Source organism: Panthera leo, chromosome C2 (genome assembly GCF_018350215.1).
Source record: "Panthera leo isolate Ple1 chromosome C2, P.leo_Ple1_pat1.1, whole genome shotgun sequence".
NCBI lineage: Eukaryota > Metazoa > Chordata > Mammalia > Carnivora > Felidae > Panthera > Panthera leo.
Genome location: NC_056687.1, coordinates 16,500,465 through 16,644,643, shown reverse-complemented (window position 1 = coordinate 16,644,643; position 144,179 = coordinate 16,500,465). Strand labels below are relative to the sequence as shown.

At 36.8% G+C, this 144,179-nt stretch overlaps 1 non-coding gene across 1 annotated transcript; it reads left to right on the top strand.

Moving 5' to 3' along the window:
* The first annotated feature begins 63,349 nt into the window (after positions 1–63,349).
* LOC122198948 lies at positions 63,350–63,456 on the top strand. The gene has a single exon (XR_006193236.1). It is a non-coding gene; the product is annotated as a U6 spliceosomal RNA (small nuclear RNA).
* The last annotated feature ends 80,723 nt before the right edge of the window (positions 63,457–144,179 follow it).

Sequence of the window (144,179 nt, the reverse complement as noted above, 5' to 3'; positions counted from 1 at the left end):
TGTGCTGAAACTCTGTTTATACTCCCAAATGTAGCACATCCAGTGACAGAAAAATGTTGCTCACTAATTGAACTACCCAAACCTTATGCAGATTTTTGCCAAAGTAGCACTTTTAAAAGTAATTGATCCACCCCTACTGAATGTTTTTTCAAAAAGTCACTTCCCTTGGATTACAAGCAACAACCAACCAGTGGAAATTTTTACAAAACTCTTGGCTTTCTGTATTAACCTAAGAGCAGATGGATGTTTCCCCACTACACATGAAACAAATTGTTTCTCTTTGGATAGGTTTTCCCACTAAACAAACTTTTGTCATTGAAATCTATGTTTAGATTTGGGATGTTGGGACATCACGAAGTTAAATAGATGTTTGCTTAAATGTCTGTTTTATTTTGCTGATTCAGAAACATGTTAATTGTTCTGTGAATTCAGTTATTATATCAATTATTAACTAAATAATTACTTTGTCAAAAGGTGGTACTTCTAACGTTTGATTTCTTTGGCTCTTTATATAAGACTTCAATCTTATATAAATTACTTAAACTATAATACATTTATTTTCCCTGAATACAAATGAAGCGTTTTCAATTTGTGTGTGTGTGTGTGTGTGTGTGTGTGTGTGACAATCACATTTTGCTCAAATTTGTCCACAGAGAAGCTCAAGACCAGCAAAACCCATAGCTGTTGCTTAATGGAAAATTTAAAAAAGAAAGGATTTTTCAAAAGTTCATACCTATATTTATTTTGGGCAACTTGCCCCTTCTCAATCTCAGTTCCCTGTGTGTAAAATGATGAGTTTGCATTAAATGATTTCCAAAGTCTTTCCAACCCTGAATTACTAGGACTCTATGACCCCATTTACAAGCCTTCCTCAGCTAATTTACCACAGATGTACTCTTGTCCAATATCAATGCCAGTAAACATTGAGAAACAGCTAATAAGAAGCTAAATGTTTTTGATGGTGCAAACAGATATTGATATAAATGAAAGCACAGCCTAGTTCTCATTAGATAGAACTGGATTTCTTCAGTCATTCTTTGTGGTACTTACTACATATAAGGTTGATTTTCCCCCTAACTTCAGTGTATTATCCCGGGATCTTTTCCATCCTCCCTTTTTCTTCATCTTCTTTATACTCTATAGATCCCAAGGGATTGAGCTGAGCAAAGCATTAGTTGTTTTCCAAGCCTCATCTTATCCTTCTCCTCACCCAATTGTTCACATGCCCCATGTATGGCCGTAAAGTGTACGTTTCTGAAGGATCAATATGGTTACAGATTAAGAATAAAAGGACCTGTGGAAAATACTGGTTTTTGTTTACAGCACACTAATCCCATCCTCTCTCTTATTAATAGACCTCATCAGACAACAATATTCCCAGCTTCAGAAAATGAATCTAAGTCAATCAAGATAATTCTGTTTTTCAAAGAACTATTAAGTTTGCCAATTTTCTTTGCTCTCTGACTAATTCTGGACTCTAAGAATTAAAGGAAGTCAGCTGGAGGACTTTAAGTTTTCTGATCAAGGAGACCATGACCATTGGTACCATCCACTTCTCCCTTTTCCTTATTTTGAAGGCTAGGGTTGGAGTTGCCATCGTGCCATCATGAAGAAAGACCAAGAGGAACAGATCGAGAAAAGGACCAAGAAAAGACTATGAGAAGCATACTGAAGTCCTAACATTATTAAATGGCTGAACCAAAACCACAACAACCATAGATGCCTAGTCTTCTCATATGAGAGAAAAATCAAAATGTTCATTTGTGGCAAATATGCTGATGGGCTGCCTAGATTACCGCTCCCGCCGCTCCCACACACACATACACCGCTCCTTCAGGATTAAAGGATTTAATCTCCCAGCCACTAGGAAAGTTATGGATTGTCATCTCTCTGCTGTCAATCCCTTTTCCAGAATTGTTTCAGCTAAAGAATGCCTCCTGACCTGATGATATGTCCTCTTCTGGGGGGACTCATATTCAATGACTGGTTGATGTGCAGTGCAAACACCTCAACACAAGATAACCATCTCTAAGAGCCATCTTATCTTTGGCACTCACCTTAGCATGGCTGGGGTCTTGTTATAAAGAAACCTTAGCCCAACTATCCTTCCAGAGTCTTGCTTCCTTCACATCCCCTAGGATGATATTTCTGAAAATATTTCCTCTAAAAAGTTCTGACGCTAACCTCTTTCCCCAGTTTGCTTCTGACAAAACCAAATTACAATATATGCTTAATCCACTGTTAGACTGTATGTTTTTTGTGGCCAAAATTGTTCCTAATTTATACGTAAGGCATGAGACAATTGGGAGACTAGTAAAGTCTAGTAAAGAAGAGACTAGTAAAGAAACCATGGGGTAAAACTGTTTTAGACCCCAATAAAAGAGACTTTGTAAGTGTAATAGAAAACTTGTGACATTTCATGGGTTAGGGTTCAAATCCAAGCTTGGTTACTTAACCAACAATATAAATTTAAGCAAAACATTTAAGCCTCTTTAAAGTTCATTTTCCTCTAATGTTAAGCATAATAATAATGTATTTCTTCTTAATTTTTTTAGTGAATAATAAAAAGGTAACAGATGTAAAGCATACAGCATGTATAATCATCCCTTGACCATCTTTGGTGAGGCTTTAACAAAGTAGCACATGAATAATAGCTAACACATAAAGTCTCCACTCTATAAACATAGTTATTATTATTACATTAACTTAAGAATTGAGTTCGTGAAAGGAAACTGGTCTAAAATTATAATTCCAGATGTGAGCACCCAAACACCTATCTTGCACAACTAACTTTTGGCATTTATTAATTTCTTCTTTCAATTTTATTTTAAAATATGTGTGTGGTCCAAGGTCCACATTGGGATTTACAGAAGTGGCAGGAGTGGGGAGATCTGGGGAATGGGAATTATGGGTGCACATTGAGTCCTGTCTCTGAGAACCCTCAGAGGGGACCCAGTGGAGCACAGCTTAGCCTTGGACCCAAAACACAAAAATCCTTTAGATGGGGTGCCCATGCCACTCTTACCCAAGATCTGGACCTAAGACCTTTATGTGGACACTTCTGTGACAATTTTGACAGGCACTTTTTCCTTTATGCATGGGGGTTTGGGGGCAGGCATTTGTTCCTCACAGTGGGCATGCTACTTCTGCATCTGAAACTTTGGGGCATATAGTATATACTCAGTAACTATTAACTGATCCTGAAACATCATATCAACTCTATGCCTTTAACAGTAAAGAATTAATTCTTCCTCTGAGTTAGTGAGAAAGACTGCTTAGCCAAAAGATCAATAATTATCTTTCATTCTTTACATTAAAAAAAAAAAGTAAGTCAGTGTTTCAGGAAGGTCGTCTCTTAGAACAAAGGGAAAGAAATGTTGGAAATGTTACTATAGAAGAACCATTGATAATGTGAGGCTTGTTCATGGTAATTAACATACCTCAGCCACTATACAATTTGCTCATGAACAAAGACTTTCTTCTCTTAAGAAATTCATGGTCTGGTAGGAAAGTTAATGGTTAAAGTCAATGTGGTGAGAGCCCCTGAGGAAGTACATTGGCTTGCCACCATCGGAATTTGGATAGAAGTGGGCAGACTGCCAAGATAGGTATATCAAGGTTCAGTTTCTATTAAGAGCCACAAGTCCCCAGGGAACAACAATTACTGGGCAGATCGCTATTGTAGTTAGGCTCCAGCTCTACATTTCTAGAAGAGGTTGCAAACTGGCAACTTGCAAGCTGAACCTGGCTCACAGATATGTTTTATTTGGCTCCTAAACTGTTTCTTTCTTTTTTAAAAAAAATGTTACCAACATTTAAAACTGGGAAATTTCACATAAAAATCCAGATTTCTGGCTTCTGTTGAAAAGAATTGAAAATACCTGGCAACACTGGGCTTACGTGCCTGCGTGATAATTGGCTAGATATCTATGATGGCTTTCCAACAAGAAAGGAATGCGGCCTTCTGTTTAACACAGTCCCTACCACTAATATTCTCCACTTCTGAACATGAGTGTCACTGGATGTTTATCACTATACCTGTAGTTTTAAAGAATAAAGAAATATTTCTTTGTAGACATCTACATCTTTATCAAAAACAAGATAAAACAGATTTTAAAAATGAGACCATTTCTTGGGACACCTGGGTGACTCAGTTGGTTGAGTGTCCAACTCTTGATTTTTGCTTGGTCATGATCTCACAGTCGAGGGGTTGAGTCTGAGTTGGGCTCCATGCTCATAGCATGGAAACTACTTTGGATTCTCTTTGTCCTCTCTCTGCCCCTCCCTCTGCTTGTGTGCGTGCACTCCCTCTCTCTCTCAAAATAAATAAACATTTTAAAGTAAATAAATAGAAATAAAATAAAACAGAATGAAAATGAAAGTATTTCTTTTTAGAGGTGAAGAATAATCATATGTATTTAATTCTGTTTAATTTACAGTATCTGCCTGGCCCTAAATTGAGGGAAAAATCCTCAGTACTCTGGGGGTTTCATAAAATGTTAGAAGAAGTCATTGAGAGGATGCGACCTCCAGTTGACCCATGAGCTGAACCCCTTCCCCTGTCCTTGGAATGTGCATTCCACTTGCCTTCCCCACCCTTCAGAGGCTGCCCCAAGGACACAGGACGTAGCGACAAGAAGTCCTAGACGGAATATGTGACTGAACCCAGTTAAGGCCTCTATAAAAATATTTAAGATTCTCACAGGCAGGTGTGGAAATGTACTTGTCTTACAGCCCCCCAAGATAAGTCTCAAGTGTAAGTTGTATTGCTTATTAAACCTGACACCTAGTGATCTGGGTTGGCCTTGCCTCTTTCTTTGGTCTCTTTCTGCCTTCTGGGTACAGGAGCCAGTTTCGGATTTCACCCAAGAAGCTCTCAAGGAGGTTGAGGACCAAAGAAATATTAATTTGATGAAAAGACAGCCCTTCCCCTAACCACATAATACAGGTACAGTATTGCATGCCATAATGTATATAATATGTACTATTATAAATTATACACTGCATAACTTGGGATGGTATGTGGCAATATCCTAAGACCTCAACCACTCAGATAAATGGATACATTTGAAGAGTAAAAGACCTAAAACCAAACCATTTCTCTCACCACATAAATCATGCAGATACTGAGGGAGGTTTTCTGTTCTCTATAGAAAGAAATGAATGTCTATATTTTAAAGCCCTGTAAGAATATTGACACCTTTCCAACAGCTTAGAACACCTACACAAAATATTACAGATCTGTATTTCCAAAACGCATCCATCAGAGTCTTTCATGATATCATCTGATAGTGACTTTAAAGGACAAGTCCCAGGACTTTATACTTGACCTTGTTCTGCTCAGTTGTTGCTGTTGTGGTTTTAAATCAATAGTTAATGAAGACAGTGATAAACTGCTTAACATGTTTACATATAGCAGCATTTGGAGGAAAGAATGTCTTCAAGCTAGCCTTCAGGTTCAATATCCAGATCTAGAGTGTTACCCACACTGGAAATCTATTTACTTTCCTCACCTCCTGATAGGCTTGGCCAATTCGATGTTCCTACCTAGAATTTTGACTCTGAAACAGGGAACAAGACACTATGAGCAAGAACTTATTCATAATGCCAGTGCTGCCAGCATTGAAAATCTTGTGGAAAAGGTCCTTGTACAACAATATAAAAGAAGGGTCTGACCTAGATTCTTTTGATTCCTGACCATTTTATGAATCTGGTTCCCCACCCTCATACCAATTCTGTGCACTTCTTCATGTGATTCTAAGAAAGAACTTTGCTGCAGAAGTTAACCAGAGACAATTTCTGTTGCTTGTAGGCAGTAAGTTGATTCAGAAAAAAGAAAAATTAATGAGAGATGATTTTATGGAAGTCAATGCAAATGTATTTATTTAGAAGAAGTAAAATTGCAAGGGGTTGGCTTTGCGTCCATGAGTTTAATAACTCACATGATTACAATCAGTCACAGGATCAAATAATGGGGCCCTAATATATATTTATCCTCATTAGCTGGACTCTTCTGCTAAAAGAAAAAGAAAGCAGAAATTTGGAGTTTCTCTAAACCTCTGTTAAGTATTTGAATGAGCATTATCAATTATTTCTCCTCTGATTTCTAGTTTTCAATGTTTCATGATATGTATTCTAATTGGTATGTTGGAATGGCAAACTTTTTCCTTTGCTATTTCTCAAATAGTAATGAGCCCCTGAACCAAGATTGCTCATTCACCCATTTAATTACCTATTTTCCATAATTTACCTTTCAATACTATGACTTCTTTCTAACTTTTGGGACTACCTTTACTATACATTAGGCACAGCCTACAATTAATAATGTGCTTTGATAACAACTTCAAAAAACACTCAATCTAAGGCATTATAGTAATAATCAAAGTGTATTGAACGTTTAGAAAAATGAAATTAGTCAATGCTCTTTTGCTACAGTGAGTTAACTCAACTGTTCATGATGTGACCTCCTTTCTCATGAAAATAATTGCTTTCTCCAACAAATACAACATTGCCATATTTTCACTGATTAAACCAAAAGTGAAGTCCCTAAAATTAATTATTCCTTCCTGTACCGTCCCCATTTCTCAAGAGCTCAATGTAATGGCACAAATGGTACCAATTTATTCTAAAATCTACATGAAAGGAGTACATACAGAAGAGTGGGAAAAACACAGGTCTTTAGAATCCTTTGTCTTGGATTTATGTTTTTGTTTTCCTCCTAACATCTTTCTTGACAGTGTACATGTCAACAAATACAACTGAAATCTACATGTGACTCCATTTTCCTCTTCTGTGTAAGAGTATTTGTGTGAATGTATAAAGATCAAATGAGATGATATGTTTTAAAAGGATTTATAAGCTAAAATATTTTATGTATACTTTATATTTTACTTACAGCCACACTTATAAATTTGAAAGTAATGACAAGTTATTATTTAAAACATGCATAGCATCTTGATGTTAGTAAAGTATTCTGACTTTCTAAAAATTTTACTTCATAAAGAAAACTTCCCTCCTTAAACCATTCTTCTGTCATGTTTTGCAATATCATTCACAAATGGAATTGAGTGGCTACCATAAGAAAACACCGTAAGAAATGTTAGGTATGCCTAAAATTCCTATATTTGGATATCTAATTGTATTAAGATAACTTGAGGGGTGCCTGCTCAGTCTGTTAAAAATCCAATCTTGATTTTGACCCAGGTCATGATCTCATGGTTTGTGAGATCAAGCCCTGTGTCAGGCTCTGCACTGATTGCCCAGAGCCTGCTTGGGATTCTCTCTCTCCCTCTATCTCTGTCCCTCCCCTGCTTGCATACATGTATGGTCTCTCTCAGAAGTAAATACATAAACTTTAAAAAAAAATTATATTTTTATTTTTTAATATATTTTATTGTCAAATTGGCTTACATACAACACCCAGTGCTCATCCCAACAATGCGCTCCTCAATGCCCATTGTCCACTTTCCCCTCTCACCCACCTCCCATCAACCCTCAGTTTGTTCTCTGTATTTAAGAGTCTCTTATGGTTTGCCTCCCTCCCTCTCTGTTTGTAACTACTTTTTAAAAAATTTTTTAATGTTATTTATTTTCGAGAGAGAAACAGAGCCTGAGCAGGAGAAGAGCAGAGAGAGAGGGAGAAAGAGAGAATCCCAAGCAGACTTTGCACTGTCAGCACAGAGCTCCACATGGGATTCAATCTCATGAACCCTGAGATCATGACCTGAGCTGAGATCAAGAGTCAGATGCTTAACTGACTGAGCCACTCAGCACCCCAATTTTCTCCTTATTTTAAATTTCTCCTGTCTTCAACTATTATCCTATGCCTGTCCTACCATTGTATTTCAGGAGCAGATAATGTGTTTCTTTACTTTCACAGATCCACAGATGCAAAGGAATTGTACTCCAGGATAGATTAAACCCAGAACCCCACCCATTCCTTATTTACATCATTCAGATGATGACATTTGGAACTTTTGAACTGATGAGACTTAAATAAAATTTGGGACATTTAGTTGGTAGTCTAATGAGTTAGACTGTTGAGGACGTTGGGTCCTCTGAGTGAAATTTATGTGGGGGACAGATGTAAATTTTAGGGGACTAAAAAGTGGACCGTACTAGAAAGAATAATGGGTCACCAGAGATGTCCATATTCTAGTTCCAGGAATTGATAAGTAGGTTACCTTCCATGACAAAAGGGATTTTTTTAAATGTGATTAAGTTTTTAAAAACTTGAGACAAACAGATTATCCAGGTAGACCCAATGTAATCATGAGTTTTTATAAGCACCAAAGCTCTCCAAGTCTTCCTGTTGTTGCAGATCCAGAGAGATGGTAGTATGAGAACAACTTGATCCCCTGATGGCTTCAAAGATGGAAGCAGGTGCCATAAGCCAAGGAATGTGAGTGGTCTCTAGAAACTGGAAAAGGCCAGGAAAGATATTCTCCTCCTAGAGCTTCCAGAAGGAAATGCAGTCCTGTCAACACCTAGTAACTAGGTTGGATATTAGCCCAGTGAGCCATGTCTGTATTGGATTTCTGACCTATAGAACCATAAGGATCATGCAGAGCAAGAACTGTCTTGTCCGTCTCTGAAGACTTAACTATATATAGAGAAGTCCTGAATCACAAAGAAAAATGCAATCCTCAATTTTAAAAGTTTGAAAAATGCTTGTAAAGATGGCATTTTAAATAAACAAATAACTTTGTTAGCTAGCCTATATTTCCAGCTACTCATCCCAAATAGACCTTAGATCCTAATCGCTAAAAAAACAAAAAAAAAAATGCACTTTTCTCGGCATGCCTTGGGTTCCATAATGTTGCTCAAGTTGCTGTTTATCTGGTGAGCCTCTCTACATCCTTCAACATGTCTTTCAAGAGTCAGTTCCCATAGACAGCCTTCCTGGGATGCCTCTTCCCACCCTTATTATCTATCTAAAAACCTATCAGTCTTCCTCTATCTATATATCTTCTCTGGTCTGAACACTTGTGTCCCCCAAGAATTCACATGCTGGAATCCTAATGCCCATGACTATGCCGTTAGGAGCTGGTGACTTAGGGAGACGAGGTCATGAGGATGGAATCTTCGTGAATGGGATTAGCACTTTTGCAAAGCGTTCCCACAGAGTTCCCTAACCCTCATCTGACCATGCTGGTATCCTGTTCTCAGACTTCCAGCCTCCAGGACTCAATTTCTATTGTTTATAAGCTCCCCCCACCCCCAGTCTGTGGTATTTTGTTATAGTAGATTGAAGGGACTAAAACAGAACCTTATCCTTCTTTTCTTTTTTTTTTTTTTAATTAGTAGAAACTGCTGTGTGATAGCTCTGAGGTCCTACCAAGAAACCCCTTGAAACGTTACTAAAAAAACTGAAAAAAGATCTTAAGTAAATATAAATCACTGCCAGGTAGTCATGGAAAACTTATGGTAGTTTGTCTGTATATTTTTTAAGACAGCAAAAAAGTGTGAACAAAGGAGTATCTGTGTGTGTGTGTGTGTGTGTGTGTGTGTGTGTGTGTGTGTGTGTGAGGTGTGCATACACAAGTGATTTTACAGAAAAATCACAAGATCATGAAAAATATTTTGACGTGATTAGAGAACTGGCTTAAGAAATAGTAAACCAAAGAGAGAATTCATCTTTGGATGAAAAAAATATAAACAAGATTCTCCAGGGATGGGTGCTATGGCCAATTTTGTGTCCCATTTTAATTACATGTCTTTTGGTGTCATTCAAAAATAAAATACTTGGTTATATAATATATAATTTGGCCCAGTCTGGTCATTTATCATGAAATCTTTCTTCATAGGGGTTGAACTGAAAAAAGCAACTCATACAAATTACTAACCATTTTTTGAACTAAACCAGAAAGTGTAAGATATTAAAGATATATTTATGTGTAGAAATGGATTTTTAATAATTCAATCATACTGATTTTCTACTTCATAAAGTTAATATAGTAAATTATAGTAGTTGATATAAACTCAGCCATCTAATTGATTCTTTTTTTAATCATTCATTATGTATTTCCAATTCATTTCACATGTATTTCCAATTACAGCATTTGTGTTTCACAGATATTACTTATAGCTGAAAGAGTAATATCACATTTTTTAGTAATCTTGAATACCTCCATCTTTGCAAGCACAGGAACTAAATTGATTTTTATTCTTTAAAGGTTCTTATTAGCTTTCAGGATCTCTCTCACTTTTACAATGAGAGATGAATAGAATCTCAATTATGTTAAGTAGGGAAAGTTATTTGCCTGTAAATTTCAGTTATCAGATAGACTTATTATTAGGGAGAAGAAGATGATTTTTATTCTGGTTATCCTTTTCTGTACTAACTACCAAAATCAGTGTCTGAAGTCAATTTCTGCCTCGACTATTGTAATGGCCAAGATGTCCCTGCACATTTTAATTCTCACTGTGAAGTACTTTTTGCATAGACATTTCTTAATAATGTATGTTTCAAGAATTTACCACAAAATCAGTAAGATAGGGGAAAAATATTTCAAAATAACTATTCATTCTTATACACAAGTTCAGATTGTTAAGCAGCTAAGAACTATTTATTTGTATAAAAGCAGTGTATGTAATGTAATTATATACTTAGTAATGTAGCCTCATAGATATTAAATATAGTAATAATATGAACTATGTCATTCAGTACTCCATGTTTTAGAAAATATTAAAACATTTCTTACATATGTTTTTCTTGAAATTTTCCACAATTCAAGTTTGGGCAAATGTATAGACATATTTCATATGTTTTCCACAAACATTTTCAAATGCTAAATGGTAAATCCAAAGACAAAGAACATATACAGGAAATGTATCAAATTATTTGTCAATGATCTATGTCAGTTCTTCTGTGATAAATTGAGAATGTCAGTAACCCTTAGATCAAGGCCATATATTTCTTTAGTAGTTAATTCAAATAGAACCATAGTGGGGTGCCTGGGTGGCTCAGTTGGTTGGGCGACCAACTGTGGCTCAGGTCATGATCTCACAGTTTGTGAGTTCCAGCCCTGCATCGGGTTTTGTGCTGACAGCTCAGAGCCTGGAGCCTGCTTCTGGTTCTGTGTCTCCCCCTCTCTCTACCCCTCCCCTCCTCATGCTCTGTCTCTCCATCTCTCAATAATAAATAAACGTTAAAAAAAATAGAACCATAGCAACACTAAATTTTGTGTTGTAGTAAATATATTTCTTTTAAATTTAATTTTTGTCAGCATGCAGTGCAATTGATTATTAATTAATTATTAATTAATTGGTTCTTAATTATTAATTATTTTTATACATCTTATCCTTTTCCCATTCTTCCATTGTATCTATGAGTTCTACAAGCTTTTATGTTTGTGATTAAAAATCAAAACATCATTTTTTTAAAGTTTTTATTTCTTTATTTTGAAAGAGAGCATGAAAATATGCAGGAAGGGCAGAGAAAGAAGGGGAGACAATCCCAAGCAGGCACACTGTCAGCACAGAGCTGGATGCGGGGCTCAAACTCATGAACTGTGAGCCAAAACCAAGAGTCGAACGCTTAGCCAACTAGGCCATCCAGGCACCCCAAAACATCATTTAAAGAGTGGCATAGTAAATAGAAGTGTATACAAGCACTTCTAATAAGTTTTTTTTTAATTATTAGATAATTTTTCTTTTAAGTTTTTTTTCTATTAATGCAAATGTAAAGGAAAAATAATCATTTAGGAAACTGTCATAAGCCAGGTATCTTTCTCCCATTGCATTCAATTTTTTTTTTTGCGTCACAATGTGAGTAGTTATTATAATTCCTATTGCATAGAAGGGAGCTCTAGCCTGTAAAATGTCAGTTGTCTTGCCCCAAAATGAGAGAGTCCAGAAGATAATGTGGCTGGAAACTGGGGCTCAGTCAGATCTCTGCGAAATCTAGGTTCATAGGTTTTTAATATGTTACGTTTAGTGAACTGATGGAGTGTTTCAGAAGCAGACTTAATCTCCTATCTTTGTGTCTTCCCCAAAGAGGTGGGTTATGCTTTTTTCTATATTTCATACAACATAGTATGCTTCCATATTAAAATGATAAAACTGACTCCAGAAAATGAAGTCTGGCTACATTTAAATTGCTATATCATAACATCAGACATCTTGAAGCTAACAATGACTGATGCCAGATATGACAATGATGCTAATTGCGGGATCACAACACTGTTGCCTTCGTGTAGTCTTTAACCATATAGTTCAAACAAGGAGGATTCTAGGGGCACCCGGGTGGCTCAGTTGGTTACACATCAGACTTCGGCTCAGGTCATGATCTCAGTTTGTGGGTTCGAGACCCGCGTTGGACTCTGTGTTGACAGCTCAGAGCTTGGAGCCTTCTTCGTATACTGTGTCTCCCTCTCTCACTGCCTCTCCCCTTCTCATGCTCTGTCTCTCTGTCTCTCAAAAATTAATAAACCAAGGGGGATTCTAGAATCTTGGGAGTAGGAAGGGAGTTTGGAGGCATCCATTTCAATCTGTATAAATCTACTGATAGAAAGTACCAAAATCTGGATATTTGCTTTTCAAATCTCTGACATAGTTATTCATTAGGGGCTGTTTTATGATGTGGGGGCATATCTTTTGGCATTAAAAATTTATATCAGCTCCAGAAGGAACTTTGTTCCAAAGTGTATTATTTGGGAAGAAAGTTTCCAATAACAAAAAAAAAATTATGGACATACAACTATTAAATTTAAAAACAAACCACTCCATATTATATTTAAATTACATCATGTATTTATTCTAAAGTGGTTGAATATCAAGCCAACCCATATTGTTTGTTAGATTTCCTTGCTCATAGAAACGCAGAAAAGCGAACAAATAAAAATATGTATTAATTAACTTGATAGTGGAATCCTTTCACAATGTATTTGTATATAAAACTATCATGATGTATACTTCAAATATTTTGCAACTTTGTCAATCATGCTTCAAAAATGCTACAAAAACATATCAGAACATCAGAATAAACAATGATTTGCTTTAATGGAAAATAGATTCTAAACATGTGTTTGTATGTGTGTGTGTGTTTCTGTATTATCTCTTAATTGCCTTCTGTCTTTTTCTTTTAGGGAAAATAAAGATAAGGATACTATTTTCTTTTATTTGATGGATGACTTGGCTTTTCTTTCATTCATTCTATTAATAGTAAAGCAAAACTCAACTTTTGTGATTGACAAAGATCTGGACTTTACAGTTAATGAAGTAGTAAGAAGTAATGACACATACTAGCTTATGCAATAGACTATTCAATATGTGTGGTAAGATTTTTGTGAAACAAATCTCATTGATTTTATTGAAGTAATTGTATATTTCAACTGAGATGTTAAATCCTGTCTAAGTTAGAAACTCTGGAGTAATGTTTAGATGGATATAGGGAAGAAATGCATATTGCTATTTTATTTATACATGTTTTGATTTAAATGGATTTTGTAACATTATTTTCACATACAAATAATTATAATGAACAATTACTTTTAGTTATAGTTTTTCTTCTAAAAGACTGAAAGAAGGCATTTAAAGTAAAATGAAACAAAATTATCAGGTCTTACATACAAAAAAATCACCAAACAGCAGGATTTCTTGGGACTAGAAGCAATAAAAATATACACAAATATAAGAAGACTAGATATATATTTTACAAGTACAAATATAAGGAAAACCTAAGTTTGTCTACACATTTGAAGAGACAAAAAGAGAAAGAAGAATGATAGCAATCTCCTTAAATGTTTTGATTGATATAGTTGCCATAGAGCATATGTGTGTATAGTATGGTAGTTGAAATTTGTCTCCTCAAGGTTAATTCTGACCCTTCCCCGGTTTAAGGAACAGTGTGTTACAGGTTGAATTGTGATCCTCCTCAAAAAAAAAAAAATATATATGTTGGAGCCCTAACCCCTGGTACCATGGAATGTGACCTTATTTGGAGAAAGGGTCTTTACAGAAATAAAAGTTAAAATGAGTTTATTAGGGTAGACCCTAATCCGATATGATCAGTGTCCTTAGGGAAAATTTGACCACAACGAGAGGCAAACATAGAAGACAGACAGTGCGAAGAGATACAGGGAGAAACTGGCCATCCCATAAGCCAAGGAAAGAAGCCTGGAACAGACCTTTTTATCAGAACCTCAGAAGGAAGCAACCCTGTTGACATCTCGATTTCAGACTTCTGGACATCAGAATCATAAGGCAATACATTTCTGGTTTTTAAGCTACTCGGTTGGTAGCATGCCATCATGGAAGCCCTTGCAAATCCATTCTTGGTGCCTCCACTTTCCTCAACAAACTCCTCTCCTGGTCTCCACTGCTTGGAGTTTCTCCAGCATTCATAGGTGCATGCCGGTGCCCAGTCGATTAGAGTCCCTACACCCATAGCTTCCTCCTAGGACTTCTTATCAGAGCCACTTCTTGCCTTAGGGTTTTGGTGCTGTGCAGAAGATGCTCTGACGGAGAAGATAAGGAAGTCAACTCATAAGGAGTTGCAGACAAGAAAGGATGAGTGACAGGGAGAACAGAAGGGTCCAAATTACATCAGTTGAGCTGCTGCCACTGGCCCTGTGTGGAGAGCTACACCCGCGCTACTCAGCAATGAATTATTTTTGTTCTATTAGAGTGAGTTGTTTGAGCTGGGATTCGAGTCCTTTAATTGAAAGGGACTTGAAGACTCTGGCTAACGCTGTGTGTGCTTGACAAAGTGTCTTTCAACTCCATATTTTCAGGAATACATGTATATAGATGATAGATAGATGATAGATAGATAGATAGATAGATAAAAATAGATAGATAGATAGATAGATAGATAGATAGATAGATAAGAGATAATAGGTAGATAGATAGATAGATAGATAGACAGATAGATAATAGATAGATAATAGATAATAGATAAACACACACATATATATAAATCAGTAATGCCATTCTAGGAAATGGAACTGAGTTTTGCTTGGTTTGAATTTATGTAGCTAGTCTGTATGGTCACATTTCAGAAGATATTATCAGAGCTAAACGTTGGTGTCATTTTACTGTTGGATTTGTTTCATCCACTCTTTCTCATCTACTTATTGATATACGATGAACTCACTTTAAAGCTAATTAATACTACTGCTATATTTGCTGCACTTCTCAGGGAGGCAGATGTTGATTATGTGAGGTGCTGCTCCCAGCCAAGGTGTGTACCCTGGAAAGGGTATGCTAATGTGATTGACCTAGGGCTCAGACCAAATCCTGACCAGAGCAGGACTTCAGGATATTTGGCCACCAAAATTACACACACACACACACACACACACACAGCATGGTACTAAAACACTTGGCTGAAATACGAAAAAACGGTATCACATTCCAAAGGCCTTCATAGGCTCTCTGCAGAATTTACAAATCTGTTTGCTAAAACCTGGTAACAATTTTCCCCTTCACTTCTACTTGAGAGAGTCTGATTTTGAGAGAAATCCTTAGAAGGTTCTGCCTACAGCAGGAGGGGTGAGGTGACGATTTTTGACCCCTAGACTGGTGGAAAGCAAATGATATATATGTTTAATGTGATTATTGAGAGAGGAAAGGGAAAGGAGTGAGTATACCGTCCCTTACTTCGAACCTAGAAAAAGTATCTCAAAAGGATAACTCCGGGAACTTGAGAAGTGTTTCTTACAACTGGTAGACAAGGTCAACTGATGTTGGGCTCTGCCTAAAAAATTTAAAATGTGAGATGAAGGCAGGATAGCTACTGAAGATGAACCTTTATCAATGCCAAAAAGGTGTGTGTGTGCGTATGTGTGTGTTCAAGAGGTTTGCCCAAAGGGACAAACAGGCTTAGGTAAAGAAAAACTAGAAACGTTGCCAATGCTCAGGGGCTGAAAAAGAAGCAAACAAAGAACAGAGAAGGGAACATTACCCGAGGGTGACGAATAGAAGACAAGAAAGGGTCCACAGAAGAAAAGGCATCAGCCTCAAAATATTTTTAGGCCCAAAGGAGTATAACAGTAGCCCCTCCTGTCCCTCCCTGTCCCTTGATCTTTATGGGGACAGAAACCTGTGTTGCCAAAAAGGGAAACAAGTAAAATTATAAAGCAGAAAAAGAGAAAAAAAAATCAGCCTCTTGACTTTTTACCTGGATTGTTGGCTTCCTCTCTGAAGCAAGTCTGAACAAGGAAGCAGGATAAGCCCTGTCTTTAAAGCAAGTAAATCTTTACTATTACAAAGGAGCTAGGCATTTTAATAACCCACCAGGGAACTTTGTATTACTTGAGTTATATCAGAAAAAATATACTACATAAATATGAAAGGACAGAGGGAGACAAAAAAAGAAAAAAATTGAATGTAACCATTCCAGCTACTTAGAGGGAATTGTCTCTCTGTCTAAAAGGATACACTGTGCCTCCGTATGCAAGTTTTACGCAAAAACAGCAAGAAGGGAGGTGTCTAATAAAGGTCTGTTGAATGATTGAGTTCTCTATCAAATGATGTTATTCCAACGTTAAGCTTGACAAACAATTTATGTATACATTTTGAGAATATTTAGTATTATGTTTTTGTTCCTTGTTTTTCTCAATTTTAGGAAGTTATTGCTCTTAAAGCCATTTTGGTATATTTCGTGTCACATGATTTCTTAACATACATTAATTACAAAGATTGTTGTTAACAATAATTCATTTCATGGACTCAAGCATTTTTTTTTTTAATTTTTTTCATGTTGATGTTTAAGAGAGAGACATAGCATGAGCCGGGGAAGGGCAGAGAGAGAGGGAGACACAGAATCCAAAGCAGGATCCAGGTTCCGCGCTCTCAGCACAGAGCCCAACACAAGGCTCGAACCCCTGAACCGTGAGATCCTGACCAGAGCCAAAGTCGGACGCTTAACCGGTGGAGCCACCTATGCCCCCCTTAGCATCCTTTTAATGCATGTTCAAAACTGCTTTAGAAAATTAAACGTAGGAAAGAAAGTGGTGGGATTTTATTTGGTCGCATGACCTTCAGGCGTTACTTAACCTTTTTGTGCTCAGAGTGTTCATAGTGAAATTTGGATAATAATTCGGTACTCCATTAAGTTGCCTTAAGGATTAAGTGTGTTCACACAGGTAAAACACTTAGAATAATGACTGTTACCTGAAAGAGTGTTGGAGAAATGTTAGCAAGTATTGTTGTCCTTGTTTGCCTCATGATGTGTCTGTGTATTGTACTAGAAAAATAAATGTTACACTAATGAGTAGTTCGTGCTTAAGTGTTGACATATTTCTACACGCAAGACTTCCGTGAAGTGAAGGTGGCTAATAAACATTATCGTACTACACCTATTAGGCAAAGTAAATATTTCCTGAGTTATTTACATCATAAAATAGGAATTACAAAAATACTGCTTCACTCTATGAGTGGTACAAATGAAAGCATAAACATGTGTCGATTAAGGCCCACTAACAACGACATTGTCCACCTGGTTTGTTACAATGGAATGTAACACAAGCACAAGGATTATATTGCTTAACATTATCCAAATATAATTCTTAAAAAATCCGACAAAAAATATCTGAAAACATCCTTGAGACTTTATTTTTTTAATCACACCTAATTTTTTTCTGTCCATGAAAAATATTCCTTTTGAAGGTGTTCAAGAAACCACAAAGCAAATAGCTAATATACGCCCTGATTTTTCTATACTTAAAACAAAACACTCTTTACACTTAAGGGTTTTCTTCTTTTTCTTTCTTTCTTTCTTTCTTTCTCTCTTTCTCCCTTTCCTTTAAAAAATATTGTTTCTTTTTTTTTCCCAAGTACATGATTTAGATCATTAGTTTTCAAATGATACCAAGATAAGCCCTTAACCAGATTATAGTAGCAATGATTTTAATGCTTCTCTGGTTATTAAGGATTTGAATTGTGCTTCAGTTTTTCCTTATCATTTCCCTGTGGCCTAATTTCTGAAGTACATGCAAATACTCAAGACCTAAAAGGCATTAATATTCCAAGATGAGGTAGCTCCTTGCTGCAAGTGAAGAAAGAATTTAGAATATCTGTTTTATTAATAACACTCATAGAACGTAGGGACACAGAAACCCAGCCTCATTCCCTTTCTGGTATAGTCTAGGCCTATTCATGAAGATCTTTCCTTTTTGAAACCACGTAGAGGGTGACCTCTATGACCAGTATTCCTGTCATCAAAGAAGATACAAAAATGACAAGCACAATCTTAGAATCCTCAACCAGCCGTGTTCTGATTCAGAGTGAATAGATTTTACACAAAGGATATATTTTATCACTAGCCAGGGCTGTGTCCAAAACCCTATGCAGTTAGTTTTTTATCTCATTGCACAGCCTGAGATTCTACAACCCACTTCACATATTTTAGAGATTGACCAGATTATTTCCTAGACTCCTTTCCCCTGTGCCTGTCCCCAACCGACTGACCAAGGCTCTTAATTCTTACCACTCTGATGATGAGTATAGTTCAAAAAAGAAAACCAAAGAGAGATATCTCTTCAATTCTAAGCAGAACTGACCTGTCACCATATCCATATCTTCCTTCTTTGAGACCCCTGCCTGTTTGCTTCAGTCCCAGCCTTTCTGAAGTCAAGGTGTCCTAGGAGAGCCACCACTTAGGGTCAGGCTTCCCACCCCAGCCTCATTGAAGATTGATAAGGAAGAGGAAAGAGAATCAGAAAACAATCTGAAAGAAAAACAAAAATAGTCTAAGAAAGTTCCAAGAGGGAAGAGTTCACTTTCCCTAGCCCTGTTCAATTAAAACGCATTAGAGTGTTTTGGAGGAAAATGCAATTAACCAAACAGGGAACGTTAAATTGTTCATTTTGTCATATTTTAGAAAAAACAACTCATCTAGTATATTGTATCAGAATAATGAATAATACCAACAACTTTATAGAAATTGTAGGTAGTATTGGAAGAAAATCAAGTGTTCTTTCCTGTGAATCTCTGAGGTGCCTTATTCAATATTCCTTCTCTTTTGTTTTTGGAACTATCAGCCCTACTTACTAAGAAACCAAGGCCTCTGCCCTCAGTCTATCTGCTTTGGATGACATTGATTCCTAGGCTGCCAGGGTTTCTTCCATGAGTGAGGCATGGGAACAGACGAATACATCACACAGGATCATTGCACTTCCTTAGGTTCTTTGACAAAACTTTTCGAAAAGAGGAGTTTGTTTTCCCCTAATACTATTATGTTAGGGACCCAGGAGCTAGGGGTTTTTCACAGACATTTTGTAAACACTGCCTGAGAAACCAACACGGAGAGGGGAAATAAGAATCAGGAAGTGAGCCCCTGGTCCCTGCTTTAACAAAATTCAGCCCAAGATCTGGACCCCCCAATTGTATGACCCAATGCACTCCTTTTCTGCTAAAAAAAAAATTAAATGTTTTTATCTAAAATAAAGTAGGGTTTCTACTACTAAACCAAAAAAGTCCTGACTAACATGATCACCTTGCATTTTTGCCACTATTTCTAATCAAATTCCAATTGAGTCTTGTTTAATGTTATAAGAGCTAATGTCAAATTGGCTAATTAGTATTTGAAACCAACGATACACAGTACATTTTATCCTCTTATATTAAATTCGATAAATGCTATTAGTAATATGAAATGTATTTTTAAGTTATTTGGAAAGATTCTGCCCTTTTTCTATTTGAGAGTAAGCAGCATAGATTCATGTCTTGGGTTCTTGATATTTCCCTGAGTTTTCCAACACGCTTCTGGTTTGCAGAACATGATGTTCTTTCCCTTCAGGTAATTACATTTGAAATAATCCAAGGGGCTATCAAAATTACAACTGTATAAGCTTATTTTTGTAGAAGTCACTTTATAGTTTTTTCTTCTTTTTGAGTTTGCAATAATGAATATCCTATGACTTTTTATGTTTGAAATAAACATTCAAATTATTTTCAAATATTTTGAAATTGGCAAAATAAAAAAAGCTTCTGCCAAACAAATTTCCCTTGAATTTATAAATGTGTGTGTTTTTGATGGAAACTTAATCCATATGTTTCTCATTCATTTACAATTAGCTGACAAAAATGTTGTTTTGCAAGAGTTTGATATCTATTATTTTCAAACTCATGTTTTAATAATTTCCCCTCTCATCTACAGAATTCTAAAAGGAAATCTGTCTCAATCAGTCTAATTTGATGTCTTGATTTTCAAAATTCTATTTGTGGATCCAGGTGGCATATTGCCAAGAGATTAATCAAAATTTACATTAAGAAACATTTTTTATGATAAACGGTTAAAGTGATAGATATAACGGCAGAAAAGGAGCACAGTGTAAATCAGAGAGGGAAAAATGATGGGAAAAAAGTGGGCAATGAAAAGATAACAGCCCAATGACTCAGCCCCAAGACAATTTCTTAAATAACTACATGTTTTAAAAATTTGGGTATGAATCAGTTTATATTTTAAGATATGGCACATGAAGCTTTCTTAATTATACAACAGAGAGCACATGCTAGAGGTCCAAGTAGATTCTCAGTCAACAGAGCAGGTGCCTAATGTGTGACTTTGCTCCTCTCCTTCCATCCACTCCAGCCTGAAATATACCTGAGCCCTGCAAGTGGACCCGAGGGAGTGGGAGCCCCTAGGGAGTACGAGTGGGAAACAAAATATCACATTGTGTTCAAAACCACTGAACATGTATTTTGTCACTTCCCCTTTATGCTATGGGTTCTTTCTTTTCTATCATTTAAACGCACAAGTTTTGGAAAGAGAATTGTCAAATGACACATTTTGTGAGGGTCAGATGTGAGGAGCAATTGAGCCTCATATCCCTTTCGACGGGATATTTGCACTGTTTGTACAGCATATTCTTCATAATTTCTCTCCATTCTGAAAGTAAAATGGCATTACCACTAACACTTAACAGTTATCAATCATTCCCATATGTCGGGCTTTGTGCTGGGTGTTTTGCACACACCCATGCTAGTCTTCCAAAAGACAGGAAAATTACACCTTGTTATGTGCATTTTACAGAGAAATAACTCAACAGGATCACCTTCCTACAGGTTCCCACTGTTCAGTAGTATTTTAGAAGTATTGTCTACAAGAATATTTTGTATTCTCCCAACTCTCCCAATTCTCCCAATAGAATTACTTGCTATAAGAAATACTTCTTAATACAGAATTAATAGGGATGTCTTTATATTACAAAGTAACATGTATATGTGAATATATATGATATATAATATTTATATTATTTATATAAATTATATATATAGAGAGAGAGAGAGAAAGAGAGAGAGAGACGCGCACACACACATGTATATCTATTTATCTCTGTGTAACAAATACTAAATATGCACAACAGCTACCAATGTTCCAATAATCTTGTAGTTCGGCCATTTGGAACACAAGGCTCCAAACACATTGTAGGACTTCAGGGTCATGTAAAATATTTTTAAGGTCTGGGTACAGAATTGGGCTACAGTTTGGTGACCATACTAATGAATTGTAGGAGAGGCAATGTTAGGATGAGACTGTCTCCATTCCATTGGTCAGAATCAGGTATAGGATGTGGTGAAAACCCAGTATGATCTCTCCAAGAGTTCATTATTATGGTCCCCAACCTCTTCTGTTTTTCCCCATGTACTGGACATACGTGCCACCTCTCAAGGAGTCAGTTCTATTTAGTCCTATTTCGTCAGTGCATGTGTCTAAAGACCAGGACCATCAGTAGTCTTTCACAAGTCTGGCTGTGGTGGACCAATGACCTAGGACCAATGACCTAGAAAATGCAATGACAAGTTGTCTTCTCCTGCAAATCTGATACTAGGAAAGAATGCCTGCAATGAACATGTGCAATCAGACATGCAGCAGTCATGGGCTGATAGAAACACTGAAATCTCACTGGGTAGCTATTGTGAAAGCACTTTACTTAGGGATTGAGGGAGAATCTTCCTTTATTCTAGGGAAACAACTCTCTTATACATGTCTTCCGAGATTCCAGGTTCTAAGAAGTTACTCCCTGCCTATGAGTCTACTTGTCTCCATATGAAATGAGAATTCTTTAGTAGATGCCTGCCTCTTGATAATGGAAACCCACGTCTTATTTTATTTATTTTTTTTATTTTATTATTATTTTTTAATGTTTATGTATTTTTGAGAGAGAGAGACAGAGCCTGAGCGGGGGAGGGGCAGAGAGAGAGGGAGACACAGAATCCAAAGCAGGCTCCAGGCTCCGAGCTGTCAGCACAGAGCCCGACAAGGGGCTCGAACTCACGAACTGTGAGATCATGACTTGAGCCGAAGTCAGAGGCTTAACCCACTGAGCCACCCAGGCGCCCCACCCATGTCTTATTTTAGATGTTAAAGCCAGGTTTCCTTGTTAGTATATTTTTGTCAAATCTTAGAAGGCTTCTGCTCTACTTACTTCCAGTAAGTTCACTGTGCCAGAAACCATACCCACAATTCTTTCCTCAAGTATCAGGAAGAGGGGCACCTGGGTGGCTCATTCGGTTAAGCGTCCAAGTCTTGACTCTTTGACTCAGGTCATGATCTCACAGATTTTGAGTTGGAGCCCTATGTCGTGCTCTGCACTGACAATGCAAGGCCTGTGGGAGTCATTCTCTCTTCCTCTCTCTGTACCTCTCCCCCACTCGTGCATGCTCTATCTCTCTCTTTCTCAAAATAAATGAACTTTAAAAATAAACAAATATCTGGGGCGCCTGGGTGGCTCAGTCGGTTCAGCAACTGTATATCTTAGACTTGCTGAATGTTTTCCCACTCGATAATAGTGATCGCCAGCTTTCTAGCCTCTAACACCTGAGTCCTCACCTCCTGCACTTAGCTCTTCACTATTACCACATATTTTAGGGTGTTTTTTTTTAATTTTTATTTTCTGAATTAGTCAGGACAGGATAAAAAGATACATTTCAACATCTCATCGGCTCACTGTGATAAAAGTGGATTTCTCACTCGTGCCCCAGCCCAGTATGGGCGTGTGCATCTCTGAGCTTTGCTGAGCACCTCTCCTTTTCAAGCAGTGACTCACGAACCAGGCTGCGTCCATGTTTTAGCTATGTCATTTGGTGCAGGTGGCCTCTAAAGTTACTATGTGATAGGAAAAAAAGACTTAGAGCAGGACTTATTTTTTTATAAAAATATGCCATCGACATCATCTACACAACATGGATCAAAAATTAGTCACATGACACCAACATTTACTGCAGCCTGGGGATTGTAGTCTTTCCAGGCCCAAGAAGAGGAAGTAGGACAGTGAGCACATAGTACTCTTTGCCATATAACTGAAAATGTCTGTTTAAACACTCCATTCCTTCACCTATCTTCATTTGACATTTGAAGATTAAACTAAGAACTTCTGTTCCATATAAACTTTCTCTATCCTGTCTACCGGTCTATTAGATTAATTTATTTCCATTTTGAAGGAGCTACCAACAAAACGTTCTAAGAGAAAATGCCTTTTTCCTTGAAAATGTTACAAAAAACTTTCTCCTCGCCCTGGGAAATCCAAAGTTGGAGAAAAATGCATTGGCAAAATTCATGTCACTGCCACCACATACAGTCTCCCAGCTGTGTTCCTTCCCCCTGTCTCACTCCATCTCTTAATAACTAAAATTACAGTGTTTCTGGCTTCAGGAATCACCATATGGAAAACGTCTAGTGCTTTAGAACCCTTTTTCATGCCATGGTGCATAAGAAAACTGTTAATATCTTATGATAGATTTAATCACATTACACTGTGTGCTGTCCATACTAGATTTATTTCTTCAAACATGCTTTAACGTGCATTCTAAAGTGAACAGGACCTATGACCATTCAGACACCAATGCTAAGAAGAGAATAGTAAGGATGAATCCCAGATTTCCACCTAAGACAACTACTTGATTTAAACAAAGACAAAAAGAAACATTATTCATGAAACAACCTCTGAATGTTTATATTTTTAAAAATGAGTGAACTGACCAGGCTAGATAATATAAATAGACATATGGGACAGTATATATCTACCTGGGCATACGCTTTATAAAATGTGGCTATTGATGCTTGGACAACAAACTATCTTTGTTTGATTATTCATCATAACATTATATCCTCTCTTTTGACTGCAACCTTAAAGCTGAAAGGGACATTGATTGCCACTGAACATAAACAAATTTTTTAAATAATTTTTACTAGAAACAGTAATTTCAATCCAATTGCATGCAAAGCAGATTAACAAGAAAGTGTTTATGATACAAATAATTAAATAAAAATAATTATGCAACACACATTGCTTCATTTCAGACATAGGTAGAGTGGGGATTAATTTAGAGGATAAGAATTTATATTAAAATAAAATGATGGGGGGCGCCTGGGTGGCTCAGTGGGTTAAGCGTCCGACTTCGGCTCAGGTCATGATCTCATGGTTCGTGTGTTCAAACCCCACATCGGGTTCTGTGCTGACAGCTCAGAGCCTGGAGCTTGTTTCAGATTCTGTGTCTCCCTCTCTCTCTCTGCCCCTCCCCCAGTTGTGCTCTGTCTCTTTCTGTCTCAAAAATAAACAAACATTAAAAAATGTAAAAAATAATAATAAAATAAAATGATGGTACAGTCAAAAGAATAAAATTGTTGTGTGGAGGATTTCCATTAGATACTATTTTTAATATTATTTTAACTTGATGTTTAAGAAATCAAACACACACACACACACACAAAATTCTTTTGAATTCATTTGTTTTAGCTTTCTTTCTCCATCTTCCATTGTGGACCTCTTAGTAGAGATCTATTTTATGGTTTTAAACACACTTAATAATAGTTCTTTTCTTTATTTTTTTTAATGTCTGTTTATTATTTTTGAAGGCCAGAGCATGAGCAGGGGAGGGACAGAGAGAAAGGGAGACACAGAATCCCAAGCATGCTCCAGGCTCTGACCTGTCAGCACAGAGCCCAATGCGGGGCTCAAACTCACACCCCTCGAGATTAAGACCTGAACAGAAGTCGGACACTTAACCAACTGAACCACCCAGGCACCCCAACAAGAGTTCTTTTCTATGTTACTTGTGTTAAATTCGCCGTATGAATTCAATCCTCTGAAATTGTCTCTCCCATACATTTGCAATTATTCAATAAAAATTAATATTAAAAGCTGGTCATTTAGATTTCCTGAGAGATGTTTGATTGCAGGGCTATTTTAAACATTTATGGAGACTATATATGACACATGAGATATTTTACTTTCCATTTGTGCATGTGTGTAAGTGTGGGTATTTTAGGGGAGAAACTGCATAATAAACATTTTACTCACCCTCCTGAAGCTGCACCCTGACTACCTCTAAGCTACTGAAAGAAGTGCTAACGTGTATATTTAGGCAAAAAAGGGAGCTGAACTAAGAAAGATATCGCAAGTATTAATGGTGAAGAAAGAGATCAATCGAGTCTTTTGGTGAATTGAATTAAGTATTTATAATAAAACAAGATGAATAAGGTAGATCTAAAAAACATAAACATACACTTAATTGTTTGAACTGTCGCGTTATTTGAGAGTAGAACAGAAAATAAAATGCAAACAAAAAAGAGTGGAATACAGATTTTTTATCTATCTTCGAGTTTATTAATAATGCATGTATTTTCTTTAAGTTTATTTATTTTTGACAGAGAGAGAGAGAGAGAGTGTGAGCATCAGCTAGGGAGGGGCAGAGAGAGAGGGAGACACAGAATCTGAGGCAGGCTCCAAGCTCCGAGCTGTCAGCACCTGTCCCGGAGCTCAAACTCATGAACACTGAGATCATGACCTGGGCCAAAGTGAGACGCTTAACCAACTGAGCCACCCAGGTGCCCCGATAATGCATGTATTTTTAAAGTAATCTCTGAAAAGGGCGCCTGGGTGGCTCAGTCGGTTAAGCATCTGCTCAGGTCATGATCTCACAGTTTCGTGGGTTCGAGCTCCACATGGGGCTCTGTGCTGAGTGCTGGGAGTCTGTTCGGTATTCTCTCTCTCCCTCCCTCTCTGCCCCTCTCCCACTCACGTTGTCTCTGTCTCAAAATAAATAAATAAACTTAAAAAAATTAAAAATAAATAAAATAATCTCTGAAAAAATAGATACAGATGATGTGACTTGAAAATCAGTAAAGAATAGATGTAGAAGAGAATAAAAATCGTATCAATAAATCACCAGAAGGGGGTGAGGCAGTATTTGTGAAAAGCACGGGAAATCAAGGGAAGTAAACACACACACACAAAGTGTTAATAAAAGAGATTAAAATACATACATAAGCATAATAGAAGTAAATGAATGAAGCACACTAGTGTGTGAAGAAAAAGAGAGTTGTACAGTCCATTGTATAATATGATATCCTTCATATAAGACTTTTTCGGAATGCAACAAAAATACTATGTTTTTGGTGGATACATATGTTTGTAATACACTTACAAAAACACAAATGGAAAGACACACACCAAATTCAAAACAGCAATTACTTCTAAGAAAGAAAGATAAATTATTTAGTGTTTTCTTTTATTTAATAATAGGTTAAATTTTGGGGCATCTGCATGGCTCAGTCGGTTAAGCGTACGACTTCGGCTCAGGTCATGATCTCACGGTTCCTGAGTTCGAGCCCCCATCGAGCTCTGTGCTGACAGCTCAGAGCCTGGAGCCTGCTTCAGATTCTGTGTCTCCCTCTCGCTGCCCCTCCACTGCTTATGCTCTGTCTCTCTCTCCTCCAAAAATAGATAAACATTAATTTTTTTTTAATAATAGGTTAAATTTTGCTGATTCTGGGTGGTACACAAGTGGATGTCTCTATGCATTCGTTTTTATTTGAATTTTTCACAACTAAAGAGATTGCTTTACATATGTTACAATAGAGGCTAATCTTAGCTAGATCAACAGACACTTCTCTGTCACTACATCATCTAAGGATCATAGTTTCTTCATGTTGGTTGTCATGTCACCCCCCTTAATATACAATATTTGTCTACCTCTTCAAGGATGGCCTCCCACCAGCAGAAAAAAGGAATGAAAAAATAGAGAGTAAGAAGCTATCTTTTACAGATATGACACCCCAATTTCAATATCATATGTTTATTAAGCCATCAGACAGAATTTAGTCATATCATCATACAAATATGCAAAAAAAGTCTGGTAAATACAGTCTTAAGAGGGGTGAACATGTGCCCTGGCTAATACTTTGAGGTTCTATTACTAAGAGGAAAGAGAGAAGCATGAAGATAGTCACACAGTAGTAACACAGCGTGTCTAAAAGTGTGGGCTGTAGATGACTGATTGTTAAGAATCTTTTTGTTGGGACGAGTATAGTTTTATGCTGCGAGTAAACAGCAAAACAGCAGTAATCATTTCTATCAAGATATTTCATGAATTAGCAGCACCTAGGTGGCTCAGTCAGTTAAACATCTGATTTTGGCTCAGGTCATGATCTCATGGTTTGTGGGTTTGAGCCCCATGTCAGTCTCTGTGCTGACAGCTTGGAACCTGGAGCCTGCTTCAGATTCTGTGTCTCTCTCTCTGCCCCTCCCCCACTTGTGCTCTCTCGATCTCAAAAATAAATACACAATTTAACAAGGAAGATATTTGATTAATTAAAACAGAAGGACCATATTTTTCCTGAGCACAAAGCTACATGAGGGAGAATGGGGTTAGGGCAGGTAGTGTAAATTCTCCTCCTAAGAAAATCTCTTTTGTTTAAACAAAAGCAGTGTTCCTTACATAAATGGGCATCTAGAAGGAATTAGAGTAGAAAGAGCAACTAATGTCACTAGAAGAAATGATACTGAAATTGTCAAGATCAGCTTATCTTACATTGTTAAACTGGTAAACCACTCTCCAAAAGTATCTCAGCCAGAGAGGGGGACATAGCCTGTTACATGTTGCCATTACTTCAAAACCTGTCCCTTGATCTTACGTGTGGGCTGGTGATAGCAATTACTCTGATTTCAGGCTTCTAAATGTAGGGGGAAAACCTTATGTTGAGCTCCTCTAGTATCTTTTTTTTTTTTTTTTTTTAAGAAATAAGGCACAATTTTAGATTCCTTTGCAGCCCTTGTATCTGTAACTTGGTGGTAGGATATTCCTACCTTCTGAAATTTATGAGTACTCTACTAAACATTTCTTAATACATTTTTCAAATTTAATTATTTATAGCCATGTTCTGTCTTAAAAAAAAAATGTCCAAAAAAGAACATCCACAAAAGACACCAGAGAGCACTGAGGTCCTTCAAAGCAGCCAAGTTCTGTGATTTCTTGTTAAAATTTTGTGAGGTAAAGTTGGCCTCGCACAGATATTTTCCAGAGATGTGGAGTTGGCAGATAGGGTGCCCATTGGCATCTTACTAATGAAAAAATAAACTAGTTCAAGTGATTGGAAAGCATGCAGTGTGTTTGCATCTTAGGATCTGTTAATGATGCGAGTGGTATAACTGGAAGCTACATATAAGTTTCTTAACTTGGGTAACTGTCTTCAACCGCACGCGTGACATTGTAGTAGCTGCTGAGTTTAGCCAGCCTTTTCCTACTTTAAAATGTGAGCGTTGGGGCGCCTGGGTGGCTCAGTCGGTTGAGCGTCCGACTTCGGCTCAGGTCACAATCTCCCGGTCCGTGAGTTCAAGCCTCGCGTCAGGCTCTGGGCTGACGGCTCAGAGCCTGGAGCCTGCTTCTCTTTCTGTGTCTCCCTCTCTCTCTGCCCCTTCCCCGTTCATGCTCTGTCTCTCTCTGTCTCAAAAATAAATAAAACGTTAAAAAAAAATGTGAGTGTTATAAGAACATGGAATTTGAAGACTAAAGTGGAAATGTCAATGGATGTTAAAGGGTCTAAACATTAAAATTTATAAAATTACGTTTCTGTCCAACAATACTGTGAAAGGAAATGAAAAGAAAAAACTTATTTGTATTTTTCTGATTCTGTGTTATTTTAGGTACAAGTTAAAGCTTCAATGCAGTTAGTAACACTGTAGAACCCTTGATAGTCATGTGAATACAGTTATGCGAAATTGTTATAACAGCTTTGGAAGGTATATCTTGAAAATGTTAAGCCATGTTCTTATTTGCTAATAGCAATAAAACACAAATAACAGATTTTCATTTATTTTAGACAATTTTAATGTCATATATAATATGTTTATATATACGTATATATGTATATGTGCATATTATGTATATACGTGCATGTATCTGTATGTACATATATATGTATATATATTATGTATAGTATATGACATATACAATTTATATATAATTTATTTTAGACAATTTTAATGTCATATATAGTATATATATACACATATATGTGTATATATGCATATTATGTATATACGTACAAATATCTGTATGTACATAATATATATGTGTGTGTATGTTATATATATTATATATTTCATATATATACACATTCCCTGAAAAAGTACAGTTCACATTTTGGTTCCTATTCGTTTTCAGAATTAGTTGTGCCCAAATATATAAACATTATTTTGGTTTTGGAAAGCATCAATAACAAAGTCCTCCCTTTTTTTCCAGTGAATTGATATAGCTCTATGAAGCATGAGAATTATCTTTAAATAACAGTCTTGTGAGTTTAAATAAATTCCAGGACAATGAGGCCTGTTTAACCATGATTTTCCTTTTTAGAAAACACAAATCTTCATGGAAAGTAAATGGCTTAACATTACTCTACAAACATCTCCCAGTTTTAGGGGGAAAAAAGGAAAAGTACACATTTATTACGTATGTTCCAGTCTTTCGGACGAGGGAGAAAACACGATCATGGACTTAACTCGCCAACACTACAAATCCACAGGATTGAAAATGTACTGTAACCAAGAAAGTTACAAAGCCAGAATGCTTAGGAAATCCAGTGGGTTCGATGACTCTGGAAGTATTTTCAGAGACCTTATCGACTAAGCTCATTATACTGATATGTAAACTAGAAGGAAAGCTTGGCTTTTCCTTCTGGAGTCCATTCAAAAGTCTAGAGGACAGAGGTCTAGAATTTACCACAGTCGGAAAGTTTCAAATTTGTCTCAAAGTTAAGCAGAGCTAGGAAAATTAACTAAATTTGTTTCCATTTCAGACCTAATATTCTTAGAAGGCAGGCCTTCTAGATATGTTGATTATTTCTGCTTAGAAGAAATGTAAAGAAAGACAAAATAGACAAAATGCACAGAAGAGTTACAAACTATGACTTTAGGCAAAAAAAAAAAAAAAAAAAAAAGGAGAGGCTCAATTTAGGGAGTAAATTATTGAAAATTAAAGGCATTAAGAAAGCAAAAAGTTTCCTGTTGTGATAAGAATATTCTGATATCGTTTTTATTAATTTACCATGTTACTATCCTTCCCTTCAATTTAGCACTTACTTGGTAAGCCTATCTGAAAAGGAAAACAGAAAAGAACAGGAACATGGACTTGTCACAGATCTGGCAGCTAGTATTTCCATGAGTTTTGATTTCCCAAATATGTAAATTCAAACCTAGTTTTCAAACTAATTTAACAGTGATGGCCCAGTTGTTTCTGTAGCTATTTAGTAAAGATATTGTGTTTCTTCCATTTAAGCCTCATTTAAAATGAAACCCAAACTCTTAAATCTTTGACCTTATTTTTAGTAATATGCACACACAAAAAACCATCGTGAAGCCAAAAATAATTTGGCAGTTTTATTTCAGAGAAGCTATAGAAATATTAGTTTTCTGACAGGATTTAAGCTTTAATTGACCAAGTGGTTCTAATGCCCATACAAGGATAAGTGACTTCCAAAATTTGCATTTAAGATTGTAAGATTAACTTCTTTCCCTTGAAATGAAGGGCTATGACTGCTGCTGGAATATTAATGTCTTAAGAAAGGGGAGTAGGTCAAAGAATACTGCAATGACCAAATCAGCTCTATCGGGTTACAGGGAAAAAAAAAAAAAAAAAAAAAAAAAAAAAAAAAATATATATATATATATATATAAAATATATATATATAATAATATATAAAAATATATATATTATATATAATATGTATATATAAATATATTTATATATATTATATTTATATATAATATATATCTATATATAATATATATAAAAATATATATATAAAATATACATATATATATTTGAACCAAAAAAAAGGAAAATGTTTTGTTGCCCCCCCAAATAACTAATTTTCATTCCTTTAAGGCCAATCTACAACTCATGAAGAATTCATGAGTTAGAAATTAAAATTCAACAGATCATGGTAGTGGTTTGGATATAGGGCAAGAGGAAGAAGGAGATCAAAATTTCTACCTTGCATAATTTGATGGTGTCCTCTCTGAGAGAGGGAACATTAGAAATGGACCAGATATGAGTGAAGTCAGGCAAGATCATAGGTATTCTTTCAGCATATCAAGTCTGACTTATTTTTGAGAAAACCAAATGGAAGTTTTCATCCAAGTGGCCATAGAAGTGAACTTGTCTCTGTAATTCACTGGTTTCCTGAAGGTAACTAACATCTTCTTGCATATCATATTTGGTACCAAAGGCCTGCTGCATCCTGCTGATGCTGTTGGACTTCAGGGGGAGGGGCCTGGGGCAAGAACGAAAGAGAACATCTTGGCTGAAATGGTCGCAGAGTCTGAGACAGAGAGAGAAACCCCACATACATCCAGGGAGACTTGAGGGCAGTGTCACTTTTTTTTTTTAACTCTCTTGACCAAATCCTTCTGCCAAATGGCAAAATGAATGAAGTAAAATCTTTCTAAATGTCTTGTTCTGGGAGTACAGAAGTAAAAACAAACTGTCAAGACTTCATATCAAGGATGTGGGAAGGTAAAATTAACGCATCTTAGGAGGAGCTTTCTTATTTTTATCTAAGGACAGAGGACAAGTTTAATTTGATTTTTAGAAATAGAAAAAGTTGTTACTCAAACATTCAAAAGCATAGTTAATTTACAAAAAGGTAAATTCAAAAAAAAAAAATTTAAAGGTAAATTGAATTAACCAAAATTAATCAATTAAGCAAAGACTATGTGCAAGAAAAAGAGAAATTGACAACATATGTTCCCTATGACCCAGTGTGTACCCATGTTTGATTTCTATACATCAGGCCATTCTAGAATTTTTGTCCCATTTCAATGCAACTAAATATCTTCAAGGGGGGGGGGGGGCATGCAGTTGATGTATAATCGGTAGAAACAATAACCCAAAGGTTGTCTTTGTGATGCTTTCCAGCTGCTAGTTATTACAAATAAAGTCCCAAATATCCTTCTAAAGAAGAAAGAATATAAAACATATATTATGAAATTTTCTGCAATTATTGCTACATGTGACAACAAGGGTGAATCTCACATCTGCTGTAGTAAGTAAAACAGGTCAGAAACAGAAGACTATACACTATAATGAATATATATATATATATATATAGAGAGAGAGAGAGAGAGAGAGAGAGAGAGACAGACAGACCAAAGTAATCTATGGTCATAGAAGCCAAGGAAGTGAATACTTCACACTTTAATGACTGGGTAGGGGGAACACCAGCGAAACTTGAAGATTTCTTTCAAAAAGATCCTCCTCCTACATATACAACAACATATAGAATATTCCCAACTGGTAGGTTATTACAAATAATTCTGCTATGAGCTTCATGCACATACCTTTTGGTGCACACATGTATGCATTTCTGATGATACTGTTAAAACATAATTTTAAAAAGTTGAAAACATTATTGTCATGCAAGTATGAAATCAGCTCATATCAATGATTTAATAGCTAATTAATAATAACTAATTCATTAACGAAAGAACCAGTAATATGGTGATGCTGGTTCAAAGAGCATTTGAGGAACAGGAACTTAGACAGTTTATTAGAAAAGGTACACTGAAATAGTTTATTTATTTACTTATTTATTTTTATATGAGATATTTGTTTAATGATCTGTAGGGCAATAAACCGTAGTATTTAGGAATGTGCACACTTCTGTACTCAGGGTATGGAAAATACAGGTAGTTAATATTTCCTGTATACATCATTTACTGTATCAGAATTTTAAATAAACAAAGATTAATTTTGTAATTGAATTATTTTATAGCAATGGTAAATATTCCAAATACTTTGCAAAATGGAAAGTGAACTTACTAGATAATTAAGGTAACTGTTTTCTTTATTGTGCCTAGGAAATACCAACATTTAAAAATGAAGGCTAAGAAACCAAAGAACCACCAGGAGAACTAAATGATAGGAATATAGAAGCAAAAATTTGTCTACCATGAGTGAATGAGGGAATTACTAAAAACAAAAAGTTAGGGCAGAATTTTAAAGACTGCTTTTTTCTATAAGCTCTTGGTTCTGCATAGGAAAGGAAAAGCATACTGCATCAGTGTGAATTTTCTAGAATATGATAAGGCTCCACAACTAATATTGCATGTTGATTGCATTTGGCAATAGCAAAATATAAAGGGAAGGGGGGAAGCAATGTAGAGATCAGAATGGATCCATTGCTAATCAATTTTATTATGGGTACCAATTTTGTGTTTCTTAGTGTATGGCCCTGAAATTCATATAGAAAGAATCTTCCAGAAATCTATCCCTCTTTAAATCCAAGTCTGTTGGTGGCCAAGCCAGAATGGTCATTAGATATGTCAGTAAAAACCCCTGTTTCAAAGTCATCCTATAAGAATCCATGGTTGCCCCACCATTTTATAGAAAACTATTTAAAGAAAATAGACAATTTTTTAATGTTTATTTTGAGAGAGAGAGCGCGCGAGAATGAGGGAAAGAGGGGCAGAGAGAAAGGGAGAGAGAGGATTCACTCTGACAGCACAGAGCCCAACGCAGGGCTCAATTCCACAAACCATGAGATCATGACCTGAGCTGAAATCAAGAGTTGGATGCTCAACCAACTGAGCCACCTAGGTGCCCCTAAAACAGACCATTCTTTAACATCAGTTTGATGTGATAATTTATGGTCGCTCTAAATATTCCATTATTATAGAATTCCCATATCCCAACAAATTGCCAGATCGTACCAAATTTCATACTAATCATCCAATATGGGACCATATATAAAATTTCTACCCACTATTGGAAGCAAGAAGGACCTTAATTTTCTATGGATTACTTCTCACATACATGGAAGAGAACAAAACCACTAAAAATAAATTCCCTTAAGAAACTTGTTTCTCTTTTAGGCTATGAAACGGGCTTAACCATTATTTTCAGTTTTGCAAATGTTAGCCGTATTGGATCCATTTGGGGGTCCAACCATACTCTACAGAAACAAATTAACAGAAAACAAACAAACAGACAAACAAAGTGCTATGGGAGAAGCCAGCATACTGAAGAAATGTTATTGTTAATTTATTTTAAAAAGAGCTGTATTCACTGTAATGCTTCTAAACAGGAAGGATTTGGAGTCAGTTTCACTTCAGAAAAACACTCACATATATGAAATGTAGTCAAGTTTCTGGAGATTTGGACAAGATAGATATCATGAGAGCACACTGTTATTGTTGAATGTGGATTGTCTTCATCCCATTCTAATAAGGCATTAAAATCTGGGAGATTCTGTTACCATGTGCCCCACTCAGTAGCCATCACCCCAGCAGTTTGTGTGGGTGCAGTGGTGAAACATATTGCGCTCCTGGCATTTTTCTGACTTGGATGTTGCTCTCTGTTGAGCGTCACATTCCTTAAGAGGGTTAGCTTGCATGTGCAATTTACAGTACAATGCTTGAGTCTGAGCTGATTAAAAAAGCATCAATATGTTTCCACCACTCAAGAAAGCTTCAAGTTCTTCATGACACAAGTGAGAAAAGAGGAAAGTTCACTTTCCTAGAAAAATAAACACTCCCTATATAAATAAACAAAGACCTTCATCGCAGCATAAATTGTTTGTGAAAATGGTTTCACTCAAGAAAGGATTAGCTTATTGCCAGAACAAATAGTTGCTACTGTACATATCTTTTTTCTTTTAATCTATACCAAGAAACCCAGACTCAAATATTTGGCAATTTAAGTATTTATGTAATATTTAGAGGTTTTGCTTTGTGGTCACATCTTCTAACCATTTCAGGGAGGACATAAAAAGCAAAACCATAAAAGAATACAACTTAAAAAAAGATAAATTAGAATTCATCAAAACTGAAGACCTCTGTCCTCTGTAAGATGCTGTTACAAAGTGAAAAAACAAACCATAAACAACGATAAAATATTTTCAATATTTGTGAAATATATTTGACAAAACGCTTATGTCTAAAATATATAAAGAGTCCTTAAAATTCAACAATTCAGTGTGAAGGAAACTCACCCAGTTATTTAAAAGTGTACAAAAGATTTTAAAAGATGGTTCACAAAAGATAATTCACCAGTGGCAAATAAGGATGTGTGAAGGTGCTCAACATCATTATGCATCTGAAAAATGCACATCAAAATTTAAATAAGATAACAATAAAAACCCAATTAAAATGACTAAAATGTAAAACCTTACCAACAGCATGTGTGAGTAAGAATGTGAAACAACTGGATTTCTCATGCATTGCTGTACAAAATGGTACACACACATAGGAAAAAATGATTTGGTAGTTTCTATAATGTGGAATATACAGGCATAAGAAAACGTTTAACTCAATTGGAACTCATTTGAAACTCTTTGGGTCTGACACAAAACTTAGTTGTGAGGAGGGGCACCTGGGTGGCTCAGTCACTTAAGCATCTGACTCTTCATTTCAGCTCAGGTCACAATCTCACGGTTTGTGAGTTTGAGCCCCCGCGAGCTCCCCACTGTTAGTGAAGAGCCTGTTTGGGATTCTCTTGTCTCCCTCACTCTCTGCCCCTCCCTGCCTCCCTTCTCTCTCTCTCTCTCTCTCAAAATAAATAAATAAACATTTAAAAAACTTAGTTGTGAGGAGTTCAGTTGAAAGATGACTTTATCTCATAACGAGACAGTAACAATGAAATCAGAATAACAAGATAAATTGAGAATATTGCTTGACGATAAATATGACAGGACCACCATTCGTTTAGAAAAGGACCTTATGTATCTTTATATAATTCTCTAGGTTTCATTTGCCAAAGACTAATGGGGACTGATTTTATGTATCAGAATTTTAAAAAGTAGTTCTATTCCCAAGTCTATAACTAATTTGTTTATGATCTTTGCCAGGTTGCTTAATTCTTTGGCCATGAGTAAAATAGAAATGTTGGGTAAAATGTAAATGTTACCTCTTTCTCATCTTACTCATAGAGTAGCGGTAAAGATAAAAAGACATAATGGATATGTACGTTTTTGGAAATTGTGAAACATTGATTGAATGTAATCGATCTTACTCAAACCGCTATTCGTTTTATCAATTTATTCATATCATTATTATGTACAATAAAAGGTCTGAAATGATTCAACCTGATTTTCTATCATTAATCATTAGGCAACATACATCATTATGACTAAATAGTTCAATCTGTGGAAATAAAACAGGAATAGATATTACTTACATGATTGCAGAAATGTTTGCTTTGACTTTATTTCAGTCATCCTGTAAAATAATTCTGGGTAAGGTAAAGTTGCAAAGATTATTGAAAATTTGCTTTATTTAAGTGCTTCAGGACGTTTTTCTTTAAAGCCTGCCATTCTTATTGTATAAACACTCTCCTTAGTTGCAAGAGGCAATCGTCATTATAATACAGCTTTCAAGTTCATAATATATACCATATGAAAAAACAGGATGTTTCAAAAACAAAATTCTTCCCAAGAGGTGATTATTAGATGACTCTTTTTGAAACCGCACTTCAATATTTATCCATATGCTCCAGAGAAAAAATTTGGCACATTTATTAAAATCAGTGGGAGAGGGTCACCTAATTTTAGATATGCTGAACTAGACTTTGTAGTTTGCCAATTGTATTAAATCATAATTAGTAAAAATAACAGGATATCTGCTTTAATGTTTTAAGAAATCCAATGACCCACAAATGTTGAAACAACAAAACCGGAGAATGAATGTGAGAATGGTTCTCAAATTATAACAATGAATTATAAGTTAAGTGACCAGTTTTTACTCAAATTGAAACGCTTCAGCTGCTATTAGAGATGAATTTTTGTACAGTTTCCAACTGGAGTTTTGAAAAAACCCAGGACACATTACCATGTGCCTGTAAATTCAGCGCCAACACATGGATTTTTAAGGTTCTGAATATATGCAGCATAAAGATATTCTTTTGTACACCTGAAACTAATGTAACATTGTGCGTCAACGAAAACTCTCCAAGCACATACGATCTCCTTAAAATTGTAACTATCTCTTCAAATGGTCATTTCTGATTATGTAAAGATGCACTCCAAAGACAGGAAGATTGTCTTCCTCATCTTTGAGTCACTATCCCTAGAAAAATTTTCAACAATTGTCATATTCCCAAGTGCAAAATATTTGAGTCAACAGTCATTCTGGGTTTGGAGGTTTACCTCTAAATATCTGACATACAGTTTTATCTAATTTTATCTTCACATAAACACTACAAAATATTTATTGGTTCTGCTTGTTCACTTATGACATCAAGTAAACAGTTACTATGCACTCCAAGCCAAATTTTAGTGGTAAATTTAACATCCATATTTTTAAAATCACTACACTTCACGTTATGGAAAGTATTTTTAAATGATTCTGAGGATAAATTTGAGAAATGATTGCAGGAAGCAGAGAAAAGTCATGGCAAAGGTCAATGATAAAAGATTATACGAAAGTAGGGGAACAAAGTTTGATTTTAAGAAATGTAAGGGATCCTGATTTGGAAACAAACAAACAAAAAAAAACAGGAAAAAGAAGTAATAATCTGAAATAACCAAAGAAAATTTTTTCCACTTTAAAAACTACCAATTGATATAAATATGTATATATCGTATTAGTAGCAATACAACTCAGTTTGAAGGATTTACTGTGTTCTATGCAAATATCTATAAAATATACTCCTTCTAAAATAATTCTTTGATAAAAATGAAATATGAGGAAAATATAAAAAGCATCCTATGAAAATCTAGGGAGGAAATAATAAATTTTGTTCAAAGGAACAATATTCTTATTGGTTTCAACCACCTCCGTGCCGACGGTAAATTTAAGAAGATGTATCACAGTCATTAAAAGGTTTTGAGAAGAAAGGGTTTTATACATGACTGTTAATAAAATTCTATGTATTCGCTAAATAGGCCCTCTTTCTGTGTTTCAGCTAGGTTTCTAGACTCTCCCACAGTTAGATTGGAGCCATATGACTGAATTCTAGTCAGTAGAAGATGGAAGAAATTTATATAAGGTAATTCTGGCCATAAAAACCTCCTAAGGAATTGGTCAGTCATCTCCTGCTTTCTGCAGCAAACTCGGAATCTGTTCATATTACTTAGCTACTAGTTTGAAGAGACTCAGAATCCCGGAATCACCGCTAAGGGAAAAACAGTCAGAACTGCAATTGTATTGTGATGTTGATAAGAATAAACTTGTGGTATCAGTTTCCTATTGCTACTATAACAAATAGCCATAAATTTAATGACTTAGAAAAAATTATCTAATAGCCCCAGAGCTGAGACATCTAAATAGTTCACACAGAGGCACCTAGGTGGCTCAGTCAGTTAAGCATCTGACTCTTGATCTCAGCTCAGGTCATGATCTCACGGTTCATGGGATTGAGCCCCATATCAGGATCTGCACTGACAGCACAGAGCCTGCTTGGGATTCTCTCTCTCCCACTCTCTCTGCCCCTCCTCTGCTTGCACTCTCTTTCTCTCTGAAAATAAATGAATATACTTAAAAACATATATATTAAATGGTCCTCACAGAACTAAAATCAAGATATTGGCCCATCTCCATTCTTTCTGAAGCCTTTGGGGACAATCCATTCCTTGCTTTTTCCAACTTCTAGAGGCTTCCCATATTTCTTAGCTCATGGTCACATCACCACAGCATCTGATTCTATCATCGCATCTTTTTCTTGACTCTGGCCCTCCTGCTTCTCTCTTATAAGGACGTGATTATATTGGACCTGCTCAGATAGTCCTGGATAATCTTTCCATATCAAGAGTCTTAACTTAATCATATTTGCAAATTCCCCTTTGCCATGGTAACATACTCAACAGGTTTTAAGGATTAGGGTATGGACATCTTGGTAGACCACTACTCTGCATACCAAACTTGGATTTGTGCAACCACTAAGATCTGAGACTGTAGTTGCTGCTATAGATTTGGGGGCACATTTGCATAGCCTCGCCTGTTAGGAGTGATGAACAAAATAAGCTTTTCTCTAGCAAGCTGTTAACATGGAAACAGATAAGTAATGGCTCTAATATGTCATGCATATTCTCTCTCTTTCAAACAAACTATTGAAAATATACTCTTTTATTTGGGAAATAAAGGAAACTTTCCAATTCAAGACTGTGGCCATGATTTAAATTGACTTTCTTTATTGGCCAAGACCTCAGATTTAACAATTTGTGTGCTGTGTTTCAGCTAATTGTTACTCTTCCACTTTTGTTTCATTCCCCAAACCAGAAATGTGTTTGTTAGGGATATATCCTTCTGTTCAGAGTTTATTCTTAATTTCTTATTTTGACATCTATTAAAAAAATAAAAAACAAAAAACAAGCTGGTACTTTGCTATACCCATAATTGCTAAATCTGATTCAGGCTTTCATATGATTAGGACATTCTGATGAAGAATTTATTAAAAAGGAAGACGGGAAGAAAGAAAGAAAGAAAGAAAGAAAGAAAGAAAGAAAGAAAAAGAAAGCAAGCAACAAAGCAACAAAGAAAGAGAAAGAAAGGAAGGAAGGGAGGGAGAATGAAAGAAAGAAAGAAAGAAAGAAAGAAAGAAAGAAAGAAAGAAAGAAAAAGAAAGAAAGAAAGAAAGAAAAAGAAAGAAAGAAAGAAAGAAAGAAAAAGTCTCACAGAGCTCAAGGAAGTAACATAATTACTATCTTCTTTGTCAGACACTGAGTGATAATATTCTGCATGTTTAAATCCTATGCTAAATATCTTGCCTCATACAGTAAATAATTGTTTTATTCTAGCTTCCTGGAAGCTACTATGTGTCTTTTTATTATTATCTTTCCACATATTTTCTTCTGTTACCATATTAGTCAGAGCAGTTTGACTGCTTCAGCAAACAATTCCAATTTTTACTAGCTTAAAACAATGTAATTTTTCTCCTGTTTGTGTCATGTTCCAAAACAGGTTGGCACCATGGGGAGGTTGTATTAGCTCAGTTTGCTATAACAAGTACCTTAGATCGGGTGGCTTAAACAACAGAAATTTATGTTGTCAAAGTTCTGGAGCTTGGAAGTCTGAGATCATTGTTCTGGCTGATTCAAAGTCTGATAGGAGCTCTCTTCCTGACTTGCAGAGGGCTGCCTTCTCACAGTGTCCTCTCAAGGCAGAAAAAGAGATCTCTGTCTCTTCCTCTTCTCGTAAACCAACAATCATTTTGGATTAGGGCTCCACCTTTATGTCCAAGTTTATCCTTAATTACCTTTTGAAAGCCCAATCTCCCAATATAGTCCCACTGGAAATTGAGGCTTCAACATATGAATTTGGGGACTATGGCATAGCATTTTATCCCTGTCCCCCAAAATTCATGTCTTTCTCACATGGAAAATATGTTCATTCCACCCTAACAGCTCCCAACAACTTGACTGATTCCAGTATTAATTCTGAAGTCTAAAGTCCAAATTGTTTTCTAAATATCACTTAAATCAAGTATGAGTGAGACTCAGCATAGGATTCATCGTAAGGCAAAATTTTCTTCCAGCTGAGAACCTGTAAAACCAGATGAGCTATGTGTCTCCAAAATACGCTGGTGGGGCAGGCAAAGGATAGGCATTTCCCATTTCAAAAGGGAAAAATTGGAAAGAAGAAAGAGGTGATAGGTCCCAAGTAAGTACAAAACCTTGAAAGGTAAATTCTACAAGATCCTAAGGCTTAAGAACAACCCTCTTTGGCTCAATGCTTTGCTCTCTCAAACCATTGAGACAGTGGCCCCATCTTCAGAAACCCCAGAGAACAGTGGTTCTGTACTGAGTCTCTAGGGGGCCAGGCCCTCAAAGCTCTGTGGGAAGCCCCACTTCTAAGGATTTGCAGGATGCTCCCACCCCCAAGGCTGCAATTAAAGGCCATAGGGCATGTTGATACTGAGGTGATGATCCAACCCTCTGAAATCTAGAGAGCAGTATTGACAATCTCCAGATTTCCTGTGGGGCCATTCTTCCCTTTTTTGAAGAATAGTGCACGTTCACAATCAACTAACTCTTTGCTCCAATCCTGTAGGATTTACAAAGTCTAACAGCTTTCCTTCACTTTGTCTCTTATTTTCTGTCCACTTCAACCCCAACTGGCAGTTACTATACTGGTATAATCCCATCTCTAGTTCTGGCTTCTGCAGAGATGGCTGATTAAGTCCATGAGTCACACACATAATCTCTTTATCAAATGTTTCTTCCGCCACACCCTTAGTGTTCCCCTCAGAACAAGCCTTCTCATTTTTTGGAATATTTATAGGTTGAGAATTTTCCAAATCTCCAAGTTCTGGCTCCTTTTTGCCTCACAATTTTTTTTCTTCCACAAGTCATGTGTCTTCTCTTACATTTTACTATAAATGATCAGGAAGACCAAAGCTGCACCTTCAATATTTTGCTTAAAAATCTCCTCTGCTAAACATCGAATTTCATGACTTGCAAGTTCTACTGTCCACAAAGCACTTGATCACAAATCAGCCAAGCTTCTTGCCAATTTAGAACAAGGATCACCTTTCCTGAGATTTCTAATAACCTGTTCTTCACTTTTTCCAAGACTTCCCAAGAATGGCGTTTAAGATCCGTATTTCTACAAACATTCTGTTCACAATCATCCAGGCCTTTTCTAGAATGCACTTCAAAACTCCTCCAGCATCTACTCATTACCCAGTTCCAAAAACACTTTCATATTTTTGGACATTTGTTAGAGCAACATCCACTTCTCGGTACTAAAATCAGTATTAGTCACCTCTAGCTGGTTAACAAGTACGACAGCTGCGTCATTGACTGGATGTGTGTCGTCTCAAAATGCATGTGTTGAAATCTTACGATATGTTGGTATAGAAGATGGGGCTTTTGGGAGGTGATTAGTCCGTGAGTGTGGAGCCCTAGTGAATGAGATTAGTGCCCTTATAAAAAGGACCCCAGAGAGCTCTCTCATACTCCTTCCACCATGTGAGGATTCAAGAGGTCTATAACCCAAGGAGGGCTTGCATCAGAACCTACCCAGACTAGCACCTTGATCTCAGATTCCGAGTCTCCAGAACTATCAGAAATAAATTACTCTGATACCATAGTATTCTTGAATTTGTATTTTCTTTTTACTTGGTTGTTGTGGTTGTTGCTGCTGTTGTTGTTTTTGTTGTTTGCTTACCTGGCTTGCCCATCTCTGGGATTCTCTCCCCAGGCACACTCTTCTGGCCAGGACAATTCTGGTGAAAAAGTATCACTTTAGCTTCTACTGGAGTAAGCTGCAAAACTGACATTTTGGCTCTTTGGTAAGAGTCAGGGTTTGGTGTTCGGTCAGGCATTACAAGGGCACTGTGAGCCGTTTCTTTACTTTAAAAGTGTTGTGTAGTTTAAATATATTTGACTATGTTTGAAAGAGAAAAGTTACTTTATGACATTTGATTTTAACTCAAGTACAACCGGTATTTATAATTCATTGTGGATAAAATTTGCTATTACTAGAAGGTCTTGCGATTCTATGTAAAAAAGACTTTCAAATTCTCATTAAATACTAAAATTGACATTATCAGCTTAAGGAACACAACTTTTTATGCATTTTTGAGTATTGCCTGCATAGTGCCAGTACAAATTATCCAAAAAGTGTTTCTACAGTATTAATATGTTATCAAAGATGGTTTGACTTAATCAAGTTCGGGTATCAAAATTTACATGTCATTAAAAAAATTCTCCCCGTAGGGCGCCTGGGTGGCTCAGTCGGTTAAGTGTCTGACTTCAGCTCAGTTCATGGTCTCACAGTTCATGAGTTTGAGCTCTCTGTCAGGTTCTGTGCTGACAACTCAGAGCCTGGAGCCTGCTTCGGATTCTATGTCTCTGCTCTCTCTGCCCTGCCCCTGCTCACGCTCTCTCTCTCTCTCTCAAAAAATAAATAAACATTAAATTTTTTTTTTAATTTTCTCCCTAAATATTAATATTAAATTAGTATATTATATCAAATAGAACCCTCATATCATGTTAGGTCTCAAAGTAAAATATGCATATATGTATAGTTATATATATAGTTATATATATAGTTATATATATATTTTTTATGGTAAAAGAGAAAGTGAGGCACATTTAAATTTTTGAGAGTTTATTTCAGCATACATTGATTCGAATACAGCAGCACAAACCAAAGGTAGTTAGGAACATTCTGCTGATAGGAGACAAAGACAAGTTTTTTTTAATATAGAAGCTGAAGCAAAGCAAGGAAACAATTTGATTGGCTAAAGCTTAAGCATTCGTCCTGTTTAGGAAAACCTATTTCACTGATTGTAATTGCCCTTTGTAAGTTTCACGGTCTCTGGACTCAAGTGCATTGACGCTGGCTTAGGTTTTGGTTTGTTTATATAGGCTGCTAAGGCATGAGAACCACCTCAGTCTAATTGCTTCCATGTTCAATTACTTTCTTGTTTAATTAAAAACTTAATGTATACAAAACCTTAAATTCCAGGATTAATCAGAGATAATTATATCTTTATACAATTGCTATAAAATCAATAAAAGTTTTCCCAAACACATGGATTGGAAAGGCACCTCAGGTACGTGTGTGTGTGTGTGTGTGTGTGTGTGTGTGTGCATGCGTGTATAATTGCATTGGAAATGGTTGCTACAGCTAATTTATCAATAGAGCAAGAATTTTTATGTTTTTTGCATACAAACGTAGTAAAATTTGCATTTATTTGGGGCCTCATATAGGTGAAGAATTCAAACTCACCATCTCATTTACTTCTCTCAAATCATCCTGTGAGGCAGAAATAAGGAGTAATGTGTTGGGTTTTTTTTCTACATAAGGAAACAGTTTTGTAATAGTTCAATTTACCCAAAACCATCCCGTTAGAGGGTGGTGGGCTGAGAAGGAGGGAGGATAGTTGAACTGTCTTCTCTAATATCCATATTCTCCCTTCTGTTTTGCTGCATTTTACAGGAAACTCCATTTTAGGGGGCAGCCCTTGCACTCTTACTTCCAGTGGGGTCTGCAATGGGAAGCTGGAACCAATGATGGGAATGGCAGATGAAGGAGAAACCGGGATATTCCCCTTCTCTCTGCTCTTGTGGTGTCTCTGGCTGTCATTGGTTCCTCTGAGGCTCCAGCTCCTGACCACAGCCCATCCATCATGACTGCAGCAGCCGTGAAGCAGCCATGATTTCTGGAAGCTGGTAAGGCCACCTGTTCTTAGTGCCCTTCCAGAACAAGGGTGACAACAGCTTCCTGCTGTTGTTAATTTCTGGGCGGCCTCATTTGCAGCTTGTTGACTATTTTTCCTGTATCAATTAACCTAACGTGGTTTCATTTTTCCACCTAGATCCTAATGGCCTCTGAGAAATACCAACAGTGATTCCATTTGTAGAAGTATTAATCCCAATCCGATATTTCTGTTTCATGAAATAATATCTTTGCTTAAAATGAGGAATCGCTATATTTACTGTTCATTATGTACTATTGATATAAACCATATGGGCACATTGCTCCTGTTTTTGAGTTTCTAAAAGTGTTTTCAATTGCTTCCCTTTGATTAAGATAAGACAGTTCATGTAAAAACAAAACAAACAACAACAGTGTCATGATTAAGGTCAAGAGTTAATGTAATCTTTGTTCTGCCTTTCAGAAGCTTTATGACCTTGAATTACTTTGTCCCTGAGCTTGGTTTTAATAAGGATAATTCATAAGACCTTCATAAGGTTTTTATGAAGAATGAATATGTGCGAAGGACACTGTGTATTGCCTGATTCGTAATCATTAACAAAAAGTAACCATTGTTTAAGGTTTAATTTGGGAATTCATAGTAAAGCAAAATTATTCTGATTGACATAAATATAATTTTAAAACCATTTATTTTTAATTGTGAGTATTTCCAAATCATTTATATACCTTTGTGTATGTGTATAGTATGAATATATAGTTGCATATTATATATATAAATATATACATATATATTATATATACACACACACATACACCATTGCATAATACAAATGAAATATACTTTTCTGAGAGTTTTAGATCTTAAACTTCAGGAACTTAAGAAAAAAAATAACATCAGTCTATATTTTTAAAGTTTTAAAAAGATACATTTCTTGATTATAACAAAATTAATTTCAAACTGTTTGCAAAGAAGCATTCTACAAGTGAAAAATGTATTCCTGAAAACAAAGAAATCCAGTAAAAAATCTAATTACCCTGGACCTACATAAAAGAATGCTAAGGTATTCAGATAATGTAGAAAAATATTTGGAAAATGTAAGAAAAATTAGATAATTATTTTTGTGTGTAACTAGTTTTAGTGATGAACTAAATTATCGCATATTGGTCCTGATTTGGTTATCTCTAAGGTCCTAATTTATTTATGTTCCAGTATTGTATCTTTAAGCATCCTTTTACAATCCCCTGCAGAAGTTTCTTTTTAAAAAATGCTGATGATGTACCTGAAGAAGGACAACTTCGGTCTAAGGTTTGAAAGAAAGAAAAGTCCCCAAAAAAAGTAAAAAGCAGAGTAAAACAGAGGCTTAGGGGATGAGCCTACAGATAGAATTGGACAGAAACATATTCCATTCTTCCTATGTCAAACATGAAAGAAAATAAAAATGATGAAGGCAAGGATCTCCAAAACTATGAAAATTCATTGTAATTTCAGGAACTATTACAAAAAGCAAATTTCAAGCTCTGAATGACAAAAAATTAGCTGTCATTTGGGACCCTAAATTAGCGTAAGATCCATTTATCCCAGCTGCAGCTGACTTCCATATTGTAGAAACATACTATTGTGACTCATTCCAAGTATACATTATTCTAAAATCAGATTTCAAAATTTAGCCAAAATGGAACTCGAAAGAACTTTATGTAAATATCACTTCTTGTTTTAATTCCCTCAAAAATCCCTAGGCTCTGTATCAGTAAAGGCTACATATGTGGGATAAGGTTTTGAATGTACATAAAAACACAAACAGTCACTGTAACAATAGTCATCCTTGATTTGCCCTTTTATTATGTACCCACTGCATTTATGAAGATCTATAAACGAGCTCTGTAAATCATCCAACAAACTCCAAGGGAAGGAGTCTTTGTGGAATTCAAGATGTTAATATTTCCTTTCTAACCAAATTAACTCCACATGTTTTCTGCTGCAACTAATCTCTTTCCTGTGGAATTAGGCATGGTCTGACTCATTCTTTATTTTTTGAACATGACAATTTACTCCAGAGTAGCCCTCATTTCACATAGCCTCAGGCTCCCGGCCATTGCTGTGTATCCAGCATCTTTGCTGATCTTTGTAGCAAAGGTGTGCAATTATGGGAAAAATTCTAACACCACTAGTATGCCAGTCATCTCGTAAACGGCACGCTTTAGTCTGCATGTGTCTGGGGGAAATAATTTCTTAAGTGTCTACAGAATTTTCAGACAGATGAAGTACCCTTAAACATATCTGAAAACAATAACGAGAATAAGACTTACATTAATTGATAATGTCTTAAAGGTCAGACCTTTATCTGTACTTACAACATTGCTAACCCTAGGGATGCCTGGGTGGCTCAGTAGGTTAAGCATCTGACTTTGGCTCAGGTCATGGTCTTAGGGTTTGTGAGTTCCAGCCCCACATCAGGCTCTCTGCTGACAGTGTGGAGCCTGCCTGGGATTCTCTCTCTCCTTCTCTCTCTGCCCCTCCCCCACTTGCTCATGCTCTCTCTCTTGCTCTCTCTCTCTCTCTCTCCCTGTCTCAAAATAGGTAAATAAACTTATTTAAAACAGTATTGCTAACCCTAACAAGATAAGGCGGATAATATAACCACATTTTGAACATGAGAAGACACATTCCCACACCTAAGAAGTAATAGAGCAGAGATTCAAACCAACCATCAAGGCTCTAAAGCCAATGGCTTCGAAATACAGCATAGCCATCATTTGCTTCTTAAAATGGCTTATGCAGAGACAGAGTAGAAATCACTGTGACTATTTATATTTATGAACTGATGCTCAGAAAGGTGAAGTCACTACCAGGGCCTCAAAGCTTGGAGGTAGAGTCTAAACTACAATGCCCCATCCCATGTTTTTTTTCCTCCATCTCTTAACTCACTCAGAGGATTTAGTTGAAGCCCCTCTGAGAGAGTCTCCTTAGGTAGAGAGGAAGAGTAAATGGTAAGGGGAGAGAAAGGAGACAGGTAAGAGCTGAAGCATGAATACTTGAAGAGCAGAATCCATGGGCTGTTTTAGTACCCATAACACCTAGTATGATGTCTTGAACATAGTGATGGTAGGTATTTAATAACATATAGTTATTAACATAGTACTATTCATGGATTTGGGGGGTTATTTTGGTTTACTTCTTGGCCTGCTGAAGATCTTCCTATATTATTATAAGGATTATCTGACTGGGTATCTGGATAGTTTGTTTTAGTTCTGTCCCATCATTCATTTTAGCTGTTATTCCAGGAAATTGTCTTTACCTCTCTGGGCTTGATTTCTCTTGGGCATATAATAAAGGAGTTCCTTTAAGTTTTAAAATGTTTTCAAACTAGAGTGAACCATCCACAGATAACCTGGTCTTCAGAGGACTTTCCATTGTGGGACAAGATCTGGTCATAGAATTTCTGGTCATATGAGGAAATCAAGTATATTATGTGTGTGATCTCAAAAGTTTTCAGTAGCCTGCTGGAACACAGCAATAAAACATCCCATGGCCTTGATGTTTATGGAGAAGCTATTTGTCTTATCAACCAGCCCTTTTTTCAGCAGGCAATTATTAAAGGGCCTGTATATGAAAGTGCTGTATTAGCAAGAAGTTCAAAACAGTAATAACTGATGTCTAAAAGGTTTACATATTAGGTGCCAGAGAGAGAAAAGGGAGTGCCTAATGGTATTACTCAGTGAACTGGAAAAGTTAACATTTGAACTTGAAGGGAGAGTAAGCTTTCAGTGAACAGCAAGGATAAAGAGCTGCCCCAGTCAAGGAATCAGCTTGACATGATATGTTTGGAGCAAAGCCAATGTGGAGAGGACCAAGAGAGTGGAGGGAGACGAAGCTGAGCCCTGAAGGGCCCAGCATGCCAATCTCAGTTGTTCTATTATCTTGTAGGTTATAAGCCATCTCTTAAAAACTTTCTCAACAAGAGTGACATAATCATATTTACATTTTGAAAAATCAATATGGCAGCCAGTGGAGGTGGAGGGAGGATGCCTGGATGGAAAAGAGCCCAGTGATTGCAATGAACCAGGCAAGAAAGACTGAAGACCTAAACCGAGATTGTCACTTCAGGGATGAGGTGCTACACGAAACTGTGCTACACTCCATTCAAGTTTTTTGTCATTGCCATCCAAAGAGTAACTTGGTATGTTTTATATTGGAAGACATTTTCTGAAACAAAATCACATGTGAGGAAAAACAAAAATGTGACTAAATGACAACTAATACAATTACACCAAGGCTGGAGACAATATTGCTAGAATGTCTTCTTGATGGCAAGATACAAATTCAGTGGTAATAACCTACTCTAAATACTCTAAATAATCTACTCTAAATAACCTACATCTAAAAATAGACATTCATGTCATTCCTTATTTGGTGGCCCTTTAATGTCCAATTTGATTTACTTGACTTGGAAGAGAACAGATATTCAGCATATCATTACAGATTCTTTAATGCAAATATTTGACTTAAATTTACCAAATTGTTAGATTTTGCTCAAAAATTATATGAATATATTTTTACTTCAAATTTAAATTTTAAATTATATGAATATATTTTACTTCAAATTTAAATTTTAAATTTAAATCTCTAATTGGTGCTTGAACCTTCACCCACTGCGTCTTTCCCTCCCTCTCTCTCTCTCTCTCTTTGTCTCTCTCCATCAAGACCAAGGTTTATATTTCACTGCCCTTTCTTCCCATGGATCAGAATCTCTAAAATACATAAATAAATCATAAATCTAGAGCCTGTCTTAACTTTCTGATTTTTTCCACCTCCACTAATACCCTTAGTGGTTATTCCAGAAGCTCCCATTAGCACCCTTCAAAGTCCATTGTAATTTCTCTTATAGGAGATCATAATGACCATGATCAGAACAAACATGTATGATGAACAATCCAATAATTAAAATTTAATTTCATCAAAAACACAAGAAAAAATAATTCAAAATGAAAGAAAAGGCAGGGAAATAAATACAAGAAGTGATTGCACCTATCATAAAGTAGTGGTTTGTATCAGAAAAAAAAAAAAAATACAACATTCCACAACATTCCACTCCACTTTTTTCCTTATAATGTGATCATTTTCTGTAAATATGTGTTTTGGTATATTTAGTTCAACTACATATAATGGATTAGAAGAAAAAAGAGTAGATTTCTAAGTAGAGAGTGGCAGCCATGGTTTCTAATTAGAGAATATCTCTAATTAGAGAATATCTAATTAGAGAATTCTCTAATCTAATTAGAGAATAGATTGGGAAAAAGAAAGGTTCTAATACTAAAAAGAGTGCTGTGGTCTATAATCAATATTTTATGAAATTTCTCTTATTCTTAGATATTTCCAGTTTTAGGAAGTTTAGACAAAGCGTGATTTAAAATATGTTATCATACCTTTAAGAGGTATTTTATCAATAAATATTTTTTTTACCTAGTTAATTTTTCCCCACTTTGTTCACAACCAAATCTCTTAACTACTCTTATTAATTTCGGTCTTTGGGGTTCACATTTTAGAGGCTTTTGATCAACTATTTCCCTCAAATATTCACAGTTATATATAAGTTCTTCAAACCCTATACCAGCCTTTAAAATCTTCTATAAATGCCCTTCAGGCTACTGTCATCTTAATGAGATTCACAGATTTTGAAACGACAGTACGGTTGGTATTAAAACAAACCTCAATAAAGAGATATCCCTTCCAGTATTTCATCATTTGATGACTCTAAAATTATATATTTCTTTTTTACTAACTCTCATTTTACTTGACAATGCCCAGATGATTTGATTTTTATTTCCTGTCACAGGGAGACCTCTGATGGTATAACCATATTTCAGGTTTGTCTGTCATTTGAAATTGGTTATTTTCATCAGGTAGTATAAATTCAATAGCTCTGAAGTCAAGGTAATGGATGAGTTTACTGAAAACACAACTGTGCCTCTCATTCTGCTAGACAAAATATATTTGATGACCATAAACATGAAACTCCAGACCTCAACCTGCTTCTAGGAAGGCAAGATGAATGTCCCCTTGGGAGTAGGACACTCAGAGATATGGTAAATTACCTTGTCCAAGCACTGGCCAAGGGGTACTGTGGGAAAGCTCCAGGAGCACATGAGGTACATGAGCTAATTTGTTTCCCATTGGTTTGTCTCTCAATGTCTTGGCTGTGGGCCTGCTAAAGGGAAAAAGAAATTGTGTTTCTTAGATTCTCTCAAAATTGCACCCTATTTCCACTTCTAAAATCTTGTTTTATTCACATTCAGTAAAGTTATCAAAATTAACAACAGCCAGACTATTATATTACTTATGGTGGAAAAAAACTGTTTAATTTACATTTATAATTCACACATAAGGTCATAATTTTCAGTCTTACACAGGTAGCCTACGAATGATTATATCTTTGGCTGAAATGGGTGGTGTGTGTGTGTGTGTGTGTGTGTGTGTGAACTGTCATTAATCAGCCATGTTCCATGTGGGATGGATTTTTCATATGACTTAGCTTACCATTAAAGGAGACAGAAAAAAATTATGTAGGCCTACCTCATTTTGAATACATAAAAGAGAATCTACTATGTGTAACTCACTATACTTCTTAGGTATTCCTAACCAGAGAGGTAAAATAAGTCATTTTTAGATCAAATGAAAGTAATGTAACATAACACACTATTTTAAGGTTTTGTTTTTGTTGTAATCTTTAAGAAAAGATGTATATTATATTATATATTATCTGTATTTTTTAAAGTAACTTTTGACTTAAGGTCAACAATATACTTAACTTATATATAACTTAAGGTTATATACTCTATCATTGGTTTCCTTGATTGTCTTCTACCTCTAGTTAAAAATAAAAAATAAATGTTTTCTTATCAAGACCTCTAAAAATGCTTAGGGATGGTCCAAAATTCCCAAACATGTTTATAAGTTAGATCTTACAAGAGATATGAAGTAAACACAGCAATTTTCACCATTCATACATCTGACATTGAATCACATACTAATCAGACCCTTGGCTGAGCTTTCCTATAATTAATGGTTTAACTATTATGCAATAAACTGGATTCTAAATCATTTTCCAATCCTTCCCAACCAAAATATATTTAATATGTCATTAGTCTCTCATTATACCCAAGATATTTTTGAGCAAAGTCTCTGGTTGAACAGAATATTTTCCTACTAAGGCATTAATGCTTTAGACCAATAATATATCAATTAATTGAAAATAATTGAACCCTCAGCTACTGATGAGAGGAAATATTTTAGAATTAAAAGGATTTGGGGGGAGGGGTATGCTTCCTGATGCCCCGGAACTCCTATAATCAAATTGCCCACCTATAAAAAAGAATCTTTCTCTGGTATGTGTCTAGGAAAATAGAGTTTTGCTTTGGGACGTACTTCCCTCTCTTCTTCCTTCTCCCCAGGAAAATGTTGTATATTTTAGGATCAGATTGCTTCTTTTTGCTATGTTTTCTAGCTTTAAAGAGATTTCAATTGTAAAGTGTTCCCTCAAAGGAACAGAAAGAAGTACTCTCAATTCACAAAGTCATACGTTTAAAGATGGAAATTAATAGGCAGGACTTCATCCCTGCAACAGGGTGTGGGCAGACCATAGCTCATAATTATCTACAATCCCAGGAGTAAAGGAACAACATGAAGACACAAGACAACCTTGGTTCTCCTATCGCAGGATAAAAGTTTCTGTCGATATGAACCCAAATGGGACATAATGGCCATGACTCCTTTGTGCTGTGTTCCATGGTACCCAGAAGTGTGAACATTTGGTTTAGGAAAATCTTCATAGAAGAGAGAAAAACCTCTGGGGGGCACATGAACACACTGGCTGCAGACTGTCCATCATAAGCATTCATTGAGAAAACTTCAAGAATGTGCACGAACAACAAGACTCAGATATGGTTGTCATACTAATAACTCCTAAAGAAATGTTTTTCCTGAACAGCATAAAATTCAAAACTAATCTCTTTTCTTTTTTCTTCTTTGGCTTCCAGAAAGCTCAGAAAGCTAAACCTCTAGTCCTAACTTCAGTAACAATCCAGGAAATTCTAGCATGCTTCTCCTTCCACACTTTCCCTGATATGTTCTTTGCATTTTCTAACTTTAGTTTCTATGTCCCTATGTTATTATCTTTTTTTTCCTATTTTATTTTACTATTTTATATCTAACAAAATGCCCCAATCTCTTTGTACCATCAAAACAAGGTATTCAAACATATATAAATCATTAACAACATAAATGCATAATAACAAAATCCTGCTAGTGTCTTGCTCTTCTGCTTCTTTAGAATGACTCAGATTAAACTAGGAAGACTTGGTCAAATTAGCGATATTTTTGAAACAATAAAAACCAATTTTCTATATCCCATTGGTTGATCTTAACAATAGAGAATATCCTAATGTTGCTAAGTCTAGTTGTGATTAAGACCCTATATAATGGAAAGGACATAAATGGCTTTTATTCTCTTCCTTGATTATTTCAATCAGTATTCCAGTATTTATATTCCAGTAACTATTTTTTAATTACTCCTAGAGAGATTCAATCTTTGACCCCTTCTATGCAGAAGTGACCAGACTGAGGATACAGAGATTGTTTTCTCATTATGTATTATAATTCAGTATTTTATTACACATTATTATATTACATTATATGTGTTTACTATATTTAGTATAATGTATTTAGTTTAATATAATTAATATATCATTGTTAATATAATTTACTTAATATATGCAATATAATATATATTTTAAAATACACTAATAGAAAGATGGAATTCAGTTTCTAACAAATGTTTCTACTTTTCATTCTTTAGATTTCTTGATTTCCTGCCTGCCTTCCTCTGTCTCATTTTAACTCCAAATCTTTTGTAAATAAAGCACAATGAGGGAGATACTTCTTATTTGTGAGCATGTTTTTTAGTTGACTATGTCCTCAGGACAGTCACTAGACCAAAATATCTCATCGCCAAGAATGGTCAAGTTGCTGCCTAGACCCAGGAGAACTGATATGGATTCACATGAGGAAATGTTGCCTGGGCAAGGATGAGAGCTAGAAATCCCCCTTTGTACTTGATCTAGCTTAGAGGCAGTGATGCTATGCCAAGAGCTGGCTCTGGAGTTCCATATACTTCCATGTGAACCTCACCTCAGCTACTTCCAAGGCATGCAAACTTGGATAAGCCCCATATGGAGCTTTAATTTCCCCATCTCTAAATGAGTATAATGCCTTTTAGGGCATAGAGCGTATGCTCCATTAAATGCTGCCTTTAAAAATGCTCTAAACATCTGAACAATATGTTTTCAAAATGAAATACTTAGAATTATGAATAAATGGTATCTGTGTATAAGCACTATACCAGCTGCCTGAGATATAGAAATGAAATGCCTGTCCTCAGGTAGCAAAAACTAATATAGACATAGCCTTATAACTAACTGCTTATAGTACTTCTCATTAAATGGTCTAAGGTATTTAAGAGGTCAAGTAGAGATTTTGATGGTATTACAATTATTTTGCAGTCAGGAGGTATTATGACTAATTTTATGTGTCAACTCAACTGGCCACAGGGTGCCCAGATTAAACATTATTTCTGGGTGTGCTTGTGAGAGTGTTTCCAGAAGAGATTAACATTTGATTCAGTGAACTCAGAAGGTAGATTGCCCTCACCGAAATATGGGTGGGTATGATATAATCTATTGGGGGCAGGGGGCCTGAATAGAACAAAAGGCAGAGAAAGGAGGAATTCATCCCTATTTTGTGGTGTGTGTGTGTGTGTGTGTGTGCGCCAGTGATTGAGCTGGCATATTTCATCTCACCCCCTGTATATCAGTCAGCCTCTTTGGTCTCAGATCTTATGCCACAGACTGAATTACACACCAGCTTTCCTGGGTCTCCAATTTGCAGATGGAAAATCATGGGACTTCTCAACTTCCATAACTACATCAGCCAATTCCTCATAACAAATCTTCTATTAGCTCACTTTTTCTGGAGAACCTGACTAATACAGGAGGTCAGGAAAACTTAAATCTGGGAGTAACATAACTCCCGACAATCTCTCCCACATGGTTATTAAGTAGGATACCCAAGGCAAAGCAGGAACAAGAGTATCCTGTCATTGGTTGCTGTATTATTTGACTAATAGCCCTGATTAAAGACAATGGAAGCTCCTGGATTAGGCTTTAAGTCCAAAAGGAACCTCCTAAGTACCACCCTCACCTAAGACCATCCCATTTGTGAATATTGAGATCATCATGCTCTGGGGTACCTGCATGAGAGAGAAGGATACGGCTGGAGTCTATTCACCCATCCATACACAGCATGAGAGTCAAAAAAAGGTTCCCAAATTTTAAGAGGAATCCCTGACTTAGTTTACCAATTCTGCAACATGATGTAAACAGGAAAAGGACAATGAGAAATCTTAGAACCTGGTATCCTAGTCTTGAAGATATACCCAGTGATTGCACACAAACTAATAATTGTATGCAATCAGGGTGTCCAGATTTGAATAATCAGATTAAACTGTTTCTTTGGATGGGAGGTTGGGGACATGGAGAAAAGAATGCTAAGGAACATGCGAGCACACGAGGAAAAGTAGCTAAAAGTCTTTCTTCCAATAAGATACAATGCTGGGATCATTAATTTTCCGCCTGCCTTGTTGCCTTGGAATTTTAAAATTTTACCGTGAAGATATCTCCAGAGCTTGAAACATTTTGAGCCCCATTACATGACAACACTTGATTCTTAAAATCAATAACTACTAAAACCAGACTAAACATATATAGTCCAGTGCACACTTTAATGTAGGCAAAGCCCTCGATGGTATCAGGAGTGGTGGCAGAACTGGTGGACCTAATCTTTGCTATCAGAAAGATTAAAGTCATTCCGTTATAACTGAAAAATACGTCCACAAGGAATTGTAAAACGCACTAAGTTTTAGGTTGGTGACTGTTAGGGAAAATTTATCAGAAGAGATCTCATCAGATGCCTTGCTGAAATAAATCAGATGGCTTGCTGAAATCAGATACTTGCACAAAAGGTCTGTGGCATTACACTACCAAAGCAGGAAACAATATCAGTTGCATAGATTTTGGAGGCCAAGATGGTGAGAAGGGGCAGATTCTAGCTGCAGAAGATCAGCAAGAAACGAGATAACTATAATTTGGGGGTGGGGTGGAGATGGGAGAAGTAAATCAGGAACCTGAAAAGAGATCAGAAAAACATGAATACACTGTGACCAACACACTTATTCCTTCAGTAGGGTGGCCCAACTTTCCCAGCCAGGAGACCCTGAACCTGTTTCAAAGCATCCATGCAAGTTGCCAAAGACCCCGGTGACATGCTTTGCCTCTGCCACTGGATCCTCTTGGCCTCCATTGCTTGTTCTGTTTTCCAGGTGCTGAGAACCCAGAAGTGTCAAGTGCTGGTCATGCTGATGTAAATCCCTCACCTCCACCTTGATCAGTTTATCTACTCACACTACCAGCAGGTCCCTTTCTACCAAGGATGAACGAAGGTGTCTTTATTTTATTTATTTATTTTTAGAAGATTAAAAAAATATTTTTAATGTTTATTTATTTTTGAGAGAAAGGGAGACAGAATGTGAGCAGGTGAGGGGCAGAGAGAGAGGGAGACACAGAATCCAAAGCAGGCTCCAGGTTCTGAGCTGTCAGCACAGAGCCCAATTTGGGCTCTAACTCATGAACCCTGAGACCATGACCTGAACCGAAGTCTAGCGCTTAACTGACTGAGCCACCCAGGCACCCCTATTTTTAGATTTTAGCTAACCGGATAACTGTCTGTAGTCTACCATTAATATTGCTTTAGTTGCTGATTTTTTAAATATCCATGAATATAATGCATCCAATAATTTTGTTGAGTTCCATCCTTCCAATGACCATAGTCTTCATTCCCACCAATGATTCTATACTTTATTATTCCAGAATCTTCAATGAAACTCTTTTAAGAAAAAAAAAAAAAAGGACTATGAATGTGAATAGATGGGGGCCAATCTATTTATTATATATGAAAATTAATATATTTTAATTTTGAGCAGAATCCATTTTCTCCCTGATGAGAGAGGTTAGCAAAGTGTAACTATTAACATCATGTCCACCACCCTTCTTTCTGCTCTCATTTTTGTTGGTTGTGTTAGTACATGCAATATCATATCAACATTTTAGTTGCGCTAAGGGCTAGTCTGTAAGCATAATTAATTTATCTTTCTACTGGCTGCACTTCACCACTTTACAGGTTTCTTAGAAGACGTTGACTTTTTCAGAAGAGATCTTGCGTTCATTATTCTGTTAAGTTATTTCAGATTCTTAGCAGTGTGGCATAGTGGAAAACATGCAGTATCTTTAGCCAAACTACCTGGGTTCAAACCCAAGCTCTATCATTAATGAGATGTGAAATCCTGGACAAATGAAGTAAATAACTTGCCTCCATTTCCTCCACTGTAAAAGAGAGATATTTTGAACCCCATTTCATGAGATAGTTGTGAGAATCTAATGCGGCAACACCTGTAAAGCATGCAGGAAAGGGCTGAGCCCCGAGCAGGGACTCAGGGAATGCTAGCTGCAATTCTTAGCTTGCAGGAATGTCTTCATGCTTCATGCTTGAATGGTAACTTGGCTCATGCGATACTTTTAGTTTATTCTTTCTTTTATTTTCTTCATATCATTTTAGACAATGTCTCAGGGTTTTGTTGTTGTTGTTGTTGCTGTTGTTGTTGTTATTTTTGGTTTTGGTTTTGGGTTTCTTTGGTTCTCAATATAGCTAAACAAATTTTTCTTCCTTGATGGTGTCTTGTGTTTTCCCCTGGGTGTCTGAATTTTTTTTGCCTTCTAAGCCAGGAAGCTTAATAACTAGCCAGGAAGTGTGCTATACCAATCAAATTTTATTCATATTTTCTGGAATATTGTGGTAAATTTGCCTTGAAAAATCAGTTCTCCCTTTATCAGATATGTCATTTGCAAATATCTTCTCCCATTATGTATGCTGTCTTTTAGTTTTGTTTATTGTTTCCTTCCCTGTGCAGAAGTTTTTTATCTTGATGAAGTCCCAATAGTTCATGTTTGCTTTTGTTTCCCTTGCCTTCAGTGATGTGTCTAGTAAGAAGTTGCTATAGCTGAGGTCAAAGAGGTTCTGCCTGTGTTCTCCTCTAGGATTTTGATGGTTTCCTGTCTCATATTTAGGTCTTTCATCCATTGTGAATTTATTTTTGTGTATGGTGTAAGAAAGTGGTCCAGCTTCATTCTTCTGCATGTCACCGTCCAGTTTTTCCAACACTATTTATTAAAGAGACTTTTTTTTCCATTGGATAGTCTTTCCTGCTTTGTCAAAGATTAGTTGACCATATAATTGTGGGCCCATTTCTGGGTTTTCTATTCTGTTCCATCGATCTATGTATCTGTTTTGTACCAGTGCCATATTGTCTTGATGACTACAGCTTTGCCATACAGCTTGAAATCCAGAATCATGATGCCTCCAGTTTAGTTTTTCTTTTTCAGAATTGCTTTGGTTATTTGGGATCTTTTGTGGTTCCATACAAATTATAGGATTGTTTGTTCTACCTCTGTGAAAAATGGTCCTGGTATTCTGATAGGAATTGCATTAAGTGTGTAGATTGCTTTGGGTTGTATAGACATTTTAACAATGTTTGTTCTTCCAACTCATGAGCACGGAATGCTTTTCCTTTTCTTTGTAAGTATAAGTATTTTTTATAAGTATTCTATAATTTTCCTCTTTTACATCTTTAGTTGGGTTTATTCCTAGGTATCTTATTGTTTTTGGTGCAATTGTAAATGGGATTGATTCCTTGATTTATTTTTCTGCTGCTTCATTATTGGTGTATAAAAATGCAACAGATTTCTGCACATTGATTTTATAACCTGTGACTTTGTTGAATTCATGTACTAGTTCTAATAATTTTTTGGTGGAGCTTTCAAGTTTTCTGAAAGACCTGATACATAGAGTATCATGTCTTCTGCAAATAGTGAATGTTTGACTTCTTCCTTGCCAATTTGGATGCGCTTTATTTCTTTTTGCTGTCTGATTGCTGAGGCTAAGACTTCCAGAACTATGTTAAATAGTAGTGGTGAGAATAGACATCCTTGTCTTGTTCCCAACTGTAGAGGAAAGACTTTGTTTTTCCGCATTGAGGATGATATTACCTGTGGGTCTTCCATATTTGGCCTTTATGAAGTTGAGGAATATTCCATCTATCCCTACTTTGTTGAAGGTTTTTATCAAGAATAGATGCTGTATTTTGTAAATGTTTTTTTCTGCATCTATGGAGAGGATTATATGGTTCTTATCCTTTCTTTTATTAATGTGGTGTATTACATTGATTGATTGGCAAATATTGAACCAGTCCTTCAGCCCAGGAATAAATTCCACTTGATCATGCTGAATAATTCTTTTAATTAGCAAAGTGTCATCATCGAGGCAGCTGAGCTCCTGGAGAGAAGTCACTCTGCTGGTTTCAAGGACTTGTCAGTGGGCAGGCAGTAAAGGAATTTAATTTTTCATTTGCCTTAGTTTCCCAAATTACCATGGCAAGCACTTAAACCCTTTTCCTTTGCTCTTGGGTAGCTGGGAGTGTCCAAGGAATAGCACACAGATCCCACCTGGGGTGGGAGGGTGTTAGCTTGTGCTTTGCCTTCAGCCTGCCTTATGCTCTCTCATCATATTCCCCCTGAACAACTTTTGACCCTTAAATCTTTAAGGTTGTTGAAGGTGGAAGGTCTCATCTGCTATAGCTTCTTCCTGCTGAGTAGGGGCACAGAGTTGTCCCTACCTATATGGGTCAATACTGGTCAGTCAGGGAACATATAGGGGAGATACAAAAGGCAGAGGTAGCTGGATCTAATGTGGGTAATGTGTATGAACCTCCTTGAGTAGAAAGGATCATCTATTGGCTTGAGGTTATAGCAGTGATGGAGTCTTGGTACCAGGCAGAGAGACATGGGAGAAAAGAGCAAAACATAATTAGAATAACTAGAAAGATTAGCCCAAATAAAAGTCCTTTGGTAGTTGACAAAAATTCTCCAGTCTAGATGTTTAACCAACCATTACAGGAAAGAGAGGGATTGTTTAAAGCGTCAATTTGAGTGTTCATGTCAGTTAGAAATCCAGAAATCTTTTTGAGGTAATCTGTAAGTTTGTTTGTTTTTATGAGAATGTAAGTTGCACCTTGTGCAGCAGTTAAAACATCTAATGCCATTCTATTTTGTAAAACTGCTTTATGAATTTGATCTGTCCTTTTTCACTCATGATTTTATCTATTTCTTTCCTTTCTCTTTTAGATAAGTCTGGCATGGGATTTATCAATTTTGTTCATCAATTTTGTTAATTCTTTAAATGAACCAGCTGTTACACTTTCATTGATCAGAGACGGTAATTATTCTTAACTAAAATTGTCTTCATCAATAATATACTTACTACTCCTACTTCAAACTCTGTTTTTCTGTATTTTAAAGCAGTGTAATTATTTTATATTTTCCCTGTTTCAATAACTTAATATATACTTTTTTCAAGCTTTCCGGAAGTCTAATCAAGAAATAAAAAGTATACATACTTAAGGTATACAACATCATGGTTTGATATATTTATGCATTGTAAAAACTTTATCACCATCAAGGTAATTAACATATCCATCATCTCATATAATTACCACATTTTTTACCGTAAGAACACTTAAGATTTACACTCTTAGCAAATTTCAAGTATATAATATAGTATTAGGAACTATAGCCAACAAGTTGTACATTAAATCTTTATCTAATAACTGGAAGCTTGTACCCTTTGATCAATATGTCCCCAATCCCACCACCCAATAGCTTCTGGTAGTCACCACTCTACTCTGTGACTTTAAGTTTGACTTTTTTTTTTTTTAACCATCATGTAGTATTTTTCTAGCTTGTTTCACTTAGCATCATGGCCTCCAGTTTCATCCATGTCACAAATGAAACGATTTTCTTCTTTTTTTTAAGGCTGAAAAACATTCCGTTGTACATATATACCACATTTTTTTATCCATGGACACTTACATTGTTTCCAGATGTTGAGTACTGTGAATAATGCTGTAACGAACATGGAAATGCAAGTATCTTTTCAAGTTAGTGAGTTTAGGGGTGCCTGGGTGGCTCAGTCAGTTAAGTATTGGACTCTTGATTTTAGCTCAGGTCATGATCATGCAGTTCACGGTTTGAGCCCCGTATAGGGCTCTGTGCTGAGCATGGAGCCTGCTTGGGATACTCCTCTCTGTCTCTCTGTCTCTGTCTCTGTCACTCTCTCTCTCTCCCATTGTCATTCCCCTAAATAAACATTTTTTAAAGTAGTGATTTTATTTCCCTGACATATATAACTAGAAGTGGGATTGCTAGATCTTACAGTAGTTCTATTTTTGATTTTTTAAAGGGATTTTCCTACCGTTTTCCAAAAAGGCTTTTCTAATTTACATTCTCTTTTCTCACATCACCACCTACACTTGGTATCCCTTGACTTTTTTTTTAATATACTTATTTATTGTGAGGGAGACAGTGTGCATGAGCAGGGGGGAGGGACAGAAACAGGGAGAGAAAGAATCTCAAGCAGAATCTGTGATGTCAGGGCAGAGCCTGATGTGGTGCTTCATCTCATGAACTATGAGATCATGACCTGAGCCAAAATCAAAAGCCAGACGTTTAACAGACTAAGTCACCCAGTGCCCTAGTATCCCTTGACTTTTTTGATAACGGCCATCCTAAAGGTGTGAGGTGCTACATCATTGTAGTTAAATTTGCATTTTCTTGGTAATGTTGAGTACCTTTTCATGTACCTGTTGGCCATCTATATATCTTCTTTTGAAAATGCCTATTCAGAACCTTTGTCCAATATTTAATCAGGTTGTTTGTTGTTTTGCCATTGACTTATATGAGTTCCTTATATATTTTGTAGGTTGCCTCCTTATCAGATATATTATTTGCAAATATTTTCTCCCACTCTATAAGTGTCCTTTTCATTTTCTTTTTTGATAGTTTCCTTTTCTGTGTAAAAACTTTATGGTTTTATGTAGTACCATGTATTTATTTTTGGATCTGTTGCTTTTATTTTGGTGTCAAATCAAAAAAGTCAAAAAGTCATTTCCAGTATCAATTCCAAGAAGTTTTCCCCCTATGTTTTCCTCTAAGAGTTTTATAGTTTCATGTCTTATATTTTAGGTCATTAATTTATTTTCAGTTTATTTTTATGTACAGTTTAAGATAAAGGTCCAATCTTATTCTTTTGCATATGAATATCCAGTTTTCCCAACGCTGTTGAAGAGATTATTCTTTCTCCCTTTTGTATTTTTGGCACCCTTGTCAAAAATTAGTTGACCATTATGTGTCTGTCTGTATGTCAATACCATAGCCTTTAGATTACTATAGTTTTGTAATATAATTTGAAATCGTGAAGTCCATTTCTGGAAAGCTATCTTTTTTTGTGGGTGGATGAAGGCTGGAAAATACTACTCAATCATCTTGCTGGCTCAATATCTTCTCAATATCTTCTTTCCTTGACCTCATGCTTTCCTTCTGTCTTTCTTTTCCCATAAATATATATATATATGCCATTTGTTTTTATTTTGGTCATAGTGAATTTGTGCAATGTCATCCATAGCCTTAAATTATTTTACATGATGCTTTAGGGACTTTTTCAGTAGTTTGAAGGCAGCAAGTCATGATGGAAGGAAAGCTTTATTGGGATCCTATGCAGGTCTGGCTGGACACCATACTTTTCTTTCCTTTCTAAGTTCTCATTATATGCTCCATACCAGGGCCGTCTCCACTTTGTTACTATTTCCATGCACTTCTGTAGCATCCATTATTCTCTGAACAATAGTCTGGAAATGGGAAAACCTTGATAGCACTTCCTTTTTCAACAGATATTCTGGGCTATTTTAAAGAGGCTGATAATCTTTAAGATCCTTTCTTCCCTTTTATCAGACCTCCTAGTTGCCATATTATCTTCCCCCCAAACATGCACACACGCACACACACACACACACACACAGTTACAAACTCTGAAATATAGACTACAAACTACTTATTAGTACTGTTATAATTATTAGCTTAGTGTTTATCAAAATTATTTAAATGAAATGAGATGTATATAAACAATAGAAAACAAAGTTTATTAATTTTATAAATAATTTTAATAGCAAGCTACAGAATTTGATTAATTCAGACATGAATAGCTAACTTTAATTAAGAATTTATTTGGAGTAGCTTTGTTTAAGAGCTCATTTTACCCAAATGTTGTTATTTTGTTTTGTTTATAAATTGGAATAAAAACTTTTGCTGGTAAAGATAATTCATAAAAATATTGATTAATGCAACACTTATGAAGTAAACATCTTACATATTTTCTGATGAATCATATTAGCTTTAAAATGTATTTTACAGTATTTTTAATGTATAATGTTGGTAGAACATAGAACAACAAATAAAATTCAAATTTTATTTTCCTTCTAAATCAGAATAATTGGTTCTGTTTGTAAAATCCAAAGACAATTATTCAACTTACTTTTAACTAATTTTTAATATAAGATTTCGCCTTTAATCCGTTAATTCCAGAAGAAATGAATATATCAATTTTATAAAACGACGAAAGAGGGCTGCCTGCGTAGCTCAGTCGGTTAAGCGTCTGACTTAGGCTCAGGTCATGATGCTGCCAGCTCAGAGCTCAGATCCTGGAGCCTACTCCCTCTCTCTCTCTGCCCCCTCCCCCACTTGTGCTCTGTCTCTGTCTCTCTCTCTCAAAGATAAACACTTTTAAAAAAAGATGATTAAAGATGTATCAGAGATCACTTGAAATGTACTTTGTTTTTCATTTGTCAGAAATTAATAATCCCGAGCATTTTAAACCAACTACTGATATTAGCAAGTAAATGCCATCATGCATTAAGTCACAATATCTCATCTGGAAAATCTTTTACTTTATAAGGAGTAAAAAGGGACTTATAGTGCTCGCTTCGGCAGCACATATACTAAAATTGGAACGATACAGAGAAGATTAGCATGGCCCCTGCGCAAGGATGACACGCAAATTCGTGAAGCGTTCCATATTTAAAAAAAAAAAAAAGGGACTTATATTTTACCAATCAGAATTCAAAAAGAATTCTGGAACCCAACAATTGTTATCTTAATGAGGTTCTAGTTAGTTATTTGGGGCCAACACCTTTAGTGCCCTGCCTAATAGCCATTCTCCATTTCTTTTGTTACTCACAGAATTCCACTTTTGTGTGAGATGGCAACATGTCTAGTTTAAAACAGATTTACAGAAGTCCGTGCCATCAAGCGAGCCACGTGTCATGCTTCTGGCCAATGAGATTTAAGGGGAAGTCATCGCGTGTGATTTCTTGCAAAGGTGGTGAGAAGGGCAGAGTCAGTTGACAGTTCCCCTTTGGCCTTGCCTTTTTGCCCCGTGCTCTTCCTGCAAATCATTGTCACAGTATACTGAGGTGCAGAAACTTGAGGTTACAGGCCACAGGCTAACCCCTGCTGGTCAGCAGAATGGAAGTAGCAGAAGTATCTGCAATGGCAGACGTGCTCGCCCTGGATGCCCACCTTCATGCTTTTGTTATTTGTGCAAAATAAACTGCTCTCTAGTCCAGCCCCTGCTAATCAAGTTTCTATTACCACATGTCAAGCACAGTCTTGACAGAAAATTTTCTATCAGACTATTGATAATTTTCTCATTTATGATGTATCAGTGCCATTTATATAAGCTTTCAAACAAAGTCTTATTACTTGCTCTGTTCCCACCTTTCAACATTTAGTTTTTCAGATATTATAATGGTCCCAGTGGAATTAATTCTAGCTGAAATAAATCTTGTTTTTAAAATAATTTTAAATAATCTTATTTTAGAACTTCAACTTGAAAAATGATTGTGTGTTGTTCAATATGTAATGACAACTATAAATGGTACAAAGAGCTGCTTTTCAAATCAACTGATCACACTTACATTAGTATCTGATGATGCTTCTTTGTGGGGATAGAGGAGATGGGAAGGGATAATGTAAAACTTACTCATTTATCCAGTGATCATTGCCTGATAACTGCAGCATTGTGGAGAGCCTGAGTGATGAGCAAAACATTCAGCGAAACACATTGGAGATTTAAAGAGTGTCATTTCGTAATCTTAACACTCTCTCGTCATAGCGGATGGTTTTTCTGACTCAAACACTTAAAAACATGGTTTGCTCCATGCCAAGAGACAGCTTGAGAAATGTTAGTTTCTCCAACAGTAATAGTGATTTGGACGTTCTCACTGCCTTAAATGTTTTTTGGAGAGAAACACTGCCCTACCCTACTTATCCTTACCCATGAAATTCTCTATAATATTAAAGGCAATTAATAATAAAAATCAATATATATGAAATTGTGCCCTTATAATATGGATTCAAAAAAGAACAGCAGTTAAATTCTGCACTGTGGTAACCTAGTAAATGTCTTCAAGGCATGACAAGAAGCAGTGTGATGGTGGTTGCATGTCTCCACCAAGGTCAAATGTGTTTTTAGCCTGGCCCTTAATGACGACAATATTCTTCCTATGGCCAGATTATAGCCAAGAGCCTGTGCAGAACAGCACAGAGACTTGTGGGATCACAGATCCTGCAGATTCACCAGAAATATAGAGCTGTAGGACAACCCTAGCAAAGAGAGGATCCAATGCTTTCTCGGGCTAACGCTTACTAATCTTGGGCTAGGGGCAGAATGAATCTCCCCTTCACAACATAATTAATACAGATATTGTTGCTTTAAAATTAAGCAGTTGTGGGCAGAGAATGAGAAGTGTTTTTGTAGTTTTTAATTGCTCTGATCAGAGGAAGCAACAGTTCACTGTAAACCGGCATAACCCCTGAGAAATGCAAGGTAGACAGGGAGAAGCAATGGAATGATCTAGGCTGAACCAGAAAAGAGATCATGCATTCTCAGCTATTCCTGAGTTAGTGGTTTCACCCAAGCCAAGAAGTAAGAAATTCAAACCAGCTCAAAATCCCATTGCATTGTGTTTTTCCTTATTCTATACAATTATTCATCTATTATTTTGAATTCAGTAAAATAAATGTGGTTCTCATTCTGTGGAGCAGTCACATCCCCAAAAAACCCCACAAATTCTTCCATTGTTTTCTTCGAGTTTTATAGAAAGATCCCATTCAGATATTGGATACTGACTCTTAAAATCGAGATCCTGATGTCCTCAATGGGAAAAACTAAGTGGAAGTACTTTTAGGCATTTCCATCCACTAATCGTATTTATCTGAGTGAGCCACTTCTTACCAAAGGTTTTTTTCATCCACATACTTTATTCTCATGGTCCACATGAGAATTCTGTGAAGTAAGTTCTCTCAATATATCTCTCATTATACAGCAAAGACCCCGAGGCACAGAAACCAAATAGCCAAAGGCATCTAGAGCTTTCCATTACAGGAAACAAAAGAGGACTTAATGCCTTTATTGCCAAAAGCTTTTAGCAAATTGAGATGGGAGGAAACTTTTGATAAGAAAATCAGACCTTCTGAATCTTTGCAGTGTGGCCAGATTTTTTATTTGCCTCAGCCAATGTCAAGGATGTATCCCTGAAAGCAACTTCAGAAACCATATCTTTCAAAAAAGTCACAGATTTAACTCTATCTGCTCCACCCGGAGTAGCTCCACTGAAAGCTTTTAGTAAGAACATTGACAGATGGCATGCTCTGAGGCAGACAGATCATCAAACACACTTATCACAAGTACATTTAACTTGACTTCCTAAGGCAGTGATGCGTCCTGATTTATTTGGAAATACGCCAAAGAATGAAAGAGGAGGAAATTTCCATTTTGGAGATTACAAGCAGACACTGTTGTAGAATTCCTTTCAATGTGAGTGTATCATGTTGTTTTCCTGTGATTGGATTCAGGTTATGAATTTTTAGCAGGCGTAACAACTAAATGATGGTGTGTTACTTTCATTTTATTCTATAAGATTGTGCGCAATTTTGGTTTGTGCTGTTACTAATGTTCTGTTATTTTTATCACTTGGTTAAGGTGATACCACCAGGCCTCTCCTATATTCTTCTCCCTTCATAATTAGTAAGTATTTTGTAGAAAGTAATGTCATGTTGTTCCTTCAAACATTCAATCTATTTATACCTATAGTAGCTCACGGTTTCTAATTTTTACTCAACGGGCTCTAATTCTTTACTATTATTTTTTTATTTTGATTCTCAAATTGCCCCCTTTGGGGTCATTGGTTTCTTCTGACTGAAGCTTTCAAACTGGTTTTGGGTTTTGTTTTGTTTTGTTTTTCCTTCTTGATGTATTTCCAACATTTCTGGCCCAACAAGTTATTCCAGGATCATCTAGTATTTTCCCAGCTCCATCCTGGAATCAGTCATTTCTCCAAGGATCTCTAGCTCCCATTCATGAGCAGCTAAGATTTGGGTGTAAATTGTGTGCACCTGAAATTTTATGCAAAGTCAAATTTACACAATGTAAAATACAAGCCTTATCTATGTAATTAACACACTGCTTGTAAACCTGAGGATCAAAGATAAGAACACCCAACTCTAGGAGTCATCTAATAGAGGACTATAAAGTAAATATGCTTATATTTCCTATCTCTTTCAAAAGATACAATCATAACTACTATTACGCAAGTATGGGGTGCCTGGGGGGCTCAGTTGGTTAAGTATCCAACTTCGGCATAGGTCATGACCTCATACTTTGTGAGTGCGAGCCCCACATTGGGCTCTCTGCTGTCAGTGTGGAGTCTGCTTCCGAGCTTCCTCTCTTTCTGCCCCTCCCTGCTTGTGCTCTCTCTGTCTCTCAAAAAATAAATAAACTTAAAAAAAAAAAAAAGCAAGTATAAATTCTTTACTGAATCATTGCTAGTGAAAACATACTTTGTCATTAATCCCCAGATTGCCCAATTTAATTTTCCTGCATATCAATCAATGTGTTAACTATTTTATTTGCCCTTTTGGAAATTTTATCATATACTAATTTTAATGCCAATTTTAGTAATTTCATGCTGAACTTTCTTCATCTACAGAACATGAGTCCTCCATGAATGTGTGTCAACATTTCTGAAGTATCATCATTAACAATAAATGTATATGATTATATAAACAGAAGGATGTATTGCAAAGGTAACATGTAAAATACAGTATTCATACAGCCACATAGCATAATAAGAAACTGAAAATATTTACACGTATTTTGTCTCTTTTTAAAATAATACCGTAGCCTACAAGAAAATATGTCATTTGGAAAGGCAATGCTTCCTCTTTGCCAAGAAAATTTATTGTTGTACAGAGATTGGACAAATGATGTTCTGCTGAACCAAGAACCTTGAGTTGGTTTTGTTTGTAATGTTTCTATTTAGAGGAAATATAGTATTTCATTCTTTGATAGCACCTGTGTGAGTCTGCTCAGGCTACCATTACAAAATACTACAGACTGAGTGGCTTAAACAACAGGAATTTATTTTCTCAGAGTTCTGGAGGCTGGAAGTTCAAGATAAAAGTGGCAGCAGAGTTGTCTGGTGAGGACTCTGTCCTTGGGTTCTCAGTGTGTGCTTATACGACTCCTTCCATTTTCATGCATGGAGAGAGAGAGTACCCTGGTGTTGCTTCTCATAAGAACACCAATTCTATCACATCAAGGACCCATCCTGACAACTTTAACCTTAATTTCCTCCTTCTAGGCTACATCTACAAATATGATCACGATGAAGGTTAGGGCTTTACCGTATGGATTTTGAGGGACATAAACCAGTCCATGGTAGCACTAATCACAATAACAACCATGTAGTTCACACTAAAATGCACAACTGTTTCAGTGCCAAATCAGTATATTTACTCATTTCAATGGACACCAAAGTGAACTGACTTATTGATGATCGTCATTATTTAAAAGATAAAATTTTGGTAATTAATTTATGTCTTGAACTTTCTAAATAGTCCCTCAATAGCCAATCTTTTTTCAAATATAAAATACTATAATTGCTGAAAGAACACATGCAAGTCATAAGCTAAATGGGTCAAATATTTACCAATTATCCAGACCTATGTGCAGATGCATACAAGAAGTGACAATCTGAATAACTATCTAAATTCAAGACTCACTGCGTGATTGATGATTATTTTGGATCCTATATTTGGTCTTCCTGGCAGAGATCTCTTTTCCAACACTAAATACAAATAAGTCCAGTACTTTGATAGATATGAATATCCTGTGGAGGACAATTGAGTGGATGAAATAAATACTAGATATTTTGATTAAAAAATATCTAAAAGACGGTATATTTTAAGTTTATTTATTTATTTTGAGAGAGAAAGAAAGAGAGAAAATGAACAGGGAAAGGGGCAGAGAGAAAGGGAGAGAGAATCCTAAGCAGGCTCTGCACGGACATGGGGCTTGATCCCAGGGAACCGTGAGATCATGACCTAAGCCAAAATCAAGAGTCGGACTCTTAACTGACTGAGCCACCTAGGCGTCCCTAAAACACAGTATTAAATGTGAAAATTAAATAATATTCACACCAAAAATGAATGAGTTGATATTAGAAAGCCTATTAGTAAACTTGACCAAGTTAATTTATAAAATCTTAAAAAATTATACCACTAACTTTTAAAACACACTGCAAATTCTATTTTTTTTTTTACTGTTTAAACTCACTATACATATTTCCATGTACATGAACAGGAATATTGGAAAATAAAAGTGTGACTCAGTCTGATAAAGAATATATATCTCAAATCAATTGCTAACTATTATTTGCAGTAAAATCTAAAACATATAATAATTATTATTGTTTTTAGTATTTCCACTTTTATAGAAGTTCTGACAGATCAGGGGCTCCTGGGTGGCTCAGTTGGTTAAGTGTGGGTCATGATCTCACAGTTCATGGGTTCGAGCCCCGCATCAGGCTCTATGCTAACAGAGCCTGGAGCCTGCTTTGGTTTCTGTCTCCCTCTCTCTCTCTGCCCCTGCCCTGCTCATGCTCTTTCTCTCTCTTTCTCTCTCAAAAATAAACAAACATTAAAAAAATTTAAAAAAAAGAAGTTCTGACAGATCAGACAAATAAAATATATAACTATTGAAGGTAAATAAGACTAAATTATATACTTTTGATGATATATATTTGTATGCAATAAATGTATATAATAAAATTTGTAAAAATTCATTGAAAATTATTATAAATAATAAGGTAATTGAGCAAAATATCTAGACACATATAAATATGCAAATGCAAAGAACAATATTCGTGTAGAAGAGACATCTTAGCTGACCAGGCCTGACCAGCTTACAGGCTTTTGCCGCCTTTGGGAAGTGGCGAGTTCTTACAGCTGAGAACAGCTGCTCATCCAAGAACTACATTTCCCAGACTTCTTTGCATTAAGGCCAGATCAAATGCCTAGTTCTTGCTGGTAGAAAGTAGCAGAAGCATTGTGCTCTATATCACTTCCAACAGCTCCTTAAAAACACAGTGCCGGGGCGCCTGGGTGGCTCAGTCGGTTGAGCGTCCGACTTCAGCTCAGGTCACGATCTTGCGGTCCGTGAGTTCGAGCCCCGCGTCAGGCTCTGGGCTGATGGCCCGGAGCCTGGAGCCTGCTTCCAATTCTGTGTCTCCCTCTCTCTCTGCCCCTCCCCCGTTCATGCTCTGTCTCACTCTGTCTCAAAAATAAATAAATGTTAAAAAAAAAAAAATTAAAAAAAAAAAAACACAGTGCCAAACACATTTACTCATGGCAATAAATAAAAATTGCAAAATAATATTTAGATCTGACCCATTTACAAACAGGAAAAAAAATACTTGGAAATAATTAATAAAAGGCTACTTTCAAAGGCTGGCCATATAGTTGGATATCCAATATTATTTTAAATATAGATGTTTTTCTAAAATTAGTTCATAATCTTAATATAATTCACACAAAAATATATTCACAAAAATTTTATGAATTATCTAGAAGAAAAACAAACAGGGGAACATAAATAAACTAATAAAGAATTATCTAACTAGATAATAAAATCAGCATAATTCAATTAGCATAAAGCAATGAAACCAAATAGATAATTCAGAAACTAACTTTATTAACTATGAGAATTTTATTCAAATAAGAGCAGTACTGGAAATCACTGAAGAAAGTAAGGATTTCCAGTAAACATCACTGGATGTTCAGTAAACATCAGCTTGTGGGACCCAAGGAATTTAACAAAAATCCCCTACCCCTGGACAAGGAGAGCAAGACTAACTCCATTTTGTGCTACACCCACCATCTCGTGTATAACCCCCACATGACCTACTTATTGCTTAAGACACTCTCCCACCCTAGTCAAGCCGCTGAGCACACCCTCACTGGAAACCAGCTCATATAGGAATATGGAACCCCTAACCGCCAAAGAACGTAAACCCCGCCTTTTGCACGCCAAACTTGCGCGCCAATTCTGACCAGAGTGATAGGCTAGTTCAAACAGTTACTATAGGGTAAATTGTAATTCAATTGGCCACCTGCGTGTGGACTGACATGACTGTGCAACTTTCTGTGTGTGTTACAATCTCATTGGCCACTGGCCCCCAGAAAACTGCTACGCCTCTTAACCTAGGGCTCCAAGTCCCTGCTCCCCTGTGTCGGGTATACTTGGGCCCAAGCTCGAGCTTGCAAATAAACCCTCGTGCGTTTGCATCCGTATCGGCTCCTTGGTGGTCTCTCGGATTCGAAATCGGGGGCATTACAAGCTGGTTGTCTATTTAGAGCACACCAAACAAAATAACAACTTAAATAATTCTTACATAATAAAAATTAACCAATTCACATAATATATAATTATTAATAAACATTTGAAAAACCTTTATCATGCTAGTAACGAAAAACAATGATACACCATTTGCATGTAAAACTAGAGGGAAAGAGTTGATATACAACGTTTCTATGATGATATGTTGAAAGATCTCTCTCATATAATTCTGATGGGAGAGAAATTTGATGCAGTACTTTGGGAAAGCAATTTGGAAATTCATCCCAGGAGCTGTAAAAGCAGTCGAGAAGGAGTTTCATATTTGTTTTTCAAGTAAACTCTAAGATATTGTATCTTCCTCATCCATTTAGCCCTAAACTCCAAGCCCAGTGCCTGGAATACAACAGAGAATCAATTAGGGCTTGTTGAATTAAAGTCAATTGATTCTAAATGTGTTCTCTAGAAACAAACAAAGAAAAAAATAAAAGTACTTAGTGATCCCTCTTCTACAAAATGAGCCTTTCAAGCACATAAAATCGCTTTCATGATTCCATTAAGAATCTTTTTCTGGCAGGTCATTGGCCTTATGTTTCCAGACCCCATCCCCTTGGGAGCTCATCTCCAGATGTGGTGCTGTGTGCCAGGGCCATGCATGGAACAGCCCTCTGCTAGGATTTTCCTTGCCTTCAGCATTATACTACACTTAATGAAGGTTAAGATCACAACCTAATCACTGCCCCCAGGCCCCATCTCCTAACACCATCACATTGAGTATTAGGATTTCAACATACGAATTTTGGGAAAATACAAACATTCAGACAATAACAATGGCTTATTCCTCAATGCTTCATTAGATTCTTGTTTCTGAATAACTTAGTAGAAATGAAAATATTCTATCATGGATGTTGTTTTATCAGTCAGGTAATACAGAAATGGCAACATTGAGATGGTCCACTTCTATTCACTTCAACAGAAAAGAGTTGTAATGCACATTCTGAAGTGGGTCTCTAACTTGAATCTATTTATTTGTTTGTTTATTTGTTTGTTTATTATATTGAGAGAGAGAGAGAGACAGAGAGAGAGCAGGATGGGCAGAGACAGAGAGGAAAGAGAGAATTCCAAGCAGGCTCTCTGCCATCAGCACAGAGCCCTATGCAGGGGTCAATCTCATCAAATGAACCATGAGATCATAACCCGAGCCAAAATCAAGAGTCGGCTGCTTAACCGACTGAGCCACCCAGGTGCTCCTCTAACCTGAATTTATATCACAATAACCTAAACAATTTTTCTTCATGTGGTTTCCAGGAACTCATACCCAGAGCATTTTGATTCAGTAAATATGGAGTAGGGCTCAAGAATCTGCACTTGTACTAAGAACTCCCCTCTCCCTAGATTTTTTCCTACATAATTGGTCCTCTGACCGTACATTTGAAAAATATTGGCAATTATATGTCATAAGGGGGGAGTACTGATTTTAATCAAGAGAAATATGATGCAGGCACCTAAGACATGCAGTGTCAACAACATTTATTTGGGACGTATCTTACACAGTGAAATAAAAATGAACAAATAATCTAACCAAAAAAATGCAAGTTTATATCATGTAGTAAGACAACACATTAACAGAATCAATAAAATAACATTTAGTGTATAAAAATAAAATGTATATAGTAAAATGATTTATGGTATAAAAATAAAATGATTTGCACATAAATGTTGGTTTAATAAACATTTATTGAATGCAAACACAGAATATAATAAATAACAGATAACAATTTACATAAAAATCACAAATGTTCAATAGTGAATTTGATTGTAATAAAAATTTCTGACCGTTTCCTAGGCATGTGATTTCTATTTTTCTGCACATGTGGATATGTCAACAACTGGTATCCTCATACATTTTTAAAAAATTATGAATAAGTTATGTACTGGTTTGGTGGTCCAGAGACATTCCCTGTATATATATATATATATATGTGAGTCTCTAAGGATCCTGTTTGACTACCAGGAATTTTCTGTGTATAAGAAAAAATACATATAAAGTATAAATTTCTGAGGAGTAGTTTTTGTTGATGCCTTATTCACATAGTTGTTTCTATTCAGTCTTACCTTCATAATAACTTAGAAAATAAAATACTTTTCATTTTTGTAATACTTCATGACTGAATCCCAGGGTTAAATTTTTCTAAAATGAAAATCTGATGGTGTAACTTTGTGTTTTAAAGACCTTCAGATTCTCTGCCATTACTCCTAGGACAAAGTTCCAATTCTGAACATGGCCTACGTGGCCATCACAGGCCCAATCCTCCACCCACCCCTCTTGAAGGCCTTCCTCCCAGCTCTCTACAGCCTAGTCGCAGCAAAATTAAGAGCACTCATCAAGAACATGTTATGTACCAGATACACTTCTCTGATACTTTCCATAAAAAATCACGTTTAATCCTTTCTAAAGATGTTCAAGGTAGGACTACTTCCCTTTTCTTTATGAAGGATGACCATTTGAAAAGTGAAGTAACCTTTCCCATGTCACATCACTTAGAAAATGATGAAGTTCTGATTTGAACTCAAGAAAGAATCCAAAGCTTGGATTCTCCACCATTCACTGTGGGGCTTGCTCTTCAATTCCATCTGATTTTTAAAGATGTATTGGTTCTCTTAAAGCAGAGATAATACCTATCCTTCTCAAGCTATTCCAAAAAATAGAAAGGGAAGGAAAACTTCCAGACTCATTCTATGAAGCCAGTATTACTTTGATTCCTAAACCAGACAGAGACCCAGTAAAAAAAGAGAACTACAGGCCAATATCCCTGATGAATATGGATGCCAAAACTCTCAATAAGATACTAGCAAATCGAATTCAACAGCATATAAAAAGAATTATTCACCATGATCAAGTGGGATTCATTCCTGGGATGCAGGGCTGGTTCAACATTCGCAAATCAATCAACGTGATACATCACATTAATAAAAGAAAAGATAAGAACCATATGATCCTGTCAATCGATGCAGAAAAGGCCTTTGACAAAATTCAGCAACCTTTCTTAATAAAAACCCTCGAAAACTTGGGATAGAAGGAACATACTTAAAGATCATAAAAGCCATTTCTGAAAAGGCCACAGCTAACATCATCCTCAATGGGGAAAAACTGAGAGCTTTTTCCCTGAGATCAGGAACACGTCAGGGATGTCCACTCTCACCGCTGTTGTTTAACATAGTGCTGGAAGTTCTAGCATCAGCAATCAGACAACAAAAGGAAATCAAAGGCATCAAAATTGGCAAAGATGAAGTTAAGCTTTCACTTTTTGCAGATGACATGATATTATACATGGAAAATCCAATAGACTCCACCAGAAGTCTGCTACAACTGATACATGAATTTAGCAAAGTTGCAGGATACAAAATCAATGTACAGAAATCAGTTGCATTCTTATACACTAATAATGAAGCAACAGAAAGACAAATAAAGAAACTGATCCCATTCATAATTGCACCAAGAAGCATAAAATACCTAGGAATAAATCTAACCAAAGATGTAAAAGATCTGTATGCTGAAAACTATAGAAAGCTTATGAAGGAAATTGAAGAAGATATAAAGAAATGGAAAAACATTCCATGCTCATGGATTGGAAGAATAAATATTGTCAAAATGTCAATACTACCCAAAGCTATCTACACATTCAATGCAATCCCAATCAAAATTGCACCAGCATTCTTCTCAAAACTAGAACAAGCAATCCTAAAATTCATATGGAACCACAAAAGGCCCCGAATAGCCAAAGTAATTTTGAAGAAGACCAAAGCAGGAGGCATCACAATCCTAGACTTTAGCCTCTACTACAAAGCTGTAATCATCAAGACAGTATGGTATTGGCACAAAAACAGACACATAGACCAATGGAATAGAATAGAAACCCCCGAACTAGACCCACAAACGTATGGGCAACTAATCTTTGACAAAGCAGGAAAGAATATCCAATGGAAAAAAGACAGTCTCTTTAACAAATGGTGCTGGGAGAACTGGACAGCAACATGCAGAAGGTTGAAACTAGACCACTTTCTCACACCATTCACAAAAATAAACTCAAAATGGATAAAGGACCCGAATGTGAGACAGGAAACCAACCAAACCCTAGAGGAGAAAGCAGGAAAAGACCTCTCTGACCTCAGCCGTAGTAATTTCTTACTTGACACATCCCCAAAGGCAAGGGAATTAAAAGCAAAAGTGAACTACTGGGACCTTATGAAGATAAAAAGCTTCTGCACTGCAAAGGAAACAACCAACAAAACTAAAAGGCAACCAACAGAATGGGAAAAGATATTTGCAAATGACATATCAGACAAAAGGCTAGTATCCAAAATCTATAAAGAGCTCACCAAACTCCACACCCAAGAAACAAATAACCCAGTGAAGAAATGGGCAGAAAACATGAATAGACACTTCTCTAAAGAAGACATCTGGATGGCCAACAGGCACATGAAAAGATGCTCAATGTTGCTCCTCATCAGGGAAATACAAATCAAAACCACACTCAGATATCACCTCACACCAGTCAGAGTGGCCAAAATGAACAAATCAGGAGACTATAGATGCTGGCGAGGATGTGGAGAAACAGGAACCCTCTTGCACTGTTGGTGGGAATGCAAACTGGTGCAGCCACTCTGGAAAACAGTGTGGAGGTTCCTCAGAAAATTAAAAATAGACCTACCCTATGACACAGCAATAGCACTGCTCGGAATTTACCCAAGGGATACAGGAGTACTGATGCATAGGGGCACTTGTACCCCAATGTTTATAGCAGCACTCTCAACAATAACCAAATTATGGAAAGAGCCTAAATGTCCATCAACTGATGAATGGATAAAAAAAATTGTGGTTTATATACACAATAGAGTACTACGTGGCAATGAGAAAGAATGAAATATGGCCCTTTGTAGAAACGTGGATGAAACTGGAGAGTGTGATGCTAAGTGAAATAAGCCATACAGAGAACGACAGATACCATATGGTTTCACTCTTATGTGGATCCTGAGAAACTTAACAGAAACCCATGGGGGAGGGGAAGGAAAAAAAAAAAAAAAAAAGAGGTTAGAGTGGAAGGAGCCAAAGCATAAGAGACTCTTAAAAACTGAGAACAAACTGAAGGTTGATGGGGGGTGGGAGGGAGGAGAGGGTGGGTGATGGGTATTGAGGAGGGCACCTTTTGGGATGAGCACTGGGTGTTGCATGGAAACCAATTTGACAATAAACTTCATATATTGAAAAAAAAAAAGATGTATTGGTTCTCTGTTCTTCAGGGCCTTACCCCTGCTGCCTGAAAAACCCTCTGCTCCCAGAGTACCCTTTAGAGACCACTCCTACCCAGTCTGCCTTTCAGCCACTCTAGGCTCAGTGTGTATGTTCTCATTTCCCCCAACATAATTCCTAATAGATTGCATTGTAATTGAATCATTAGTTGTTTACATCCTTAAAAAAGAATACAAGTTTTACGAGGGCAAGGACCTTTGCAGTCTCATTCACCAGTCTCCAGAAATTAGCTGACACAAAGCAGCTAATAAATGTGTATTTGTTGATCGGTTGATTGAAATAATCTGTGAAGTAGCCTTTCGTATGAGAAAGTATCCAAAAACCTGTTTGTAGGCTTACTTGAAAACGTTTCATAATTTAAAAAATATGTTCTTAATTCTGTCTTGATGGTACCAAGGGAAGGAGCAGTTTAAACCTAAAAATGGCAAGAAGTTAAATATTCATCAAAATGAATAACATTTATTGACCTCCATAACATATGAGTAAAGGATCTAGATATGAGTTCAGAATCATAATAACTCATGTTCCCATTTCAGTCTTGCTCTAAAAGTTGTATAGAGTCCATAGCATAACATTGCATGGAAATTGACTCATGAGAGGCATTTCCCCCAAAGCAGGCACTACTTTTCCTTTGTAGATACAATAAATAACCTAAATATATTTTGTTTAGTGAATATGTAATTTATTAGTTTATGTGGCATGTATAGGGATCATAAAATGTTTTCTAACAAACCGCTTGTTTGACTAGATCTGAGAAGACTTAGGTTCTCAATCTAATTTATTTACTTATTAAACACATGAGCTTGGGAAAGTTAATTAATTTTTCTTAGCTACAGTTTCTTCAGGTCTAAAGGGAGTGAAGCACAACATGAACTTTCCACATCATACAGCTGTGGAGGACTTAAAATGAGTTAATATCATGAATGAACTCTAAAAAAGACAAAGCAAGTTGGTAGTGTGTTTTTATTATTATCATAATTATAAATATTATAACTATTATCCTAATGATCTTTGCTGAAAATAAATAAATAACTGATAAAAATTTGACATCTTCTGAAGTTACATTCTAAATTAAGTGGAAGGGTTTTTTTTTTTTTCCCTAGTAATTTTAGATTGAAGTCTGAGGTGATCTTTCTCATAAAAATAAATAAAAATAGCTATATGATTAGGATTATTTCATCAGCAAAGAGGATGAAAGGCAGCTCAAAGTGGTGTAAACAATGAGAAAATATTCTTAGCTCACAAAACTGGAAGTTCAGGGACAATGTGGGCCCCTCAAACTTGTTTGACCCAGGGGATAGGTCATCCTATCCACCCCCACTCTGCTGACCACACTGACTGTTTTCTCCTAAAACTAATCCTGTCGTGCTTGCAGGCTGGCCACCAGCAGCCACGGAGACCACGGACTTCCACATTCATGTCTAGTAGAAAAGGCAGAAGCTTTCCGGGGCTCCATCGCGGGAGTGAAAATTTTTCCCAGAAGCCTGTGGTGGGCATTTTTTACACCCATGTTTGCATATCCGTTTTGCGTTACCTTTCTATATTTGGGGTGTCCCAATTCCCTAGTAAGAATTCAAAATACAAGTTCACAGCCATCATGCCTCTAGAACATAGATTAGTGTCTTGAAATCAACTGTATCCATATGAGACTTTAATTCAGAGTAGAACGACGAAGCAGACTCTGGGGTGAGTTTGCATTTAGTGAGCAGAAGAGGTAAAAGACGTGTTAGCTTTGGAGTAGGTAGTGGTTGCAGATTTGCATTTACAAGGCAAAAGTGGCATTAATGTCAGTGCAGGAGCAATTAGAGTGAAGTCCAGTGTCTGGCAATACTGTGTGGTGGCAGGGGGGACATACTGGAGAGTCTTTAAGTGACCTCTAACGTGACTCAGTTGAGACATTATTCCCATATCTGTTCTTCCAGCACCACACAAAACTTGTCATAGAGTCAGACACACCTTCTGAGTGACTTCAGATCCCTTTGGCCTCCACTTCCTTTGTTCCCAGGGTCACCGTCAACACAGTGTTGACTCATATCAGTTTTGTGCAGAATCAACCTGATTGTGCCCTTGCCCTGAACTTCTCACCTTGTGCCCTGGGACCTCCCATGTTGGTAAGGGGTCCAGCGACATAATCAGATACCTAGGAGTGAATCTTCAACCAGTGGGTCAATGTTTAATGGGAAATACTTGATGGGAAAGGGTAGATAAATTGTTTACAGTAAATATGTTTAAAAAATGCTCAACCTCAGGAAAATAAAATTGAAATCCTTAGAGAAATTTTTTTCCAGTTGACAATTTGACAAAAATTAGTCTTTAGAACATTAAGTTTTGACAAGAACATAGAGTAGCAGGAAATCTCATCAATTGCTGATGTAAGTAAAAAGTACTAAAACCATTTTGGAAAAATATTGGCCTTACTAAACTGAGTTGATTATATGTCATGATGAAGCAATTTCACTCCTAGGTCCAAGGGCATATCCTAAAGAAATTCTTGTATATTTGTCCTCAAAAGCAAATATAAGAAATTTGTCGCATATTTTATTTTCTAAAATTCAGAAACTAGAAATATTACACTGTCTTTCAGCAAAAGATAAGATGAATCAATTGCAGCCTAGTCATATGGCAAAATATTCCTTACCAGGGAAATAAGTGAAATTCATCTGTTTGCAAAAATATGACTGAATTCTTAAATCATAAAAGTTGAACCAAAGCAGCAAATCACAAAATTTACTAGAAATTTGATTTATGTAAAGTTGACAACACACACACACACACACACACACAAAACAAAACAAAACAATTCATTTGTGGGGAAAACGCACACACAGAGCTCGGGAACAGTTATAAAACATAGAGCTTTAGAGAACATGGTGTTCTCTAATTAAACTGGTATTTGGAGGGGCAGGAAAGGGATTTGAGGTAGATGCACAGGAGCATTTCAAAAGTTCTCATAATGACCTATATTTTTAAGTTAAAGGTTGAGTTACACGGGTATTTATTTTCTTCTTTGTATTGTTCAGGTACATATTTATTTTCTTGTATATACCATATTCCATGGCATAATTTTAAATAGTTTTTGTCCACAAGGTAAAAAACTATTCTCAAACAGCAATTAAAACCTCAGTGCTGTATTTGCTTCCATTCGGTTGCCTCTATTATACCTACATGTAAGTCATCCAGGAATGTATGTCATAAACTATTTATCCCTGCAAAAAACAAAGGGGAAATTTCTTCTTTAAAACAGAGCCCAGAGTTGGAATTATGTACCAGAAGAGGTAGAACTAGCCTGTTGTGGATCCCATACAAATAAAACACCACAAATGTTTTGACTTTAAAACCTTTTGGACTTTAGATCTTAATTTACAATGTAGGCTACTTTTAGAAATTTCAAGCTGCATTCATGACTAAAATTAAACTTGAATTACAAGACAGTACCAACTGATTTTAGACTTCTGAAGAAAGAATTTGCTCTTCTATCAGAAAAAAAATGTGAATCAAGTTTTCACTGTTGACTGGATTGAGTTTGAAAGCATGAACATCAGTAGACAAAGAAATTCTGAACACCTGAAGCTGTGTTTGAGCAACTTTTAAAGTTAAAAATGAATGTGCTCAGCTAACTCCACTGGCATGCAATTAGGAATGAGGTTTAGTCATTAATTAACCCATAAGTGAAAAACACCTCATTTCCTTCTACCTTTTACAAAAATTATCAGCCACCTTTTTCAAATATCAAGTGCTTTCTATTTCAAAGCGTGTTTTGCTTCCTAAATTTATTTTTCTATATATTTTTAATGATGCGTCATTAAGGTTGCCTGTGTATTTAGAGTGTCAAAATAGATCTTGGCCATGTACTTTTTCTTTTTTTGTATCCCTATCAAATTATTTAAAGGTCAAACTTGGGCAAAACAATATTAAATTTTTTTTTCATTTTTTTTTTGCTTTCCCAAGCATTTGCATTGAATTTTATATTTTATGTTACTTTTCAGTCTGTAGTAAGACATCATAGCACTCATTAAAAACACGAATATTGGGGCACCTTGGTGTTTCAGTCAGTTGGGTGTCCGACTTCAGCTCAGGTCACGATTTCGGGGTTTGGGGTTTTGAGCCCTGCATCAGGCTATGTGCCAACAGCTCAGAGCCTGGAGCCTTGCTTTGGATTCTGTTTCCCTCTCTCTCTGCCCCTTCCTCACTCGTGCTCTGTCTCTCTCTGTCTCTCAAAAATAAATAAGCGTTAAAAAATATTTTAAAAACATGAATATTGGCACCAGAGAACTTGGGTTGGTACCACAGCTCTGCAGCTTATTGGTTGTGTGACTCTGAAAATTTACATAATCTTTCTATGCCTCAACTACTCATGGAAAATTGTAGACAACACTTGTGCCTACCTCATATGGCTGTGGCGAGGATTAAATAAATTAATAGCAAAATCACCTCAAAGAATAAAAGTACATCGGTTCTATGTATTTTTAGTTCTTGTGATTTTTCTAATTATTTGTACATTTAAAGTCATAATTAGACATATAAAATAGTGTTTATACAAGTTACTTATTCATTATCAAAAATTTAAAAAAATTAAAACTATTTTTATCTGCCAAGATTGTAGCCAAATCTTTGTGGTATAGTTTCATATAAGGACTAATATTCTTCCAAATTTAGATTGATTGCCACAAAAACTGTAAGGAAAATGGCTCCAACCAATGTCTTCAGGAAATTATACCATGGATAACATGTAAAATGTATGAAAACAACACACACAATTATCAGATCGCACTTTGATGACAATAGTGGCTTTTCTTTTTTTTTTTTTTATTTATTTATTTTTTTACGTTTTTATTTATTTTTGAGACAGAGAGAGACAGAGCATGAATGGGGGAGGGGCAGAGAGAGAGGGAGACACAGAATTGGAAGCAGGCTCCAGGCTCCGAGCCATCAGCCCAGAGCCCAACGCGGGGCTCGAACTCACAGACTGTGAGATCGTGACCTGAGCTGAAGTCGGACGCTTAACCGACTGAGCCACCCAGGCGCCCCGACAATAGTGGCTTTTCAGTGACCATGAATTACACTTCTGTCTAATCTCTGTAGTTGCTCTAAAAGTTGTTCCTTAATTAATTAATTAATTAGTTTGGGAGAGAGGGAGAGGGAGAGAGCACGCATGAGTGCATAAGTGGCTGTGCAGAGCCTGATGCGAGGCTCCATCTCAAGACCGTGGGATCATGACCCAAGCAGAAATCAAGAGTCAGATGCTCAACTGACTGAGCCACCCAAGTGCCCCTAAAAGCTGGCCCTTTAAAATAAAGGCTCAAATGGTCTCTGAGGAAGCTAGGCTCCAGTACATATCAGAATAGCAAAGGTTCTTCTAGGTGCTATGGCAGGGGCATGCATTTTCCTTTGGCCCACCTGAGAGGCAAAACTTCTTAAGTCCAGAGACTGAATGGGAATGAACGTTCGATGTGCCGTGGTAGGATCTCATACAGTTCACAGAGGGAAGCTAGCAGCCACGAGTTGAGGGGCGGCTGTAGTTTGCACAGACAATAAATAATTGGCATAAGCCTAATTAAAAATATTTTCTTGAAAGAGAAATAAAATATTACCTATGTTTCTCAAAAGACATTCAGGTGTCACTCAGTCTTCACTTTACTCTTGGGAGTGAGGACCCTGAGGCTGAATGTTCCAGAAGTCACTGGAGCACCACCAGATGCTCTTCTCATGGCCGCCAGTCCTCCTGCTACTTCAGAAGGCAGCAGCACTGGGGAGGGAAGAATGGCTTTCCTTTGACCACGTTATCTGACTCTAGAGTAGAGCATACACGAAGACAAGATACAATCCACATAGTCACCCATCTCATTCTGTCTATGCCAAGTGTCTGTGAACTAAGACTGAATTCACAAATTCCACACCGGCAACAAATGGACAGACTGAGAGTCAGCAGACATTCAAATGGTCCCAGCAGGAACATTGGAAGGTCATTTCCTAAGTGTCTTTTCTTCACCAATCATTGTTCTTATTATCACACTAAATTATTATTGCAACTCTGTTCACTCTTATTATTACATTACAGTACGGTTAAACATATAGTACCACATTCAAGTTTTAACTTGACATTATTGTAGTATCCAGAATATCGAAAAAATTTTTAATGAAAATGGCCTAAGTTGAATTAGCTGTAACTCTTGCACGTCTAATTCTGAAAATTTATCAAATAAGGCATACACTTATTTAAGTAATGTTAATTATTTGTACTTTCATTAAGCTGATATATTCCATAATCATTTCTACTAAGGAAAGAAGTAGGGGCAACTGGGCAGCTCAGTCGGTTAGGCGTCCGACCTCAGCTGAGGTCATGATCTTGCGTTCACAAGTTCAGGCCTTGTGCCAGGCTCTGTGCTGACAGCTCAGAACCCAGAGCCTGCTTCAGGTTCTGTGTCTCCCTCCCTCTCTCTGCCCCCCACCCCTGCCACTCGTGCTCTGTCTCTCTCTCTCTCAAAAATAAACAAAACATTAAAAAAATTTTTTTAATTTAAAAAAAATTTTAAAAAGGAAAGATGTAGAACAAAGGCCAGAAATTCTAGCCAGAAAAAGAACAAAATCCATGACTTTCACTTATTCATTCATGTGAGTTTTAGGGGTACATAATTTGCATATTAATAGGATATTCAAGTGTCCTTAGACAACACTTATCCATAGAGGATTAATACTCTGCTAACATTTATACTATGTCGTTATATATTAGATGAGACTATTTAAAATATTTACATAATACTTTTCCTCAAGGTACAAATTATAATCAAATATCTTCTGAAGAATCTTCTTCCTACTTTTGTTTTCTTTTTCAAATAAATATCTCTACTCGTGGCCTAAAAGATTCCAGATTGGGTGGCACACACAAGTGAGTAAAAAGGAATGTTTGAAGAGCAGAGGACCTCATAAAAATAAGCTAACGTCACACTGGTTTCACTAAAGAAAACAACCAGCAGACAACAGAAATTGCGTATATAGATTATCCAAATCCTGGAGGAACAACCGATTAGAAAAACATCAGTCTGTTTCTTGAGAATCATTCCTGCTACTTGCCATTTCCTAGTTCAGCTTTTTCGTCCTTCTTTGTTTTTGCTCTGCTATTAAAAGTGAAGTTAATTAACCGTGTATGCAAATCTTTGACAGAGAGAGAATGTGTGTGTCTGTGTGTGTGTGTGTGTGTGTGTGTAAATATGCACTCAAGTGCTAGAGATTAAAAGTGTTACTGAGCTCTGTCTGTTCGGGCACTAGAGTGTCCAGCAGGGAAGAGAAAACAATCCACAGCACTCTGACAGGGTCACGTCTGTTTCTTTTATAGATCAGAGCCTGCCGTGTCTGCACAGAATATATTTTCACATAAGAAATTAAAACAGGCAAAAAAAAAAAAAAAAAAAAAAAAAAAAAAAAACCAGAAAGCAAGAGTGATGTAGGTATCTTTTGCCACCACTCGTGTTAGAAAAAATAAAAACTAAATAATATGTCAGCAGCTAAAAACATTTCTTCAACCTTTCCAAGAAAAGTTTAGGAATATGTCATGTATGTACTTGAACTGTTTGTTCTTGAACTTGCTTTAAGAATGTAAGCATGGCTAAATGTCCCAGGTTCAGGCCCTAGAGACTGCTTACTCTCTTTTCTAATAAGAACATGAAAAACTGTGGGCAATCTTCACATGTCCCTGCACAAATTACACATTTTATTTTTTTTTGTCACTGATTGTTAAGTATTTGAGATAGAAGATTGCTAAGGGTGGGTGGAAGTTTGGAAATAGTCTAGGGACATTTTTTAACTTAATAAATAAAGTGTTTCAAGTACATTGTCATGTGTTCACCTTTGGCATATAACATGATTTTATATGCGAAGCCAGAAAGCATTACTAAACTTATAATGTATTAACTAAAGCTAAATTTTCTCGTCCTGCCTCAAATTTCTAAGTTATTGTACATTTTATTTTAAAGGCTATTATTAATAGATAATAGCTCAGTCTAATATTGAGTATGTTAGTATATTCTGTATATTTGAAGTAGTTTTAAATTCTTTTGAAAAACAGCATAATAATAACACATTTAATCAGTTTTATATTTATATTATTTAGAAATATAACATGAGGGGCACCTGGGTGGCTCACTCAGTTAAGTATCCGACTTCAGCTCAAGTCATGATCTCACAGTTGGTGAGTTCGAGCCCCGTGTCTGGCTCTGTGCTGACAGCTTAGAGCCTGGCGCTTGCTTTGGATTCTGGATCTCCCTCTCTCTGCCCCTCCCCCTCTCACACTCTGTCTCTCTCTCAAAAAATAAATAATAAATACTTAAAAAAATAAATACAATATTATTGAACATATAGCCAATTTAATAATTCCACTATCATAATTTTTTTTAATTTTTTTAAACGTTTATTTTTTATTTTTGAGACAGAGAGAGAGCATGAATGGGGGAGGGTCAGAGAGAGAGGGAGACACAGAATCCGAAACAGGCTCCAGGCTCTGAGCTGTCCGCACAGAGCCCGACACAGGGCTCTAACTCACAGACCGCGAGATCATAACCTGAGCTGAAGTCGCTCAACCGACTGAGCCACCCAGGCGCCCCAACTATCATAATTTTTAAGAGACTGAAGATACAAATGGTTGATCCCTGACTATAAATATAATATCCATTGCATGATCCAGAATTTTATTGCTTATTAGAACAAGTAATGAGAAAGAAAACTTATTTGTGACTTACCTTATTCTCATAAATATAGAGCTTAAGAACATTCAGATACCAATCATTTGTACATAATAATAATAAAAGGAAAAATGCAGGGCTCCTGGATGGCTCAGTCAGTTAGCGTCCGACTCTTGGTTTCTGCTCTGATCATGATCTCACAATTCATGAGATCAGGCCCCACATCAGGCTCTGCACTAACAGTGTGGAGCCTGCTTGAGGTTCTTTCTCTCCCTCTCTCTTTGCCCCTCCCCCACTTGTACTCTCTCTCTCAAAAAATAAACTAAAAAAAATTTTTCAACAAAGAAAAGAAAAGAAAAAGAAAAATGAAAATAATTTACATCAGCCTCTTGTTCCCATCAGCTTTCCCCCCAAGCCTTATCTTCTACCTCTTTCCTTCTCACCTGATTTTTGGGGACCATATGAAACTAGTGGCCTAAATATGTCATACCTATGTATAATTGCACTTGCTTTCATCTGCCTACAATCTCTTTTTCCCTCTATTCTTTACTAGTATAATACCTTTTACCCCCAAAGAGTCAAGTATTTTGTGAACTTTTCTCTAACTCACCCTGACCCTTCTCCCTTCTCATCCTAGCCCTTTGAGCTAACTTTTTTCCTTTCTTCACAACATATGTTGCACACAGTAATTATCACTTTGCATTATATGCTGGTTTGCACGTTTGCCTATTATACTATTGGCTTCTTGAGGGCAAGGCTTTTTCATTCCTGTATGCCTGGTACCTGGGGCAGTAATGTGGCACATAGTAGATACTCAGTTGACTGAACGACAGATTGTTTTTCACCAGTTGAGGAAAACTTCTTAGACCACTTTCTTTTTTTTTTTTCTTTAGGCAGTGATTTTTTTTTAAGTTTATTTATTTTGAGAGAGAGAAAGAAAGGACAGGCAGGGGAGGCGGCAGAGAGAGAGGGAGAGAGAACAGGAGAGACAGAATCCCAAGCAGGCTCTGCATGGTCAGCACTGAGCCCCATGTGCGGCTCAATCCCATGACCGTGAGATCATGACCTGAGCCAAAGTCGGACGCTTAACTGACTGAGCCACCCAAGTGCCCCTGGACTGCTTTCTTTGATCACAACTAGCTAATAGAACCACTTAGATAACAAGGACCATATTGGTCTTGCGGTAGATATGAGTTCCTGTGATAATGTTCTAGAAGCTCAAAAGAGTTCACTTTTTATTATTCTTTCTCCAATTAAGATTTGCTTTTAAACTGAAATCCATATTATCCTTTTTTCCCCTGATAGTTTTAAGAGAAAAAGAAAAAAGAAAAAATTTCTCTTAATAGTAACCTACCTGCATTTCCCTCCAAGTGAGTTGTTTTCTCTCAACATCCTTTAATCCAGTATTCCTTCCCTACCTCCTACCTCCTCCTCCTCTTCTCTCCTTCTCCTTCCCTTTCCCCTTCTTCGTCTCCTTCCTTCCTCTTTATCCTTTCTCCTCCTCTCCTTCCTCTTCCCCCTCCCCTCTTGCTCCTCCTCCTCCTCCTCCTCCTTCTTCTTCTTTTTCTTCTTCTTCTTCATTTTCCTGCTTCTCCTTTTCCTTTTCCTCCTCCTTCTTCATTACAACCAGTAAAGTCTCTTTGTATGCTGGAATATTTGCCACTTGCCTCTACAGATCCACTCCACTTTTCTCTACTCTACTCTGCTCTGCCCCTGAAAGTATTTCCCTTGTTAACTTTGTCCACTACCATGGAACCCCAAGCAATATCATTTCCAAAAAAACACTGATTTTAAATAAATGAAATGGTACAATGGATTGATAGCCACAAATCTTACTGGCCTCACCATGTGCCCATAACCCAAGAGTTGCTGCCTTAATGTAACATTGCCATGGCCAACTATGGACTCAATTAACTCACCAAATGGAAAACAACAACTTGCAAGGTTGGAGATCTGTCCTACAGGACATGTTATATGATTTAAACTAGTGCTTCATATATGGAGCCATCATCCCATAACCAGAACATATGGGAAAAGGAACTAAATTTTAGAGGTGAGAATAAACTGTTTTATTATTACCAAAGTTACTCACTGGAAAAATTTTACTTCTAGTCCCTATAACCTTAGGTTAAGTGGGTTTAGACTTGTGTTCTTTAAGAAAGAAATGCTTTAAGGTTGCCTGGGTGGCTCAGTTGGTTGAGCGTCTGACTTCGGCTCAGGTCATGATCTTGCTGTCTGTGAGTTCCTGCCCCACCTGGGGCTCTGTGCTGACAGCTCAGAGCCTGGAGCCTGCTTCGGATTCTGGGTCTCCCTCTCTCTCTGCCCCTCCCCTGCTCATGCTCTGTCTCTCTCTCTCTCTCTCTCTCTCTGTCAAAAATAAATAAACGTTAAAAAAAAATTAAAAAAGAAAGAAAGAAAGAAATGCTTTAATCAAGAAATACAGTCACGGTCTATTTAATTGGGAGCTGTAACTTCCTCTTGGCCATTCAGGGTTTCTCAAACTATTGAGCTCATAGAAAGAGAAGGAGATCACATATTGACTGAAATGATTGATCCTAATCACCAAGGTGAAACTGAATTCCTGCTACTAGTTGGGATAAGAAGGTCTATGTGTGGAGCACAGAGGTTTTCTTGGGTGCTTCTTGGTACTTCCTTTTTCAAGAGCCCTGGTCAATGGAAAGTATAACAACACAATAAAGACAGAACCATCATGGACCCAGATCATGCAGGATCATCTCACCAGTCCAAGACTTCCATATAGCTGAGGTGACTGGCAGAAGTAAAATGAATAAAACAAGCCAAAACAAACAAACAAAAATGGACTGTGTAGTGAAGAAATGAGTCTATAAATACCAAATTAGGCCTATGACTAGTATCAGAAATGGGAACTGCAGCAGTAAAATGTTGTGTAAATTATTTATTTTTCATTTCCCCTTCTTGTTAACTTTCCTACCTTATATGACCACAGTGGTGATACCTCCTATTTTAAGTTTCAAGTGGGTAGATCACTGAATTGCCATCAACATAGCTGATGGGAATTTGGGTGGTCCTTGTGTTGAACCTGTAATATTTCATCTGGACAAAGTATAAAAGGAGATGCAGAAAGGTGAGCCCTGATGGATTTCCCATTTGTCTGTCCAGATCCACTCCCCACCTTTTTCTTTCCTTTGTGTTGTGTGGAGGCTGACCTATACAAGAGGCATCAATGATCTCTCTCACCTTCTCACTATCAATAGGGTTCAGTTCATGGGAGTCACCAGCAGATCAGATGAAGGGGGAAGAGAGAGGAAATATTTATTTATTTCCTTCCCGTGGGTTGACTCTGTCCTTCTATCAAAGGCCACAGATCCTGGGGCGCCTGGGTGGCACAGTCGGTTAAGCGTCCGACTTCAGCCAGGTCACGATCTCGCGGTCCGTGAGTTCGAGCCCCGCGTCAGGCTCTGGGCTGATGGCTCGGAGCCTGGAGCCTGTTTCCGATTCTGTGTCTCCCTCTCTCTCTGCCCCTCCCCCGTTCATGCTCTGTCTCTCTCTCTGTCCCAAAAATAAATAAAAAACGTTGAAAAAAAAAAAACAAAAAAAAAAACAAAGGCCACAGATCCTTTAAGACAATCTTTTCGTCATTCTTCTGAGTTCCAGTAACTACTCTTTCCTTCACCACTTTAGGCCCCTTAAGGCTTGGGATGTAAACCTACCCTCATTTTTAGGGGCCCTAAAGTATTATTCCACCTTAAATTGGTTTCCCTAAACTTGGTTCAAAGTGTTGGACGTGACTCCCACTTTACTAAACTTTCTTTGATTCTCATCTCTTTCTGCCAACACAATACTGATATATAGTTGTCAATATTCAAAAATTGTGTCTATAGTTAAATCATATTTACAAAACACCCCATTTTCATTTACAACACTGCATACCGCATAATCTTTTCCAATATACTATTGAAATTACTGTATACATTGTGTTACTAAAAATAACAAACTCATGACAGTGCTAAAAGTGAAAAAAGTGTCTGTCTTAAGCAGAAAAGAAATGTCAACAAAAGTTTAGAAGACAGTAAAGAAATAGGGTGGTATAGAAGTATAATCTAGATCACAGAAATCACATCTCAATATATACATGGATGAAGATTACAGGTGACTGGAACTGTTTACAGTGATGAAAAAAATAAAATTAAGTGGCTCTAAATCAGGAGTTATGAATTACAGAGAATAGAATATGCCACTAGGTGACCTTGACAGAATTTAAGTTAAAGGCACATTTACAGAGCTGCTGAGTTGTTCAGCCATCACCCCCTCCTCAGTAGGTGCAGAGTAGCTATCTATAGTCTTTTCCTGGTTGAGGACCTCACCTTTACTCTGAGCAGATGATTCTCCTAGATGGGCTGCCCAATGGCAGTTGTGGTGGTTGAGAGGAGAGGCAGAAAACAGCTGATATGGTTTTGGACCTGTTCAATGGAGTTGGGTGTTGGACATAGAGAAGGAGGAGCAGTTCTACCCAGGATGAACTAAATCCAAGTGCCTCACCCTCAGAGTAAAGTCCTCTACACTGTGGTCATTGCCATCTTCCTGCTATAAATAGCAGCTTTAATCTGAAGAGAGCTTTGCCTGGCAACTGGACTGGCTCACAGTCAGGCCTCTGTCTGCACAGTAAAGGGCCTTTAGGGCAACAGACTTACAAACTGCAAAGCAATCCTTGCTGGCAAAGAGATTCATCAGTTTAGCAACTAATTCACAAGTATGACTGATACACTGAAATTCACCACTCATAAAATCTAATCAGAGAAAAACAAGTGATCCCAGAAGAAATGAAGGAAATGCAAAAGAGAGAAATAATTTTTTAAAATCCATGTTAGTAATAATAAAAATAAATAAATAAATAAATAAATAATAAAATCTATGTTAGCAAACCCAGAGAGATTTGGAGAATGTTCCATGCCTAAAATAAAAAACAAGCTGCCCTTAAAAAGAATAAGATGCAAACAAGAATGAGTTTTTTGAAATTGAAAGTATGGTTGCCAAAATTAATTGAAAAGAATCAATAAGAATACTTAATAACAGTGATCCAGGATTAGTAATCTGGAAGAGAAAGACAAGGATATCATCCACAATATAAAGTTTAAAAGACTGGGAAATAGAAAGTATTTGGAAATTTAGATGCTTATCAGTTATATCCAGAATGTTCAAGACTTTTGGAGAACCAGAAAAAAAGAGGAGAGACCACTGGTAGGTATGAATTGTCACGGGGATAATGTAACACAAATCTCTAAGGAAAAGACTCACACTGAAGGAGTTTGCAGATTATAGGAAAAATGATAAAAGGTACAAACCCAAAGACAGAGTAGTGAAATTTCAGAATTCTGAGCATAAAAAGACAATCATAAAACTTCTGTCAATGGGAACAAAAGTAATTTTCAGAGAAAAGAAGATGAGATTGGCATCAGCCTTCCCATTAGTACCATTATATGTCAGGGGAAAAAAGGAATTTAATCTCCCAGAACATATGTTCAATCTAAAATTCTATACATAAGAAAAATTTTTATTAAATACAAAAAGGAAGTTAAAATGAAAGCATCTTTTGCTGCCAGGTCCTAGTGTCCATGAGTCTCTTCTGAAAACAACAAAAAATATTTTTTAAAACTGCCATTTGTAATCCAGAAAACCAAAACGTATAGCAAGAAAGAATTCGTGGATCTGTAGGAATGATCCAAACTGAAGAATGACATTAAAAGAAATCACAAAGTGATTTGAACAGGAAGTAACGTGGTACCAAAAATTTCTTCCGGAAGAAAATGATTCATTACTCAAATAGTGTGATTAAGAATGACCTGTCAGTTGTAATAAGGATATATATCTCTTCATTCAATAACAGCAAAGTCAACTGAAAGATGCTGGGAAAATAGTAAGTTGCGCAAGAATGCCTAAAACAAATAGGAACATTTGTTTTAGGCAACTGGCTGAGTGAAAGAAAAGATCATCCACTTGACACTGACTTACAACATACTGAGCACAAGCTGGGAGCCCAATGCTACCTGCACTCCAGTGTTTCCTCCATGCTTAATAACTGAATTCTCATAACAGTCTTGATGTGAGCATATAATATACATACATTACAACCATACACTACATGGACAGATAATGAAATTGACTTTTGAAGCATTTAAATTCTTTGCCCAAGATCTCCCAGAAAACAGTTATTTCTTAATAAGATCTAGTACTCAGAATGAACAATTTGTGGAATGGTGAGATTTAAGATACTAAATCTAAATATAGTTTGGACTCTTGTTTGTCAGGATATTAAAAGGATTCTTTATTCAAACAGATTAGAAAATGAATTTATTTTCTCATTCACTTATTCAACAAATATTGATCAAGCCAATATTAGGGGTCAGGCAACATATTCGCAATACGGAGAAAAATAAAATATCTCAGCATTCAAGGGGCATAGAGTTTAGTAGATTATTAATCAAATATAGAGGCACGCTGGCAAACAGTGCTTTATTACTGAGATCTCTTCTTTGCCAATTACTGCTTCAGGGATTCTTGAACTTTTGATCATGGTAAGCTTACATCAGCCTTCCAAACTAAAAACTTTTTAAACAAAGGAAAGAATATTGTTTGGACCCTCGAACATGAATCAAGATGGCTGAGATTATTGAAGTTTCCAAAACTTCATAATGGTGTTTCCAGATTTTTCATATTCCATAAAGCACTTGAGAAAAGGGACTCTTGAAAGAGGGAAGGACCCACAAGACTAAAGAATTTCAGAAGGATATGAAAATGGGAAGAGAAAGATGTCCTTGAAAATCATATGCCAATTGTGATCTTATAGAGGGAGGAGAAATTGAAAATCATCATCATGATACAAACTCAAACTATAAATCCCCAAGAGGATTTTACCATGTAATCTTTGAGAAAAACTGAAGTTCTTGGTTCTATAATATGTTATTGAGACATTTAAAAATTAACAGATATTGTATGACTCAACTTTATCCAGTAATACTAGTTGGTGTAAAAAATGACATGGATTTTACTGTAGACACATTAATTCCCAGAAGTGACATGCTTGCAAATAGAAACTCTTTCAGTTAATTAATTTCTTTGAATCGTGGGACTTAAGAGACTCAATAAGCGTGAACAGGAAAAACATGCAAGTCAGTAAAATATTAACCACTGTGTTAGAACAGAAACGACAACTTTTAAAAATGTTTTATGCCCCATTAATCTGTTAAATTTTTTATCAACACAGGCTTAGTAACCAGTTGAAAACCTTGATCACATTCTGGAAATTCAAATTACAAATACTCAAGATATAATCTCCTTTTTCCCAATGGGCAACAAATATTCCTTTAAAAGGAATAAATGTAACATAGAAAAAAGTAAGTTCACTTAAATGGAGGATTTATAATTTAATTTTATTCTTAAACTATTTTCTTAGTTCAGTTGGTATTACCTTTGTTTTTTTGTTTACTGTGAAGTTTCCCCTTTTATCATTTAATTGGCTATGTAAATGACTGTAATTAAAGTTGAATGATCGCATCTTTTGAAAATTAGTGCATCAACATGTATATTTTTCCCCTAACTTATAAAAGAATTTCCGTGAAATAGCAGCATGTTTGTTTGACTTAAGCATCTAAAAATAATGGCTCACTAAGCTGCAAATAGAAGGAAAAAATTAATATTTCCAAAATCAAATATTTCACAGGTCACCCCAATTTAAACCTATCAGCTAGATATTAGTGTTATTCCATTATTCTCATGTTGGCAATGAGGAGTCTTAAGAGGCTTGGGAGACACTCCGGTTTGCTAAGGCCACACAACTAGCAAGAGATGAAATCAACTTCATCTCTCAGGCAGAGTCCAGAGCTTGAGCTTTTAAACACCATACAACATGGAGACCTGTTCTCAGGCCACACCAAACAGTGGTAACCATAATGTAGAACTACCTGCCTACGGTAATCATGCGTTGCTAACACACACAAACACAGAAAATTACTAGAAGACTAGACACCAAATAGTAGTCATTAGTATGCCCGGGTGATGAGATCACAGGTAACCATTTTTACTTTCGGTTTTGTTTTTTTTTGTTTTTGTTTTTGTTTTTTGCTTTTCTCTACATTTCCAACCTTCTATAATATTTACACTAACAGGGATTTGAGTAACTAGCGCTGGCATATTGAAATCATTACCAATCTTTCCTTATAATGTTAATAATAATAAATCTTGGGTATAATCTTATGATGATGTCAATATATTATTACAATAATAAAGAAAAAGAAAAAGAAAAAGAAAAAGGTTTTTTTTATTTGATCCAGTAAACCTAAGTTTAGTGACTTTTTTGGAAATATGAGGGTTACTAAGGAATATTCTAGTCTGAAAACATTTTCCCCACCTGTCAGTTGTATCCTTGCTCTGAGGAATATTACCAACTATAATGTCAACTACTATCTGGCTAGGTTGCAAACCGGCATTTCTGAATGGCATCTAAGTGTCTTGATATTTAGGTAAGATACAATATTTAGCCTAAAATAAACATACCAGCTGAGTATAGCGCTATGTGTCTGAAAAGGAATATCCCAAATATGAAGTATGTATTCTTGGAAAATGACATTTTTATTTTCTTCATATTTTTTGCAATTCAATAGAAGCTCTCTTAATGGAATCCTACTTAAACAATTTGCTTACTTCTCTCTATTCCCCCCGGAAGACACCTCGTGCTAGTTTGCTTGCAGACTATATTACCCTCTTAATTTTAGTTTAACTCCCAAGTCATTTACCTTTTCCTTAAATCTGCTTATTCTATTCATTCCTGTTATTTTTGTCATATAAGTTCTTTTATACACACATAGATTAAATATAATTATAAAAAATCACTTCAGTGAAAATCATTGAAGAATTCACAAAACTAGATAAAAATTGCTGCCAGTTTCAGGTGTGGACAAGAAGGTATAAAAACTTGGAGAAAAAATTAAAACCTAGAAGGATTCCTCATTTAAATTACATGGTGATGTCCCTAAGTTCTCACACTGCTTTTTTAAAACATCAAACAATATCGTCTATGAAACATTAATACGTACTATAATTAAGAAAACGTATTTTAAATATATATTCAACATGTGACCTGAAATAACTCATCTCGTATTAAAATACTTGACAGTCTACACTTTATCTACAAAAATATTTTAAAATATGTGTGGGGGCACCTGAGTGGCTCAGTCAGTTAGGTATCCAACTCTTGATTTCGGCTCTGGTCACAATCTCATGGTTCATGAGATTGAACTCTGAGCTTGGAGCCTGCCTAAGATTCTCTCTCTCTGCCCCTCCCCCACTTGCACTTACACGTGTGCACGCATGCACACCCTCTCTCTCTCTCTCAAATATGTATGTAATTAGTTCCCTTAAGCCCATTTTTGCAGGCAAATGCTCATTTTAAAACACTAATTTTGGATTATATCACAAAAATAAATATTAACATCAGATGACATGTAAATGAGTTACAGCAAATATGGACACAGAATTATTATGTGATAATTTTATTAAAATCATTTATTAATTCAAATTTCAGATTACCAAATATAAACTATTTATGTGATATTAATTATGTCTGTGAGTTTCATAAACTTGATTTTAATATAAACTATTTATGTGATATTAATTATGTCTGTGAGTTTCATAAACTTGATTTTATATTTTACTCACTTTCAATGTCATGAATTTTACAACTTGATATTTATGGAAAGCTAATTTCTGATGCAACTGTCATTTAAATATAACTTAAGGAAATCATAAGCTATCATGCAAGAAGCCCTGGTGAACCCACATTTAAAGAGCTTTTCTAAGCTATCCTGTTCATGTTTTAAATTGAAATGAATGCTGGCCATCTGAATTTAAAAGAGAGCCAATCAATCCACATGAATTCAACAAATTAGTGATAGTTTTAAGCAAAATGACCTTGAATTCAATACGTTTCATCATTTTATAAACAGTTAAAACTTTTTTTTTTTCAACGTTTTTTATTTATTTTTGGGACAGAGAGAGACAGAGCATGAACAGGGGAGGGGCAGAGAGAGAGGGAGACACAGAATCGGAAACAGGCTCCAGGCTCTGAGCCATCAGCACAGAGCCTGACGCAGGGCTCGAACTCACGGATCGCGAGATCGTGACCTGGCTGAAGTCGGACGCTTAACCGACTGCGCCACCCAGGCGCCCCAAACAGTTAAAACTTTTAAAAATATTAAATGCACACCTCATGGAAATAATTGCCTTTTCTTTATTTATGACATTTTTAGCACCTAAAATATTCAAAAAAGCATTACAGTGATATGGCAAATAGTATGACTGGCTACCCCATCCAATTCTCAGCAAACTCAATTCAGAATTAATCTCCAGGTAATTAATCATTTTACATTTGAGTGTCTTTTAACTTAACTGGTTATCAGACATAATTCTCAAAAATTATTAGTTATATGATTCAATTTTTATTCTTTTTTAAACAGTACTTTTCTTAGTGAAAATAACTGCACAGTAAATGTCATCCAGAACATAAGAAAAACATTAACATACATGTTTTCCCACATCCCTTACCCACTCTCTCTTGAAAATACACTTAGGAGTAAATAGTTACACTCAACCTTACAAGGGAGAATATCATAGGTGGGTTAGTTCTACATAAGAACTCCTGTTATGGGTAGTGAAATGGGCATAAATACCTTTTTTTTTTTTCTATTTCAAATGGATATTGAAAGATCTGAATGAGAAGAAAGTATTGAAAGACTTTTGGGGAAAAAGTATGCAGTCTACAAATCCTTAATAAAGGATTGATCAAAACAAAAGAGCACATCTGTAGAATGCTAGAGGAAAGTGTTAAATAAGAAAGAGCTGTGTCCCATATGGTAGGCTGCTTTCACACCATAAATCTCAAAGCCCTTCGTATAGAGTATGTGTGCTCTGAGATGCCAAAGAGTGCATTAAGATATCTTGGCTCTAATTGGGGCCTCCGTAAATATCAGCACATTTATCATGTTGTTTAGGCGCCAGACTACTTAAAACCACAGCAAAGGATTTATCTCCTTTTGCTTTGTGTTTGGAGTCAAAAGCTTCCCCAAAATGCTTCCCCAGGTTTCAAGTTGTTCTCTATTTTACTCAGTCCTAGATCAACATATGGGGGGCTTCTTGATCTTTCTCGCAAAAACTAATTTAAAGTAATTAATGATTTATGAAATGTAAAGTCGCTTAGTTTATTGATGATCCTATCATTAAAGAGCTACTTAAGGAAAAGGATAATGAACAGAATGAAATGGCTTTAAAAGAGCATAAAAAATGACTCACGTTTCACAGGAAATTCAGTATTTCAGTAGAAGCATGACAAAATAAATAAGGGAAGGCATGGTGATACGTGTGCGTCAAATGGAAAAAAAATTCAGGGGCATTTGCCATTTTTATAGGAAAGTCACCAAATAGAGTATGTTATGAGGCATCTGCGCAAAAGATCTCCTACACCACTTATTTGAATTGTAGCACATTATTGTGGTGGTTGTTAGATAATGCTTCGTATTGGTAAAACCTGCTTCCTTTGGGTATGTCAATCATTGCTGAGGTCATTACAATGAAAACCAATTAATATAAATCATCATTATATACTAACTTGTACTTAATGGATGTAGTGCGATTTTTCATCTACTTGCTAGGTTCCACGCTCCTCCGACTATAAGGAATGTGTATGGTTCCATTTGAATACAAAAATTAAAGACAAATGCCATGAGGAAAAACTCTCCTGATTATCCATGATGATTTCATTACTTACTACTTCTATGCTTCTTCTTCTTATTATTATTACTTATCACTTGATTATATGACTACACGATTATTCTTACAAGAATCATGTGAAGTAAACATTAGCTGACATCAGTTACCTGGAAAGTTTCTGAGTAAATTTCCAAGCAAATTAAAATCTTCCTCGGGGCTTATTCTTCATTCAACAAAGCAGACACCACAAGTTATTAAAGGAAAACAAAATAATTAAGAAAGTTTTGTTTTATTTGTGAGGCAAGCTTCTATATGGGCAACTATCAGATCAAAAACATCTAGGACAGGTTATAATTACATTAGTAATGTAGTGCAGTGTATCCAAGTTCCAGAAATTCAAAGAATAGACAGAACACTTTATTACATCACCCATTTTCATACAGATGGGAAGTTGAATCATGGAGTGGCATGTGCAAATCAAATTCAGTAATGAAGAAAGAGGAAGGAGAGCAATTTATTTACGAACTGATCGGTCCTAACACCGCAGGCTGTTTTTACAGTGCTTGTCAGAGAACAGACAATAAGCGTCTGTTGAATGAAATACATTTCTACAACCAAACAATATACACTAGGGATATGTTGCACGCAGACCTTCACTGCAGGGCACTATCCAGACTGAGGCGAAGTCTCTTCACAGAAAATTCAGCCCTATCTCAATTAATCTGCTATAGTACTGGCTTAATCATACTATGAATCCTATCCTGTGTGGCATTTTCTTCGTCTTGCAGAGGAAATTTCTGATCAATATTATTAAAAACGGTCCCTTAAAAAAAAAACGGTCCCTTGCATTGTGTATGATCAGATAAAACAGACATTAGATTTGGACTTCATAGAAACAGTGAATTATTTCTTAGGATAAATATGTCCAATGCAATATTTGGGGCATACCGAATATATTCTTTGTTAATCTGATATTCAAATTTAACTGGTCATCTTTTAAAAAATTTTTTTAATGTTTTTATTTATTTTTGAGACAGAGAGAGACAGAGCATGAGCAGGGGAGGGGCAGAGAGAGAGGGAGACACAGAATCTGAAGGAGGCTCCATGCTCCGAGCTGTCAGCACAGAGCCCGATGCGGGGCTCAAACTCATGGAGTGTGAGATCACGACCTGAGCCGAAGTCAGACGTTCAACCGACTGAGCCACCCAGGCGCCCCATAACTGGTCATCTTATAGTTTCATTTGCCAAATCTGGTTACCCTACTCAGGTCAGTATTCAGATGCTGTCCATAAACTTCACTGAAATGAACAGAACGAAGAAACGTTTACTGGCCTTGCATTCTGATGAAGCAAGCCGAACAGGTAGAGTATTATGGCCCCACTCCTCTCACTTACCATAAACATATCTTAAATATGTTACTTGTTTGTGGTATCAATGTACAAGTATCCACAATGTTAATGTAAAGCTAACTGTTTCAAGAAGACAGAAGAGGCTTTCCATAATATTGTCTATCTTGTCAAATCGTCTCTGTGTATTAGAAATGGCAAATGAACGACATCTCAAATTATCTTAAGGAAACATAAGCACATTTTTAATCTCATAATCAAACTGAGAAGAAGAAAAATGTGGAAACTCCACGTGGGAGAAAAGAAGAGAGATGGCGAAGAAGCTCAGCTAAATAAACTTGTCATAGGATTAATTAAACACTCTCAGTACATAGTGATATTTTTCAAACCTTCAGAACATTCCTGAGTGTTGCTAACTGAGACACAAGTCACCGATGAGCAGTTTTTCTGGCCCACTGCATGAGATATTCCTGAAAGAAAGTGTGCAGCCAGAAAATTATTATTCACATGCTACGAGTAGAGTTTTATCCCACATAATAGTAATTAACACAATATTTTTTGCCTTGCAATCTACAAGCATTTCTAATGCATCTCAAGTCTTTATAGAATGCAAACCTCCAATGTTATAGTGGCATTTGTTGGGATGAGGACGTGGTATTTTGAATCTTATTTTTTGAGCTTCCCTAGCACATACTGTTCTAAATCTGTTGCCTCTACTCTTTAAATATAATGCAAATGCTTGAAACAATACTCTGCCTTTATTATGCATACTTGTACCGTATAATGACTCATTATTGTGATTTTGACTTTGCCCAAGATGGGCTGTGCTTTGCATTTTCTCAGAAGAGAAGATAGTGGGGAAAAGAAGAAAAAAAAACGCACAGATTTTAATTTACCCCCTTTGCCTCCCATGCTTACTCTATTCTTTTTACGAACATGGCACGGTGAATTCATTTTCTGGAATGTTTTCATTTAACAGGGTATTATGCTGTGGACACCCTCACATATTCCAGGGCGTATTTTCTGTCTCTGTTGCCTCCTCCCTTCAGCACGCGATGCAGATGTGCGGCTAGTAGTATTGTGTGACTAATTTTCAAGTCTCCATTTGGTCTTAAACTGTGAAAAAACTGGAGCATAGTTTTAATAGCTTTGATTTTGCATAGCAGTAATAAGGTAAGTTTTTCATTTATGTATTAAGGTATATGATGCCCAGAACATATAATCTCTTAAAAGGGTTAACCAGGGGTGCCTGGGCGGCTCAGTTGGTTGAGCGTCCGACTTCAGCTCAGGTCATGATCTCACACTCCATGAGTTCGAGCCCCGCGTGGGGCTCTGTGCTGACAGCTCGGAGCCTGGAGCCTGCTTCCGATTCTGTGCCTCCCTCTCTCTCTGTCTCTCCCCCTGCTCATGCTCTGCCTCTCTCTCTCTTTCCCTCAAAAATAAATATTAAAAAATAAATAAATAAGGAGCACCTGGGTGGCTCAGTCGGTTGAGCGTCCAACTTCAGCTCAGTTCACGATCTCACGGTTTCTGAGTTCGAGCCCTGTGTCAGGCTCTGTGCTGACAGCTCAGAGCCTGGAGCCTGCTTCAGATTCTGTGCCTCCCTCTCTCTCCGTCTCTCCCCCTCCTCATGCTCTGCCTCTCTCTGTCTCTCAAAAATCAATAAAAATGCTTAAAAAAAATTTTTTAAAGTGTTAACCAAAACACACACTAACACGTTTCAAAACTTCAGGCAAGTCAAAGAAATGCCAACCCTTACCTTCTTCATTGGAGCTGAACTGTTGACTAGTTCATGCCTTCCTCAAGGCCCAACATCCTCATTACTCTCAGGAAGAAACTCAATGATATCTGTAGTATAATAAATCTTATGGCATATAATATTAGCATAGAGTGTGTATATATTCGTTCTTTTACTCAACAAATAACTACTAAGTACCTACAACTTTCCAGGCCTATTTGTAGAGGCTCAGATTCACCAGTGAACAAAACAGATAAGAATTTCTGTTTTTGTGAAGCTTACGTTCTAACAGCCATAGATGTATAATAAACACAAGGGGTCTGGTAACTTCCCCACCAGGCTGTCAACCCTGGAGACTGGGTCTTTTCATCTCCATCACCAAGAATAGGACCCAAAACAAAGAAAGGCTCTGTGTCCTTTTGTTGAATCTGTCTGATTATCAAGAAATAATATCATAATGCAAATACAAAGCTCGGCCTGTTTTTACCCTTCTTTCATATTTATCTTTGTTGTCTTGCCATTTAAATACAGGGATTTAAGATAGTGGCAAATCACTTACTCTCTCAAGGTCTCATGCATCTTACCTGTAAAAACTCATCACTAAAATGCCTCTACCAAACATTTAAAAATATTGCTATTCACATTCTGACGACTTACATCATTTCTGAATTGATACATATGTGAGTACTTCCGTCCTCTGGGAATATTACACAACAGAATAATCTGGCAGGGAGAGGCAGGTGGAGGCAACTTGTCAGAGCTCTTCAACACACTTAGCACAATTAAAGGGTTCTTTTTATGTAAGACAGAAGCATGCTTTTGATGCAGTATAATGACAGCAGAACTAACTTGGTAGTGATCAACATTTCTGGAAACACAACCGAGAAAATACAATAAAAAACCACATCACGTTTTATGAGAGAGGACAACACAACTTTAGACCAAGGATAAACATGGGAAATGACAACCCAAATGATAAAATGAGTGTGCTGTGTGCAGAACATACTCACACTGGGGAGAGTGAATATTTTCATGAGCCTAAACATGTTTTTGGCCCCAGAAACAGAATTCATCTAAATGAAAACCATTGTAATGGCTGGTTCCATACAAGTATAATATGTCCTGGCAGGTAGCCTATAGTAACAGTGGTTGCCTGATTCAGTTACCAAAAATTTTATTAAATGAGAAGTTCCGTCTAACGTATGCTTTCACCAGCCCTGCTATGTGGGAGCAAGTCGTTTAAACAAAGACAATGTTGTTTTAGTGTTATCATTTTGGGGTTACCGTATCCGAATATGATATCAGCTGCTTTTAAAATTTAATAGGCTTTTGCAAAATACTGAGTTGAGGTCTGGGGAGGTAAGAGTTGAAGAAGACGAAGGTCCAGAAAGTTCATAACAGTACAGACATCCTTCTTCAGGGACTAAAGAGCTAGTGTTTCTAAGAAGGTACTTGTAAGCCAGGTCAGAATAAAGAAAATAGAATATAACTGAATCTGTGCATTTTAGCAAGCCTAAGCAAACATATAATATAATTGTCTATATAAAATGCTCCCCTCCTTAAGAGTAGATCCTCAGTAAAATTATATTTAATGTAAGGAAGTAATTTTAATGCATTCATGAAATTGGGATGCCGCCAGTCTATACAGAACTTTTATTAGCAATGCAAATCATATGAAGATATAAGAAGAAATATGCATTTTCATTAATACAGGATGAGAACCAAGAATTTCTGTCAATAACAAGTATGAGGAAGGAAGTCGATCCAAACTTCAGAGGCTCTGAATCTGCGTAGACATTAGCTTTTCAGGTTGATAGTTTCATTGTTCACTTACTAGACAGCCTTGAGAGTAATAATTAACCACAGAGTCTATTTATAGAATTTTTAAAACACGGTCATTCCAGAGAGCTCTGGGCTGTTTATCCTACTGCTCTCAGAGTTGACAAGGTCATGCAGAATTCCCGTGTGAAGAGAGACTGTAACCTCGAGGCCCAAATTCCCCAGGTCGAAAAGAAGGAGCACTAGCATGAGAAAGTGATAAAGAGCAGCCTGGGCATTTTATCTTCCCCAGATCTTCTAAAACGTGCCTTTAAAGGCATTTCTTACCTAGGTGCAATTCTGTCCCGTTTCCATTAACAAGACTGCTCAATTATCTCAACAGCTGCTAATAGGGTTAAGGGAATCACTGTGTCCTAAAAGGAAACCAGATTCTTACAAGGTGCTAATATACACTGACTAACCCATAACCAGGTCACACATAAACTTACTTGCAAAAGGTACTGGGCTTCTTAGCTCCGTGCACTGGTCTTCCCTTCCATTTTATGCCACCTACTAAACTATGAGCGCGTTTTCATTTTGTAATAATGAACATCTGTGACAGCATCTTGGCCAAAATAAATAAAATTAAGCAGATGATTCTGTGGGGTTATGCTAAACAATTCTTTAAACAGGTTCAGATTTCTTTCTAAGGGAGTACAAAATGTCTCCATAAGCTGGTTCTTGTTTATTATTGTGTGTGTTGAAAGAGAGAGAGAGATACAAACCTAAGTAAGAGAGGAAGGCCACGATTTAGAGTCACCAAAAGCCTGCTAACGCAGATTTCTAAATGATTATTTTTTTTTAAGAGACTGCTTTCTCAACTAAAGATTTTCAACATATATTGTCTAAAATGTTTTTATTTCTGTCACTAAGATGAAAGCCAGCCTGTTTTAGTGTAGAAACTGCTGGAAGCGTTCTCACTGTTATCGGTTTTGCTTCTGGCTACAGTAAAGTCCTGTTCTTTTCTTGCAGTGTTTCTTTTCTGGATTTACGTGTGCAAAACAAACTGTACAAACACATCAAGGAATGACAAGAAAAAGCTGACTCTCCATTGCACCACAGAGGTGAAATAATCAAGATAGAAATGTTAACCAATCCACAATGGTTAAAATCTATTTTGTCTGATAATAATAGTTACACCAGATTTTTTTTTTGGTTCCTTTATTCAAGATTCATCTTTTCTTCCTTTTTCCACTTTCGAATAGTCTCTGTTCTTTGATTTTAATAGTATTTCTCATTGGCAGCATGTAGTTAAAATTTTATTTCCCTAACTAACCAGTAAAACGTTAGCTTTAATGGAAGATTTATTCCATTTACCTTTCATGTAAAAGGTAATTTTGATTTACCTCTGATTTACTTAGGCTTAAGTCTCCCATCTTAATTGATGTTTTCTCTGTCTCCTGCTTGCTCTGTGGTGATTTTTCTCTCCTTACTTCCTTTCCTTTGGGTTATCCTTATCATTGTTAATTTTTCCTCTTCTTTTTCTTTTCTTTTTTTTTTTTTTTTTACTTTTTTTAATGTTTATTTACTTCTCAGAGAGAGACAGAGCACGAGCAGGGGAGGGGCAGAGACAGAGAGGGAGATACAGAATCTAAAGCAGGCTCTAGGCTCTGAGCTGCAACGCGGGGCTCAAACTCACACACTGCAAGACCATGACCTGAGCCGAAGTAGGACGCCCAACCGACTGAGCCACCCAGGTCCCCCTAATTTTTCCTCTTCTATTCGATTCCTTTTCCATTCCTGACTTATATAGTATTCTTGTGTGTTTTAACTCCATCTTTTTTAACCACAAGACACTACTCATTATTTTTGTCTTATAAATGAATATTCATTTAGCTCAGCTGTTCTCAACAGCAATCTCACCCCCCAGGGAACGTTTGGCAGTGTCTAGTGACATTCTTGGGTGTCATAACTGGGACGCTGGAAAGGTGAGAGGTATCACTGACATCTGGGGAGTGGAAGCCAAGGACGCTACTATGCATCTTACAATGAGCAGCACGGTTCCTCACAACAAAGAAAGCCCAGCTCTAAATGTCAATAGCACTGGCGTTGAGAAACCCTAAGCCAGATTTGCCCACGTTTACCTTTTCTTTACACTTCATTTTCCTTGCTTCTCATGCTTTTCATCTGAGCTCATGGTCCTTCAACCTGAAGTAAGGATCTGCTTTTAACAAACCTTTTCAGATTTTGTTGTTTCTCTCTCTCTCCACCCCTCTCACCTTGTTTCGATTTGTCTTTGTTTGCTTTTAAAGTTTATTTATATATTTTGGGAGAGAGAGAGCACATGCGTGAGCATGTGAGGGACAGAGAGACAGGGAGAGAGAGAATTCCAAGCAGGCTCCATGCTGTTAGTGCAGAACCCAATGCAAGGCTCAATTTCATGAACGATGAGATCATGACCTGAGCTGAAGTCAAGAGTTGGATGCTCAACTGACTGGGCCACCCAGGCGCCCCTCACCTTGTTTTTTATTTAGTCCTCATTCTTGACATTTATTTTGCAAAGTATGGTATTCTAGAATGGAAGTTTTCATTGGGTGACAGTGCAGCTGTTGAGAAATACATTAACAGTCTCCCCCACACACATTTGAAAGGAAAAAGCCCTTTCATCTCCGGCTGTTTTGAAGCTCTTCCTTCTAGTAATTAATGCCTTGCTGTACCACTATGATGCATCTCAGTGTGGATTTTTTATTATTTACCCTGCCTAGCTAACTTGGATTTTGAGTCTATGAATGGGTATATTTCATCATTTCCACAAAATTCTCAACTCTAATATCTCCAAATTTTGTATGTATTCTGTTTCTCCTTCCTCTTTTTCTTGAACTACAATTAAACATCTGTTGTAACTTATTGACAACCTCCATGTCTCATAACCTCTTTTCCATATTTTCCATCTTTTGGCCCCATATGTAATATTTTAGATAAATTCTGACTTCAATCCTAGATTGTCTCTTCAATTGTGCTTTTCTGATGTTCAGCCCAACCACTGAGATTTTATGATTGGTTATTTGATTTTTCATTTCCAGAAAGTCAACTTGATTTTTTAAAAATCTACCGTGCTATGTTTTACATTACTCATTTCTCTCAGATTTTAAAGCTAGTCTTTTATGTTCTGTAATAACTATATTTGAAACCAATATAGGTTTCTTTCTGCTGTTTCTTTTCCTTCATTTTTTTTCCTGCTGTGTCTCACTCGTTTTGCTTTGTTTCATTTTGTCCTTGGTTACTTTAGAAGGGGATGATCATTAAAAACTTCCTAGTACTCCTTAAGGATGGGATGAAGTTACTCTTCATTTAGGTTTGTTTCTGGGGGCACTATAAGTCTAAGAAACCCTCAATTCAACTTCATAGTTTGAGGATACTATGGTCCTGGATGACATGCAAATCCACAGGTTACTGTTTTCCATCTTTCTTTATCCTCTATGCTCAACTCAGAACCACGGGAGACTTCCCTGAGGTCCGTAAGAAGTAGAGGTATAGTTACTTCATGCCACCCTTCCTCTGAGTGTCTAACCCTTTGATGACCCACTTTAATGATGGGGGAGGGCCTTTCATACATTTCCTACCCTAGCGGGTCTAAGACCTTGACTGTGTCCCCTTTCTCTTCAAGGCTATCAGATGTGTAGCCCAAATCTGCTCAGAAGATCCACGCCCTTAAGGTAAAGGCGGATTTATCTCTATGTGCCCTGCTCACATGATTATTATTCTAATATTCTTGACATAAGTCATTGTTTGATGTGCTAAGGAGTCTAATGGATGACATTTGTCAAGCCTTGGAGTTATTATGAAAGCTAAATGGCAAACCAAGGAAATTGCTATCCACGTGGATATATTATCAGCAGGTTGTGACAGCTAAAAATGTAATTTCCCACTTAATGGGAAATGTTAATTTCAGTTAGATTTTGATGAAATAATAATAGCTATCATAGAGTTAGTTCTTGCCATATGTTAAGCATATGATCATCTTATTTAAACATCAAACCCTTGGATGTAGATCATTTCCTAGTAGAAAAAAGGAAGAACACGGAGGTGAAATAACTTGCCTAAGGTCACATATCCAGTAAGTGATGACGACAGGACTAACCCTCAAGAGGCCGACTCTTGACCCCATGCTGTTAAATATATACAACGTTTTTATTTTCATGCATTGGCCTCTATAGAAGCAATTTTATTAATTTATGAGAAGCTGGTAGACCATGATGTGAATGACAATAACTTTTCATATTTCTGAAAGCCCAATAAATATTAACTCATTTTTCACTTTGTTCTTGAAGAGTACTTTAGGACAGAAAAATTTACTCTCTTCAAAATTTAATTATATGTCTCCAGAAGCTTTATTTAATTTTACATCAATAATCATAAAAATATATAGTAAGATCACTAAAGTAGCATAAAATTAAATCTTACAATTTAAGAATCTGAATTCTTTCAATAATAAAATGATGGTTACATAAGAGAAGCATGGATGAATTGTTATTAATTCTAGCCAGAAAAAAAAAATGTATAGTAGTTGCAGCAATGATTTTATTTCTTATTTATAAATATAGCAATCCCTAGAGGGTTCAGATTGATTAAAAATCACGGGTATGTATAATAAAAAATGAATTTTTCCCCAAGAATTTGGCTTCTGTTTTAAAAAGTCCAGTGTTTGAAAGGATAACAAGCGGGTAAAGGAAATAAGAAAGTTCAATCAAATTTTCCAAACCTTTTCCCAAATCCTCAAATACCAAGGTATTTGAATTAGTTCCTGCCATTTGGCAGATGAGTGATTTGGAATTGTTTTGAAATCAATTATTGTCAGCAGACTCATTAATTTTCTAAGAATTGGTCAATAGTTTACTTTCTTTTTTTAAGCACATTAATAAAGTTGACTAAAAGACATTAGTTTAGAATTATGTCAATTGAATTAATTGTTGTTTCCTTTGAAACTTTATGGAGCAAAGGATCCAGAAGGATGCAGTCAGTCACTCTTTTCCCAGTTGAAATAAACTTAAACATGAATTTTAATCTACTTTTTTGAAAACTCTCTACCACAATAACATCAGAATTTCTGATAAATAGATCTGTTTTGCCTTTAGTCATGAAACTTTTTCTTTTGACTCCATCAGCTTGGAGAAGGTACATTTATTTTAAAATCAAAATAAATAGTGAAGGAAGACCAAGACTACAAAATCCAGTTTTGTTTAAAATTGTAGCATAGAGAGTCATGTTTCATTTTAGAAAATATGATGCCCAATATTATTGCTTTTTTAGAAAGAAAAAAGAAGCCTCAAAGCTGATACATATACTATGAAAGACCAAGAACATCAGTTGGTAATTCAAATAATCTCCAAAGATGATTTGATTGTGCTAATAGATTTGAAAAATTAAGAATATCTAGGTTTGTTGTTGTTATTATTGTTTAGGTGTGTTTTTTTGTTTGTTTGTTTATTTTATTTTATTTTAGATAAAGAAGATACCAGAAGACTTAGGTCCATTTCCAATGGAGACTTCTTTTTTGTGACTATTGAAAATGGATTACTACGAGGTTGTGTGACACCTATCAAAATGTCATACTGTAGCTTTATGGAGGCAAACAAATGAAGTATAATATACATGACATTAAGCTCAAAATTAAGAAGAATATTTTACATCTCTACTTTTTAATTTTCATTAGGTAACTCTAAATAACGTATATTTTGGTCATGTCTCTGATATAAAGACATAGAAGTATAGCCAAGAATCTTCAATTGGTCAGTTGTCTTTACTGCAGGTTTCCAAGAGAGAGGTAGGGAGACAGATTCATGTGGCTTGTACCAATATGGCCTTGGCCCTAAGATCCCATGGAACAGGTGGGCTGTACCACATGTGTGCTTCCAGGATTCTTTGCTCCTTGAAAATCATGGTTGGCATTTAAAAATCTTTTGCTTTTTTCCCCCTATATCCACAACCTCATATTTACATACATATAGTATGAAGAGACTCAGAAATACAAATACGAAGGGTGCCTGGGTGGCTCGGTCTATTAAGCTTCCAACTCTTTGTTTTGGCTCAGGTCATCATCTCAGGGTTCATAGAGACCACATTGGGCTCTGCACTGACAGCACAGAGCCTGCTTGGAGTTGTCTCTCTCCCTCTCTGTCTTCCCCTGCCCTGCTCATAGGTTCTCTCTCTCTCTCTCTCTCTCTCAAAATAAATAAATAAACGTTAAAAATAAAAGAAATATAAGTCCTAGAATAATCACTCACAGAAAGAAATGTTTCTTTCCTCCATGGCTACAGCAACTGGTCCAAACTCTCCTCTGGTAGCTTCTTTTCAATCTATCTCACTCTATTACTGCTAAGAATCATTTGAGATTCTCTATTTGACACAATTGAAAGTTCCCTTTTAAACTTTCTGAGTATAATGTGCTACAAGGATAAACAGGAAACTATCAGACATTCAGAATGTAATCCAAGAGGTGGTTAAGCAATAGAAATATGATTTTTTAAAAATTTCTAAAGCATATTCAGTTGCCTTCATTCAAGAGCACAGAATGCTGATAATCCTGGCTGTTTCACAGAGGGCAGATCTCACAAACCTGGCTAATAAAGAGGTGCTTGTTGAATGTTTGAGCATTATGTCTTTTATTCAGTTCTTTCAGAGTTCTAAGTTGTTAACACTGGGGATATACCTACACCTGGAGAATCTCCTTCACTGACTGCTTTTTTTCTCACCTTTATCAAAAGACTAGAGAGTTAGTGTGCTTGCTCAAATGAAAATATAACTCACTACAATACCAAGGCTCTCTCTGTAAAGCCAAGAATGGGAAACTGACTTTAGACCAGAGTGCTCAAAACCATGGGCTCTTCTATAACTGAATATATTGCCTTTTCATCAGGAAGATTATAGTCAAGTTTGAATCTACTTTTATTTAGGAAGATGACTAATGAAAAGATACAGGATTTGGGGAACTTTGGAGACCTTTCCAAAAGTAGTTTCAATGAAGTTAAAGGAGTAACAGAGAGGAAGCCATTGAAAGAGCAAAGACAAAATAAATTTTGAGAGATTTCATGCTAAGAAAATGAGAAAAAAAAAGAGAAAGTAAACAGCAAGACTGATAGGAAGTTAGGGGAGACTTATATTTGTAGAAGTAGCAGAAGAGGAAGTGAAATGAAAGGCATAAAATTGAAAATGCAAGAAAAAAATCTTGGGAATTTGGGGCGAGACAACAAATCGTATCTCTTTCACCATCTAAACTCAGATTCAATTGTGGCCCGACATAGAAGACACAGAGATGGAGATCATGCTTGGTGAGAAACATGGGTTTGTTATCTGGATGGTGTGAGTAGGCTGGCACAACTGTTTAACTGCAAGTCTTACCCTCGAAGGCAAGCCCCATACTATAGAGCAGAGAGTAAATAAACCAGACTCCGTTTCTCATGAACAGTCTGGGACCCCTAGCAAAAGGGTCTGAATTGGGCACCCCAGTCACTTTTCCCATTTCACCAATTGCATATCTCATCTTCTTTGAGGGAATGACTGGGTTGAGGGATGAGGACAGAGGCCACATGGAAACTGGAGGAACGGTGACCAAGTGACCCCCACATCAAGAAAGAGTAAGGGAGGCTCTCGCGGTCCGTGAGTTTGAGCCCCGCGTCGGGCTCTGTGCTGACAGCTCAGAGCCTGAAGCCTGTTTCGGATTCTGTGTCTCCCGCTCTCTGACCCTCCCCCGTTCATGCTCTGTCTCTCTCTGTCTCAAAAATAAATAAACGTTAAAAAAATTTTTTTTAAAAAAAGAAAGAGTAAGGGAGGGAAAAGAATGAGTATGGGGAAGAGAGACAGCCTGATTTTGTGTATAGACTAAAATCTTGGCTTGCAAGTAACTTGTTCTCTGAGTGTTCTGCAAGACGTGCAAACATTTCTAATAAATTTTAACTTGATAAAGGAGTGATGTCTTATAATATGAGTAGTATGTGACACTGAACGTCACATGATCACAACTGACCCAATGGTTCTTCTCTCTTTCTCTCTCTCTGCAAAATTGTGGGTGATCATCTTCCATGCTTGGATGTCCAGTCTTAGGCCACTGGCAGAAATCAGTGATTTCTGAACATTTTTCAGAACACTGTTTTTCAAATGTTGGAATGTGCCCTAACTGGCACTAGTGTATTATTTTGTCACTTCAAAGCACCTATGGACAGTCCTTGGCTTTTCCATACAAGAATAAGCTTAGGAATGCTTTGCTTCATTCTAGGTCAGGCTGCCTGCAGATAGAGACACTTTCCTCTGCTGCCTCATTGCCAGTTACATTAAATACAGTATATGACAAGAGCTTATTAATACTGTACTGTAGTCAACATCCATGCAAGTGTATACAATGAAGAAAAAGATTCCATTGAGCCAATAGAGAGCAGTGATTCTCTTTGAGACAGTGAAAGTCGTCCTACACAATAACCCTCCTCTCTCTTGCTTACACCAGCCATGAAGGTTTTCAAAGGTAAGGTTCAATAGCCACTTGTCTTGCATTCCTGGTCTGAAACCAAGAATCCTACTTTCTTCCAAGCATCTGCTATTTCTTGACTCATTCAATATAGCCAAATTTAAAAAAAAAATTTTAAAAAGAAAAGAAAAGGAAAGAAAAAAAGAAAAGAAAATCTGTTTTGAATTTCTGGAAGAATTTATGCAGGTAAATGCAGGTAAGTGCAGGTTAATTTGTTTATTTTTCTTTATATTTTGTGTTTTTTATTATTTTTATTATATTACAGTATCATAATCATTTTTATATGAATATTTTTGGGATGTGGAACGAATCACCTGAGTTTCCATTATTTCTTATGGGGAAATTCATCTTGATATACAAGTGCTTTGGATTATAAGCGTGTTTCTGGAATGAATTAAGCTTTTATTATAACTCTAAAATAGACTACTCCTGAGGATTAAGTTATAGAAATTGTTACTAGCATTTTTGTTTTTCGCTTCTTAGAGACTTCTCCCTTTTTTCTGGGCTTATCATTCACTCTGAATAATAATAATTGCTTCTAATTGTTAGATATTATTGAAAATGAGTATGATGAGAAAAGTATGAACTCCAGTCTTGTATTACATAGACAAAAAAACCTGAAATCTTCATGATAGGTTGATGTCAGTACATCCGAGTTGCTGGTAACTAGGATTTGTAAGTGGTCTTTGATAGACACATAGTTTGGCAATAGTCTAAATGTGAAAATTGAGAAGCTGATAACAAGGGAGAGGTCAAAAGAGATAAGGGACATGTTTAAGTTACTGTGATTTGTTACATATACTTTCTAATAAAATTACATATAGATAAATAAAAATACACAGTTTCTAATAAATTTAGAAATATACAGAAATGCCAGAAAGATACTTTATCTCTACTCAAGTGTAATAGAAGCACCAAACAATGGAATTGGTGGTAAAATTAATAATCATATAAAATAAGGCAATAAAAGTTTCCAAAGCAAACATTGCATTATTTGATAGTGATTCGCATATGTCAGGGAATTGTGATCAAACCCAATGCACGTTCTGCTACTCGTTATGGGGACTTGCACAGAGTATGCTCCTAAAGTTAGTAAAAGCAAAGCCATCTCGAAGTATGATTTGCATCTTTCTGCATGATCATGAGGTTGACCCTTTTTGATACCTACAGTTGATGACATTTTAACTGCATGATAAATAAATAAGAATTAGAAGCATAAATTCTTCCGGAAATTCAAAACAGATTTTTTCTTTTCTTTTCTTTTCTTTTTTCTTTTCTTTTCTTTTCTTCTTTTCCTTTTCTTTTTTCTTTTCTTTTCTTTTTTTCCTTTTCTTTTTTCTTTTCTTTTTAATTTGGGTATATTGAATGAGTCAAGAAATAGCACATGCTTGGAAGAAAGTGGGATTCCTGGTTTCAGACCAGGAATGCAAGACAAGTGGCTATTTCTCTATTTATTTCTGAGTTGTTCTACTTATACCTTCTAGAATTGCAACTCACACATAAAAAAACAAAGTAATAGACTTAAATAATTGACAATGTGGCAATTTTGCTAAAGCAAATGGACCATTTAAAATGCCTCTAATCTAAATAATTAAAGAACAAAAAAAATGAATGCAGTTATCAGTATAAGCTCAGTATTTAAACTGTATTTGATTTATGTGCATAGTTTAATCTTCTAAGAGTTTAAAAATGAATCATCCAGGTGTCAAAACTTTCTCATCCTTTACTCTCTGCTTCCATTATCACATCACTAGACTTGTAAAAACAACTTTTAATAAAATTAGTGTGTCATAAACATCACATAAAAATAACAAATTGATAAATAAAATCCAAAGTATCCTCATTTTCTCTTAGGCACACAGCCAGATGTTTATCAGGCTGACAAGTATGATTTCCTTTGGATACCAAGAAAGAGAGAGAAACAGAAACATAGAGAAAAAGAGACAGAGACAAGGAGACAGAGAAAAAGATCAGTAGAATCCGTAAATATATTATGGCGTATGGCGGTAGAATGAAATTCTAGGTAGCAAATGAAAAAGAATGAAGTGTTGGTGCACACAACAGCATGCATTATTCTTAGAGGCATAATGTTAAGTCAAAAGGTACAAGATAGTACATCTATGATTCCATATGCATGAAATCCAAAACAAGCAAGACAAATCTGTGGTGACAGAAATCAGCGGCAGCTACTTTGGTACTATGGGGAGGAACATTGACTGGGAGCCTTTTAGCATGCTTGACATATCTTGATTCAGGTGGTGATGACGTGGGTGTATACCTATATGAAAACTAACAAACTAGGTCATTTAATGATTTGTGCGTGTAAATGCATGTAAATTATACCTGGATTAACGAAAGCTGTTGGGAGATCCCACAGAACATGCCATCCAGGAAGGCATTCTGAGAAAGAACACAATCATTGTGATGAGACAGAAGTCCAAGGCCAGTGTTGGAATTCACGAATATGTTTGGTGAAAGGCAATAGGTAGGAATCGTGTCTCTTACTGCTACATTTGACTACACAGCAATCTTAAGATAGCTCAAACATTACATGTGCAATTATAAGAGCATTTATTCACACTTTATAAAACATGCGCTAAGAAAAGCTCACACTAACAATTTATTGTAGTTAAAATATACTGTAAACATGCTTTTTTTATGAGCTAATTGTTTTATACGCCTCCACTGACTTGCTGATGTACATATATATATGAACCGATAATTACACTTAACGTAATTTTTTTTTTAATTTTTTTTAACGTTTATTTATTTTTGAGACAGAGAGAGACAGAGCATGAACGGGGGAGGGTCAGAGAGAGGGAGACACAGAATCTGAAACAGACTCCAGGCTCTGAGCTGTCAGCCCAGAGCCCGACGCGGGGCTCGAACTCACGGACTGCGAGATCATGACCTGAGCCGAAGTCGGCCGCTTTTACCGACTGAGCCACCCAGGCGCCCCTTAACGTAATTTTAAAATTAGAACTGATTTCAGGTTCATTTCAGAATTTGGCATGATAAAAGTGATGTAAAAACTACTACTAAATAAAATGTAAGTATATTTTATTAAATATACTCTTATTCCAGATCCCATGAGAAATAAAAAGTATATTGTAAATGAGAAGGTAAACTCTTGTTTGTTTGTATAAGCATGTATTTATAATGAATAAATGTATAAAACACCTAGATCTTAAAGAAAACTTTGATCGAAGACCTAGGATGGGCCCATGCGTGCATAAGGTGCCAGGTTACAACAATAAGATTCATAGTGGGAGTCAATAGGATTCATAGTGGGAAGACAGACGCAGAAACAGATTATAATCCAACGTTGAAATTCATTCGGAGATATGTGTTTATGGAGACCCTTGTAACAAAGTCTGTAAAACACCGTTCCAGCCCAAAGAACTTAACGATGGTTATGGGCACCGAAGAGAAATTCATGTCATCTTGAAGAGCAAAATTCAATATTCATTCCTATAAAACTTCTAATCCATGGTAACCAAAACTTGAATGTCTTATGTTTTAAACTGAGCCTAATCATTCATCCCAGAATCTCTTTATTTTTGTTTATGTGCGTATATCTATGCGTGCACGATGCACAGGAATCCAAACAGAAGACTTGAGAAAGTTTATATGTTTTGTCCAATGGTTCTACCCTCAGAGTTCCCAAATGATTGCCTGATAGTGATTTCGGGCTCAACTAAGCTCCTTGCTGAATGCCAGCAGGCGTGACGATGACCCGCAGTTGTGTGAGGACGTCACAGCTCTCAGATATGCTCCCGCTGAGACACAAACCAGACACTTGGCCATCTGCTTCGCTTCAGACTGATCACTCACTTTTTACATTAGATAACATCCACAGAAACTATAAACAGATCATATGTTACATGATAATTATCCTTCCTAAAAGATAACAAAAAAAAAATCCATTACTTCTCTTACTCCAGAAGGTTTGAAATTCAAAAGATAAGCAATATTTGTCCAACTGAGAAATAACTCCGAACATAAATCCTGAACCTTCCCTTGTGAAATCTGGACGTTTACATAGAGCGATTTTCCTGATATTGTCTTTGTTTATAACACAATAATCCACAAGCCTAAGGTCAACAGAGGTGAATAATATATTTTAAAAATATGTTAGATGCTCTCAGAGATGCAATGTGGAAAAAGAATATATAGCACTCTAGATGTGCTTCTACTCTGTGATGATATTGGTTCCTGTGATTGTATTTTACCTCAAAATGTTATTTTTATGGTGAAAATGTACAGATAACACCTACTAAAGATCTATTTGCCAAAAATAGTATTTTAAGAAGAAAGCTGACCTGAACCATATAACTCTAATCGCCAGGATTTAAGGTTTTGCAGTCTGTGCACTTGAGGACCATTTTGCCATAAGCGGGGTGATTTGGCACCTTATTTTACGCCATTTCCTTACTCATTCTCTAACTTCAAAGGTGTCTGGGATTATTAATCACAAAATAAAGTGCAATATTTTTTTTTTAATTTTTTTTTAACGTTTATTTATTTTTGAGACAGAGCATGAACGGGGGAGGGTCAGAGAGAGAGGGAGACACAGAATCTGAAACAGGCTCCAGGCTCTGAGCAGTCAGCACAGAGCCCGACGCGGGGCTCGAACCCACAAGCTGTGAGATCATGACCTGAGCCGAAGTCGGACGCTCAACCGACTGAGCCACCCAGGCGCCCAATAAAGTGCAATATTAATCGAATCATAGTTTTCCTTTTTTAAAAAATGTTTATTTGTTTTTGAGAGAGAGACAGCATGAGTAGGGGAGGGGCAGAGAGAGAGGGGGACAGGGGATCCGAAGCAGGCTCCTAGCTGACAGCAGCAAGCCCAATGCGGGGCTCAAACTCACAAACTGCAAGACCATGACCTGAGTCGACGTCGAATGCTCAACCAACTGAGCTACACAGGAGCCCCAATGGGATCAGGTTTTCAGGGGCCAATTTGGCCTGATAAAATTAAATAATTCAAGGTGGTTCTGAGATTCTCTTTCGTGCTCTTGTTGAGAACGGCTTCAAATAATGCAAGCATATTACCTTTCTTCACCTAACTCTGTACCTCGTGCTCTGATTACTACTCCTGCATGAAATAAAAGCGGCTTAAAATAGAAGCGCTTACTTTATTATCTGTCCGGGTTTTTCTGACTCAGGAAAAAGGGTTCTGCTCCATGGTTCCAGCTTGGGGTCTCTCCTGACATTCAGTCTGCTGCAGCTGGAGCCATGCAGCCTCGAGCAGCTGCCAGTCTCTTTCTCCTTATGTAGTCTCACAGCATCTCCTTCGTGTGGGGTCTCTGCTCTGTGTGGACTGTGAGCTTCCTCACCGCGTGGCAGCTCAAGGCTCTCATCCGAGGAGCCCAACAAGTGAAAGTTATCTTTTACGAACTAACCTGAGAAAACACACAGCATCACTTCTAGAACATTCTGCTGGTTACAAGGGGGTAAGACAGAATTATTATATGTGTATATAATAGATAGAATAATATTCGAATAATATACTATGTAGTATAATTAATATGTTAATTATTATAAGTAATATAATCAATAGAATAGAATAAACATATTAATATATTATACAATATAATTATTATAGTTGATATAATATAATTAATAATTATATAATTATAGTATATTATAATAGTTACATAATTATAATATATTGTGGTATATTATAATAATTATTATATGATTATAATATGCGATACATATAATAGAACATTATTATCCAGAATTTTTTAACATCTATGTTTAAGCAATTAATTTTTTGTCTTTGCTTAGGCAGTTAAGTAAAACTACTACATCAGGAGTACTAGTGGGAGATACTCGGCACATCTTAATTCCTGGTAAACAATCTGTTTTATACCTGTGTGGGTTCTAACGTCGTCCACGTAGCTAAACCCAAGGACCACATTGAGAGCCATGTTGCTTCATAGTTCAGCAGGTTTTGATGAAGTTGTCAACTCCCTCCTTTTCAAAAAAGCATTTTATCCCTTGGCTTCCACAACGCCACACTTCCCTCTGTCTTTGTTCATTTCTTATTTCTCTAGAGGAGTCAACTTGTGCTCCTCTAGAGGCCTTTACACGTGGGAGTTTCTCATTCAAATCCAGTCCTTCTGGGATGCCTGGGTGACTCAGTCGGTTGAACATCTGACTTCGGCTCAATCATAATCTCATGGTTCGTGAGTTCAAGCTCCACGTCGGGCTCTGTGCTGACAGCCTGGAGCCTGCTTTGGATCTGGATCCTGTGTCCCCCTCTCTCTTATTCTGCCCCTCCCCTTCTCACTCTCTCTCTCTCTCTCTCAAAAATAAATTTTAAAAACAATCAAACAAGAAAACCAGTCCTTCTCTCCTCTCCCTAAAAGCTCATCCTAGGCATCTGTATTAGTTTCCGCGATGGCCATTACAAATTACCACAAACTTGATAGCTTAAAGTAAGAATTTCCTCTCACACAGTTCCTCATGATAAAGTCCCAAATCCATAACCTGGCCTTTCCAGAAGCGGCCACTGCCTATCTCTCCAGGCTCATCTCTTAACTTGCCCCTACTTGCTGTCCACACTTCCACCATGATGGCGGTCTCTCACAGGGCCTCTGCACAGCATACGCCTTTGCCTGAAAGGGCCTCTCCCTCTACTTCTTTACTAAGCGAACTCCTACTTATCTGTAAAGTTTTATCCTTAGTACCCCTTCCTCAGGACACCCCTCCCAAAATTATAGGACTCAGTTTATCGCTCCATTTTAGACTTGCTTGTGTTCCATGTGTCTGTACGTCACAAATGCACAGTGATCATCATCACTGTACTTCATCAAATCAAAGTTGTTAATTTTAAAATATATTACTTAAAATATTTCCAATTAACCCATGGCACTTGCATTCCCATCACTTGGAATTTTTATATTATACCTATTTTTTTAATTTTAAATTTTTATTTTTTTTTTAGTCTTCATTTATTTTTGAGAGAGAGACAGAGACAGAGAACAGAGAGGGAGACACAGAATCCGAAGCAGGCTCCAGGCTCCAAGCTGTCAGCACAGAGCCCAACGCGGGGCTCGAACCCACGAACTGTGAGTTCTTGACCTGAGCCAAAGTCGGATGCTTAACCAACTGAGCCACCCAGGCGCCCCTATATTATACCTATTTTGAAAGCTTATCTATGCCTATATTTCTTTGGCAAATAAAAAACAAAGATACTTATTAGAGTATTTGTGAAACGTCTTCATATCCATTCAGAGCCCAAATAATTTGAAATATTTTTCAGATCAAAATGACCCACCCAGGTTAGTGTCTATATTTGCCACAATGACATTTCTTGTGTTATCAGGAATGTTGGTTGCATAGTATTTCTTAAAAAGAGTGTTTCACCTTGTCTCTTCTAGAATTTTTCATGTCTATGCTTAGGCTATTAAGTAAAACTACTACATCACTACTACTGACATGCCGTCAGTAACTGTAAGATTCATTGCAATTTCAGAGATGTTGAAACAGAAGAAAGAATAATGTACATTTTAGAATCAAGCAATTTGGCAAACATGTAGGTAACTATCTGACTAAATGCTGATTCCAGCTGCCATATTGTCACATCCATGAAGCAGCTTTCAGAGGTACGTTGGACTCTCCATTCTATTTCCATTCCCAGGACTTTGGGTCAGCCTTTCTCATCAAGAATAGTACAGTAGTCTGTGTATTGATGCCCTTCCTCCAGAATAATGTCCTGTCATGGAGAGTCCAACTATGCTTCTGCTTAGCCACAAAGTGCATGAAACCAGCCAACACCTCTGAGGGCCTTACTGTGAGGCAGAGAGGATCAAAGGGAAATTTCTTTCAGCTGCACCAAACCCAGCAGATCAAAGAGCTGCCTGAGTCTGTCACTGCTCACAGCAGTGACATTTCTTGTGAAGCAACACAAGCTTCACCTACCTCACCTACTGCTATGGCACCATAAGCAACACCTGTATCTCCTTCAACATCCAGAGGCTGTCCCCTCTCTGGGGCCCTGCATTTGTTGCTACCTTTATTGGTCCTTCCTCCCTAATCATTCTTCCAGATGTTGTCACCTCTTTGGCTCCTTGCTAAAGCACCAATATACTATTTGCACCTCTCCTTACATATATGGGGACAAGAATCTGGCCCCAAAGGTTAAGACAGGACCTAGTGATGAGTGCTGGGCTGTTGATGAGAGGAGAGCTTCCCAAAGTCCCATTATCAAAACTGATCCTGAGGCCACACTTAGTTAAGGAGCCACTGTGTGGTGTGGAAAAGGCTCGCATTCCTCTAAGCAGCACTGGGTCCACAAACTGAGACAGCAAGAGCCAAACTCTGGAAAGGAAGGTGTGAAAGCTGGAGCCCAGTGAAGGATGTGACAAGTACCAAGAGAAAAGGAGACGTGTGAAGTAATTTAGCTTTGGGAAAATTGAGGAGCTCAGGGTACAGAGCTTCTAGCTCCTAATTCAGTGCTGATACTCACTACGTGTTTTAGTCAGAGTCAGACTGGGCTCCCAGAACAAAATACCACAAACTGGGTGGCTGATAAGCAACCAAATTGTATTTGTGACACTTATAGAGGCTGGGAGTCCAAAGTCAGGTGCTTTCATAGCTGCGTTCTGGTAACAGCCCTCCTCTAGGTTCCTCATGTGACAGAGACAGAGTAGCGGACTCCTGCACCTGCCCTAATCCCATTCACAAAGGCCCCACCCTCGTGACCTAATTACTCCACCAAGTCCCCTGCTTTAAATATCATCCCAACAGGGATTTTTACTGATTCATTTCCCTTTCCCCAGTAAAGAGTTGGGACCCCTGAGGGAACCCCCTGTCTCTCCTTGTGAGTTCTTTTTCCATTACATGCAGCAAAGCCAAGAACAAAACCGAACCTGAGCATTTAACAGCCCAAGATTTATTCAGTTGTCAAAGAATGGAGAAACAGGAATCAAGTTCACAAATCAACTTCTCGTTTGGGGTGCATTTGGGGTAGAGTTTTATGAGTTCAGGGTGATAAGGGGAATATTATGCATAAGCTTTTCTAGAAAGAAGCAGACGTTACCTGGAACTGGGGTGTCAATTGTTTTTCTTCCTTAGAAGGAAGAAACTGTCACGACGGTCGGAACTGTCATGGCTCTTGAGGGTGTGTCACTTACAGTGCCAATGTATTATAATTAGCATATAATTAGGCCTAGGATTGATTAAGGTCAAATCAGCCACCGTCTTGGATCATTCGGGTTCTGACTGGTTTTTGTTACCTTGCTTCTTCTTTGTGGTTTTGCCTGTAACTGAAAGATTTGTTAGGCCAATTCTAAGTGGGTCACTAGTTCTGGGGCACAGCCTAGGTGAGAGGATTAGGGATTCAACCCGTGAATTTCAGGGGACACCTGTGTTCAGTCTATTGCACTAAGCAATTATTATTTTTTGAATAAATGAAATTCAAAATACTGCAATTCAACATGATGAGATTTAGAAAATGAGAATAAAGAAAACACTTTGTGTGTTAAATAGAGTATTGTAATGAGTTAAATAATGTCCCCACCCCCACCAATTCATACCTACTTAGAATTCAAAATGTGACCTTAGTCGGAAGGGTGTCTGGGTGGCTCAGTCAGTTGAGTGTTCAACTTCCACTCAGGTCATGATCTCAGGGTTCCTGAGTTCTATCCCCCTGTCAGGCTCACTGTTGTCAATGCAGAGTCTGGAGCCTGCTTTGAATGATCTGTGCCCCTCTCTCACTGTCCTTCCCTCACTTGTGCCCTCTCTCTTTCTCTCTCTCTCAAAAATAAATAAATAAACATTAGGGGCGCCTGGATGGCTCAGTCGATTAAGTATCCGATTTGGGCTCAAGTCATGATCTCACAGTCTATGGGTTCAAGCCCCACATACGGCTCTGTGCTGACAGCTCAGCCTGGAGCCTGCTTCGGATTCTAGGTCTCCCTCTCTCTCCCTGCCCCTTCCTGCTTGCCCTCTCTCTCTCTCTCTCTCTCAAAAATAAATAAACATTAAAAAAAAAATCTTTAAAAATAAATAAATAAATGAACATTAAATTAAAAAAAAAAATGTGACCTTAGTTGGAAATAAGGCCTCACAGATACAATTACTTAGAATCTCAAGATGAAATTACCCTGGATTCAGGATGGGCCCTAAATTCAATGATTTATGTCTTCATTAGAAGAGAGGACACAGGGAGGCATGCTGGGAATAAGATGGAGGCAGAGATTTAGTTATATTGCCATAAATCAAGGAGTATCAGAAGCCTCCAGAAGCTGGAGGAAGAATTCTCCCCTAGAGTCTTCAGGCATGGCCCTGCCAACATCAGATTTCAGATTTCTGGTCTCAAGAATGGTGGTGGAATAAATTTCTGGGTTTTTAAAAAATTTCTAAGCTTGTTGTAACTTGTCACAACAGCTCCCCAAAATAACAGAGGTATTTATTTTATCTTATATTTTCCTAATTTAATTCCCCAAACTACCCCAAGGGATAAATGCTACTATCTCTATTTTTTAAACATGGAAGCAAATTTAGAGAAATTAAGTAAACTGCTGAGGGCAACCCAGCTGAATAGTGACAGAACTGAGATTAGAACCCATGTTTATTTGATTTTAAAGTCTTATCCTCTTATTATGATGTTATTATAATCCTCTTACTATACACTATTTAAGAAAAATTGTGTCTCTGATATAACTTAGAGAGGTTAACTTTTAAAATTATCACAATGAATAAAATTAAGAGCTGAAAATATTAAATGTCTCATCTAGAAAATATCTATCTGTACAATACTTTATTCTGAAACAAAGTAAAATAAATTAAGCATCATTGTACAGACTCACACAATAGTTCTGTGAAACTGAGCACCCTTTTTAAGTCAACTTTTATGTTAAGAGCTAATTTCAACCCAGTGAGTGAGGAGCTGTCTACAGTTTCCATTTTATACCTGATGAAAATGATACTTCAAAGGTATAGTACACATAATTATGTGCTCCCCAAAACATTCACTTCTTAATCACCAGAACTTGTGAATATATCACTTTACATAGCAAAGTAGACTTTGCAGATTGATTTAAAGTCTTCAGTTGGGGAAATTAGCCTGAATTAGTCTGAATTCTGGGTGGGCCCAAAATAACCACAAGAGTTCTTATAAATGAAAGAGGTAGGAAGGAGAGTCAAAGAAGAAGATGTCATTGCAGAAACAGAGATCAAAAATAGAAAGAAGAGAAAGATTTGTAGATGTTGTGCTGCTGTCCTTGAAGTCAGAGGATGAGGCCAAGAGCCAAGGAATGCAGGTTGCCTCTAGAAACTAGAAAAGGCAAGGGTATCGATTCTCCCTTAGGGCCAGCAGAAGGAACACATCCTTGCCAACATCTTGACTTTAGGACGTCTGACCTCCAAAACTGTATGATAATAACTTGTATTGTTCTAAATTACTAAATTTGTGGTACTTTGTTACAACCAGAATAGAAAACTAATACAGAGGAATTAAGGAATTTTCTCAATGGCCTTACATATGGAAGGTACACTGGAACTCAGGCATCTCTGACATCAAGTTTCATAGTGTCTTGGGGTTCCTGGGTAGCTCAGTCAGTTAAGTGTTCAACTCTTGATCTTGGCTCAGGTCCTGATCTCAAGGTTTATGAGATCAAGCCCAGCATCAGGCTCTGCACTGACAGCACAGAGCCTGTTTGGGATTCTCTGTCTCCTTCTCTCTGCCTCTCCCCTTCTCTCTCTCTCTCTCTCTCTCTCTCTCTCTCAATAAATAAACTTAAAAAAAGAATCCTTATATTTAAAAAACAAAGTTTCATCGTGTCTCTCATCCTACTGGTAGGAAATTAACATCCAGAAGATAAACCAGTCCACACTTGGAAAAGGGAAGTGCTTCAGTCTGGTCAACTGGAATTACACACTTTCTCCATGCACACTAAGGGTTAAAAAAACCAAATAAATACTTATGAATGATAAACTACCACCTGTCCCTAAGTCCAGATAGAAAAAAAATGTTCATCAAATTTTATGAAGTTTCAATTCTGGCCAGATGCACATCCTTTTGTTGTGGATGAAATTTGATCACTATCCAAGTCTTTTTCAATGTCTTCTCTTATAGTTGGCTTATTTCCAAAGCAGATGAAAACTACAGCTTTCCAACTCTTATGACTTCTTACCCAATATATCTTTTTGTATTTGTGCAAAAAAAGGTGAAAGTTTACTCCAACTCTGCTAGCTCTGGTGTGCCTCAACTAACACAAACCGAAAAATTATTTTTTCCACTCCATTTTGTATTTATTTATTTTTTAAAGATTATTTATTTTGAGAGAAAGAGAGAGCAAAGGAGGGGGAGAGAGAGAGGGAAAAAGAATCACAAGCAGGCTCCCGCAGAGTCAGATGTGGGGCTTGAACCCACTAACCATGAGATCATCACCTGAGCCAAAATCAACAATCAGACGCTTAATGGACTGAGCCACCCAGGCACAACCTCCACCCCATTTTTTTAAAGAATAGTTGTTGCTTTTTTATTGCTAAATTCTAGTTTTAAAAGTACTCAATTCATTTTTTTTTAATGTTTATTATTTTGTAGAGGGAGATAGAGACAAAGCGCAAGCAGGGAAGGAGCAGAGTGAGAGGAGGACACAGAATCCGAAGCAGGCTCCAGGCTCTGAGTTGTCAGCACAGAGCCCGATGAGGGGCTCAAACTCATGAACCATGAGATCATGACATGAGCCAAAGTCGGACCCTTAGCCAACTGAGCCACCCAGGTGCCCCCATAATTGTTTCTTTTTGAGTGAAGTACTGTATTCTCAAGAAGATTAAAAACTTTAACAAAATGACATTTGTACATGTAAGCATATTTTTCAATTAATAAAACATGCTCCTTATTTTGACATTCTAATACACACAATAAGGAAGTGTATATTAGTTTTTATAGGTGATAATTTCCCTACAAGGCATCATAATATATTATGTCTAAGATACTGTCCTCTATTTTACATTAGAAAAAATTCAAACCCATAGTCCCTGTCTTCAAGTCCTTGGTTAGTAAATAAGAATATATATTCAAGATATGACTAATAAGTAAATATCTGAATCTAGGAAACACCACAACATCATATACTCCCTCTGCAAACTGATTTCCACATTGCAATCAGCATAAGTCATTTTTTTAAAAAAAATTAAGGTTTATTCATTTTTCAGAGACAGAGAGAGAGCATGACAGGGGGAGGGGCAGAGAGAGAGGGGGAGACACAGAATCTGAAGCAGGCTCCAGGCTCTGGGCTGTCAGCACAGAGCCTGATGCAGGCATCGAACTCACAGACCATGAGATCATGACCTGAGCTGAAGTCAGACGCTCAACCGACTGAGCCACCCTGGTGCCCCAACATATGTCATATTAATAACAATGTCATGACAGATATTACTTATGTTCTTCTCCCTTTTCTGTTGTGGAAGAGTCCTGTGTGGCTTCACTGAGTAATTGGCACTTGAACTGGTGGAGAGAAGGATGTCCACCACTTGAGTATGGAAGATGGGCAATGGCAAAAAGCATGAGGCTTGGTCAGTGGGTGACTGGCTTTACTGACATGGACTTATATAAGAAGGAAGGGACCTGGGGCACCTGGGTGGCTCAGTCGGTTGAGCGTCTGACTTTGGCTTAGGTCATGATATTGTGGTCTGTGAGTTCAAGCCCCACATTGGGCTCTGTGCAGACAGCTCAGAGCCTGGAGCCTGCTTCGGATTCTGTGTCTCCCTCTCTCCCTGCTCCTCCCCTGCTCACTCTCTCTCTGTTTTTCTCCCCCCAAAATAAATAAATATAAAAAAAAAAAAAAAGGAAGGGACCTGAGACTACACAAGGCCACATTACCAAAGGCCTGGAATACTGAGCTCTGGTATTTGTGTTGGATCCTTCATGTTCAGGATATTGTTTTCTTTAAAAGGCTTAGCAGAACCAAGTATTTCTTGTTTTTCACTTTTATTTATTTTTGAGAGACAGAGAGAAACAGAGCATAAGTTGGGGAGGGGCAGAGATAAAAGGAGACACAGAATCTGAAGCAGGCTCCAGGCTCCGAGCTGTCAGCACAGAGCCCGATGCAGGGCTCACACTCACCAACCGTGAGATCATGACACTTAACTGACTGAGCCATGCAGGCGCCCTAGAACCAAGTATTTTTAATAGCAGTTATTAACACTCTGGGATACTCAGTGTCATAAATCTGTTTTGTGAAACAGGGGTTCCTTTTTTTATATATAAGACAAATTCAACAGACTCTTAACTGTTTGGAATTGTTTGTATTATAGAGTTGCCTTGAACACAGACTTAGCGAATACTGAACTTTTACTCCTAGAGGAAACCCAAGGCTAAGTTCTCACAAGCCTCTCCTCAAAACATCTTTCCCAACCTAAACACTGCATTACATCGGTTTGTTTGCCAACATCCTCCTAAAACTAGCCTGTCTCATCAGCATGGAAGAGGGCTTTTCCACAAAACCCTATTTCTGTATAATGCTGAACAGGTATTTTTTAATTCTTCCACATCTTTCTGACCTGCAGAATCTGTCCTTCATGCGAGTTTTTTTTTTTCCCCAACATATCACCTTGTGAAACGTGCTAGCTTTCCCAATTTTAGTGGAAGAGGGATAACATTGATTAGATCCTAGGAGATCCAACCTTAAATTTCTTTGGCTTTCACCCTCATACCAAAACTCCCCACTCTACATTTTTCACAGTGGTCAGCTCAGAAATAGATTTAGCCATGTTTCTGTCCTTCCCCTAACTTCGCCATGCACTCAGCTCTTCACCATGCGACCCTAGCTCTTTCTGGAATGGCCTCACATAGTGGTGGGAAATTTTCTCTTCCTTTTTCTGGGTGTTCTTCTTGTTGATTCATTGGCATTGAACCCCCAGCCAAGAGCACCATAACTCATGACTGAATGAAGCCTCTCTAACACACATACCAGTCTCATGCACTTAAGAGCCCTAGACGGCATGTCAGCACTCTTCTTGAGGACAACGTCAAGCAGTTAAGTTACCAATAAAACACACAAGAATGAAAAAACAAAACAAAACAAATTTTAAAAAACACAATATATGGCACTGAATAGAACAGGAAAAAGGATAGTTGTTTACTGAAAGGAGAGACAAAATAAGGAGGCAGAGCATCACCATCTTCACCCTCAGCTAGGAACCTCTGCATCAGGTAACCCAAATTTTTGTTGTTCAGCATGGGTCCACAGATGACTGAAAGCATTGAAAGCATTGTGTTGGGGATTAAAGTCAATCTGGAAAGCAGAAAAGTTTTGTAAATGAGGATGGACTGACCTACTATGTGCAATAGGCTCTCTTTGAACAGGTGAATGGAGGATAGAGATGCTGCTAGAAAGGGGAAGGATGAAGGGAATTTTTGCCTCTTCAGGTGTCTCTGGTTTCCACAATGACTACAAGATTAATTTAAGCAAGACTAAGCTGGGTTCAGTGCATTTGCACCTATTTTGACTGCAATGGTTACAATAAAGAAGATGGCTTATTAACACTATTGATCACTTGAGGGGAGATCTAGTTAACCACAAAAAAAAACCCTGCTTGCCTCACTTACAATGGTGGGCACTGAGTCACATATAGAATTGTTGAATCAACACGTCATACACTTGCAACTAATATAACATTGTGTATCAGTTTTGCTGCAGTAGTAATTTCTTAGATTTTTATTTATTTTGAGAAAAAGAGAGAAAGATAGAGGGAGGAGGGGCAGAGAGAGAGGGAGAAGGGGAGAGAGAGAGAGAGAGAGAGAGAGAGAGAGAGAATCCCAAGCAGGCTCCATGCTGTCAGTGCAGAGCCCGACTCGGGGCTCAAACTCACAAACATGAGACCATGACCTGAGCCAAAATCAAGAGTTAGTCACTTAACTGACTCAGGCACCCAGGTGTCCCGTACTCTTTTTTAATTTCTTAAAATATTTATTCATTTTTTAGAGACAGAGAGAGACAGAGCATGACAGGGGAGGGGCAAAAAGAGGGAGACACAGAATCCAAAGCAGGCTCCAGGCTGTTAGCTGTGAGCACAGAGTTCAACATGGGGCCTGAACCCATGGACTGCAAGATCATGACCTGAGCTGAAGTTGGACGCTTAACCAACTGAGCCACCCAGATGCCCTTCATAACTTTTATTTTTAAGAGAAAAAGAGTGAGTGGAGTCAAAGGAATAGAGAGAGAGAGAATCTCAAGCAGGCACCTTGATCAGCATGGAGTTCAAAGTGGGGCTTGATCCCATGCCCCTGGGATCATCACCTGAGCTGAAATCAAGAGTTGGGTGCTCAACTGACTGAGCCACCCAGATGCCCCTGTAGTAATAACTTTTTAAAAATTGCTGATGGCTGGACCAATACAATAGCATCATCTTTGCTGATCCCCTTTGTAAAGGACTGCGTACACCATCAAAACACATCTGGTCGTACACAGCGTAACCTTCTGATATTTGATTTCTCTAAAGCAGAAATCCAGCCGCTATATAGTTTGGTCATGAAATCTTTATATCTAGAAAACAGTTCAAAGTTTATTAATACTTGTGGTTCGAATATAGCCCAGGACTGTTTATTAAACACTCACTGTGGACCATGGGAGTATAAATTGAATGAAGTGATACCTCTTGATCGGACACCATCAGGCCACAATATCCTTCCCAAAGAGGTAGTGAGTATATGATGAAAGTTTACCCTTCGGTCAGTCTCACTTATTGTTTCCAAAACATTTGTCAAATCTCTCTCGTGTTGCCACTCAGGCAACCACTTCCCTGGCTTAGCCCTTCTTCTGCCCTCCTTTGATCTGGTTCAGTCACTTATCGCAAGTTGATGAAAGACCCTGATGAGCCAGCAGCACTAACAGAGCTGGCAGCTGAAGGGCCAGCGAAGCCAGCTCTCCCTAGGACACATTCCATCCTCAAAGTCCTACTATGCCTCCACGCTGCAATGGAACTCCACTATGGAAGTTCCATAGTGCAATGGAACTCCAACTCCACTATGGAAGTTTCTAATAGTTAGTTATCGGAACCCATTTCTTCGTAAATGAGTTATACCCACTCTCTAGAAAACTAAAACATTAGATGTGAGAATTTGGGCACTATACTTAAACTCATTCAGTCAACCCGAGTTTTCTTACCTGTAGAGTAAATACAATAATATGGACCCTGTCTGCTCTCTGCACCTCTTTGTGCTTCCATTTTCCTATAGGCAAAATGGGGGAAGTAATTTCAAAAATCAAGTAAATTGGGCAAATTGTGGCAGGAGATGCACTTGCAGGATTTATGTTGGCTTCTGCGTCAAAGGCTTTGCGATGTTCATTTTAGCCATCAGACACATTTAGTCCTTAATCCCAAATTCACAGCAGTGCCCAAGAAGCAAAAGGTTGTTAGACCTCTGAGCCCCACAGACATCTGATGTACTAAATTACACTCTCGGCATGCTTAGGAAGGCAATTAATCTTCAGTGTGCAGCATGCGAGGCCCTCACTTGATCATGTCCTTCTAGGATCAATTAGAGTTAAAATATTTCATGTTTTAAAAATATATCAAAGGTGTATTTATTTATTTGTTTTTTAAATAACACCATGAGGGGCACCTGAGTGGCTCAGTCGGTTAAGCGTCCGACTTCGGTTCAGGTCATGATCTCAGGGTTCATGAGTTGGAGCCCCGCGTGGGGCTCTGTGCTGACAGCTCAGGGCTTGGAGCCTGCTTCGGATCCTGTGTCTCCCTTTCTCTCTGTCCCTCCCCTGCTTGCGCTCTCTTTCTCTCTCCCAAAAATAAATAAACATTAAAAAATTTTTTTAAATAAATAAAATAACACCACGACTGGTAAAGCTTCTCAGCAAATCCCTTTGCTTTGTTCTCTTCTAAGAGCTAATCATTTTAAGTTTAACTGAAATTGGACCAGGTTAATAACACCAAAAGCTACCTTCTTGTTGGATGTGAAACGGAAGGCATCTCATTATCAGTTATTTCGAATCCCTGTTTCTCCTCCTTACCCCACCCGGCTTTCCTATACCTTCCCCTCTACTGTTCTCTGCAAAGCAGAAAGTTCCCCGACAAAAGCAGGAACTATTTAGAAATCAGACAGATTGACCCAGTAGCTGAGAAACTGCAATATAAGTCCTCATTTCAGTTAGTTTTTGGAACTGATTTTTCATCATTGGCTACAGAGAGAGACAGAGAAAGAGAGTGCCCCTTAAGTGTCTCAAGATTTGTCTTTCTGAGGAAAGATAAACTGTGCTCACAGATAACGCTACTGGTTATGAACAATAGGCCAGAAGCTCTGGCAGGTTTGCTGGACAATCCTTCAACAAATTCCAACAGACTCCTTAGGCTTTGCTGTGATAAGCAAGAAAGTTCTTTAGGCAGATGGGATGACCGGATGCTGGACTCTGGCAGGCATAAAATGTTGTGACCTTTTGACCTTAAACACAGGCAGTCTGGGAGACAGGGAAGTAAAACTCTTGGCAAATTACCTACAATAACTTATTTAAGGGTATGTCTAATTTTGGATGTGTTTTTTTGCTCTATTTATTTACTTGGCAAGTCTTTGAATTCCATAAACACAGAAGTCAGCCCGTCTGCCAGCACGACGGACTTGATGGATAGTCTGTCTACTGTACAACGCTCTCAGCATCAGCATTTTTTGTGAGGTTGGGCAGAAGATAAAAAGATCTAGATTTAGTAGTCATTGCTGCATTGTTACATGAACACGCGGTGCCAGTCTCCCAAGATATAAATAAGAAAGGAATTGAGGCCACAAAGCCAAGGGTGAAGGGTTGTCTAAGCTGAAGCTATTTATAGGATGAAATAAATCATCTGGAAACAGGTCAAGGTGAAGTCAGAGTGCTTGAAACAATTGTTTGTACCTTATCAAAAAGAGGTTTTCCTTCTTCTTCTATCAGTCAACCTCCACATGAAAGCCATTAAGATTCAAGAAAAAATCCCAGCCCTGCCAGTAGCTTCTGTTAGCTTAGTCTGAGGTTTTCCTAATAGTCCATAATTCTACAAATGTCAAATCTAAAGCAGTGATGCTTTGCTAATGGTATTTTGGCAGGGTATAAATTTGTTTGGATCTTCCAAGTGTTTCTCTGTCTTTGTTCTATACCTATTTTGGCCATGTGGGAGATTTTTATTAAAAATACCGTATTTTTCTGTTAATGTTGTTATAATCCTTTTTTACTTATAGTTGTAATCCGCTCTCAATTTGCAGAGGGTTAGGAATAGAGAAAAATAAACCTGCTTCCTTACACAACATCACATGCAAGTGTAGACTCTAGATCAATTAAAGACTAAAGACTGTAGATCAATTAAAGACCTAAATGGGAATCCTAAAACAGTAAAGTGTATAAAGAAAATATCATGGAATATCTTTGCGGCAGGGTGTTGGAAAGATATCTTTAAAAAACACCAGAAAACACACATAAGGCAAAAGCAATGATTTTTATTACATCAAAATAAAGACTTCTGGTCTGTGAATCATAGACTAGACAAAGTTAAGAGAAAATGGCAAAATGTCAAAAGATATTTGAAATTTCTAAATTTCAAAATAAGTATATATAAATATAAATGTGAAGTACATATAAAATATAGAGGCATGCTAGGCAATAGATAATAGATATAATAGATTTCTAAAAATCAACAGGTAAATAGAACAAGATGCCCTAGGTAGAAAAAAAAAAATCATGAACAGACTATTTTTAGAAGAAATCAGAAAAGCACATAAAGAGTGATTATATCAAATGATTATATCATTAGTGATGTGACGTATGTAAATTAAAACAGGATTTCACTTTGTACCTTTTATTTTTTTTTAATTTTTTAATCTATATTTATGAGAAAGAGACAGAGTGTGAGCAGGGGAGGAGCAGAGAGAGAGAGGGAGACACAGAATCCGAAGCAGGCTCCAGGCCCTGAGCTGTCAGCACTGAGCCCGAGGCGGGGCCGGAACCCACGAACCGCGAGATCATGACCTGAGCCAAAGCCGGAAGCTCAACCGACTGAGCAACCCAGGCGTCCTCACTTTGTCCCTTTTAGACAAAGACTAGAAAGCTAGAGAATGCCATGCATTGGTGAGAATTCAGGGATTTGGAGCCCTGGCAAAAAGAACCATTTCGGAGAGCAAATCTATCCTCCCATAGATGTGCAGAATAAAAAGGTAATATCCTGCATACCCCCACACATCTGCTGGTTGGTATGTGGCTCAAAGATATTCTCACACTGGTCCATAGAGGATGTGCTGTGGGGTTCACTGCAGTGGTAGAACTTGAGATCAACCTTGGAATCCCCTGTAGGGAGCATGGCTAGGTAAGCAAGATGTGATGGATGGACACTAAGGAATCTCATGCAATGGTTAGAAGCAATGGATTTGTTGTACTCAAAACACCATGGTTGGATATTGAAAACAGTTTTTAGTAAACATAATGAAAAATAAGAAGTAGATAGGAGTAAAAAATAGAAATAGATAGGAATAACATTCCTATATGAATTGAAATTGCATGCACACCACAAATGCACATTTTCCAAAAGCACGTATACAAAGAAGATGTACATTAAACACACTAAAAAGGCAGTCTATGGGAGTGAGAGCTAGGATTGAGGAAGAATGATAGAAGAGACTGAATGGATCAACGAATTAATAAAATATATGTACAGGAGCAGAGGGATAAATCATGAATTCTTCAGGATGAAGAGAAAATACCTATCTTCCCTTTAGGTTTGTTATGTCGGTTTTACGCTTCTAGATTATGGGGATTCACAAGACTCCAGTGCAGTTATTACACAACCAAAAACTGCAGCAACATGTCTGTTGGGAGATTAGGCACTCCCTAATCATTTGATCCTCAATATGCATCTTTTATAAACACATTCAACCTTAGGTACCAACCACAAAGGTAAAAAGACAAGGGGGATGAATTGTTGCCATTGTAAAGTCAACTATATTAACTACTCTTTTAAAATCATAGACCTGCACTATATAGAGAAGCATACTATAACAAAGAGAAATATCCATACTATGTAGTTAGCAATGGTAACATTTTCACACATTTCCAATCATTTTTTTTAAGAATTAAAATCCTGTAGGGGCACCTGGGTGGCTCAGTTGGGTGAGTGCCTGACTCTTGATTTCAGCTCAAGTCATGATCCCAGGTTCCTGGGATTGAGCCCATCAGGCTCTGTGCTGAGTGTGGAGCCTGCTTGGGATTCTCTCTCTCTCTCTCTCTCTGTCTCCTCCCCCCACCACCTCAAATTTAAAAAAATATTAAAATCCTGTGGACAATACCAAATTTTCACTTAACTGCCACACTTTCCCGTATTTTATCTTCCCTCTATGTATATACCTGAGACAAGTGTTATGATTTTGGTCTGCAATCCTTACAGCTCACTTTGTGTACTAAGACTTACACATATCCAATATATACTACTGCTTAACCTGTGAGATATTTTTTAAAATATGCATAAATGTTGTCTTGATATGGTACCATTCTACGCCTTCTGGTTTTAAACTCTGTGATAATTTTAAATATATATTACATCGCCTAAAACTGAAAATGCACAAAATTATATACATCGAAATGTGCATCTTCCTCCCATTTTTGAACCCCTATCACTCGTTGTTTCCCTGAATCCCTTATTCGACTACCATTACCAGTTCTGGAGGCATTCTGCATACAAACACAGGCACATATGACTTCCCTTGGGTGCCAAGTGTATGTTAAAGTTTAAAATAAACTCATTGACCATTAATAGTTATTTCTCACCCCAACTTACTTGCTTTTGTCTTTATTTCTTCATCCCCCAATTTCAAAGTAACATTTAGTATACATGTAGCAATGGCATTGAATTTATTTTTATTACTAGCATTGACCTTCCTGAGACTAAGGAATATTTTGTAAATAATTAATTTTGCGTTTATGTTCTAAGATACATGTCAAGAGAACTCATATTTGACTAACTCTCCTCTTTGTTCTTCCATTTGAACAAAGATCACGTTTGAAACTTATATTTGAAGCTAATGTTGCAAATTCTCTTTCCTTGTCAGAGCTATTTCTTACATTCATACTTCTTCAATAATTTTTATATGCTCCATTAATCAAAGAGGGCAATACATGGCATTTTCCAGTCTGTAAGTAAAATTCAGATGTTTAGATACTCTCAACCATCAAATAGTCTTGCCCAAAGAGCTTCTCATATGCTTTATATGCCCTGCGACTTGGGACCACGTCCAGGTAGATGAAGAAGCCAGCAGGATGTCAGGGGGTCCTGGCAAGCTGTTAGTTGGAAATTGTAGTACCAAGTGGGAATCTGCAGATCAGCTGCCCTACATCTTTTGAGGTTCACTCTCATCTCATGGTCTTAAGCCTGTAATCAAGAAGAGAGGGGGCCACTGTCACATCCTGCTTAGAAAATTAATCTAAGCACGTTTAGTCCATTCTTGTAGGTCAAATATTCAGATTGAAGGCAATTAGCTGAGAGGAGCAAGACTAAATAGATGGTTGTTTTGCCTGCTTAAGGACTGTGAGAAGAGAGAGAAACATATGTGCTACTTTTTTCCATTTGGGGAAAGAGACTATTTCTACTCGGAGAATTCTCAGATTCATTCAAACTAGATTCCCCATCATCATCTGGAGTGTGATGAGCCAATCACGTTTTTCAGGCTGATTGTCAAAATGAAAATTATAACACCTGTGTGGATTCTGATGTCCTCATCCTCCTTTCTGTCTCTACCTCTAAAGCCCTTGAGTGCCTTTAGTAGAGCTTGCCTTTCTAGCATGTGAACCCCCTAAGCTAGTTCTCACTTCCACATTCCAGGATGGAATTGGTTCCAACCTTTGTAGCTTCCCACCTGGGACTGCAATAGGTTTTCATTACTTATGTTCCTCTAATGCTCACCTTCTAGCTCTATCCAGACTGATGACTGCATTGGTTTTTTTCATACATCTCCTTCCTCAGTGACCTGATAGCTTGTCTTAAGTTGTTTATCTCTCACTTTTGTTCTTGTCGATCTGCTTTTATCCTGGCCTTTTTAAAAAAAAAAAAATATTTTAAGCCTTTTTGTGGGACCTACGTGCCTGCCTCTTGTAATATTCAGAATTTTTCTAAGTTCCAATTTTCATTTGCCAGCATCATTTGGCCAAATGATTTCTTCAATTAGCATTGAGTGCAATTGCTCGCTTGGCTCTTGTCCTGCAACTTCTGCTTTTACAAAAGGGTTTTCTTTCAGGCCTGGTTCTTTATCATGAAGCCTGTCTACCTTTATCTGAAGGCTTCATCCTCCCTCTCATCTCCACTCAGGCTCCCCATGCTGGCCCCTGGGTTAGCACCGACAATGCTCTTTCCCAGAAATCTCTCTTACACTTGGTTCACTTCGTTTTAAGACTTATTCACACCATGCTGTGTCTCAATTCTGTTTACTTGGACACCCATATCTGGGAAGACATATGCTGGAATAAGCAGCAAATAAGCTATGCTTCCTATTTCTCCACTAGAAGCCAAATTCTAGAACTTGATCCTTTATAGGCATAAAATACCCTCCATTTCTTTCTACAGGATATAAGAAGACAAAGATGGAAATAAAGAAGCAAAAAAATAAAGTAAAATTACAATCAGATCCCAGCTGTTAGGGGTTGAGTCATTGCCTACCCCCAAAAATATGTATGTTATAGTCCTAATGCCCCATTACCTCAGAATGTGACCTTATTTGGAAATAGAGTTTTTGCAGATGTAATTGATGGGGTCATCCTGAAATAGGATGGGTTTCAAGTCCAGTATTACTCACTTTCTTAAAAGAAGGACCATGTGAAGACACAAAGACACTGAAAAAAATGCCATGAGAAGATGAGGGAAAACATAAAAGTAGGCAAGCCAGGGAAGGCCAAAGATTTTGGTCAGTCACCAAAAGCTAAGAGAGAAGCATGGAACAGTCTCTCTGAGTCCTCAGAAGGACCCAAACTTGCCAACACATTGATCATGGACTTAGGGCTTTAAGGCCTTGATGAGACAATAAACTTCTGCTCTTTAAGCTACCTGGTTTGTGGTACTTTGTTATGGCAGCTGTAGGAAACTAATACACCAGCTGTGGGTAATGTAAGAAGCAAAGAGGTAGAGATACAGCTATTAAGAGACTACCCTATTGTTTACATGGAGGACAAGACTGTTGACAATAGGAAAGTTAAGTTCTAGTTTGCAGAGAAATACATTTGTTCCTTGTGATCCTGTTCCAAGAGAATGCAATCATTTAAGAATATCAGTTATTTTTCTTGTTTATAAAATGTATTTTTCCACATCATAAAATTTAAGTATTAGATAATTATAAAACTGCTTGGGATTCTTTCTCCCTTTCTCTCTGCCCCTTCCTCACTGTGCTCTCTCTCTCTCTGTCTCTCTTTCTTTCAAAATAACAAAATTAAATTAAAAAAACTTTCCTAGGGGCGCCTGGGTGGCTCAGTTGGTTAAGCGGCCGACTTCAGTCAGGTCATGATCTCGCGGTCCATGAGTTTGAGCCCCACGTCGGGCTCTGTGCTGACAGCTCAGAGCCTGGAGCCTGTTTCAGATTCTGTGTCTCCCTCTCTCTCTGACCTTCCCCCATTCATGCTCTGTCTCTCTCTGTCTCAAAAATGAATAAACATTAAAAAAAAAGAAATTAAAAAAAAACTTTCCTAGTAATTTATTTGTTTCTATGTAACAGTAAAATATTCAGTACAGGAAAAAATGATCAAATTTTTGAATTGAATTTGTAATATAACCAGGTTTTCAATTGTAAAATAAATAAATAAATAAGAAAATGCTGAATTCATTAGTAGTTCATGTGTTACGCACACACACACACACACACACACACAATCTTTGTGTTTGTTTGACTTATTTATTTCAAACACACAATCTTAGCTGTACCATATGTAAGATAGTGTATAATTTGACTTTTGAAAAATGCAGAAATGTAAATAATATTGATTTTCTACTTAACCTGAATTGATCTTCACAACCTTCTTTCTTACTGTGAACTTACGGCAGGATCAAAAAAGAAATCTGCAACATCTCTAGCACGCAGAATTGCATGATTGCTTATTTCTCCTTTCCTGCACTCTGCTCTGAGATTGGGCCCTTAGTGAAAGTGGTACAGGAGTCCTCCTCGTTCTGTATCAGCCACAGTGCTGAGGCTTTCATCATTGTCTCATTAAACTGCAAATTCAAAAGGCTTGGTTGGCGTAGGCACCAGCTCTTCCAGGGATTTATACATAGTTACCAAATCACCATCTCTGTTCAATATTGAATTGGAAGCCACTTCAAACAATATGGTTTACACCAGATTAATTTTTTTTAATATTCCAATGTGTTTTTAAGATGGTGAAGAATACCAGACAGTTTGCTATTCCAAGGTAGTGTTTGCCTTGCTTTATAGACATAGCTTGAATTTAGTATACCAACTGTGGGACTTGGAATTTTCCTTCAGACCACTAAAATTCATTTTGTAATGTGCAGTTGCCAATTGCTGGCAGTCATATAGTTTTGAATTGATATTTAAAAACATTTGTCAATCTGGGGCCAAAATACATTAAATATGAGAAACATGTTTACTCATTTTCTCTTTCTGCAGAAGAACTTGAAGAATTCTTCATATGATGACAACAGGAGATTCAATAAAGTCCAAATCACATTTTTGCTTTCTATTTTTTTAATATTTGGGAATGCTCACTTATATTACTCTTCAGATTCATTTCCTTATTTCTAAAATTGACAAAAATTCTAAGGAACAAACTATCATACAATTCACTTCACAAGTACGTGCCAATACATGACAACAAAAAAAATTTACCTCTACTAACTTGGCTGTAAATTGTATTCATCAAAACTAGACAGATGTTGATGGCCAGATTTGGGTCTAGGGGACTTAAATTATATATGTTATAAAAGATGACTCAGTAATTTCTTTATGACTAGATCATCATTTTCTGAGTTTAATTGCCTCCATTGTCTGTTTTTCTCATCTGTGTTAATATTGTATTTCCAGGTCACCAACCTTGCAACACAGGAGGCTCTTAAATTTCACTCCCAATGAATACAAACAACAAACTCCTCCAATGAGCATGCAGAGCAATTCCTTCTGAGAGAAATGCAAAGATAGCTAAGTGACTGTTACACATGGGGTGACTGAGAAAATATCTCCATTGAAATGGGGAGGAAAGGCCAAGAGGCTCTCACCATAAACTATACCCCCAGTACAGTGTTGCACAACTAGAAGGGAACCCCCAACTCCTTCTTCTCTCTGAGAAGCAAAGGGTTTGGACCACACATCTAGCGCTGCAAATTTTAACACTGCCACCTTAGGGACAGGCCCCCAAGTCACCTAGACAACAGGCTTAGTTCATGAGTTTCACAGGACTATAGCAAACAAAGAAGCAGTCATTAATGAACCCAGGGCACTCACCATGGCTATATCCCCAAGGCCAAGGGAAGAGAGATCAAGCAAAAATGCCTATCTCCCAGTCCTTCTGTGGAAGGGGTCTGACTACATACTTTATAAACTGATGCCTCAAGGTTTGACTTTTTTTGTTGTTGTTTTGTTTTATTTATTTATTTATTTATTTATTTATTTATTTATTTTTAATTTATATCCAAGTTAGCATATAGGGCAACAATGATTTCAGGGGTAGATTCTTTAATGCCCCTTACCCATTTAGCCCATCCCCGCTCCCACAACCCTCTGTCTGTTCTCCATATTTAAAAGTCTCTTATGTTTTTGTCCCCTTCCCTGTTCTTATATTATTTTTGCTTCCTTTCCCTTATGTTCATCTGTTCTGTGTCTTAAAGTCCTCAAACTAGAGGGTATTATGCTAAGTGAAATTAGTCAGTCAAGGTTTGACTTCTAATTAGCACTTATATAGGTGCTGACTGGGATCCTCCAGGGAACCTGAAAGAGACCAAGGCCACTTCCTCCCACTTTTCAATCTGGCTTGTGCCAACAATCAAACCAAGAGTCAGAACGTACCTGAAAGGATATTGTCCATACATCCAGCACACCAATGCTATTGCTGTCACCCAGAGGACTGACCCCCAAATCACTTAACTCTGGAAGCCATTAGGGCTTGGCATTTGTGAGTCCCCAGGGACCAAACAAAACAAAGAGGTCTTATTGGGCACAAAAGCACTCCCAATAATTATTCCCTTTGGTTCACCACAGAGTGAGTAAGCAAAAACACTCAGCCCCAGTTTCTCCCTGATAGAGGCTAATCTGCATATCCAACATTATGACTTCTCCAACTGCTGCATTAAGGACACACACAGACTGAAAAGTCACGGATGAAAAAATATTCCATGCAAACGGAAACCAAAAGAAAGCAGGGATAGTTACACTTGTATCAGAAAAATTAGACATCAAGTCAAAGACTATCACAAGAGACAAAGATGGTCATTATATAATGATAAAGGGGTCACTTCATCAAGAGAATATAGCAGTTGTAAATGTTTATGTACCTAACGCTGAAGCATGTAAATATAGAAAGCAAATTTTAATGGAACTGAAGAGAGAACCAGATAGCAATCAGTAATACTAAGGGACTTCAATACTCCACTTACAACAATGGATAGGTCCTCTACACTGGAAATCAACAAGAAAACCTGGGACTCCAATGACACATTAGACCAGATGGATCTAACTGACATGAACAGAACATTCCCATCAGCAGCAGCAGAACGCACATTCTTCTCAAGCACACGTGAACCATTCTCCAGGACAGGCCATATGTTAGGCCACAGAACAAGTCATTACACATTTAAGACTGAAATCATATCGAGCATCTTTTCCAACCACAATGGTATGAAATTAGAAATCAATTGCAAGAAGAAGACTGAAAATCTCCCAGATATGTGGAAATTGAATTACATACTCCTGAACAGCCAATGAGTCAAAGAAGAAATCAAAAGAAAAACTTAAAAAAATATTTAGACAAATGAAAAAAGAAATACAACAAACCAAAATGTATGGGATGCAGCAAAAGCAATTTTAAGAAAAAAGTTTATAGCAATAGTGGCCTACATTCAGGAAAAAGAAAAAATTCAACCTAACATAAAACTACACCTCAAGAAATTAGAAGATGAGGAACAAACCAAGTTCCAAGTTAGTAGTAGGAAAGAAATAACAAAGATCAGAGCAGAAATAAATAAAATAGTAATCAGGAAGATAACAGGAAAGATCAATGAAAGTAAGAGCTGTGTGTTTATGGTTTTTTAAGGTAAACAAAACTGACAAACCCTACTAGACTAAGGGGTGCAGAAAAGAGACCAAAAAAAAGAAATTAGAAATGAAAGAGGAGGACATTACACCTGATAATACAGAAATATTGGGATCATAAGGATCTTATGTGGGATCATAAGAAACGGCTATGCATAAATATACACCAACAAATTCAATACCTTGGAAGAAATGGATAAATTCCTAGAAAAACACAACCTGCCAAGCTTGAATCATGAAGAAGGAGAAAATCTGAACAGACCACTACTAGTAAGGAGATTGAATCAATAATCAAAAACCTTCTAACAACAACAACAACAACAACAACAACAACAACAACAACAAACGGCCCAGAACCAGACTGTCTCATTGGTAAATTCTATCAAAAATTTAAAGAAGAATTAATACCAATCCCTCTTAAACTCTTCCAAGAAAATAAAATAAGAGGGAATGTTTCCAAACTCATTTTACAAAGCCCTAATTACCTTAATGCCAAGGCCAGACAAGAACACTATGAGAATAGAAAATTACAAGCCAACATTCCTGATGAACATAAATGCAAAAATCCTGAACAAAATATTAGTAAACTGAATTAATAGTACTTCAAGTGGGATTTATTCCAGGCATACAAGTCTGGTTCAACATAGGCAAATCAATAAGTGTGATACACACCACATTAAAAACTGAAGTATAAAAATCATATGATTATCTTAGATGTAGAAAAATATTAGGTTAAATTCAATTTTCCTTCATGATAAAAATTCTCAACAAACTAGGTATAGAAGAAATGTATCTCAGCATAATAAAGACCATATATGAAAAAACCATAGCTAATACCAGACTCAATGGTGAAATATAAAAGCTTTTCCTTTAAGATCAGAAATAAGACAAGGATGCTCACTCTTCCTACTTTTATTCAAACAGTATTGGAAGTCCTAACCAGAGTAGTTAGGTAATAAAATATATAAAAGGCATCAAAATCATAAAGAAAAAGGAACTGTCTCTGAAGATAACATGATCTTATATAGAGAAAATTCTAAACATTACACCAAAAACACCTGCTGCAATTAATAAATGAATTCAATTAAGTTGCAAGATACAAAATCAATATACAAAAATTAGTTGTGTTTCTATAGACTAACAATAAACTATCAGAAAAAGAAGTTAATAATCAATTTTGTTTATGATAGCATGAAAGAGAATAATATGCCTAGAAATCAATTTAGTCAAGGAGGTTAAAGACTATTAACAATGAAAATGATAAGGCATTGATGAAAGAATATCCATAGTACCCAAACTCTGCATAGTATGGACATTTTAACAATATATATTTCCATTTCCATTTATTTAGGGATTATAAGAATAAATATTGTTAAAATATCCATAGTACACAAAGTGATGTACAAATTCAGTGTAATCCCTCTCAAAAATAAAATATTATTTTTCTCAGAAATATTTAAAAAATCCTTAAATTTGTAGGGGAACACAAAAGACCTTGAACAGCCAAAGCAATCTTGGAAAAGGAAAACAAAGCAAGAGACATCACACTTGCTGATTTCAAACTATATTACAAAGCTTTGGTAGTCAAAAGAGTATGATATTAGCACAAAAACAGAAACAGATATCCACAGAACAGAATAAAGAGCCCAGAAATAAACCCATACATACATGGCCAATTAATTTTCAATGAAACGGTCAAGAATATACAATGAGTAACAGTCTTTTTCATAAATGGTGCTGGGGAAACTAGATATCCACACAGAAAAGAATGAAACTGTCTCCTATCTTATACCATACACAAAAAAAAAAATCAACTCAAAATGGATTGAAGACTTGAATGTAAGATCAGAAACTATAAAACTGCTAGGCAAAAGTATAGAGGGTAAGCTCCTTCATGTTGGTCTTGGCAATAACTTTTTTGAATTTGGCAACAAAAGCATAAACTACACAAGCAAAATGAACAAGTGGGGTTACATCAAACTTCAAAGCTTCTGCACAGCAAAAAAAACCATCAACAGAATGAAAAGAAAACCTATGTAATGGGAGAAAACATTTGCAAACAATATATCTAATAAGGGGTTAATATTCAACATACTCAAGGAACACACACAACTTATTTCAAAAAAAATAATAACTGCATCAAAAAATGGACAAAGGACTTGAACAGTTTTCCAAAGAAGACATATAATGGTCAAGAGGTATATGAAAAGGTGCTCACCATCACTCATCATCAGGGAAATGCAAAGCAAAACCACAATGTGATACTACCTCAGGTCTGCTAGATAATGCCTATTTTCAAAACACAAGTGTTTTCCTTCTTTGGGCCATGCTATGAACTGTCATTGTTTGAATCAGAATCTCTTCCTGTTTTAGACACGTTAGCAACAGAGTAGATGCTTGTTCGTACTCAAAAAAATAAAAATTTCCCCAAAGAAGACTTTATTTCAAAAGCAAAAAAATTATACATGGCACTTCAAGTTTTTTTCTTCCTCTGGCAGGCAATATACAGGAAAATATTAAACCAAGAGCCAAACTGAAGTGTCAAGCTCTTGTTATCAGGACAACAAAAATGTTATGGAAACAAATTCTTGGTTTTGAAATTTTTATGGCATGAGTTCTTATGATTACAAACCAAAACTTTTACGACAAAGAGACTAACTCATCCCCCAAAATAAAAAAAATGCTTTATTACAAAGTATTTTCCTTCTTTCAATTTCTTCTGTGTTTCTGAAACCTTCTGAAACCATAATCATCCTAAAAATGAATCACAAGTATTTAGCAAAAAAAAAAAAAAAAAAAAAAAAAGGAAGTCAAATTGTCATTTAATTTAAATATTTCATGACAGTTGACATCCTGGCTTATTCCTCTTTCTGATTTTTATCCTTGGCATGTAAAAGACTTTTTGCATGACTCTGAAGAAATTTGGAACAGAAGTCAGTAAAGAAAAAGTAAGATTCACCAGATTTAGGGAACTAAGTCATCTAAAATGACTATGAACACCACCTGCACTCCAGCTGCAAATGTAGATCATGTCACAGGAAAAGAGTGGGAATTCTGGTTTTATATCCATCTAAAACAGAGCGAGAGTATGCAACTGATATGCTCTGAGAACACTGAGGGCTGCTGTGAGGTTTGAAGAAAGGCAATAAGGGCGGGAGGCAGTTTCATGCTGCTCCAGGATGGAGTGAAGACCCTGAAGAAGGCATGGGGTTTATTCTAGAAAGGCTGTCTTACAGTGTTTAGAGTAGGAGGTCTTTGTTAAGAACGGGCAATGAGAGGAGCTCTGAATCTTGGGGTAGCCGTCTAAAAGCCCTGCTCACTCACTGGGCTGTGACTGATTCCTGAACCAGTCCAGCATTGTGACAGATGTGAACAGAAAGAGTTCTGGTTACAAGGTGTTTCTTCCAGACCAGAAAGAGACCTTATCATACTTTGGAGAAGAGGTACCATTTGAGAAGAAAGGATGAGAAGAGGTACAAGCTTTAATGACACAAGAAACCCATCAATAAGGAAAACGAAAGCTGAGACCTTCCAGAAATAGCTCACTTCCTAATGTGATTGTGAGGAATCTTCTAACTTTGAAGTATTGCATTTACTAATTAAGAAAAAATCCAAATTAACAAACCAAGGTAAAAAAAAGTGTAATGACTTATGTAACAAAGCAGATATATATTTGTAACTATTTCTACTCTTAGGGGCTAATATACATGTGTAAAAAATCCATTGGTAAGTAGGTATAGAAGAAATCAATTGGTAAATGTTACAGAAAACTAATTTAACCTCGATATGCAGCACACAATCCAAATACAGGAGATTTTAAACAATGATGTGAGTTGACTTATAAGAAAATAAACTTTCTATCATTGTAATCATGGTACTAACAATTGCTTATTTTTAAGAGTGTTGGAAAGGAAATTCTTATATTGCTGAAAGGATAAATCAGGTCAGAAATGAGAAATGAAGAAGAGAAAGAAACAACTTATGTCGTGCTTACCATGTGTTAGGCACTTTGCATTTCCTGTGAGATGCTATTTTTCCTAGTTTTATCAATATTAATTGAGCCTTAAAAAATGGAAGTAAATTGTCAAGGCCACTATTATAGAGACTTCTACATATCTACAATTTCCCTTCTATCCTTCTCTCCTAATAAACCTCTCATTTCTTTAGCTAAATATGTAGCACCCTGTAATAAACACGACAGATTCCAGCCTTTCTTGCAGCTAGGTACAGCCTTGTACTAAGGCTCTACCCAACGAAATAGAAGCCATGTTGTGGGAAGATGTCTGTGGTGGTGCTCAGTAATCTCTGCCTCTTGATATTCACACCCTTGTGTAATCCCTTCCCCTTGATTTTAGACTAAACCTAGTTACTTGCTTCTAATAAATAGCACACAACAAACATGATGCGGTGTCACACCTGTGAATAGGTTACAAAAGATTAGAAATATGTTCCATCATATTTGAATATCTATGTGATACTAGACAGATTTCTTCCTGAATGAGCCTTGGCAATGTTCATGTACATAATATTCAGTTGGAAGCAATGATTGGCCACAAAACCAAAATGAGATGAATAAATGAGCTCCATCCAGAAATACATGCACCTTAATGATGTGAATCTGAATTTAGAATCAATGCGTCTTAGCTTTATTTTGTATTTTTTCAATGCTGTTAATAATAAAAACACTTTATTTTAAAAAAAGAAAAAGAAGAAATAAGAAATTTCCTCATGACTTTGATATATCAATTATCATATTTGAGAAGCCAATATGGCAAGGAAATGAAGACTTTAGTTCAATAGTCCATGAGAAATTAAATCTTCCCAAAAAGCCATGTGAATGAGTTTTAGAAGTAATTTCTTCCACAACTGAGCTTTAAGATGAGACCATAGCCCTATGTGATACTAGAATTGAAGTCTATGACAGATTCTGAAGAGGAGGGCACAGCTATGCCACACCTAGTACCCTGAACATAGAAAAACAAATGTCTATTGTTTTAAGCCACTAAACTTTGGAGTAACTTGTTACACAGCAGTAGATAATACAAACAGTAATTCTGCTGACAAAACGTGATCAAGGACTGTTTTCCAACCCAAGTATATTGTCTCAAATATTTTCTAGCAATCCAACATTAAATTTAGAGAAAGAGGAACAGGCAAACCACAGAAGCCAGTATGAAAAATATTGAAATATTCAGGCTTAAAAACTATGCCAGAATGAGGTGTTTAGCTCTCGTACTCAGATATGGATTTGGCCTGAAGTGAAAGACATGATGACTAATAAGTTTTTAGAAAGTTTTATAACTAAAGTAACCCTAAATCTGGCCAACACCACCCATTTAACCCACAAAGTAATACCCAGGCCCCCAAATCACATGATGGACATGGATTGAGAGCTGTACAACTCCAAATAGGTCAGATTTGGAGTCACCTCAGAGTCACCACGAAAGATAATGGGCCAAGGAAACAATCAAGAAAGGACTTTCTCCTTTATGATGGGTTTCAGATGGCTTATCCTCCCTTTTCCCGCAAGGAAAAATCCCTTTGCTACAATCTTCATTATTTTGGCCAACATTATACGAAAATAGCCTGGACCACTGACTGCTGTGTGCTTCCAATTATTGTACTTTATAAAAGAGAATTTTTATTGTAGTTTTCCTTTTCTTACTCCACGATTTCACTGACTGGGTTGGAGACACATAAGTTGTATTTTAAGTTTAGAGATACTGGATCATCAGATTCACTTTAAATTCAGTGGAG